Source organism: Perognathus longimembris, chromosome 2 (assembly GCF_023159225.1).
Source record: "Perognathus longimembris pacificus isolate PPM17 chromosome 2, ASM2315922v1, whole genome shotgun sequence".
Classification (NCBI taxonomy): Eukaryota; Metazoa; Chordata; class Mammalia; order Rodentia; family Heteromyidae; genus Perognathus; species Perognathus longimembris.
The window spans coordinates 45,389,972-45,511,867 of record NC_063162.1 but is presented as its reverse complement, the minus strand read 5'-3'; the positions used below and the strand labels follow the sequence as shown (position 1 = coordinate 45,511,867).

General features: G+C 49.6%; 4 protein-coding genes and 1 non-coding gene across 8 annotated transcripts in view; 2 read left to right on the top strand and 3 right to left on the bottom strand.

Annotated features, from left to right (window-relative positions):
• Nucleotides 1–5,009: 5,009 nt before the first annotated feature.
• Pald1 (phosphatase domain containing paladin 1) lies at nt 5,010–62,906 on the bottom strand. 4 transcript variants are annotated; one of them, XM_048338947.1, is made up of 21 exons: nt 62,371–62,599; nt 51,314–51,465; nt 37,094–37,307; nt 32,105–32,207; nt 29,215–29,394; nt 27,683–27,847; nt 26,610–26,770; nt 26,366–26,441; nt 25,444–25,595; nt 25,051–25,147; nt 24,783–24,887; nt 23,098–23,193; nt 22,624–22,752; nt 22,166–22,282; nt 21,930–22,085; nt 21,427–21,609; nt 20,213–20,353; nt 20,001–20,072; nt 18,187–18,327; nt 8,835–8,990; nt 5,010–6,644 (listed from the first exon to the last, which is right to left on the bottom strand). In XM_048338947.1, exons 3-21 carry the CDS (start codon nt 37,276–37,278, stop codon nt 6,495–6,497), a joined length of 2,565 nt encoding a protein of 854 aa, XP_048194904.1. In that variant the 5' UTR covers nt 37,279–37,307; nt 51,314–51,465; nt 62,371–62,599; the 3' UTR covers nt 5,010–6,494. The 4 variants fall into 4 exon arrangements, with proteins under 4 accessions (XP_048194904.1, XP_048194907.1, XP_048194905.1 ...); XM_048338950.1 differs by lacking the exons at nt 51,314–51,465; nt 62,371–62,599 and adding an exon at nt 62,771–62,906; XM_048338948.1 differs by lacking the exon at nt 51,314–51,465.
• Nucleotides 30,300–31,330, top strand: LOC125342176 (non-histone chromosomal protein HMG-14-like). The gene is made up of 2 exons (XM_048334320.1): nt 30,300–30,317; nt 30,553–31,330. The coding sequence occupies exons 1-2, from the start codon at nt 30,300–30,302 to the stop codon at nt 30,868–30,870; spliced, it is 336 nt and encodes a 111-aa protein (XP_048190277.1). The 3' UTR covers nt 30,871–31,330.
• A 31,319-nt stretch (nt 62,907–94,225) lies between the features above and the next one.
• Nodal (nodal growth differentiation factor) lies at nt 94,226–97,347 on the top strand. The gene is made up of 2 exons (XM_048335690.1): nt 94,226–95,001; nt 96,217–97,347. The coding sequence occupies exons 1-2, from the start codon at nt 94,495–94,497 to the stop codon at nt 96,367–96,369; spliced, it is 660 nt and encodes a 219-aa protein (XP_048191647.1). The 5' UTR covers nt 94,226–94,494; the 3' UTR covers nt 96,370–97,347.
• A 7,161-nt stretch (nt 97,348–104,508) lies between these two features.
• The window catches only part of Eif4ebp2 (eukaryotic translation initiation factor 4E binding protein 2), an 18,800-nt gene continuing 1,412 nt past the window's right edge, over nt 104,509–121,896 (bottom strand). The window contains exons 2-3 of the mRNA XM_048338945.1: nt 107,539–107,724; nt 104,509–106,310 (exon numbers count right to left, since the gene is read on the bottom strand). Of these exons, the coding sequence (XP_048194902.1) occupies nt 106,279–106,310; nt 107,539–107,724 (218 nt within the window). The 3' untranslated portion in view covers nt 104,509–106,278. The remainder of the gene's footprint in view (nt 106,311–107,538; nt 107,725–121,896) is intronic.
• Nucleotides 111,801–112,004, bottom strand: LOC125347419. Its single transcript, XR_007210201.1, has one exon. It is a non-coding gene; the product is annotated as a small nucleolar RNA SNORA73 family (small nucleolar RNA).

Below are 121,896 nucleotides of genomic sequence, written 5' to 3'. Positions count from 1 at the left end.
TCCTCACATGCTTCTTGCCGGTGGTCCATAGCCATCTGTCTGTATGGGTAATTGTATATGGCTCAGGAACAATGTTATAAATATCCAAGAATGGATGGGGGACTTCCAGGTAAGTGGAGACATTTGCAGAGCAGCCCTGCATGTCGCCCATTGCACTGGGCAAACAGGCCCTCTTGTCACCCATGACTCCTTTAGTGGCAGGCGAAGCCCTCTACAACACAGGATGGAGGTTGCTCCAGGCCATGAAGACTGTCCGGAGGCTCCTCCTTCACAGTCAGTCCCCTTCTTCCATTCTTGGGTGCTCCCTGCTCCACAAAGGCTCAGGAACAGCTGGCCATGGGAGGCAGTCCAGGGGGTAGCCCTGGGACAAGTGTCCAGCCTGGCTAGAAGCCCCCTTCCCCACTTAGCAGAGATGGCAGGGAAGACCAAAAACACAAAGGCTTGTGTTCAAGCTGGAGCGGCCATGTAAACACACATCTGCTTATGATTTGTAAAAACACAAACAAAAGGTCTGTGGAACCAAAAGAGCAAAGGAGATGGTAGAGAGTTGCATCACTTAAGAACCCAAACTGTTTTCAGGGCCTCCCACAACCATTTTGACGATGCAAATTTGTCTGTTAAGCAAACCATACAAATTGGTTCACAAACTATTAGTACTCTGCGTTTTTCCATGCCCAAGGAAAGGCTGGGGTGAGAAGGATCCCCTGATGGAAGGTGCGGGTCCTCAACTCAAACTCCCCAGCTACCCACTGTAAGGAAATATTTCCAGCATCAGGAGTATGAATAAGGAAAGGAGCAGAGAGGCAATCTCAGCAGACCAACAGTTTTATTGGACTCTAAACCTGAGAAGGGCACCCAAGTCTTCCTAAGCCTGGCTGGAGAAGACGTGGCACAATTCCCTTACAACCAACGCCGCTTTTACGAGAAAGAAAAATGAAGTCAGGCAGGGCAGAAGTCAGAAGCAGAGGGCACAAGATGGAAACAGGGTAAGGGGCTCTGTGCAGAGATGGGGGTTTTCACAGCATACCAAATGGTCTGACCCTCAGATCGCAAGTTATCCATTTCACAGCCGCAGGGTGTGTTTGGGGAGGGGCAACAAGGTGAGGAGAGATGATTCAGTGTGGTCAGCAGCAAGGGCAGTTGTGATGTTTCTCAGGATGTGGCGTGGAGGGGGGGGGAGATGAGTGTTTCCAGTGTTTCCATCATCCACCACATCCCAGGCTCTTGAACTTGTGACAAAAAGAATTTCAGAGGGCTGGTAGAGTGTTTGCCTTGCATACATGAAGCCCTGGGTTCAATTCCTCAGCACCACATATATAGAAAAAGCTGGAAGTGATGCTGTGGCTCAAGTGGTAGAGTGCTAGCCTTGAGCAAAAAGAAGCCAGGGACAGTGCTCAGGCCCTGAGTTCAAGCCTGGGACTGGTAATATTAAAAAAAAAGAATTTCAGAGATTTATAAGCAAGATCCATATGAAAAGGAGCCAATACAGACTTAGCAGTAATAAAGCAGTGGCAAAACTGCTTTATTATGAGAAAGAGAAAGCAGAGGGTTCAAAGGAGTTCATAATCTAATATATCATCTAATACTATATAACATAGTATATACAAGTATATGTATTATATACTATGTTGGATATGCATTACACACACACACACACACACACACACACACACACACACACACTCCACGTAAGCTTAACCTTTCACCATAGATGTGTGGTTACCTAGTAACTGTCAATCACCTTGCTAATTTCGGGGGGGTGGGGGGAGGGCGTTTTTATGCTGGTCCTGGCTTATAAGTTCCTATTTGGGTGGTACCAACCCAACCCCACATAGAGACAATCAAATCTAGGGTGTGTTTACAACAAAAGTGTCTTATGACATAGTGTCTCATTATGTGACCTTGAACATTCCTGTCTGCTCAGGAACTCTTGAGCCAGGATTCAATAAGGAAACACTAATTCAACGCGTAAAAGGGATGCCATGGAAGGACAGTTTGTTCTCTTTTTTGTATGTGTGTGCCAGTGTTGAGACTTGAACTCACTGCTCAGGCTTGGCTTTTGGTGCTCTACTACTCTGTCACACCTCCACTTCTAGCTTTTGGTTGATTCATTGGAGAAAAGAATCTCAGGTATCATTGACTTTCCTCCCCTGGGCTGGTGTGGAAACTTGATCCTCAAATCTCAGCCTCCTGAGTAAACTAGGATTACAGGCTGTGCCACCAGCACCCGGCTTAACTGCCTTTTGTTGTTGAAACGTCAGCCTTGAGCCTTGGGATGGGCTGCCCACCCACCCAAGACTTCCAGTTCCCCACTCAGGGCTTCCTTATGACTAGCTAACACCTTCTGAGAGAATTGAGCCTGATATTAGCATGCCCCCCCCCCACATGAAACACAAACACCCAGGCTCACTTTGTTGTAAGGTAAATTATCTGAGAGGCCACATTTTGAAGGATCAAATCTTGGAGTCTTTATTAGAGCACTAGCAGTCTGCAAGCAGCCAGTTGTTAAAAAGGCCTGCAGCCTGCAAATACCCTTAACACTGTTTGGAAACAGGCCAGAGAGGAAAGAACAAAAAGCAATACCAACAAACCAATTCAGCTCCAATGGAGAGCTGAACTGGGACACCATAGTGACTGGAAACAAACCAGGAGACAGGACATGGTGGCATGGTGTGATGGCACCTCAGCTCATCTGACCCTGAATAGGGTCAGGTCAGGGGGCAGGGTCACAGGAAGCTCCTAGTCCCAGGCACTTGACTGACAGGTTCAGTAACCTATAGGCCAAGTGCTCACTCCTGTCTCCAGGGATTCGTGAACACCCATCACCTGGGGGTGGGACTTCCCTTCCTCTAGGAATTCAGGCACACCCACACACACAAGATGCCAGGCCCTACAATTCAACATGTGGCCAATGATGACATTGGCCCAATCTGACCCTCTGACTTCATTAGTCAAGTGCCTGGGACTGGGAGCTCAAAGTGGAAGATTGCTAATAACCTTGAGCACAAAAGCTCAGGGAGTGCCCAAGCCCTGAGTTTAAGCCCCATGACCAACAAAAAAAAAAAAAAAAAAAAAAAAAAACATAAGAAAGGCAAAGAGCCAGAGGCTGCTGGCTTATGCCTCCAATCCTAACTACATAGGAGGCTGAGATAAGAATATCTTGGTTCACAGCCAATCCAGATAGAAAAGTCCATCAAAAAGGCAGAGCTGCCAGGCACCAGTTGCTCACACCTGTAAACCTAGCTACTCAGGAAGCTAAGATCTAAGGATCTCAGTTCAAAGCCAGCCCAGGCAGGAAAGTCCATGAATCATGAGTCCATGAGTCAGTCTCTTATCTCCAATTAACCAGCAAAACACCAGTGGAAGTGTGGCTTGATAGAGTGTTAAGTCTTGAGAAGGGTGGACTTAGAGACAGTACCTAGGTCTTGAGTTCAGATACTAGGACCAACACTAAGAGGAGTAGTAGTAGTAATGCCATCATTACCATCATTGTAGGCCAAGGTCACTGATGGGGGAAATAGGTCAGTCCCAGGGGAGCCTGAAGTACCAGGAAACAAGGAATTAGATCTGAGGATATTTTATAGCTAAGAATAAATGCAACACTTAGGATAAAGTGTTAGCATCCTAAAATCAATTAAGAAAAAAGTCAGCAAAAGATAGACAATTCAGAAGATAAAATACAATAAACATAAAAATCAATCTTGCAGTAGTATTTGTTACAAATTAAATGGTAGGACTTCTTTTCTAATCATAAAACTGGCAAAGCTTTGTTTTAAAGTGTGGCCCAGGCTGGGAGGGAACATGCCACAGCTATTATTTGAAACTGTCAAATAGGACTTCTTTTTCTTAAAGGCACTGGGGATTGATCGCTTGGCCTCCTGTTTGCTAAGCAGGAGCTCTACCATGGAGCAATCTCTAGCCCTTTTGGGCACTGGTTATTTTTGAGATAGGGTCTCCTCTCCTGCCCAGTACACACATGGACTGTGATTTGACCATTATGTGTTTCACATTGTACATGGGATGTCAGATATGCACCATCACTCCCAGCTTCTTCCATTGAGATAGTATTGTGTACTTTTCTGCCTAGCCTGGTCTGAGCCACAATCTTCCCAAGCTCAGCCTCCCACAAAGTGAGGATGACAAGTGTGAGTCACTGAGGTCTGGCACAAGGACACTTTTGAAAGGAGACAAATGGGAGGTGCATGTGGAAAAAAACAAACAAAAAACCTTTCAAATTGGGCATGGCCTATTTATCTAGGAAATAACCAGGGGTTTACAAGGCTACTCACAGGCTCTGGGGTCAACTCAGTACACCCTCTTTAGTTGTGTGTGGGTTTATCCCACAGGGGAACAGCTCTCTGGCTCTCGGGCCACAGTACCCAGGACTGGCAGTCCTTTGCTGGAGATGGCAGATCAGGCTGGGTCAGAACCATAATCTATGAAGTTGAAGACCAGCATGGTGATGTTTTTCCCCCCTCCTAGTGCCAGAGAAAGGCCCTTCACCTGTTCACACACAATTCTCACAACCTGAGCTGGGTCCAATCTTCCAGTGTCCTGAAGGGGCCGGAAAGACTGGGTCTTGAAGGAAATGGGGAGGGGGAGGTTCATCTTCTCTGAGAATCAGAAATGTCAGCCAAGTGCCAGCAGCTCACACCTGTAATTCTAGCTACTTAGAAGGCTGAGACCTGAGGATCAAGGTTCAAAGCCATGCTGGACAGGAAAGTCTGTGAGACTTTGATGCCCAATTAATCACCAAAAAGCCAGAAGTGAAGGTATGGTTCAAGTGATGATAGAGCTCTAGCCTTGAGTGAAAAAAAGCTAAAGGACGGTACCCAGGCTGCAAGTTCAAGCACTAAGTCCAGCACATACACAAAAGGAATGCCAAGGGCAGGTGCACTCCACTAGCTGTGTGTGTACTTGCCCATATTCTGAAGGAGTGGGGGGACCCTAACTTGGGTCAATTATAAAGCATATGCCTCCCACCAGACACATAAATAGCCAGATACAACTCACAGTTAAGCTGAATTTAATGCTAAAAAGCTCTGTACAAAAAAAAAAAATCACAAATGATTCCTCACAACACCCCTGTGAGGTAGGTAGGCAAAGTATTATTCTCCCATTTTGCAGATGGGGAAACTGAGGCAGAGAGGTGACGTGATCGGCCAAAGGGTCCCAACACATGTGACAGAGCCAACCATGAGAAGCAAAGAATCCATCCCAGTTCAGCCCTGTCTCCAACTCCTCAACTAGACCTTGTCTGCAAAGAAATAAACACTTCTGCATACATGCAAAAAATGTATTTAAAAAAATAAAAACAAAGCCCTGAAAAGGTTGTGGGTGGACATACAGTAGTTTTTGCAAAAGACTTCAGCTAAGAGTATCAATATTTTCCAATACTGTGTAGATGTGAACAACTCCAACCTCTTTTCTCCTTGCTAAATACTATGGCCAATGAATGACGTATTTCTCTTTCAGCAGAAAAGCATGAGCCCAAATGAAGAGGCTCCTTGGCCCCAAGGAAATGGATGGGTGGTGGTCAACCCCAGGCTCCAGCCCTTCATGCAGGCACAGCCACTGCATCTATTCCCCACAGCTGGCCCACATGCAAAGCTGACCCTGGACCCAGCTCATCAGGACCTGTCTAGCTGCTTCCCACCAGAAAGACAGCTTAGACTCCTGTCTCATGGCCCACTGGTCACCAAGGTCTCCCAGCAACCAGCCTCAACCCAGGCACCCTTGGGCTCCCCCTGGCTGTGGGGACAGTGAGATGCAGAGGGGTCATGGCTCTTGGCACCTGCTGCTCAGACTTGGACAAAGGACAAAGGAGGCCAGCAGGCCTCCTCCATGGTACTCATACTTCTAGAAGCTTGTGGCTCCCAGTGAGAGGGACAACCTGATGTTTCCATCCCCTGCCAGAGCAGGAGAGAGAAGAGGGGGAAAGGAGGAAAGGAGGAAAGGCCAAATCTTAGCCAGCCCAGCCATACAGGTGGCTCTTGCAGTCTCCCAAGCTAGAAACAGGCAGAAGACAGAAGGAAACTGGGCAAAGCTACCTTTAAAAGGAATGAATCCACCCCGAGCCATCCCCTCATTCACCTCAAGCAGCTGGAGACCCCAGAGCAGCGCTCAGATGATAAAAAGGAGATGGGCAAGGGGCAGAACAGCCCGAGGAAGAATGGGAAGGAATGTGGCAGGGTGATCTGACTGCTAAGAGGGAAGAGGCCAGGAGTGGCCACTGGCTGTAGGGCAATTTGGAAAGTGAACCCAATGTCCACCGGTGTGCAAGGCACACACACATAGGCCTCACTGGAGGAGCGTCCGGTACCTCTGGATTTACAAGGAATGGCTGTGCATCTTCTCTGTGTGTTCCATTAAAAAACCTCTTTCCAAACAAAGCGTCTCTACTGGATGCTGAGAACCCTTTCTACTTGTGAGAACCTCAAGCCCCAGACTGGGGGGAGGGGGGCCTCAAGGAATGGGGGGAGCAGGAGGAACTCCTACAAGTAGTCCTCAGCAGAAGAGAGCTCAGGGTCTCGGCTCTGCTCCTGCCAGCGATAGCGTAGTCTGGAGAGGGGCTGGTCCTGGCTCTCCAGCTCCGGGAAGCCCAGCTGGTTGAGGATCTCATAGACTCCAGCCTTTGACGCCACCTGAGGGTAGGCAGAGAGGAAGAGGGCTTCAACACCATCATGTTACCCCTGATTCCCTCCATCATTTTTTCAGAGGGATCTGAGGCCTGTGGGGCAAAGCCTGGGGCCCAGAGCTGCTTCCCACAAGATTAGTACTGTCCTCCGTCCTTTCCTTAGTTGAGGGCAAAAGTCTACTCACAAGACTGAATGGAGAGGGGTCAGTCTGCAGACAGACCGTGCTCTACAGAAGAGGGAGCACTAGGCAAAACCAAGGGTCCTTGGGAGCGCAGAGCAGCTTGCACCATGTTGATGGAGAGTGAAGAAAGGCCCCCAGCTCGAGTGTGCCTCAGCACTTGTCCCCCCAGGGCAGTAGGCAGCTCAACTCCTCCCAGGACACTCGACTCACAGCTCCAATGATGAACCGCCCAGGCCCTGGCTTCAAACTCAACTTCAAACCGTCTGGTCCCTTCCCTCCCCACCAACCTGGGGCAAGAGAAGCTTAAGAGTAAATGAATGGCTTCTGCCCACTTCCTGTCCCAGAAATCTGCATCCCCACCTTCCCTGCCTCCTAGGAGAGGCTGAGGCCCCAAGGTTGGAACCAGGCTCCTGCCTGGAGCAGAAGCTCATCTTCCCAATGTCTCCCTGACACCCAACAGCAGGCCCTGAAGAGGGGAATCATACTTTCTCCAGGTACCTGGTCTCAATTGCCCCTCTCTTTTCTTTCTTTGGTCTAAGACCAGAACTTGATCTTGGTATGTGATGTTTTCGCTCACAGGCTAGCGCTCTACCAACTGAGCCATGCTCCTCCAACCCATCCAAAGCACTGGTTATTTCTTTTCTTCTGATTTCCACTCTCAACAGAGCCCACTCGGGGACTCAGCACCAGTGGCTCATGCCTGTAATCCTAACTGTTCAAGAGGCTGAGATCTGAGGATTAGGATTCAAAACTAGCCTGGACTAGTTTTAAGCCTCTGAGAGTCTCATCTCCAATTAACCACCAAAAAGTTTGAGGTGAAGATGTAGCTTCAGTGGTAGAGCACCAGCCTTGAGCGAAAAAACCAAGCAAGAGCATAATGCCCTGAGTTCAAGTCCCAGCTATTGGCACAAAAGAGAAGAAAGGATACTAAACCCAGCCTGCTTGTGCAGGCTGGCCCCAACATGTCTTTAATGTGACCCCCTTCAAGTCTTCTGACTCAATGCCCACCCACAAGAGCGAGGGCCCATTTCGAATGCTTGCCCACTTTGACATCCCAAGGACTGTGTTGCCAAGGTTCATCCTCATCTGTTCCCTGCCTGGGCCCAAATGGCTCAGAACCCTCCTACACCCCGGTCTCCACCCCATCCCCATCCTCCACCCACTGTGGCTGGGTCTCCGCCTCACAGAAGCTAATTCCATCCCTGAGTCCAGATTAGAACCACCAGGATCTGCCGGGGAGGTCAGGAGAGCCAGCTTCCTGGCCATGGGTAATTACAGGCTTTCCTGAGGAGGATGGAGGCCATTTCCCTGACCTTTAGGTGTCCAACAGGAGGCAGGAGGGCAAGCAAGAGGAGTGGAGGTCCAATGGTGACAATGGCGGTTTAAGCCAGAACAAGGTGGGCTTTGGAGCCAAGCAACCAGCTTTAATGATGACCCTAAGCAAGTTCCTGAACCTCCCCATCTGTCTCCTCTGAATGGGAGGATGGCAGCCACTCTGTGTAGGCATGTCTAGCTATCACCAGGACTAGCAGATAGCACTGAATGGATCTCACTGAATCGCCACCACCCTCCCAGCCAACACCAACACTGTGACAACCACCTTGACCAAGGTCGCAGCTACAAGGAGGCAGCAGCAGGGACACCACAGCCTTGCCCTTCACCCACAGGATGCTGGTGGGGTTTGAACACAACAATGCACATGAAGCATCCAGGAGGCCCAGAGCGGGCACCTAGGCAAAGCTGGCTGTGGGGATGCAGAGAACAGGGTCCCAGCTGACTGACCCCAAACCTGCCTCCCTTCTCCACTCATTTGCTCACTCAGCTGTCCCTTCTGTGGCTGCCACCTAAGTGCAGACTGCATGAAACACAACCCTGCAGAGCAGGAAGAACTCTTCTCCCTCCAAGGGAAGTCCAATACCTGGGCCCAGGTGGGAGGACTGGGGCCACCTGTGAGCTCAATGGCCCCCCAACCCCCCCGCCACCGCCCCAGGCTCATCCTCCCATGCCCCTCTCACCTCCCGCATCCAAGTGCTGAAGGGCCTCTGCCAGGTGTGGGCCTTCTCTACGTGGAGGTAGGCATTGAAAAGGATCAGGTAGACATAGCGCTCCAGGTACTGCAGGCTCCTCAGCTGCAGCCTCCGTGTCTCCTGGGCCTCCTTGGCAGCCTTTGCCTGAGGACAAGGCAGGGCAGAGTCAGTGTGGGGGACCCCAGGGTATGCCCCCAACATGAACACATACATCTGCTGGCCTGAGTGCCCAGCAGGGTGACCGAGATGGCAGGGCAAGGGGTCAGAGGGAAGCCCACTGGGCCACACCAGCTGCTGAGGGCCATAGCCCCACTTCCTGCTGAGATGACACGGCTGCCCGGCCTCCCTGAGCCTCTACTTCCTCACTGTGGAACTGTGACCACAACCCTGCTGTGAGCAGTGACCAGATAAGGCAGGCTGCTACTGCCCTGTACTGCCCAAGGCACGGTAAGGCTCTCTAGGCAGCAGGACCATGGATGCCCAGCTCCAACTACTAGGAAGTATCCTTATTGCCAACTCCTGCTGAGAGCACTTTTACTCCTCTCCATCTTCCCAGAGGAAAACACCTCTCCCCCAGGTCCCCTACCTAACTTCCATGTTGTTCTAATTGTCAAGGAACAAGGGTGGCAGGGGTGTGCTTACAGTCCTAAGACTGGGGCCAGATAACACAGCCTAAAGAGTCACTATGGCCAAGAGACACCACAAGGGGGGAAGCCCAGGTGCACAGGCAGAGGGACAGGACATCAGTCTTTCCCTGGAAATGCCACCAGCCCCATGAAAGGTGACAGAAAAACTGACTACAGGTAAGCTTCCCAGAGTATGGAGGAGTTCAGGTGAACCATGAAAACCACTTGCACAGGAAGATGGAGTACCAGTCAGGGGGCAGCACAGTGATGTGGATGGGGCCCAGTGTGCAGGGGCTGGGAAGAGCTGGCCTGGCTAGAAGGAGGCCTCTGAGGACAAGAAGGGAAACGGACCCCGTTAGAGAGCCACCAGTGCTGCCTAGGAAGTGAATCCTGCTGCTTGGGGCTCAAGACACCTTGCTATCCACGATAAATTGACAGAAGCCTAAAAGTGTAGGTGCCCAGCCCCATCTCAGACTAGCCAGTGAGAACTGGGGGTAAGACCTGTACGGAGTAGTTTCCAAAGGCTAGTGGCCAAGGTAAGCACTGTAGCTTCAGCATGGGGGACCCCCCAGGTTTCAGTGTGGGGGGAGCCTGTGAGGGGAACACTGGAGATGCGTGTCAGAAGGAAAGGGCCTTAAAGGTGGTCATTTCAAGGGTCAGGGAGACAGACTGGGGACAAGGTCCAAGGACATTCTTAGCCAGGCTCACCTCTGCAGATATGTGGTCACTAAGCCTGACTTCTTTCCTCTAAACCACCATGTGCTGTTCACATAGCCCTCACCGAGTCCCATGGAGAAGACCGGGAGCGGGAGGGCCTGCCTCACTGTGTACCTCTCCATCTGTCCCCCCCCGCCCCCCGCTCAGGCCCACTATAGCTCGCTCTGCTCCAGGAAAGGACGTGACACCAGATGTCCCTCGGGTGCCAGGAACATCCGTGGGAGAGCACAGCCAGCTCCAGTCTCCCCACAGCTGGGCAGCAGCTGGGCCATAGCTGGCCACGAAGGCACACAGAGTTGGCCCACGTGCTCCTCCCCCTCAGCTGCTGCAGAGGACTTCAGGATGGGCTCCACCCCAGGCGTGACATGGCCTAGAGCCCTAAGAATGGGAGCAGGAGTGGGGCCTGTACAGAGCCTGAAGTTCCCAGCACCCACTCCTGCTGCTAGAGAGCAGCTCTGGGGTCACAAGGGAAAATGCTAACTGGCAAAGCCGGGGGCCCTGGAGCGGGATGGGAGATGGAAAGTGGGCTGCCCAGGAGGGACCTGGGGACCGGGGCCAATGCTCTGACTCCCTGGTGAAGGGTCAGACAGCATCTGGAGCCCATGAGGAGCCCTGCTGACCCTGGGGCTAGACACGAAAAGAAGTCACTCACACCCAGGCCCTGCCCTCTGTGTGCAAGGCTTGCAGGACTGCCAAGTTGCCATGTTTAGGAAGGAGAAGGGCAGGGGAGGAGAATCGGGAAGAGAGGGAGAGGTAACAGCAAGTGTTCTGAGAGGTGAGAAGGTGTTCAGAGGGTGATGTGTCCCCAGGGATCCCCCATCCAGAGCAGACATGAGGGAGGGAAACTGGAGGTGAAGGGGGAGGGCAGGGCCCAGAGAGCTGGATCTGAGGTAGGGGGAGGCCCTGTGTCTGTTTACAAGAGGATGAAAGGAGCAGGGGGGAACAGGAAGCCTATTGTTTTAAGGATCAACTATGCATACACTAAAAAAAAGTTCTGTTTTTCTTGGAAATCGGGAGGGGGGAGAATTTTACCTAAATACAAACTGTGGTCAACATAATGTGTTCCTGCCCAGGCCCAGGATGGCTAGCTGGGGACACACGGAAGACGGACAGGTGACCTCCACCCTCTATGCTGCTCTCCTTTTCCAGTCGCCATCAGAGGCTGGAGTCTATTTAAAACATTCTCTTAGAAGGAGAGCAATTCCACTGGCTAGAGTCGTGTGTGTGTGTGTGCACACGTGCACAGGCGTGCACACACACACGCAGGCAGTCCTGAGACTTGAACTCAGAGCCTAGGCACTGTCCCTGAGTTTTCTTGCTCAAGGCTGCTGCTCTGCCACTTGAACCACAGCTCCATTTCCAGCTCCATTTTGGTGGTCAGTTGAAGAGAAGCATTTCATAAGACTTTTCTGCCTGGGGTGGCTTCAAATTGTGATCCTCAGACCTCTGTCTCCTGAGTAGCTAGGGTTACAAGCCTGAGCCTGTAAGGGCAGCGCCCAGCAAGGGCAGTCGCTTTAATCAACTTTCCCCTGAAGAGCTCAGAGGAAATATCCTGTGCCAATGAAGTCCTCGGGTCTCACCTGGCCACAGCCACACCAGACCGGCCATCCCCATGGGGACAGAGGCCTGCCTGTCCTGAGAGGCAGCAGCAAGGGTTAGGCCTGAGGAATGTTTGGGACGAGATGGAGTGATCGTTTCTGAGGGCCACTGGCAAGGGTAGAATTATCTCTAAATTCAGACCGCTGGGTAAAGATGACATTTGACCCCACCAGAGGTTCCAGGCGCACATCCTGCCTCGATCGCAGGACTGTGATTTGAGACAATGACCCATCTGCCTCTGAAGACCCTAGGTTCCTTAAAACAATCCCAAGCTAGCTCTGCCTAGGGAGGAGGCAGCCAGCCCAGCCACCTCCTGTGCATAAAAATAGTGCCGCTGTTTTTAAATGGCCTGTCAGGCCAGGCTGTCATTAGCTGCGGTGAAGCTGGGCCTCATCCATTGGCATTGGGACTGGGCCTCAAAATAGAAGAGGGAGCTAGGAGAGGTCAGGACCCTGGGCACTTAAGGTCTCTCATGCCTCTGTCTGCCTGGCATGGGTGCTGGTCTGACATTGCCAATGTGACTCGGGAAGTCCTGCTGGTTTTCTGGGCCACCATGAAGAAGGCCCACGGAGGCGGGACTGGGAGCCTCCTCAGCTTACCTGTACCATAGAAGCCAGCGCATGCCCAGGGCCTACTGCACACCACAGCCACACTGAGTGTGTCCCATCTGATAGGAGGGGCACATCCTATCCTCTCCAAACAGTCCTGTGAGTGACATGAGATGTCTATCAAGGTTGTCACTGCCCAAAGACACGGGGCTGTGCTGGGAAGTGGATTCCAGTAGCCAAGCTCTTCCTCTGCCCTAGTATCCTTTCACCACTATCCACCTACCCACCCTGCCTCAGAGCTGCCTTTGTGCCTTCACCCACCCCGCTCCTTCTGCCCAAACTACACTTCTTCTCTGGCCTGGCCAGATTCAGCTTACCCCTCCCCGCAAAAACTAGGACAGGACCCACCTGCCTGCTCTGAGCCCTCCAGCCCCCAGCCTCACGCTCCTGAGCCTTGTCTGCTCTTAGTCTCAAGTTGTGAACATCCCATCTTAAAGAGCTTTTAAGTGCTTTAGTCTGTTTTTTCCTCAAATGCCAGGCCCAGGTCATCACCAGGTTTCCTACTCCCCATGCTCTAATGGCCTTTGTCAGGACTTGGTCTGCAGCAGGCGCTCAATGGCCAATACGTGCTCCCTGCCCAGCTTACCTCCTACCACTTCCAGTAGCCACCTCTAGATGGCATTACCAATGTGGACCCCCAAGCTGCTCCTGCACAAGTGCTCCTGAGGACACTCTTCCGGTCAGGCACCTGGACCTCACCGAATGTGCCCACAGCCCTCTCCACACCTGCACCACATGCCAAGACAGCTTCTGTCTGGCTCCTCCCCCTTCTCAACTCCACACCTATTCAATCGAGAAGCCACAGGCTCCACTTCAAAACACTTCCAGAAGTTGCCCACCCCTCAACCCAGCAACAGCCAGAAGGGCTTCCCCAGCACCACCTCTGCCCCTGCTGTCAGAGACTCCCTACACTTTCCGTCTGTGCCTCTGAGCCTGTACCAGCTACAGAGGCTGCAGTCTGAGCAAACACAAAGTCCTACAGTCCTCCAGCCTCTGACCCTCTCCCCTTCTCCCCACCTCACTCACTGGCTCTGTTCCCCAAACACACAATGGCCCTCAGCCCAGACAGGTCCCTGAGTTTCCAGAGGCATCCTACCTCATTCTGCGCTTGCAAAGCACCAAGGAACTAACCCCACACCCAGGCCTCTGCCTGCCTCGCACCCCACCTTGTTCATCAGAGCCTCTAGGCTGCATGCTGGATTCCAGCTTAGCCTGATGTTGAAGGAACCCCTAGATCTCAACTGTTAACACACACACAACACATGCCCTCATGGCACACATGGAAGACCATTCACATGCACACGCATGTACACTACAGCATGCACTCACACACTCACAGACACGTGTGCCCATGACATTTGCTCTCGTGGAAGCACACACACCCCCACACACTCCACTCTGGCAGCAGTACCAACTCAGCTCCATTCTGGGCTGGCATGCAGTGCACGAGGAAGCATGGCTTCCTCCCTCTTCGTCTTGGGTGACAGCTCACAGCATTCCAGGCCTTCTCTACAGGCTTGCGCCCAGCCCTGGAGACATTACCCACCAGAATGAGGCCTCTCAGGAAATGCCACACCCTAGTCCTAAGAAAGGCCAAGAAGGAGCCACCCAGGGCTCAGGGCCAGAGCTGTGTCACTTTCTCTTTTTCCTGAACAGCCTCTGTACCCAGCCTCACTGAGCTGACCTCGCCAGCCTCCCAGCAGCTCCTGTTTGCAGGGCCAACTCTACACCAACTCCAGCAGGCACACAGTAGGCAACCCATGGGTTTCTCACTAACCCTTGTCTTTCTGTGGCCACAAATTGCCCCTTGAATCCTGGCTGACACTATGAAGAAGAAGTATAGGTTGAGGCGTCTGAAGTCAGGATCTGGTCCTGCTTCCAGCCATTTCTTCCCTAGTAAAATAGATCTAGTAAGACCTGCCCAGGCCTCTGCAGACCAGAAGAGATAAGTTCTTAGAAAAAAAGGAGCTGGGTATGATTGCGCACACCTGTAATCCCAACTACTTAGGAGAAGACAAGAGGATCTCAGTTCCAGGCCAGCCCTAGCAAAGTTAGTGAGAGACGCTGTCTGAAAAACATAAAATAAAAAGGCTAAAGGGTGTGGCTTAGAGGCCCTGGGTTCAATTCCTAGTACCACCAAACAAACAAACAAAAAACAAGGGGAGAAAATTCAAGAAAACCATTGCTCAGGCTAAAGCATCCATTGTGTAAATCAACACCAGGTTACTTCCTGACAGGGCTCCCTTCACCTCAGCTTTGCCTCGGACTCTTTCTAGAAGGGAGACAAGAGACCCACAGGCTGTTTTAGAGAACACGGAGAATGAACATGCCAGCCAAAGCCAAGCAAATGTGGTGCTGGCATTAATGACCCTAGCAGGGTTCCTCCAAGAACCCTGACCTTGGATTCCATCGCAAATATTTTCCCTTTCCAAGCCCAACAAGAAACAACTAATTCACCAGATGGTGTCACCCTGTGGGCTGGCAGACCTCCTGGATTCTCCTCAGCCTGGGCCTGGCCCTCTGCTTTCCACCCCTACCTCATCAAATGGCTCTGTTCAAAAGGGTTTTCATTCTCTTTGCTAGTTGCTATATAGCTCTTCTCTTTCCCTGAGCTCTCTGGCCCCCCCCACCACCACACACACACACAAGTGACCAGGCCCTAACCCAACCTCATGGCCCTGGACCATGGAGTAACGGGGTACCGCATAGGCTGTAGGCAGCTGAAATGGACAGAGGTGAGCGGCCAAGGGTGTCATGGCAGGTTCCATCATCCCAGGGGAAAGGCATGGGCAGGTTTCATGTCCCCACCTCCAGGCTGTCCCCATGATGGCCTCTAGGATAAGCTCCTCCCCTGTGGCCTGGCTCTGTTTTGTCTGGAAACACCTCTGGGTCAGGATCATGGCCTCCAGAACCATGCTTCCAGTGAGCAGGGAAAGGGGAACTGCCTCCTCTGGAGGCAGGGAGGACTGGAGGATGTGGTCTGGGAAACAGGGTCTGGGACTGGCCTTCCTCCTGCCACCCTGCAGCTGTGTGCTGAACAAGCCCAGCTGCTCCTCCCTCCCTCAGACATGAAACCACAGCTGAAGCTGAAGCTGGCCTGGCACCATGCAGTCCTCGGTGAGGACTGAGCCAGGCTAAGGCTAGGAAAGTATGCATTTCCCTAATGTAGGCACTTCATGAACTGATTCTGTGTTTGAAAATGTCGGGACCTGGGGGCCTGGACCCCTGGTCCCAGTGCTGGTAAACAGTGGCCCCCAGATCCCCAAATCCTCCTCCCTACCACCTACTCCAGGCACCTGGTCCTCCCTGGAGACTCCACCCCCATCTGAGTCCAGAGGAACATGCAGTGTCACTGAATCCAACAGCTTTCCCTTGGTTTTTGGACAAGCACTTCACAAACCAAGTCATTCTCAGAAGAGGAGAAAATCAAAGGAAGAAAGCACCTGTCTTTTGGCCCCCCGGCACTTCAGGAGGCCTCTCTGTCTGGAATTAGGTATGAGTCATGCAGAAGGCCTGAGGCATCAACAGATGACCACTCTGAAAATTCCAAATGAAATACGGAATTCAGGCAATGTGCACGGTAAATGCCAGTCACCAAAACAGGTGTCAGGCCCAGTCAGGCCTGAGAGCAGCACACGGCACTGCCTCGCCTGTGCCTGCTTCAGCCAAAGACTCAACAGGAATCTGAGCAACCTTCACACGGGGCGTGGTTGGCAAGATAAGAGGGAAGATGAGGGAGAAAAAAAGGGGAGGGAAGGAGAGGGGAGAATAAAGGAAGAAGGAAAGGGAGGGGAGGGGAGAATTTAACCTAGCTCAGCTTGCTGGGGCCACCTAGTGGCCATACTGGGGAATGACTACATAAGGCCTCTGGTCCGTCCAGGGTGAGATGAGGCAGTGATTCCTTCCTGCCTTTCCACTGTATCCTTGGGAATGGGGTGGGTGGAACCGGTAGGAAAGAGTGAGAGGCCTCACTGGGTCAGCTTCTTCCCTCCCTAGTAACCAGTCCACTCCAGGAAGTCACCCTAAGCAACCGCCTCTAAACAGATCTAACCACGCCACCCTTCAGGCCTTATTACAAACCCATCCAGCATCATCTCTGACAACTTCTGATAAAACTATGCAGCAGAGCAAACCAAATCTACTGCCCCAAAACATACTTTGCCCCTTTCAGCCCCTTGACCTTTGCCTGTGTGACACCACCCCCTCCCGCCTTGGGCATCCAGGACCTCTCACTCTAGATGACCTGTTAGAGGCCAGTTCCAGGGGCCTCTCCCTCTCCACAGGCTTCCCTGTGCTACCATGGGTGTCCAGACACAGGGAGGGCCATACCCGAGTTAGAGTCTAGAGGAAGAACTCACAGAGCCTGGCCAGCGTGGGCTGGTACCACACTGAAAAGAAGGGTTCTTCCTCCCCTCTTAAGTACTCACCCCCACCCCCCATAGAGACAACTGGAAGGCTCAGTTCTCAGCCCTCCCCAGTGCTCTCTGAGCCTCTTGACTCAGTGCTGCCACTTAGTGACAGCAGAGGAAAACTACAGAGAGTGGAACTCAAGCCTCAAAATACTCTAATCCATCTTTTCCTTCTGGGAAGCGCCTTCCCTATCCCCAAATGTGGCAGCCTCTAAGTCTCTGAGCTCCTCTCCCAGACCTCTGATCTTGGACACAGTCTGGCCCCAGATGTTCTATTTGCCTCCAACCAAGGAGCGCACCCTTGCCCCATCCACAGCCCAACCCATGAGCAAAGGCTAAGCTAAGGCAATTCCAGATCTATGTGGACCTGGCTGCAGGCTAAGCACAGGGATGACTGGGCCAGCTTATAGGGACCACAGGCTGAGCTATGTTGCGACCCTAACCAACAGTGAAGAAGAACATCAAGTTGGCATACATTGCCTCTCTTGGCTCTATGGATGCTGCCCTACCCCGACCCCACTCCAGCACCCCTTCTAGCCTGGAACCAACCAACAGAAAAGCAAGAGTAGGCAGGCTGGGGTGCTCCTCACCAAGCAAGACCCACCCTGGGCCAGGCACTGGTAGCTCAGAACTATAATTCTAGCTACGCAGGAGGCTGAGATCTGAGGATCAAGGTTCAAAGCCAGCCAGGGCAGGAAAGTATAACACTCGTACCAGCAATGAACCATCAAAAAAAGCAGGAAGTAGAGCTATGGCTCAATGGTAGAAGGCCAGCCTTGAGCAAAAACATCTCAGGGACAATGCCCAGGGAGAAGAGAGCCAACTATGACAACGGGGAGTGCCAGGAAACCGAACCCTCACGTTTTCTATATGAATTCTAAACTGTTATGGAAAGCTCTTTCTGTAACTTTTGAGTTATTCAGTACTGGCTTTTAATAGAATAGATCAAGATAAGTACATGTAGAAGCCAGAGCCCATTGCAGGGCAGCATTGGAATTAAATTCTGAACTGTGTCCCGCTGTCCCGGGCTCAGCCCCTCAGCTGACTCCTGCCCAGGAACAACTAGAGAGTTGTCACCTGGCCCCACAGGGGTCTCAGGGGCTCCTCCTAACTGGCCCGGACATTACATGGTCTCAGGGTCACCACAGAGGTCAAACTCTCTTGCTCCTCCCACCCCCCCCACCCCCCGCACAAGCCCACATGCACAAAACCAGGTGTGTGGGTGGGGGCTCAGGGCTGGGGTTTTTCCATTTCCAGGGGAGCATGCACTTGTGAAGGTGGCAATGTTTCCACGTGCTGAGAAGGGGCCCCTGGGACCTGTCACACATGCCACCACCTGGGCTGCGCACGTGGGGAAGTCCAGTGAGCCGGGCAGTCTCACCTGGCGGTAGGTACAGATGATAATCTCCCGCAGGTGGTAGTGCATGGGTGTCATGGTCTCGCTGACAGTGTCCAGTGCTGCATCTACTTCCTTCTTCACGCGGTACCCATCAGGCAGCAGCTGGACCACCTTCATCACCACCTGTGGCCAGAGGAGCGATGAGCAGCCGGACAGACACTCTCCCCCCACATACTGTGTCACAGGAACAAACACTCTGACCTGAGGCCCAGACCTGATCACAGAGACTTGCTTGCCTTCTCCTTAGGTTGGGGGGTGGGGGGAGTGGGCATTAAGTGCCATACCACCAAGCTTTTCTATTTCCCTTCCACTTACCCCACTTTACCCCAGCAACACTGATTCTGGTATCCACCCCTGCCCCCAAATATCTAAAAGGCAGGGGCTCAGCAAGGCGAGGTGACACATACTTATACACTGGAGGCTGAGGCAAGAGTTCATGTGTTTGAAGCCAGCCTGAGACTCATAGTGAGACTAATAAGTCTCAGAAGAAGGGAAAAAAAAAGTGGCAGGAGGGCAAGGACTCAAATGGGAATTTCCTACCCATGTTCACAGAAGCATGATTGAGAGGAAGCTTTCTGGGCCAAGAAAATGTGGTGTGTATATGCAATGGAATGTGACTCAGGCTTACAGAGGGAGGGCGTTCAGACACATGCTACGATATGCATGAGATTGAAGATACCGAACGAGGTAAAATAAGTCAGCCACAAGAGGCTGTGGATTACAGCTGTGGGAGCTACCATCAGTAGCCAAACCCAGAGACAGAGCGTAGACAGGCGACTGCCAGGGACTGGGAAGAGAGCAGAAAGGGGTTTCTGTTTCATAGCTACAGAGTTTCTTATTTGCAAGAGGCTACAGTTAGACGGTGGTGATTATTATACAAAATAAGTATATCTAATGCCATGGAACTATACACTGAAGAACAGCTACAAGAGTCCATTTTCTGTTGAGTACATTTTTTAGTAAGAAAAGAAAAAGAAGCTGGGTGTTGGTAACTCGTGCCTGTAACCCTAGCTACTCGAGAAGCTTAGATCTGAGGATGGCAGTTCAAAGCTAGCCTGGGCAGAAAACATCAGAAATTCTTATCTCCAATTAACCAGTCAAAAGCTAGAAATAGAGGCGTGGCTCAGGAAAGGGAGCCATTTCTCCATTCCACCCCTGAATGGAAAAAGCACGAGCAGAAGGCTTTGAGTTCAAACCCCAGTGCTGGCATACATACACTGTGTGTGTGTGTGTGTGTGTGTGTGTGTGTAAGATGAAAAGAATCAGAATCAGCCAGAAGAAGGAAGAACATGTGCAAAAGCCCAGAGGTGCACAAGCCTGGCGGGTCGGAGCTTCTGTGTGAGGTCAGGACAGTACAGGTGCCAGGGTTGGGGCAGCTGACCATGGTGTCCACCACCAGGCAGCCACGTGCCAAACCCAGAAGGTGCCACTTCCTCGTAGGGGGTCTGAGATGGCACATGACAAAGCAGCCAGTGCAGGATGCATGGTGACTGAATCCGCAGTGTCAGTGACTGTCCATCCAGCAGTCTGTCTCAGGCCAGGAAGTGGGCAGGACAGCCTAAGCTAGGACCCCATGCAAAGATGCCAACCACAGCTGGCTCACAGGTGCCTGGAGGGTGGTCATCAACTTGACCCAGATAAGTGGCAGGGACAGGAAGTAAGGGGCCCCAGGACCCCATCTCCTAAAAGCCATCTGCCAGGGCCCCAGGGCCAAGCTGCCCCTCCCTAAGCTACCAGCAGGACTCTTCATGCTGCTCCCCCACAGTGTGCCCCAGGGACCCTGGGAGTCCACTCACCTGAAACTCGCCCTTGGTAAATTTAGCATCAGGCACGCTCACGAGCTCTTCCTCACCCACCTCGGGGCAGCCCTGAGCGAGGAAAGCTATTGAGGCAGGAGTGTCTGTCCCCCCCTCCCCCAGGCACACCTTCCACACGTCAACAGCCCCTGCAGAGGCCCAATGCCCACTCCTGCCGGGCAGACCCCATCCTCACAGGAGGCCACAGATACCTGGATATGCCAGAGGGCCAGCACAGCCACCACCATGGCAGTCGTGGTCCGGCCCTGGCCACTGAGGCAGCTGAACACAAAACCAGTGCCCGGGTCCTTGGCGAGGGCAGCCCTCAAGGCCTCCAGCAGCCGGTCAAAGTCCTGGAGGATGAGGCCGTGGGATGAGTTGTAGGGTACCACCTAGCTGTCCTAGCTCCTGGTGTGGACCTTTCTAAACAACCACTCCAACAGCTGAACTCCTGTCAGAAACTGCTAGGCTCACAAACACCTCCCCACCCCACCCCACCCCACACTCACCCTGGGGTACCCAGGAGACCACATGCACATGAACCTTGGTGCACAGCTATAACTATTCCTATTCTAGGACCATGAGCCGAACATGTGTACAAGCATAGCACACACAGGCCTTGAGGGCCCATCTCAGGACACATACATGTGTTTGCTGTATTCCTGCAGACTTGAGCTCTAGCCAGCCCAGATCTCTAATGCGAGAAGTCCTGAGCTCAGATGCACTGCAGAGCATGGCCTCCAGGGGGCAGCACACCACAGGCAGCAACTGGACCGGCCCAGCCAAGAGCCCAGCAGGACAGGCTGAACAGGGCATATAGAACCTAGCATCCACAAGCACACAGCTACCCCCAAACAATACATGCTGGTGGCACACACAGCACTCTGATGTGTCCAGACAGCTGCAAACACACATCTACCACAGGAAAACTGCTTCAATCTCCTCACAACCCTAACCCCATAGCTCCATAAAGACCATTCTACACTCAACAGACATCACAGAATCCACAAGAACCCACATTCCACAGGGCCACCACCTTCCAATGCACAGGCACACCCTGTAACACACAGTGCATACACATGTGTTCACACTTTGTCCGTATCTCTCTGATACATGCACCCATCACACACACACACACACACACACACACACACACACACACACACCCGCAATACATAAAACACACATACTCCATATACTCCCCTTCAACACACACAAGTCTGTATACACATACCCGACAACACCTGTGTGGACACACACTCACACAAAGGGTCAGGAAGGCCCGCATCTGAAAACTTTGTGAAACAATTCCCCAACAACACAGCGGAGCAGGCTGCCATTCCCTTCCCCAAGCCCAATCCAGAGGGGAGGTAGGAGATGGGGGGGGGGGGTGGTTCCTGTCCCTCCAGAGACTTCAGCCTCTCACCTCCTCTCGGGGGGCACAGAAATCTGGCACGGGGATGCGGTGGTAAGTGAGGCCAGGACAGGCCCCACGGTGCTGACTGAAGACCTCCTGCATGGTGAAGCACGTCTGGACCCTGGGGCCAGCTGGGCCCTTCAGGGCAGGGCCAGGCTGGCTCAGATGGGCCTTTAGCTGCATCTCCAGGGCCTGGGCAAGGGCAGGACATAGGACAGAGGCCACTGAGGCAGCCTCCAGGTCAGCCCTGAGAGATCAAAGCCTGTTGGGGCCATGATCTGTCCAGGCTTCCTAGCCCACCTCTCCCCCCTCCTCTCTCCAGGCTCAAGTCAGAACCACCCAAGGAAGGTAAGAAGAACAATGGAGTAGGAGTCCTGAATCAGCTCCTCCTTGAGACCACCCATCAGGACCTCAGATCCCCCCACATCAGACCTGTGGGACCCTCTGAGCCCCCCATCACCTCCTGGAAGGTCTCTAAGGCAGGGGTATTCACACAGGGCAGGAAGCCTCACCTCTAACTGGTCAGAAGTCATGGGAGGCCCGGGCTGCTGCAGGCTGTGGGTGTGGCCGTCATACTCTAGCATGACCTCCTCCCTCAGGTTGATCCACACCACCTGCTGCAGCTTTCTCTTGGCATCCATCAGGTAGACTAGGATGCTGCCCAGCGCCTAGGGGACAGAGGGGCCTTCAGAAACAAGGCCAGTCGTCTCCCTGCCCCACACTCGGAATCCAGTCCAGGGGCAGGCACCTTGGCACTGGGCTGGGCCATGCCATAGATGGGCATTCGAGGAACACGACGGAAGTTGGCTACGTTCATCTCTCTGAGGGTGCTGAGCGCATCTGGGGAGACGAGATCATCCGCCTTCTGTTGGGAGAGCACAGAGCTTGAGACCCACAGCAGCCTACAGCCACAGAGGGTTCAGAACCTGCCCAAGGTTGTGGGGGGTGGCAATGGAGGGAGGAAGCAGCCTTCTACAGTGTACAGGGCCCTGCTGCACACTTGGCACCCCAGAGAGAACACCAAGGACGAACCCTTCCCCACCCTCCAGAGGAGGCTGAAGCTCGGAGATGAAAAGCCAGAAGCCAAGATTCTCCTGACTCTGCCAAAGTCCTGGGTTTGGAAGCTACAGGTGCTTCCTAGGGCCAGCAGCCCACAGGAACCTCCCCTGCCATGCCCAGCCAATAGGAAGGGCCAATCACACTCACCAGGGAGCCCTTGGCCATGAGATCCCCAGGAGTCACAGAACCTGCGGAGCTCAGAGTCACTGGCAGGCGATACAGCTCAGGGTGGGCACACAGCCAGCGGCTGAAACTGAGGGCAAAGGCCAGGGGGTACTGCGGCCCAAGGTCAAGAGAGATGGGTTATTCAGGGGTGTGGCACCAACACAAACTCTCCCTACCCACCCTGCAAAAGGGGAGCCCCAAGAAATATCAACATGGCCCAGGGCAGGAAGGAGGAGGAGGTGAGTGAAGACCAGGCTAAGGGCACAGGGTCTGGGGCTCAGTGGAGAGCAGTGGGGCCTGCTTGGCCCCTTCCATCTGGGTCCCTTCTTGCCTCTCACAACTCAGCCCCAGCAGCCTTCCTTAGGGACCAGCACATACACACATCCCCACCATTCCCCAACTCCATGGGGACCCTCCTGAGAGGAAGTGGGGTTTCCACTTCTCCCCCAGCCTCACCTGCTCATGGAGATAGTAGTTAAACAGAATCAGATAGAAGTACCGCTCCAGGCTCTGCAGTGCCCTCTGCCGGACACTGTGCTGACCACCACTTCCCTGACAAATGCACAGGAAGGAGGGGCAAGAGTGCACATTTGGCTAAAAGTTTACAGAGGGCTTCTCAGGCCACCCCTCCCCATGCCTAGAAGGGTAAGAGTTAAGCCCAGGAAATCCCATAAGCCAGCACCTCCTCCCCATTCCACTTTGCGACATAAATCTAGAAGTGCATCCAAGCATCTAGCTTTGTTCCATCAGCTGCTCTCTGACACAGGGAGAATGCTGGTGACTGGTGGCCATACCAGGCACTGTGGCTCTGGTGAAGGGGCCACCTCCCCAAATAGACACCCAGTCTAGGGGATGGGGGCTCAGGAAGCTGGTCCCTCCTCATTTTGCTCCTGACTTTTGGCATCCTTAAGTCTTGTCCTGTGCCCTGTGCGTTGAGGAAACAATTGTGCAAACTCCTTCCCTGTTTTAAGGGAGGCCCTGTATAAACCAGGAACCCCTCACTGAAAAACAAGACACCCTCACAATGCTGCTAACAGACCCCTCATTAGCCCTCATTTACGAGAGGAAAAGGAAATTCAGAGAAATGAGATGGCTTCCTCCAAATCACACAGCTGAAGGCAAATAGGTAGGGCCTCCTTAGTCCTAACCCAGCCCAGTATCCTCTGGGCTATGGGCAGTCAGGAAGAGCCCCATGGGTCTCCCCCAACCCCTGTGTCTCTGCGTTCTCCTGCCATCTCCCTACCCTTGGGAGGATAAGTGATATTTGAATCAGCCTAAAAAAAGGCCAATGCCCTTGGATGCAGTTCAAGCCCATCTTTGGGGTTCTCCAGTGGGGGTCAGCCAGCTCTTTCTGTAAGGGCCAGGCAGGAAACACACAGGGTGTGCAGGCATGGTCTCAGCCACAACTCTTCAACCCTGCCATTGCAGCAGGAGAGCAGACAACATGTAAGCCACCAGTAACCCTGGTGCGATGGAACCTGGTAGAGATAGGTGGCAGAGGTCGTGGGGCCCTGAGCTGTGCCTGGTTGGCCCCTGATACACATTGCGGGGGGGGGGGGATAAAGGGGAAAATAATTTAGACTAGGGGAAAGTCTTTATTATACAAAGAGCTTCATGTTCATGAAGCTGCCCAAGGCAAAAAAATATTTACACTTGATAACCCATCCATGTTCAGTAAACCACAGCAGGTGGCATTCCAGGTACATGAACTTGGGGCTGGCTGTGTTCTACCTGCCTGAGCTGGTTTCAAATGAGATCCTCAGATCACAGCCTCCTATGTACCTAGGATTACACAGGCACACGCCACCTTTTATCTTCACAAGTAGGCTTTTGAGTATAGGCAGCAAAGCTGCCTAACCTAGGAACCCTGAGGGATCTGGGAAGTATCTGAATCCAGCAGCCCCCGCCAGCAGCACATCCATCCATCCTGTTTATTCTGCAGCCAGGGACCCAGTCAGGCAAAGTAAATTTCCCCTCTCCCATGTCTTTCCAGACCCAACACCCCTACTTTTCCTCCCTCCACAACTGGAGAGGCGGCAGCCAGAAGCCAGTCTGAAAGAAGCCAGTCTCGGGTCTAGCCAGGTCAAGGCAGGGTTCAGTTGAGGGGGGACACAGGCTCTCACACCAGCCTCCAGCCTCACCTGCACAGGGTTCTCTGGCCCGACACCTTCCAACTTCCTATGGCTTTCCAGGACCACTTCCTTTAGGTCATGCAACTCTGAACAGGCAGCAATGGCTCTGTCCACCTGGGGCCAGGGGCCAAGGCAATGAGAAAGAGAACAAGGTCAGGAATGGCAGATGATGAGACATCCCCCCACCCTCCACCCCCCCGCCCCACTGCCCCTAGCAGAAGCGGAAACCATTCCCTCCATGGTCTCTGCCTGGCTCCTCACCCGGCCCCTCTCTCACCTCCTCCACCATCTTCCATCCCTGCGGCACAGTGCGGAGGAGGCTGTGGATGACCTGGAACTGCTCCATGGGCAGCTTGGTCTGTGGGGGGGCAGCGCTGACGAGGTAGGGGGTCAGTAGCATAATCAGGGTTCCCAAGGCCTCTGGGAAGTCACACTGCCCACTCTTTCCCACCCTTAGGGCCACAAGGAAGTACCAGACTGCACTCCTTCTAAATACTGGAACAGCAAGAGGTGCTTCTGCCTGGGGAAATTGAGGCCCAGCAGGCCCCAGAGGCCCCTTCTTCAGTTCTGGTTCAGGGGTCCTTGGGTGTGTCCCCATCTTCAGGAAGCCCCGCCTCCCCCTTTCCAAGTACTCAGAGCTCTGAGGATTGCTGGGGCCCAGGCCACTCACTCTGGCTGAAAGCTGGCGCCACCTTGGTGAAACAACAGGAGGGTACCTAGAGCCATGCCCAGGTTAGTCCTGCCCACACCTGACTGGCAGCTGAAGAGGAGGGCAGGGGGAGGCCCAGAGGCATCTCGGAGCCTCAGCAGGCTGGGGGTCTCCTAGGGAAAAGATCGTGAATGACATCAGACAACAGCAGGCAACAGAAACCCTGAGTGTGAGGACTAAGTCAGGAGGGAGCTCATCACACCAATGTACTGTGTGCAGAGAGCTGGTGGGGAGAGGGGTGCAATGGGGGGGGGGAATCAAATCGACCACTCAGCCTCGTCCTCATATGTCAAACTCACAGTACAAGCTCTTGGGAGCTCAAGCCCTGCCCTGCCCTGACTCCGAGGAGCTCAGTGAGCAGGAATGGGAGGCGAGCATGTGCAGTGTACAGGAGACAGGAGACAGCTACTCAGAAGTCTGCAGGCCTGCTCTGAACACCCCACTCCCACGTGACACAACAGGGGTGAAGAAAGAAGGACAGACAGAGCTCAGGAGTCACTGGCTAAAGTGTCTGAGTCAAGAACCACCAGCTCCAACAGAAGTGAGGAACTGAAGGTCTGGTCTGGAGACAGAAGGTAGATGTCTCTAAGACCACAATGCAAATTCCCAGCCAAGCCATGGCCACAAGCAGCCTGTCCTCCAGTGCTAAGTGTTCTCTGATCCCTGGAGGGTGTGCAAGTACACACCCCCACACAGACACAGACACAGACACGCCGGCACACCGAGATGTGTGCACATGCCACAAAGGGACACACACACAGAGCATGAATGAGGCTCTCTTATGAGGACAGCCGGAGGCTACGCCTACCCCAGGTGTCTCCATGGAGACCAATCCCAAAGCACCTGCCCCATACAGTGCCACACTGACTCTGCCCCCACTTACCCGGAGGACACTGACAAAGGCATCAAGCTGGGCTTCCAGGGGGGCCCCTTGCTCTGCAAGGGGCAAGCGGTGGTACCTGCCAGGGAGGGGGGGGCAGGGACAGAGCATCAGGCAGGCTCCCTCCTTCTCTCAGGCCCCAACCTGAGCCCCATTCCCAAGCGCAGCTGGGAAAGGTCCCCACTACGGGGCAGATGGGTGCCGGGAATGTGGCCCAGCCTGCAGCTGGAAGGCCAGCTGTGGGTACCTATATGTGGGCTGCAGAAAGAGCGGTCGCTTGTACACCTCCTCAGTCACATGCACGTCGTCCTCACCCCGGATGACCACTGCATGGGGCTCCCCTCGGAGGTTGTCTGTGTTGTGGTACACAAGATACGTGTTCTCACTCAGCTGGGCAAAGTCGTGGATCTAGAATGAGGTCAGGGAACCATGAGCTGACCTCCCAAGCCCTCCCTGACCATCACCACTGCGATGACCTCTGGTGACCAGACCACACACAAAGCGACAAACAGCCTTATTTTCCTGCAAGAGGGTACCGCATGGCTAGAGGCCCTCTCCATGCCCTTCCTGGGAGTCATGGAGGTGTCAGGGAAGTCCCCAGCCCCAGGGCAGCCTAGCTATGCATGGGCTGACAGTGGGGCAGACAGGAGGGCTCTGCCCAGTGGGCAGCAGGAATGTGCTAAGCCACCCAAGTGCCAGGACAGGGTGAGGCTTGAAAGTGGGAAGTGGGAAAGAGGCCTGAAAGGGTGGCAGGGAGGGGATGGTCCCCAGCAAGGCCTCAGGGACTGCCCACAGTATCTGGACCACTGTGACCCCATATTCCATTCACATACCTTGGTAGCTGCTCAGCTACCAGAGACCCTGTCAAGCCTCGGTGTTATATAAAAGGAAATAGTAGGACAGGGAACTCTCAGAGACAGACAGACATGAGGCCCCACAAAGTGACTCCCTAGGGCTCAATAACAGAGAAGCAGCCAAGCTTCGGCCTCAGGCCTCTCAGTCCAGGTCTCTTCTCACCTGCCAGATCCCTTTCTAATTGCAGGTGCTAAGCACTGAGAGCGAAGTGGGGGCAGGGGGCTGGAGGTGGTGAGAGACAGGAGGACAAAGACAAGGAATCCTTCCTCTGGCTAGAGCAAGCAAGCCTAGCATCTAGCCACTTGCCCAATTGGGGCACAATGCAAGGTGTGTGGCCAGTAAGTCAGGTGGGCAGGCCCAGGTAGAGGGAGAATGTGCAGAGCTGGACTGAGGGCTGAGGCCTCAGCTCAGCTTCCCAAGGTCCAACTGTGGAGAAGGGCCCACACACACTCCACTGGCCCTCACCTCCTTCCGGATGGCCAGCTCCAAGCTCTCCACCTGGACCCCAGGCCCCAGGCCCCGGAGGTTCTCGTGAAGGCTCTGCTTGTCTCGAGGTGTGTAGGCCACAAAGTCCCCATCAGCACGGAGGAACAGCACAGGCTCCTCCCTCACACAGAAGATGATACACTCCTGCCAGAAGGGAAGCCAAACCATCATCACCCAGCATGGACACCTGCTCCCTGCATGACCTCTGGGCCTCGGCCTCAGCATCTCTACCCTCCTCAGGGGCCCAGCACCTGCCCTAGCCTGCAACCGCAATCCTACCCAAGAAATGAAGCTCAGCCCAAATGCCTCCTCTGTTGACCTGCCCGGTCAGCAAGAACTCCCCAGGGTGCCAATAGGCTTTATCTAAACCTCTAGGGCTAATTCCTGCTCAGTTTCTCATTATCAATGAATGCATCTTTTCTCCCTGGACGGACTTCAAGTTCCCCCTCAGCAGAGCATATGCTGGTCACTTTCACATGCCCTCAAGGCCCAGCACTAAGCCTGGATAAAGCAGGTGCTGGATAAACATCAATTGAAAAAAAAAAAAAAAACAAAGAAGAATGCACCCACCCCCACCACCCTGCAACCAGCTAGATCACTCTAAGGGGCAGATCCCAAGGCCGCACAGCAAGCAAACCCCAGAGAACTCAAGGTCTAGCAGGATCCCCAAGCCTAATCCATTTTGCCTCATGCCCTGGAGCATTGTGACCTTCACCCCTGAGAAGTGCACAGGCCGGTGGACAAGTTCTGTAGGTGCTGGCATCCCCATCTAGGAGGCAGCAAAACCTCAAACCAAGCACCAGTGAATCACATCTGTAATCCTAGGTACTCAAGAGGCTGAGATCTAAGGATCATAGTTCAAAGCCAGACCAGGCAGGAAAGTCTGTCCAGACTCTTATCTCCAATTAACCACTAAAAAAGTAGAAATGGAGCTGTGGTTCAAGTGGTACAAATACTATTCTTGAGCAAAAAAGCCAAAGAAATGCACCTAGTCCCAGAGTTGAAGCTCCAGTACTGGCACCAAAACAAAACAAGCCTGCCTGATTCTGGCAGGCGATAAGAGGGTTTCCAGCAGGCATCGGGGTCTAGCTGCCAGGGTTTAGGTTTTAGCATGAGCTCATGACCTTGAAGCAGTCTCTTATTCTCTCTGGGCCTGTTTCCTCCTCTGTAAAATATGACTAACAGCGCTTTCCTCCTGGGTTGACACAGGATTGAAGTGTCAGCTGTGATGGTTATTTGGCAGTCTCAGGACTGATGGTCTGTTCCCTCTCACCAGACAGGGGAGGTTCTCAGAGTGGGGTGTATAGGGGCTTAGGACCTGGGACTCCATGTCCACACAGAACAATGCAATGATAAACATTCACCAACCACCCCACCCACCCCGGCACACAATGTCTGTCAGAGCCTGGTGTGAACCACCCCACTCCCCACCCCCACCTTCTCCCAGCCAGTCCCCTCCCAGGAACCCCTTTCCCTGCTTTAGGAGCTGGCCTAAGAAGCTGTGTGCTCACCTTGTGTCCATCCTTCTGGAGTTTCTGGAGAACTCGCTTGAACCCTGAGAGGCTAGGCTGCCCCATGCCAAACACAGGAAGTCCACCCCGCACCTGTCGGAAGTTGGGAGCCCCACAGCTCCCTGAAGTGCCCAGCACATCCATCTTCTCAGTGACATCCCGCACCAGGAAGTAGCGGCCCTAGCAGGAGGAGAGCCATGGGGAGTCACCCTTGACCTGGGGACCAGTGACTTCCTCTACAAGCAGGTCTCTGTCCTGGGCTCCAGGGGACAGAGAATTGGAAGAAAAAGAGACATGGTTCTGCCCTCCCTCTCTTGCCTACAGGCTCTAGGGGGTAAATGATGTTCTTAAGAATATCATAGGGGCTTAGAATGTGGCTTAGAGGTAGAGTGCTTGCCTGGTATGCATGAAGCCCTGGGTTCGATTCCTCAGTACCACAAACACAGAAAAAGCCAGAAATGGCCCTATGGTTCAAGCAGAAGAGTGCTAACCTGGAGCAAAAAGCTCGGGGACAGCATCCAGACCCTGATCAGGTTCAATACCCAGGATTGGCAAAACAAAGAATATCATAGGGCTAGAATGTAGCTCAGTGGCAAAGCACTTGCACTAGCAAGTACAATGTCCTAGTTCCAACTCCCAGTACCAAAAAAGAAAAGAGAGAGAGAGAGAGAGAGAGAGAGAGAGAGAGAGAGAGAGAGAAGTTAAAGAAAAGCCATGTCTCCTAGGTAAGAATCAAAGAAAGCTTCGGGGAGGAGGTGGCCTTGGAGCTGAGGCAAGAAGAGGCACTGCAGGGTGAGTATGTTGATAGGGTGGGCATATAGCTTTCTTGAAGGAAGACAGATACCTCTTGCTCCCAAGAGAGAAATGGAGAAGGGTCCCAACAAGGGGTCATATCTAGGGTGCCAGGAATGAACCAAAGGACCTCCTTTCTGAGGATACCAGACAGAGGTGAAAGGAACAAAGCCTACAGAAAAAAAAAAAAAGAGCCAAGTACTGTTGGGGTAGGCAGAAGAGTTGGTTCCTGGGCAAACAGAAGCCCTAATCCTCTCCTGCAGCCCTGGCCTCCAGCAGGCCTCACACCCACCATGCCTGACAGACAGCTTGTACAGCCTAAAGTCCCAGCCAAGCCAGAAGTTCCCAGCCAGCACCTCCTTCAAGTTCACTCATCTCATTGTCCAAACAGGCACCCTATTCTGCACCTCCACTGCTTCCAACTGTTCTAGGCTCTGAGACTACAGCAGTGAATAAAACATATTAAAAGCTGGCCGCGGGTCCTCCAGCAGCTCGGGCGGCGGCGTCCGTCTGGGGGAAGCCTAGTCGCGCGCTCCAGGCCCTCAGCGAACGCGACCCCCGCCCAAGAGGAAGGTCAGCCCGGCGGAGGGGGCGGCGAAGGACGAGCCCAAGAGGAGGTCGGCCCGCTTGTTGGCGAAGCCCGCTCCCGCCAAGGTGGAACCCAAGCCCAAAAAGCCCGCAGGAAAGGATAAAGCTTTGGACAAGAAAGTGCAAACAAAAGGAAAAAGAGGAGCCAAGGGCAAACAGGCCAAGGTGACCAGCCAGGACACGAAAGAAGACTTGCCTGCGGAAAATGGGGAGACCAAGAACGAGGAGAGTGCAGTCTCTGACGAAGCCGAAGAGAAGGAATCCAAGTCTGACTAACCATACAGCAAGTCTTACTGCTGGTCCCTGTCTCCTGTCTTGTACAATCCAGAGGAATATTTTTATCAACTATTTTGTAAATGCAAGTTTTTTAGTAGCTCTAGAAACATTTTTAAAAAGGAGGGAATCCCACCTCATCCCATTTTTTAAGTGTAAATGATTTTTTTTAAGAAGTGAAATCATTTGCTGGTTGTTTATTTTTTGGTACAACCAGAAAACAGTGGGCTATTAAATTATGGGAGGCCTCGGCTGTCTTCGGTCCCGGCTTAACATAACATTCCATAGGTGGGGGGTTAGTTTTCTATCCTGCAATACAAAGCATTAGTAAATGGCAATTTTGGAGTCGCAGTTGTGCATTTCATGTCTTGAATATTTGAAATTCTAGTCCCGTGTTGTTTTCTGGTAGAACTGTTTTCCTGAAGAAAACCACTCCTTGATCCTTCCTGTCAGAACTGTGTGCTCTGTCCCGCTCGTGGTAGCCCCGTTTTCCTAATTGTTACTGTGCTGTGAACGATGGAAAACGTGTGTCGTGCGCGCACTGTGACGTTGTGACGTGGCGTGGTGTGGTGGAAGTTACATAACAGGACCAACATTTGAAATATGGGTACTTGGTTTCCTCTTGAGGAAAATTCTCTTCCAGGTTTAAAGTTGGAATATCACTGGAATACTTTTCAAAACAGTTCATGGCTTTCAACTTTTGGTACGTGTGCTAAGAATTGTGTACAAATGGAAATGTCTGTGTACTGATCCTTTACACGACCAATAAAATTGCAGTTATGAAAAAAAAAACATATTAAAAGCTCTCTTGGGCTTCACTTTCCAAGAGAAATGGGGGTGTAGGAGGGGGATACCTAAACCAGAGAAGCTCTGAAATTCTGAAAGAGCAGCATGGAGACTCCAGCCTGGGCAAGCTGAGGAGGACAGGGGGAGGATGATGGTGTCCTAGGCCCAACATCTGCTCCCCTCTGCTCCCATCTCTGCTCCCCTCTTGTGGAGAAGAAGGAAGGGAGCAGAGGAAGAAGAAGAGGGAGGAGGAAGAGGAGGAAGCAGACTGAAGCCAGGCAGAAAATACAGATAAGAGGAACTGGCCTAGGAAACCAGCAGGTGAAAAGCCCAGAGGGTGGTGGGAAGAATGAGCTTCACTGGCTTTTACAAAGAGCTGAGGCAAAGGAGGAAAAGAAGAAGAGGAGGAAGGATAATAGAGGGCAGGAGGAGGCGGGAAGGCAGCCCTCACCTGTACCAGGTAGTGCTCAGGAGTAGAGTCGGAGAGCCGGCCTAGCTTATAATGGGCCTTGAGCAGCTCATCATGGATCTGGAACTCCTCCTTGCAGTTGTATCTACCAAAGGCAGAGCGGATACCAAGTCAGACAACCTCCACAGTCAAGGTCCCCTCCACACTCAACAGAGTCCACAGAAAGCACCCTCTACTGACGTGGCTACCCATTTGTGGCAGAATCCCCCCAAGAGCTGCTCCCCCCAGAACCCCAGAACTCTAACTGGAAATTAGGCCACTCAGCTGCAGACTATATGTCCAATCATCCCTTGCAGCTATCTGTGGTCATGTGATTATACCCTAGCCAATGTGATGTGAGGAGCAAATTCGAGGCCACCTCCAAAAGAAATGCCTTCGACTTTTGTTGGGGTTCAGCTTTGGCCTTAAGGGGGAAGGGCAGAGGAGAGCGCTCCCCGAGATGCCTCCCTTCCCCCAGCCCTGGGGGAATGCGGAAGCAGGCCACAATTCTCTGGGTCCAGAACCAGAAGAACTGGCTTTGCGACCAGCCCCCCAACTTTCTCGCCAGCCCATGGTGGTGCTATGCAGGTGACGTCAGCTCATGAGGGGGTCTTATGACAAGCTCGCCAGCCTATTGCCAGCTCCTGGTCTATCACCCCTTTTCTCATCACCCCTACTATATCAACTGTTAGCCACTCCCTTATTAAATCAGATTTGCTCTTGAAGCCGTCTCCGAGACTCCGTGTACCTGGCTTCCTTTGTGGGTAAGGAGGGAGGAAAAGGGATCTCGTATGGCCGCATGCACCTTAGGCTAGCCTGTGTCCCTTCACTCCACCTTGGCCACCTGCTGGTCAGGTGCCCAGGGGAGAGGGTGAAAAGGGGAGCACTGATAAGGGAGTAAGCTTAGCATCCCCGCACCGGGGGAGGTAAATCTAGCCCGGCAGACTTTGTCTTCTGCTTTTCTCCTAGCCAAAGTCCAGACCTGATGGCAGCAGTAGAACTGTCATCTCTCTGACTACAAGGCAGAAAGCACAGGTTGATGCCCTGGGGCAAAGTGAGAAGAAGCCTGAATGTCCAACTGAAGAGAAATGACCTGCCTGGATTCCGACCTCTAGTTTGGGATTATTTTGTTATGTAATTCACCACTGGGACTGTACAGAGTAATAATGGCTACAGGGCCAACAGCAGGGCCTGCAGCCTCCTGTGGTAGTTCCGCCCACAAATGTGGAGAATGGACCCCCACCCTTCCCTGGGGAGATTCTGTGGCTCTCCTTCCTCCAAGGACTTGGGTAAGAACTGAATGCACTAAGAAGTGCTCAGCAGAGACAGCATTCACAAACATAATTATGTTACCAGTAGTGGTTCTGACTCCACAGAGGGCCATTTGAAACAAACCCACAAGTGAGAAAGCATGCTTTCTATACAGATGCTAAGCCAGATAAAGGTACAAAGAGCAAAGCAACGGCACTTAGGATACAAAGCCACAGTGCTGATTGTAAACAATATGGTACACAGTAGGGTCCCCTTCACAAAAGAGCTGTTGTTAGTGTAGGGTCATTGGCTTATGCCTGGAGTCCTAGCTACTCAGGAGGCTGAGATCAGGAGGATTACAGGTCAAAGCCAGCCTAGGCAAAAAAAAGTTCATTAGATTCTATCTCCAAAATAACCAGCCTAATGCTGGAGATGTGGCTCAAGTGGTAGAGAACCAGCCAAGCAAGAATGAAGCCCATGAGTTCAAACCCTTGTACTGCTCCTCAAAAACAGAACTGCTTTTAGGAAAGCAGGGACAGATGAGTGGTTTGGAGGGGCACTGTACAAGGAGTCAGGAGACCTGGGCTCTCTCCAGCTCTTCTTTCATGTTACCTTGTAATTCACTCTCTGCCTTACTCAAACTCAGTTTCATAGCTAGACTGGGTATTTGGTTGGGTTTGGTTTTTTTTTTTTTTTTGGGGGGGGGGGTGTCTGTGTGTGTCTGTGTCTCTGTGTCTGTGTGCGTGCATGCACACATGCACCAGTCCTGAGGCTTAAACCCAGGGCTGTCCCTGAGCTTTTATGCCCAAGACTGGCACTCTACCACTTGAGCCATGGTTCCACTTCTGGCTTTTTGGGTGGTTAACTGAAAATAAGAGTCACACAGAGGGGCTGGGAATGTGGCCTAGTGGTAGAGTGCTTCCCTAGCATGCATGAAGCCCTGGGTTTGATTCCTCAGCACCACATAAACAGAAAAAGCCAGAAGTGGGGCTGTGGCTCAAGTGGTAGAGTGCTAGCCTTGAGCAAAAAGAAGCCAGGGACAGTGCTCAGGCCCTGAGTTCAAGCCCCAGGACTGAAAAAAATAAAATAAAAAACCAGTCACACAGACTTTCCTGTCCAGACTGGCTTTGAACTGTGATCCTTGGATCTTGGATTCCTGAGTAGCTAGTATTATAGGAGGAAGCCACCAGTGCCTGGCTCTCTAGATCTATTTGGCAAACCTCTCCTGCCAAGGGCTGGGTTTAAGTATTTAAGTCCTTTATGAGCCACAGCACTCTGCTGAAGCTACTCAATGCTGCCACTGAAGTGCTAGGCAGCCAGACCAAATGGAAGTGAGGGGTGTGGCAGAGTTCAATAAAGCTTAAGGACATAGACAGGTGATAAGCCAGACCTGACCTAAAGGATGCACCATGCCAGTTCCTCTACTGGATGATCATTAAGGTCCCTTCAACCTCAGACATGCCTCAGCCAAGACAGGCTGTGCCCACAGCCAGCTCTAGGCCATACGTCTGCCTCTGGCTAGTGACTTCTCTGAGTCATGCCACCTGGCTATTCTTTTGTTTTGTTTTGTTTTTGCCAGTTGTGGGGCTTGAACTCAGAGCCTGAGCACTGTCCCTGGCTTCTTTCCACTCAAGGCTAGCACTCTACCACTTGAGCCACAGAGCCACTTCTGGATTTTTCTGTTTATGTGGGGCTGAGGAATTGAACCAGGGCTTCATGCATGCTAGGCAAGCACTCTACCACTAAGCCACATTCCTAGCCCCTGGCTATTCTTTTATTATTGCTTCAATTAGTTGTACAAAGGGGTTTCAATTCCACATGTCAGTGCATGAGTACACTACCTGGTTAGTGTTCAGTTATAATGGTAAAGAAAGGAGAGACAGCCTTCAAGGCACTTTTATCATCTCTTAGAACAGAGACATTTATCTGACATCTCTTTCCTCTCCTTATCCGGAGGTTAGTAATCTATCAGAAGGACTTTCCTGCTGGGCAGGCTTGGTCATTCCCACACCACAGGCTTCCTTCCATGCAAAGCCCCGTCTTCTGCCAAACTCCAGTGTGGACTCCATACTTAATTCTTAGCTCTCAGTGTCTCGGTATCTACAGAGGCAAGGACTTACTGTGGGCAGACAGAATAGAAAGCACAGGGCTTCCTAACTCCCCCGGAGACGAGCCCGGTGACCCTCCATCCTATGTTCTCTGGCTCCCAGCACCCACTCCTTTGCCCACACTGCCCCACAGACAGACAAGGTCTCAAGTCCCTTCCTGACCCACCACCTTGGCACACTGCAGTGTGTTCAGGTCTCTCAAAGCATGTTCTGCCTCCCCAGCAAATGTCCCTGAAGGCCCCCCTCAGATGACTTGAGAGAAAAACATCTGAGTTCCATGAAACTCAGTACCTACACTGCCTTTAAAACCATTCAGTCAGTTAAGGAGTGGGGAGGGGGAAACAGTAGAGACCAGGTCTGCGAAACCAAAAACTTCTTGTCAAATGGTATATCCCACAGGTTTGGGTCAGCGACCCTACATTATGCAACTAAACCCAAACAACTACTCAACATATAAAGGTCAAAAACAGACCTCTCAGTGGAGCACAATAGCTCAAAAGCTATGTATGTACGTTCATATAAGACTACTGTTGACATATTGTCTACTGTCGACATTACATTTAAAGCCCTTTGGCGTAGGCCACGTGGCTACTGTATATGTTCTTGGTACACTGTGTATTGTATATATGACTACCTGACCTAGGGAAGGGAAAGAAAAACAGGGTGTAAGACAGCACAAGAAATGTACACACTGCCCTACTATGTAACTGTACCTTGTGCACAACACCTTGTCAAAAAATTTTGTTTAATTAATAAATTATTTTTTTAAAAATTCAGTCAAAAACTTTTCAACCAGGTGCCAATGGCTCATGCCTCTAATTCTAGCTACTCAGGAGGCTTTGAGGCTTTGAGGACATTTGAGGGTTGTGGTTCAAAGCCAGCCCATGCAGCAAAGTTCATGAGACTCTTATCTCCAATTAACCACCCAAAAAGCTGGAAGAGGAGGTATGTCTCAAATAGTAGAAAGCCAGCCTTGAGTGAGTCCCCAAGCTTGGGACAGTGCCCAATCCCAAAGTTCAATCCTCAGTACATAAAAAAAAAAAAATTTAGCGGGGCACCAGTAGCTCATACCTATAATCCTAGCTATTCAGGAGGCTGAGACCTGAGGATCACAGTTCAAAGCCAGCCCAGGCAGGAAAGTCCGTGAAACTCTTATCTCCAATCAACCACCAGAAAACCAGAAATGGGGCTGTGGATCGAAGTGGTAGAGCACTAGAGCCTTGAACAAAAAGAGCTCAAGGGCAGTACCCAGGCCCTGAGATCAAGCCCCACAACCGGAAAATAAAAATAATAAACTTTTTTCAAGGCTAGACATTTGGCTCAAGTGTAAAAATGCCTGCGTAAGCAGGGAGTAGGCCCTGAGTTAAAACTTCATTACTGCCAAAAACAAAAGGTATATTTTCAAAATGTGTGTGTCCCCCCTCCTCCTGTAACCCCCTCCACGTCCTTCTCTATGCACCCCATGGACATGGCAAGCAACCAGGGCTCAGCGATCTGCTGGCTGTGTGGCTCCAGAAAAACTGCTTCTCCGGGCCTCACTGTCTTCACCTACAGAACCACAAGCAACGTGTAAGGTTGTATGCCATTGTACCTCCACCAAAGTCCCTGGGGCCACATCTTCCCTGCCACTCACGTGATCACGACAGGAGCCACCTTGTTGGGGATGATGGACTTGGCCTTGCTGTTGTGCAAGCTCGTGGTGTGGAAGGAGTGGACACTGAGGGAATGCCGGCCATCCATCGTGCCTCCGCCCTGGAGACCCTCAAAGGGGGCACTTGCCGAGACTGTCTGCTGAGCTGTGCTGGCCGTTGTACCCATAGTCCGCTGGCAGCCTCAGGATCCCAGACCTGCGGGTGGGAAAGCATGAAGTGCTGGGAAAGCCACAGAGCTCCCGCAGAGTTGCTCCTCACTCTGGGTCTCAGAATCTCCAGACCCCTGGGTGCCTGCCATGTGCCTGGCCCAACGCAGCCTCTCACTAGGCTCAGGCTCCTTCCCCAGAGCCCCTCTTTCTCTGGAGACTCAAAGAGAATGGCTGACTACCAGACTCATCCACCTTTCCAGAACTTTCTCAAACCACCGCTGACTTCCCTCCCACTACCACTCAGCCCTGACATTCTTGAAAGCTCCCAAGAATCTCCCAACAGTTCCCTTAACATGTGCACCTTGTGTTGACAAAAGCCCCACCACCAGCTCTAAGTTCAGCAATGATGGAAAGAATGAGCCCTATTTCTCCAAACAGAAAAGCAGGCAGGAAGGACTGACTGGGAAGGAAGTGGGGGGGGGGGGGAGACAGAGGGAGGGGAGAGGGAGGAATGAGCGGGAGAAGGAGGGAGGGAGGAAGGCAAGGGAAGGGGAAGGGAAAGTGAGAGGGAAGGGGAAAAGAGGGGGAGGGGAGGAGGGAAAAGAGGAGGGAGATGGGGAGGGGAGAGGGAGGGAGAAGGAAAGGGGAGGGAGAGAGGAGATCTCCACAGGCCAAAGCTGGAACCTCTCTCCAAGTCCACAGACCCCAAACAGTGCTCACCACTGCTCCCCGGTCCCCTCTCCACAGTAGCCTGGCCAAGTGGGCTGTGGGCAACAGCTCCGTGGAGAAAGCGAGCCATGGATCCGATGAGGACAGAACAGCTAGCCACAGCTGCAGGGTGGGGGCCAGACCCGGGGCTATTCCCTTTGGAACAGCCTCTCTTCCCTGTGGCTGGCTGCACCCCCTCCAGCTCCAGCCCTAGCTACCCTGGCTTCCCTTGGGCCTGCAGGCAATGACAGACCCCAGCTGTAGTCCTGGAAGAGTGGCCAGCACGCAATACAGATGTGCACAGCTGCAGGCTGGAGGGGCAGAGCAGGCTGCTGGGGAGGCAGGCGAATAGTATCATTTGAAAGCTGAACCCATCTCCAAAATGTCTGGAGGAATGAATGGGCAAGCCTGGAGCCACTCACCTTGCAGGGGCCCCCTCCCCCAAATCTCTCTCCACCCAGAGCTCTCATTCTGCTGTCCCTGGGTTAGGGCCCCTTTCTCCTCACTGGGCCTCAGTCCAGCACACAATGACAGTGAGGGGCGGGCTGGTCTGGAGGTGCACACAAGTGGGCCATAACACTGCTGTCCACTAACAGAGACTGGTCAGCAAGGGCAGGACATGACTGCAGCTCCTCTGCTGGGAGCATTCTGAGTTGGGGAATCTGATGGCCCCATTGCGTTTCAGAACTATCATGTTCCAGCAGCCTCCCTCCACCCCCTGGCCCCGCCTCCAAGGTGGGACAGTCTGGCTTGTCACAATGACACCTAGGGCTGGTAGGAAGTGTGAAGACATCAGCAACTCTGAGAACTACTGAGCAGCCAGCACCCAGGACCAAGAAGCAAGTGGCAGCCTTTCATACCACACTCCTCCCCCTCCATCCTACCCTGCTCCCACATTCTATCCTAAAGCCCGGCCTCTACCCCAAAGCCCAGCCCTGACTACATGCTCACCCCCATCTCTCCACCTCCATAGCCTTTGTAAACATCACAAAAGCAGGAGCACCAGTGCCAGTGGCTCTTGCCTGTAATACAAGCTGCTCAGGAGGTTGAGATCTAAGGATCATGGTTTAAAGCCAGCCCAGGCAGAAAAGTCCATAAGACACTTATCTCCAATAAACTACTCAGAAAAGGCTGAAAGTGGTGCTATGGTTCTCGGAGCTTTGTGCTATTCCTGGCAGGACCATACTTGGGTCCTGCTTGGCCCTAGAAGGGCTGCCCAGCTTGGAGAAGGGGCTGGGCACCTAACTGCTGACAGGAGGAACCAGCTTGAAGGGGGCAGGGCAGAGTCTCTCCATTACTTCTCTTGCCCATTACTGCGGGACCAAAGACAGTACCCAGCAACAAACAGTCATCCGAGCTAGGGTATACTAAGCACTCACAGCACTTATTACTAAGTAGCATGAGAAGCAGTTATTTACTTCTTTCTTATGCATCACTCCTAAACTTCCTACAATGAACATGACTGCTTTGAGAGTAATGATGTAAAGTACAATTATTTGTACAAGTTACAAAGTTTAGTAAAGGTCACCATTTCTCTCCCAGAGACACCGCGCCTAGCCAGCTCCTACAGGCAGGGGCCACCTCCAGCTAGCTCTCTCCTACTGCAATGAATGTCTCCAGGGCTAATCCCACTCACCAGCCTGGCAGGGCTCTGTGTCCTTGCTCCAACCAAAACTCTAACCAAGGAGGCACAGATAGGAGGATTGTGATTTGAAGTCCAGCCTCAGACAAAAAATAAAGGGGGGGAGAGACTTTTCATAAAATAATGTAAAGCAAAAAGGGTTGGAGGCATGGCTTGAGTGGAAGACAGTTTGCCTGGCAGGCACAAGACTCTTGAGTTTGAATCCCAGTGTGTGTGTGTGTGTGTGTGTGTGTGTGTGTGTGTGTGTGTGTGTGTGTGACTCTCTCTCTCTCTCTCTCTCTCAAACACACACACACACACACTTCTGAGAATTCCACAATTTAGAAAGGGATGGCTAAGCAGGACCAAGGTAGAACACACAGTGGCACAGCTAAGCAAGGTAGGGTCACTGTTCTGTGTCCTTCACCCTCCTGTCCCTTCACAGCCTCTTCCCCATCTTCTCCTTTGTAAAACTAGGAGCATAATGGCTGTCTAGGGAGCTATGCCAGAGGAGAGCTTTCTTCACTATTATCTTAGTGGGAAAAGTGTATTCATTGCTCTAACACCCTCAGAGGACAGAGGGGAACCTACCCAGGAAGAGGACCGTGTGCTCAGCAAGTGAGGCCAACTCAGTGCAGTGGCGCTGAACTCCGGGCTTCAACCCATAAAGCAAGGAGAGCCTTCCCAAGGGACTGAATCTTGGTAGGTATGGGGTATCATTGGTTTCATGCACTGGGAGGCCAACTGGGCACAGTGAACAGCAACGGAGGGATGGAGGGTGCAAATACAGATGTGTCCACCTGCCCCAAGAGGGGGTGAGCCTCCCTCTCTGCTCACCTGACAGGTAGCAGTTAGCCAGCAGTCACTCGGTCACCAGGCCCACAGAGTCCTGGAACATGGGCCCAGACTCCGAGTGAGGCAGCCATGTCTCTGGGGGTGGGGGGGTGTCTCTGAATGCAGAAAATGACCCATCTGGTGGCTTTTAGACGATGGGGAAAATGGCATAAGAAGTCTCACACGATAAGGAAGTGAAGTCCTTGCATCACAGATAGAAGGCCCCAGTGCCCCGCAGCTACGGTGGAAGAGTCAGTGGCACTGCCTGATGCCTGGAACCTTCAGACTTTCGGAGAAACTAGGAACAAACAACAGGGACTGGTGCCCAATGCCCTCCTTCAGCCTATCTGTAGGTCTAAATTTCCCAAAAGAAAAAAATGCTGGGGCCAAGACACATTCCAAAAATAAAAATTTTGAACAGTGTAAGGGGGTGTCCTATGAGAAGCTAAATTTCCACACTTGAAAAATCTATTCTGGGTTTTACCCTTAAAGACTCACTGCCTCTGCCTCTGAGCCACCAGGAGGCAGGTCTGCAGGGACCATGCACAAACATTCTAGGCCCTCACAGGATTGGGTTTCCCTCTCCAAGTAGCTGCCTGGGCCCACACACCAAGCCTTTCAATAAAATTCCAGATCTCCACATCTCCCAAAGTAGCCAGGGCTGGCCTGCGTCAACAGGGAAGCCCGTGTCCACCATGCTGGGCCCTAGCCTGACTCCTGGAGGTCTAGGGATCTAATCCTTCTAATCCTCCCATCACTGCACCTGGTCTATAGGGATCCTGTTACCTAGAGCATCTCCTCCTTCTTCCCAAGCCTGTGAACTCCAGCCTCCTGTCCCTCACCATCAGGCAAGATCTGACCACAGCAAGGGTTTGCCTTCCCTCCTGTCTTCCACTCCAAGCTGGATCCTAACACCTGGGCCTTCCCTCCTGGCCCAGAGCATGTTCTCCCTGGCCCCCAGGCAGGAACCCCTACTCTACCTCTGAATCTCCCTCTGAGAGATTGTGGATCCTGAAGACCTGGCCCCTTCTCATCCTGGGAATACCCACAAGTTCAATCAAAATGCCTACAACACCTTCACCCCCCATGTGAGTAGAGATGGTTCTTGTCTTGACCCAGGATCAAGACTTCACTGCCTCCATTATAGATACTGGGATCACATGACTAAACTGTAACGCTAACAGGATAAGGAACAGTGTCACAAGCTGCAGAATCCTTCCTAATGAGGTCTTTTCTTCCACCGTGCTGCCTGGAGCACAGATGTGAGGATGGAAGTTCCACAGCCATCTTTTTTTTTTTTTTGGCCAGTCCTGGGCCTTGGACTCAGGGCCTGAGCACTGTCCCTGGCTTCTTCCCGCTCAAGGCTAGCACTCTGCCACTTGAGCCACAGCGCCGCTTCTGGCCATTTTCTGTATATGTGGTGCTGGGGAATCGAACCTAGGGCCTCGTGTATCCGAGGCAGGCACTCTTGCCACTAGGCTATATCCCCAGCCCTCCACAGCCATCTTGAATCATGAGCACAAGAAGCCACACAGACAAATTGTGGAGAACCAAGTTTCCTAAGGAAACGATGGAGAGGAGCCACCATGCCCGGCCTGATTTGCAAAGTTCAGGGCTTGGACAGGACGGAGAAATAAACTTCCATCTTGTATAAACTACTGTTACTTGGCTTTTCCTATTCCTCGCAGCCAAATTTAATCCTGACTAATACACTCTTGTTATTTTTAGGTCTGACCCCCAATGACTCCAGACCAAGAGGACAGAACTTCTTCTCCCTGCCTTGCAGGAAAAGTTTCCCTGCTGCTGGTAGATAGACTGTGCTGCAGGCTGGCAGGTCAGTGTTTAGGTGAAGAACCTCCAAGATCCAGTGGTGGTGGTTTCAAAGAATACAAAAGTCATAGATCAAGGCCACCGGGACCCTGTGGACAGTTGTAGAGACACACGCTCAAGACTTCACACCCCATGCCCCACATCCTCCCAGAGGTGGAGAATGTTCTAATGCAAGGATGGAGAGCACAGAATAACCCATCTGGACAGGCAGAGCCCTCCTTGTCCTTCTAGGGCCCACAACAGTCCCTGGAGGGCAAGAAGAGGTCATGTGGGAGTGAGGGCCAGCCCTGCTGGTGGTCTCAGGAAGCAACAGGAAGGAGGGTGGAAATGCTCAAGAAGGAGCAGCAGCCGGGCTGCAATACCTGGAGGGTAAACACAACATGGTGGGAAGATGGGGGTACTGCAGGAATGGGTCTAAGAGGATCTAGATGCTTCAAGGTCAGATCTCCCAAGACCCCACCAGGTCTTCCTAGCTGGCTCTCTCTGGGTGGCCCTGGAGCTGGGGGCCCATGGGAACATGTGTTTGAACCTGGACTGTGATTTCCTTAACCCTGCAGGGACAAGGGCATCATTTCAAGGAGCTGGGAAAAATAAAAACACACGGGGCTGGGGATATGGCCTAGTGGCAAGAGTGCCTGCCTCGGATACACGAGGCCCTAGGTTCGATTCCCCAGCACCACATATACAGAAAACGGCCAGAAGCGGCGCTGTGGCTCAAGTGGCAGAGTGCTAGCCTTGAGCGGGAAGAAGCCAGGGACAGTGCTTAGGCCCTGAGTCCAAGGCCCAGGACTGGCAAAAATAAATAAATAAATAAATAAATAAATAAATAAATAAATAAATAAATAAATAAATACACACATGCCCACTCTGGGTTCTTGTCCCCATTCCTCCCACTCCTGTACCCCTCACCAGCTAAACTTGCTTGCTCAGCAAGCAAGAGATTTACCCCTTTCCTACCCTTCACATCATCCCCATTCTCCTAGGCATCGCCCAATCACATCACATCTGTCCTATGCTGTTAGAGTCAGCTCTGCTTGGCTGGGCTCTGGTTGCCCTCAGCCCTGACTTTAAGGCCCCTAGGTCAGCCCAACCCTCGCTGGGCCACACTTGGTTTCCATGTGCAAAGTGAGAGGCTGGACAAGGGGCCTCTGTTTTCAATGCGGTAGCATTTCATCAAAGCTCAATGTAGAGCTGGGGCACAGCCATTGTGTGGATGGCAGGTTCCAAGGGCAGCTCAGGAAGAGGCTGCAGAACCCTGGGTCCCCAGGATCACCCTAGAACACCTCCAAGGAAGACACTTCAGAGCAGCCCCAGCTCCGGAGGACATCCTGGAACACACAGTCCCTTGATGCCTCCATATCCTAGGCCATCCCCACATCTCCACCCAGCCATCAAAGGCCAGCAGAACCCCACCCACCCTGCTGACTGCTAAGTCTGTGTCTCACCTCCCCACTCCAGGGTTCAAGCCCCTCCAGCCCATGGGGTGGAATCCCCAGTGTGTGTAGGGAATTTTGTGCTATTTCACAGAAGGGAATGCTAGCACTCTATGAGGAAGCAGAGGCCAATAACTGTTCCAGTCAGCAGGTGGAACAAACCAATGGGGGCTGGGGACTTCCCTGCCTGACACAGGAAAGCCTGTGCTCTCCCTACTGCTTCAGCCCCCAGAAGAGCCCCCTTCCCCCCTGAAGCCTCCTTGCTTTGCCAGTGGATGTAGGGACGCCGAGAGTTGGGATTAGCAGAGGCAGAGAACATGCCAGACACAGGGGAAGGCCCTGGGACCACAGCCTCCAACACATCCCTGGCAGCCAGATGCCTAGGGCGGTAACAATGGAGCTAAAAATAGGCCTGTCCATCTTGTGGAGGGGACTGAGCAGCCAGCTGCAGGAAACATCTGCCTAAGCTTCAGAACAAACACGGAGGAAGTCTCCTCACTACAGGGTTCCCCTCCCGTGGGGCCAGAGAGCTCGGTTCAGGCACTTACAGCAGAAGCTCAGATCAACCCCTCACCTGCCCTATTTGTCCCCCAACTCCCAACAAAGATTTGTGCATGCATATGTGTACACACACACACACACACACACACACACACACACACACACACACACTGTATGGAATCTAACACACATCCCCTTGGGCACCAATATGTGCCTTAGGATGAGAGCCAGAGGCTCCTCTGTTCCTCTTACTTTACAGAGAAAAAAATAGGCCCACAGGTGGCCAGAGACCTGTCCAATCACTACACAGCGGTGGCAGGACCAGGACCAGGCACTTCCTGTCCTTTGTCTCCTACATCTCCTTTGCCCATGACTGCCAAGGCCCAGTAAGACTCTCACCAGGGCAGAGCTCTCTGGCTCCAGAGGACCAAGCACAGTAAACACAGGGGACAGTCTGGCACAAAGGACTTCAAGTAGACACAAGGAGGAACCATGTACTGATCTCTGTAAGTCTTCATGAGCAGATCCCCTGCCCCAGCCTACCATGCCCCAACTCCCACCTGGCAAGAAACTCCAACTGAGTGAACTCTTCCCAGTCTCTGGAACAGTAGGCAACACCAACAGACCACTGCGTGTACTTGGTAATACAATATGACAGCAGGCCAGGACGTAGAGGCAGCTACAGAAAGCAGAATTGTGCCTCTGAATGGCCCTGGGATTGTCTGTAGAAATAATGTTGTCAGCTGACCCAGTCATGTCTCACCTGGCATAGGCAGATACTTCATGGCCTTGTTGGCAGTATGAGGGCAGCAGGTGGGGCCTGTAAGGTTCACTCTAGCCTCCCATGCACCCATTCCACAGCTTCCTACCTGGCCCACCCTACTTCCCCTCCACCCTGCTCACTAGGGTAGGAAGCCTTCCTAAGCACCCCATCCACCCATCCCACCCCACCATGGGCTCTCTAGGCCCCTGGGCCTTCAAGGGCATCTCAGGGCCCCACCAGTGCTTGGCACAAATCAATTCTTGAATGAGTAAAATTAAGGAAGAACAACACAAAAATAAGGGGTCAACTTTGCCAGTGTCTTCCACAAGCAAGTTAGATATCTCAAGTAGAGTTTTAACATAGGGCCCAGAACGTGATGCTAAATCCATAGCAAGCCATCATGTTGGATAACCTGTAGAAAGTGGTAGGCAGGGAATAATGACCCAAGAATTCCACACAGCTAAAGTGAATCACATGGCAGCCAGCAACTGTGGATACCATAAAGGGGGGGGGGGTGATGGCTCTGAGGGGGTCTCCTGTCTGAGAAGCAGATCCCCACCTATGGGAGTCAGTCACCTGCTCAACTTCACTGGGTTTCTCCAGTTCTTCTAGTCACATGCCTCCTGTCTCTCTGGAGGGACAAGGTAAATTGGGCTCCTGCAAATCACACACAATGAATTCTTAACTCCGAGGAGCTTTCAGCTAGGTTCTCACACTGGGTTCTTGCAGGTTGCTGGCAGCAGGTGACATGCACTGACCTCAAGAGAGTACAACACTGTGCTAAGTAACACAAGGTATCTGTCATCTGATCCCACAGTACTACAAGCCTGCTCTACAGACCCAGGGTTCCCAGCACCTTCCTTCCAGGGCTCCTCGGTTAAATCAACTGACAGGACAGAAAGTAGAATGGGAGCATAAAAGCCATGGTAGAGAGCTAGGATCCGTGACTCAAGAGGTAGAACACTAGCCAAGCAAAGCAGGAGGCCCTGAGTTCAAATCTCAGTGTAACACACACACACACACACACACACACACACACACACGATGAAACTTAAGCTTTCTGCAGTGGCCCCACAGCAGCTGGTCTATGCTCTGCATAGATGCACACGTCCAATGACAAAATGTGCCTGAGTCACATACATAAAAGTGTCTGTCCTTGATAGGGAAGTAAAAATGATTCATTCCCTGAATCTCAGCCCCCTAGGTCAACAGCCTTTTGCTGCTCTGCATGCTGAAATGGGAAGTATGCACAAAGCCTTATAGCGACTCATGCCAGCAAGGTATAGCATGGCATGGTATAGCGTGGAGTGGCGTGGCATGTGTGGAGCAAATCTGCACGTGAGCTTGGCAGAACCAGAGCAGAACTGGACTTTCTGATCCAGGCAGCACCATTTCCACTTGCGGGAATGGCCAGTAAACTGAAGCATGTGGCAAATGTTTTCTCAAATGGGTACAAGGTAAGTTTGCACTTATTACCAATGATGGACAAAGCTGGGCTTTCAATGGAAGGTCAGAATTGAGGAAAACCTGGTCGGTCACTGTGAGCTCAGCAGCTTCCCCTTTCAGAAATGTGTTTCATGACAAGTGTGGTGACATAAATGGCCATTAATGATGTTGATTTTGAAATGATGGCACAAAGTCTGTTCAGATTTGGAAGATGTGCATCATTAATTTTCCCAATGACCAATGCTCGACGTTACCAAGTCTCACACACACACACACACACACACACACACACACACAAAACATCTGAAAGGATAAATCTCAACACATCCATGATGAATCCAGATGGCTTTTCTCATCTTCCTGAATATCTTATTCTGGTTTTTATTTATCATTCTTACAGTGCCCCAGGCCTCTGGATGCCCACTTGACCATGCAGCCTAGCCATTGTGCCAGCAGCCATAGTTTGGTATAGCTTTGCAGCCAAAACTATGCTGACCCTTCCCCAGCACTGGGGACACCCAAGGTGGCACAAGTACAGTGTTAAACACCTTCCCATGGGAAACACCAGGTCCCTGGAGCCAGACAACCCTGGACAGCCAGCCACTGTACTATCTGGAGCCCTGGGCCTTGCCTCTATGCCTCTGTGCCTGGTTTCCTGCAGGGCAGTGAGGGCTAACCAAGGTCATGCTGTCCCCAGCTGACCGGTTGAGCTCCAGGACACACAAGCAGCCCAGGTTCTCCTGAAGAAATGGAGCCCAATGAGGACACACAGCTTCCTCACCCTCCACAGGCCTACAAGGGGCAGCTTGCCCCACACAGTCCACACACACAGCTCAAGGGTAGCCCAGAAGCCTGGCTTCTAGTTTGCCCTTGCTAGCCTTGGTGTTCCCATTATTACAAGAACACAGCACTTGACCTCAGGTGGCTTCCCTCAGACTCCATGCCATGGTTCTCATCAACGCTCAGTGGAGAGCAAAGACAGGAAAGGTGATGACATCCCCACAGGAAGGGGCAGTGCCGGATGGACGGATGGACAAGAGGCCAACATTCCATCAGGAGCCCCACCTGCTGGAGGCCTACGGGGTCATGGGAGCCAGAGTATGTGAGCATGCGGAGCAGAGGAGGAAACAGGATTTACTGCGGAAGGCCAGGCACACGGCGGACCCCCAGGCAGGAAAATGACTTCATTTCACACTCTGTCCTCTTCACTTCCGGCCTTGGCACAGAAGGGACTTAACCCTGAAAGGGTCAGGTTTCACCAGGCCCTATTCTCCCTTCTCCCAGGACCTCCAATTCTCCTGTGAGGGGGCTCAGAGGGGCTGATGCAAGGTCTGCCCCCCACCCCCACACTGAGCTGCATAGCAGAAGGAAGGCAGAGAAAGCTTCCTGAAGCGGGAGGCAATGTAGCTGGGCCTGGAAGGGTAAGCAGGGAGGGACAGGAATGGCATACTGCTTTTTACTGCACACAGCCTCCTGGGGAGTAATGCAATATTGCCAAAGACAAGATGGGCTGGGGATGGGCAGAAGTCCAAGTGCTATGAGGATGGTGGCCAGATATTAGGTATGCTCTGCAGGGTGTGCTCAGCTGCCAGGCCCAGCACTAGGAGCAAGGCATGACTGCAGCTTCTGTCGACCTCAGACAGCTGAGTTATGGCGGTGACATGTACAAAGCCACTCAAGAAAGAGCCACACATGCTTCTGGGATCCCTGGGGCCCAAGGCTCTGCTGGCCTGAGGTCATCAACCCCAACAACATTTGTTTTTTCTGTAAAGAGAAGGGAAGCCATAACTTCTACAGTGTAGGACAGTGCACTGAGCAAGCAGACTGCTTCTTCCAGCCCCCAGCAGTCCCCTGTGATCTCTAGCAACCCTGGAGGTAGAGATCAGGAAGATCCTGGTTCAAGACCAGCCGAGACAAAAAGTTAGCAAGACCTCATCTCAACTACCAAGGAGGGCATGGTAGTAATATCTGTCATCACAGATGAGCTAAGGGATGCAAGTAGGAAGATTGAGGTCGGAAATGAAAGAAGCAAAAAATCCTACCTGAGAAATGACCTTGAGAAGAAAAAAAAAAAAAAAAAAAGCTCAGAGATGGTGCCCAGATCCTGAGTTCAAGTCCTAGGAGACACACACACACACACACACACACACACACACACACAACAACCACCACCACCACCACCACCACCACCACCACAAGAAACTTCAAGAAAGTTCAAACATGGCTTAACGGGTTAGAGCACCTATACCTAGTAAGCTCAAAGGCCCCAAGTTCAAGCCCTAGTACTGCCAAGTAAACTAACAATCAGTAAATAAAATTTTTGAAAGGCAGGCTGGGTGCCAGTGGCTCGCACCTGTAATCCTAGCTACTCAGGAGGCTGAGATCTGAGGATCACAGTTCAAAGCCAGCTCAGGCAGAACAGTCCATAAGACTTATCTCCAATTAATCACAGAAAGGGCAGGAAGTAGAATGGTGACTCAAGTGGTAGAACATTGGCCTTGAGCAAAAAAGCTCAGGGACCACACCCAGGCTCAGAGTTCAAGCCCCAGGACTTCAAAAGGAATAGCAGCACTAAGATTTGAACTTGGTGGTCCTAACTGCCAGGCTCACCCCACCACTCGGCAAAACAAGACCCCATCAGGATTCAAGGAGCACACTCCCAGGCCTCTGGGTGGTGCCTGGCAGGGAGCGCAGGACCTGGAACTCAAGGCAGAGACCACAGAGGGTGTAAGGCACAAAGGAAAAGACAAGGTTTTCCGTCTCTCCCTCTTCCTGTTTATCTGTCCCCTCTGTCCCACAGCTCCTGGTAGCTATTTGTTCATGGAAAGTCCTGCCAGGAAGAACATCCTGCCTCATGTGCCCTAGCCCCCATGCTTCCACCAGTCTTGCGCTGGGAACACTGAGGCCCATCTGGGGCTGGCGAGAGAGGCCCACTGCCACCCATCAGCCACATTCTTGGGCTAAGGAAGCATCACAAGAATTCAGGCCTACAGAGCCTACAGAGTGCAGGCAGGCAGACCTGACAACCAAGTCTGGCTCACCCACAGCATGCTGTGTGACCCTGGCCAAAGTAGGGACTTCTCTGAGCCAGGTTCCCTCATCTGTAAAATGGAGATCATGTTGATATCTACTTCCTAGGGCTGACCAGAAGACCACACAGGAACCAGCAAGCACGCAGTCCAACAAAAGAGTCGACCAAGAAATACAAAATAATTTAGATATGGTAGTCACAAAGGGAGCCTCGGTTGACCTATGAAGAACAGAAAGACATTGACTGAGTGGGAAAGTATGCCCAGAGGGCACAGCCTATGCGAATGCCCACCTCCCCACTGGAAGGACAGGCTACAGTGTGGTTGACTAGAGAAACCCACCCAACCAGCTGAGCCCAGGCCAGCACACCGTGAGCCCTGAACTCCATAGGGGCAGACATGGCACTTCCATGGCTCAAGCCCTCTGGGTGTGCATTCTGGGACACACTACGCTGGCGCAGAGGAAGGCACACTTGGCTCAGGAAAAGAGCACTAGGCAGGGAATGAAGAGCCAAGGTTCCACCAACTTTTCTTTGTATTACTATTATTACTTTGATGGTACTGGGGTTTGAACTCAGAGCCCTTGTGCTTGCTTGGTACTCTACTGTTTGAGCCATGCCTCCAGTCCAGCTTTGTGCTGATTAATTAAGAGATAGAATTTCATAGACTTTTCTACCTGGGCTGGCTTCAAACCACAATTCTCCAGATCTCAGCCTCCCGAGTAGCTGGGGTTATAGGCATGAGCCATGGCACTTGGCTCCTCCGACCTTCTGAGGCTGACATCCTCATCTGTAAATTGGTTTTTTTCATTTCTATCACAAAACTGTACTACAAACATCTCTGGAGCACTCAGGACGTGTAAGACAGGGCTCAAGGAGCTGGCAACACAGAAAAAAGTGCCTGTCATGTCCCTGGTAGTGGGAGGTATGGCAATAAACCTCAGGAATTGGGAAAACAGATGCTATGAAGAACTATAAGACTTTTAGGGGCTGAGAATGTGGTTTAGCAGTAGAATGCCTAGCATGCATGAAGCCCTGGGTTCGATTCCTCAGCACCACATTAACACAAAAAGCCAGAAGTAGTGCTGTGGCTCAAGAAGGTAGAGTGCTGGCCTTGAGCAAAAAGAAGCCAGGGACAGTGCTCAGGCCCTGAGCTCCAAGCACTCAGGACTGGCCAAAACCAAAACAAAACAAAAAGAATTTTAGACAGGGACACCCAGAAGTAGGGCTCAAGTTGGAGGAAAACTCTGAAGAAAGTGACATAGCAAGCGACAGTGTTCTCCAAAGGAAAAGCATCGAGGGTAGAGGAGACAACCATGGCAAAGGTCCTGAGGTACAGGGTACCTGGTATGCCAAAGGACCTGTGAAGCAGCCCATGTGAGCAAGCAGATGGTACTGGTGTGGGGGTCCAGAAGCCACCACAGACTGACAGGGGGCCAGGACAGAGAGTCATGCTGATCTGATCTCCATGTGCTAACAAAGTCCCTCTAGCTGCTCCGTTAGAAAGGTGAGGGGACAAGGGCAGACACCGCAGGCCAGTTTGCAGACTGCTACAGTCATGGAGTGACACTCAGTACCTGGCCAGCTCAGGACAGAAGAGGGGTAACCCACTCTGAAGGGAAAGGACACATAGTAGGACCTCCTAGCCCACTATTTTTTTTTGCCAGTCCTAGGACTTGAACTCAGGGCCTCAGCACTGTCTCTGAGCCACTTTTTGCTCAAGGCTAGCACTCTACCACTTGAGCCACAGCGCCACTTCTGGCTTTTTCTGTCTATGTAGTACTGAGGAATTGAACCCAGGGCTTCATGCATGCTAGGCAAGCACTCTACCACTAGGCCACATTCCCAGCCCATGAGCCACTATTTCTGAATGAGAATGACAGACAACTTGTAGGTACTTATAGATGCTGAACAGCAAAATTCCCCAGGGTAGCCACCAACCCCAATGGGACAGACAGGGAGCAGGTACACAGGAGGGCTGGGCAGACAGCGGGGACTGCAGTTTCCATACCCCAGAAACTCAGGGGAAAGCAGCAGGTCCTGGGCCCTGTGAGGAGAGAGGAACTTTCAGAGGTTGGTGCAGCGCAACAGGAAGGCAGAGCCCATCTATCCAGAGAGGACACAATGCCATTCGCAGGGACTTTCCAGAACTAGCCACGCCAAGGTAATGTTAAGTGCAGGGGCCAGGGGCCAGGGGCCAGGGACCAGGCAGGAGGAATCAGGAGCCGCTGCTTAATATCCCTGGGGTTTGGGGAGTGGGGATGGCTGATAAAAATATTTTAGAATTAGATACAGATGACCGTTGCCACATTATGAATGTACTGAGTGCCACTATATTTTACACGTGAAAATGCCTAATTTGAGGCTGCGGTTATAGCTGAGTTGTAGGGTTTATAGTTAGCATGTATGAGGTCCTGGCTTTGATTCTCAACACCCCAGAATTTAAAGAAGAAAAGTTTTTTAAAAGGTTAGAGCTGGGTACCAGTGGTTCACATCTATAATCCTAGCTACTTAGGAGAATGGAATCTGAAGATCATGGCTCCAAGCCAGCTCAGGCAGGAAAGTCCATGAGACTCTTATCTCTAATAAACTATCTTCAAAAACTCAGAAACAGGGCTGGGGATATGGCCTAGTGGCAAGAGTGCTTGCCCCATATACATGAGGCCCTGGGTTCAATTCCCCAGCACCACATATACAGAAAACGGCCAGAAGTGGCGCTGTGGCTCAAGTGGCAGAGTGCTATCCTTGAGCAAAAAGAAGCCAGGGACAGTGCTCAGGCCCTGAGTCCAAGCCCCAGGACTGGCAAAAAAAAAAAAAAAAAAAACTCAGAAACAGAACTCTGGCTCAAGTGGTCCAGCACTGGCCTTGAGCAAAAGAAATTCATCGAGGGCTGGGAATGTGGCCTAGTAGCAAGAGTGCTCGCCTCGTATACATGAAGCCCTGGGCACCACATATACAGAAAAAGCCAGAAGTGGTGCTGTGGCTCAAGTGGTAGTGTGCTAGCCTTGAGCAAAAAGAAGCTCAGGGACAGTGTTCAAGCCCTGAGTTCAAGCCCCAAGACTGGACACACACACAAAAAAAAAGAAAGAAATTCATCGAGATAACGTCTAGGCCCTGAGTTCAAGCCCCAGAACCAGCATACACACAAAAAAGGTTAAAGGCGCAGCTGTGTTAACAGTATGGAAACTGTCAAGTGTGAAGACTAGAATTCAAATCCCAATACATACATGTAAAAGAGGCAAGGCACTGGTGGTTTATGGCTGTAAGCTTAGCTACTCAGAAGGCTGAGATCTAAGGACCACAGTTCAAAGCCAGCCAGGGCAGGAAAGTCCATGAGACTCTTATCTCCAGTTAACCACCAGAAAACCAAAAGTGGTGCTGTGTTCAACACAATAGAGTGCTAGTCCTTGAGCAAAAAAGCTCAGGGACAGCGCCTAGGCCCTGTGTTCAAGCCCTACGATAAGCGGGAGGGGAGGGGAGGGGAGGGGAGGGGAGGGGAGGGGAGGGGAGGGGAGGGGAGGGGAGGGGAGGGGAGGGGAGGGTCACATTCTCTGATCATCCCATAAGCAAACAGTGCCGCACAGGCTTGAGTTTGCTCCTGTTTCTAGTCCTCTTTCTGAGAAGACCACTGACATTGCATAGGAATGGCACAAACAAATCAGAAAATAGACTGGGAAGATGGACCACCTCCAACCCCACAGCATCCTGGTGGTACCCCATGAAAGGCTGCCTGCCCAGCGGTCCAGCAGGTCACTCACGTGGATGGCATCAGTGGAAAACAGGCAAAGGCCATGGATGACCATGCCAATTCCTGATTCTCACGAGAAGTAGGCTGAAGAGCCACACTGTGGGGTTTCAATGACACCACTGTTCACTCTTATCTGCCATCAAATGAGCCAACTCGGCAGTATCGTGTGTGCCCATTTGGGCAGATGTTCGGGATCACTCTCGGGCAGTCTGGACTTAACTGTGAGGTCTGATTACCCCAAGTCATCCACTCACCCACATGGTTCACATTATTGCGCAGGTAACAGAGGCAGAGGGTCAAGGCTGGGCACTGTGCCACCAACACCACTCAGGCCATTCCAGTGGTAGCCAGGGTCCTTCCAATGATACCAGCACTGCCCACTGGAAAGGGGGTGGCTTTCTGATTCCCTCAGTATTCCATCACTTTTCTATTTTCAAGTACTGAGGATCCATTCTAGAATCGTTCTTACACATGTTAGGAAAGTGCTCTACCACTGAGCTCCAGACCCTGTGCCCTCCATTTGTTTTATAGCTAAATAAAAACCTATTGAAGTACAAGAAAGAGAAGAAGCCCTGTTATATTCAAATATGAATAACAGAGACCAACAAGGGTTACTTTCCTTTGAAAGAATGTCCATAAAAAGCACCTATGAACACACTTATACAACACCACAACAGAGACACACACAGTGGACACTTATACAACACCACAACAGAGACACACACAGTGGCTGGGCCAGGCTATGGCTATTAGTGAGTACAGGGTATCTTTGGGAGATGATGAAAATGTTGTCAAAGTAGATTTTAGTGATAGATGCACAGCTCTACACAGAATACACTAAAAGCTGAATATACTAAACTGTATGCTTTATTACCCTCAGAGGCAGCACGGGGCTAGAGAATTCCCAGGGAAATATCCCTCCCAGGGCTTCTTTCTTCTACCCGCTACTACGGGGTCCCTGAGACCCTGGGTGGCAAGACAACCCCAGCTGGCTGCCTGCACCCTCAACACACAAGTTTCCTGGAACTTAACTCATATCACAAGATTCACACACTCCTTGGAATTCTTAAATTAGAAAAAAAAAATTAAAAGCAAGGGAAACCAGCAGTGTCAAACACACAGGAATAGGTTTCATCTGGGCATGGATATATATGCATGGCAGAATCAAGGAGTAAACAGAGAACAGGGACTCAAAGCCTCTAAGACTTGACAAGCAGGGGTCCAGGAAGCTATGAACACAAACATCTGAGTGCAGGCAGCCCCTTCCTCTGGAGGCAGACCCAAGTGCACACGCGCATGCACACACGCACACACACACACACACACACACACACACATTGGAAAGGACTGCTGTTACTAAGGCCAGCACCAGGCACACTTCTGCCCAGGAAAGAGTTCTCTCAGCAAGGACTTCCTGGGGCTTCTAGAACGCAAGCCATGGAGAGGAGTCATCCCTTCTTGCAGTCCCAGGGCTCTTCTGTAGACCTAACAAACTGCCTCTGTTGGGGCCTCTTGCTTCCAACAACACTTCACAGAGACAGGAAGAGGAAGTCCCTGCTGACTGCTGGGGATCAAGAGGAGGAGGAGGGGGGAGGACACACGTGCTCACCCAGACCCCTTGCCATCCAGCCCCCAGCACAGACCCCCAGCTGTTTAGGATGGGCTAATGGCTTCTGCTCTGATGCCTCCCTCCCTAGAATCCTACTCTGAATTCTCAACTTACCACTTCCAAGCAGCCCCCATTCTAGCTCCCCAGAGCTTGTTCATGAGCCCCAGGCTCCCATCTGGGGGTGGGGTGGGGAGCTGGAAATAGAGGGGTTCCCTGAGACCATGGCCAAATGGAAAAAGTAGGTCCCACAGCCATGCCCGGTACCATCTCCTTTACAGACCCAAGCCAAAGACCACAAGGCAGGGGCACAGGGAAAATGCCAAGCCGACGGCATCTTCTCTAGGGAGGAGACAGGATATAAGGCCTGGAAAGGGGAGTTCTACATTTTGCTTTCTCTCCCTGAAGCTGCTACTTGAATCTTTTATAAAGATAACTACTTTCTCCTTTTAACTCATATTAGACCCTTGGTATCCATAGCTATATGGCCAAGAGTGCTCAAGACCCAGAATTCAGTTCCTAAAAATCTCAAATTGAGCATCCTTAACGTGAAACAAAAATCACTGCTGTCCACATGAATACTACCCACCCAAAACTCCATCTTTCTTCTTGTCTCAAATGCTACAGATGCTTCATTCATTCTCTCCTTGCATAAAGACATGCAGCCTTAGCCAGGCGCTGGTTGCTCATGACTGTAATCTTAGCTTCTCAGGAGGCTGAGTTCTGAGGATTATGGTTCAAAGCCAGTCCAGGCAAGAAAGTCTGTTGGACTCATCTCCAAATAACCACCAGAAAACTGGAAGTGGTACTGTGGCTCAAGTGGTAGAACACTGGCCTTGAACTGAAGAGCTCAGGGACAGCATCCAGGTCCAGAGTTCAAGCCCCACAACTGACAAAAAAAAAAAAAAAGGCATGCAGCCTTTCAACAGCTCCACATTGTCACTTTGTCACTCACATTAAACTCACATGTCCTTTAGGGGCTGGAAGGTTCACCATTACTTTTATCTTGATTTTAGGGACCATTTGCTTTTTTGGGGGGGCATACTTTATTTTCACAAAATTAAGGGCAAAGAAACATTAATCAGATCACACAATGATGTTGTTTGGACACAAGTGACCACATTATGGCACTGACAAAGAGCCCAGAATCAACTATGTTGCATAATTTAACATTTTTTGTTTTGAAATTTCTTTTGATTTTGCGGGGTGATTTTTTTTACTATGCTTGATCAAAAACTGCATAGTAAATCCATAAATAAGGCTGGGCATCAGTGACTCACGCCTGTAATCCTTGCTACTCAGGAAGCTGAGATCTGAGAATTGTAATTTAAAGCCAGCCTGGGCAGGAAAGTCCATGAGATGCTTATCTCCAATTAACTACCAAAAGGCCAGACATGGTACTGTGGCTCAAAGGGGTAGAGTACTAGCCATGAGCACAAAAGCTCAGGGACAGGGCCCAAGCCCTGAGTTCAGGCCCCAGGCTGGTACAAAAAGTAAGTAAATAAATAAGTAAATCCACAAATAAGGTGAACTTACTACAACATATTCCACACACTAGAATACTACTCTATGGGCTGGGGATATAGCCTAGTGGCAAGAGTGCCTGCCTCGGACACACGAGGCCCTAGGTTCGATTCCCCAGCACCACATATACAGAAAACGGCCAGAGGCGGCGCTGTGGCTCAAGTGGCAGAGTGCTAGCCTTGAGCGGGAAGAAGCCAGGGACAGTGCTCAAGCCCTGAGTCCAAGGCCCAGGACTGGCCAAAAAAAAAAAAAAAAAAAAGAATACTACTCTACCCTAAAACAATGAACTAAGTGTATAGCTAAAGTTCACATCTACTGTCTACCTACAATCCTATCTACTAGGGAGGCTGAGAATGGAAGGAGCCTAATTCCAAGCAAGTCCACATAAAAAGTTAGCAAGACTTCATCTCAACAAATTAGTCAGGCATGGTAGTATACACCTACTATGCCAGAGGTGTAAATAGGAAGAACATAATCCAGGCAAAAACATGGGAACCTACTTAAGCCCCAGTATGGAGAGAGAGAAAGAAAAAAAAAAAAAAAAAGCCAGGTGCTAGTAGTTCACATCTGTAATCCTAGCTGAGATCTGAGGATCTGGATTTGAAGCTGGCCTGGGCAGAAAAGTCTATGAGATTCTTATCTCCAATAAACTACTCAGAAAAGGCCAGAAATGGTGCTGTGGCTCAAGTAATAGAAGGCTAGCCTTGAGAAAAAGAAGCTCAGGGACTGCGCCAGGCCCTGAGTTCAAGCCCCAGGATCAGCAAAAAAATAAATAAACAGTGGGCATAGATTTCATAGTGTATATTCCTCAATAAACAGCTATTTTATTTTCTTGGGGGGTTTTTTGGGGGGTTTTTTTTTTTTTTTTTTGGCCAGTCCTGGGCTTGGACTCAGGGCCTGAGCACTGTCCCTGGCTTCTTTTTGCTCAAGGCTAGCACTCTGCCACTTGAGCCACAGGGACACTTCTGGCCATTTTCTGTATATGTGGTGCTGGGGAATTGAACCCAGGGCCTCATGTATACGAGGCAAGCACTCTTGCCACTAGGCCATATCCCCAGCCCCTCTTGGGTGTTTTTTTTTTTAAATAAGAGAAGGGAACAGGGTTTAACTGCTAAGTACAGGTTTCCTTTTGGGATGCAGAATGTGTTTTGGAGCTCAATAGAAACAGTGGTTGCACAGCACTGTGAATGAATTGCACACCACTAAATCTGCGTGCTGCATTTTAAATGGTTAACCTTATGTCAAGTGAACCCCACCTTAGTGGAAGGAAATTCTTTTTTAAAAGGAAGCAGAGGGGGAAAAAAGAAAAGAAAAGAAAATTTGGTCCAGCCAACTGCCTGCCCAGAGCTTACTTACACAAGGCCATGCTTCAGGCCCCATCCTGAGCTCCCAGGAGGAGAGATCCACTGCAGGCTTCCACCTCAGCCTTAGGAAGGGCCTTTCTCTCCCCTGCTCCAGGAAACCAGAGCTTGCTGACAAGCCTTGGAGTAGGCCAGGCAGAGCTGCACAGGCTGCAAACTCGGAAGGTCCTGAGTTTCTCTATCAGATATGGCTGCATTGGGACACTGTGGGTGCATGAAGATGGTATCCAATAAAACACTCAGGCTAGGTGAGAGCAGGGCTCTGCCAACCAGGGCCCTGGAGCTCTGATGGGGGGCTGCCCTGGGGAGCAGAGGAGTACCTACTTCAGGGGTCCTAGTCACTGCAGGGTGGCAGCTGAAGATGACACATCTACCAGCCTCTTGTAAACAGCAGAAGAGTTAATTAACACCTTCATGAGGCTCTCCAGTTCCAGGAAAAGGAGATGTTTCCCCCTTTGAGCTTTCCAAACAGAATCTTCCCAGTATCCCTGTCCTCTACTCCAGGAAGGGACAGCACAGGGTAGCATGGCCTACAGGGCTGGCATGGCCTGGAGTTCAGCAAGACACAGCGACTAGCCAGGTCCCCGGTCATCTCAGGACACCCACCACTCCCCCCTACATGTCCCCAGACCCAGTCTCCACCATTTCTCAAGGGATCCCCAGCTGGCTCAGCACCACATCCTCTTCTCCCAGAACTCCTAAAAGCTCCTGTTCTCTGAGCATCCCCCAGGGCCCACAGGGACACACCCAGTTTCCAGAACCCCAGAACCTGTGCAAGGACCATGGCCAACAGAAAGCTCAGACCACCTGTGTCCCTCACCAGAATGTCCCAGTCCCAGTCCCGGCAGGACACTTCTCAGAGCCACAGCCAATCCACAGGCCAGGTTCAGGAAATATGTAAGTCCCTGGGGCTGCCACACCTTGGCTCAGTGGATCCTTCTAGGGAAGATCTGCAAATTTCTGGCCCTCTTGCAATGCCTACATGTGTCACCTTCCTTCAGGTAGGCTGCTCCCTCTCTCCAGCTCCAGCTATGGGCACCACCAACCTGGCCTATTGGACAGCAGTGGGGTATGGCACAGTGCACGTATGTGTTATGTATGTGTCTTGTTCCTTACTCCTCTGCTGGAAGGGGCAGAATGGAATCCACACCTTGTTCCCCTGAACTTCATAACCCAGGGCCATGGACGGAAAATCAAGTGCTAACTCCTCTCATCCCTGTGGCATTCTTATGAGACTGTCCCACAAAGAAACCCAGACACAGCGAGATTAAATCTGCTGCTGAAGGCCACACATCCAGGGAGGGAGGGGAAGGAATCTAGATCCAGTAGTATTCTTGGGGGGAGATAAGAAGCTGGCCATGGGAGCAGCTGTCAAGACAAGCTCTTGGGTAGAATATGAACTGGGGGATTTTTACAAAAGCCAGTGATCCCCCACCTTCTCATTCCCAGGTCTCAGACAAAGGCCTGGGAATGGGAGCAGGGCCCTCAGCCAGCAGAGCCAGCAGAGCCAGCAGCTCCCAACCCATTCCTGTGCCACATGCCAGTTATAGGAAACATAAAAAGGCCGTCTGCAAAGAGCCTTGGTCTGGGATGGAGAGAGGCAGGGCTGTCCACTGGAAAGCCAGAACCATGATTTGGGGCTATTCTTAGCAAACCACTGGCTCCCCTCCCAGAGGCCCAGCAGGCAGCAGGCCCAAACTTCCACACACCCAGCCTGCCATTTCCTGACCCTGCCTGGAGGTCCCCCAGGGCTAGGAGGGGTTGGTGGGCTGGGAGAACAAAGTACTCCAACTTTCAAATGAGAGCTGCCAACCTTGGCCCAGACCCCCAGAACAGGCACCTGGCTGCTGAGGAAGCTCAGGAGCCTTCAAGACCAGTGAGGCTCTGATCAGTGCCCCCAAGCTGACTGAGTGCCACATGGCTTCCATTGACTTTCACCCATTAACCCTCCCCAAGGGCCGGAGTTACTGGCCCCACTTAAAGATGAGGCAATAAGACATTAAGTAACTTGCTTAATGTTACAAGCAAGGTCACTCAAGCAATTGGTGTCACACTGTATCTAGGATCTGGGCTGGCTCCCAGATGCCAGGTTGGGCTAGAAAGGCCCCTGCCCAGAGGAAGGGAAAGCATCCATGCCAGGGGCAATGGCTCTCATCACAGACTATTTGCATATCTGTAGAAAGGGGGAGGGGGAGTGGGCCAGAAAGACCCATCCCTACCAGACCAGCAAGCCTGGGTACAGCAGAAAAATCTCACAGCCAGGTAGTTCTGCTATCCTGGGGCCACCTGGCCCAACTTTGGGAAGCCCAGAGGTCCACAAAGGAGGATAATCAAAGATTCAAAAACCTCTGTTGGTGTCAGCAGCTCACAAATAACCCAAGCTATTCAGGAGGCTGAGAGTTGAGGATTTCAGTTTAAGGACAGCACACGCAGGAAAGTCTGTGAGACTCTTACCTACAATTAATCACAGAATTAATTAACTAGGGTGTGGAGCTGTGGCTCAAGTGGTAGAATGCTAGTCTTGAGCAAAAGGAGCTCAGGGACAGTGCTCAGATCCAGAGTTCAAGCCCCAGGACGGGGGGAGGGGGGGCCGGACTCCTGTTGGTGCCTAGGCATAAGCCCTACTCTGTAATTTGCAGGGTAACTCTCAATATAAAGCAAGAAATAGAGCTCATTGTTGCTCAAATTAACCCCAAAGTGGGAGTCTAAAAATTAAGCCACACAACAAGAGCCCCTGTCTCATCACCACTTCAAACAGGACAATGTCTGGAACATGGTTATCACACAACCATGAGCGAAGACAGAGCAAAGTGTCTCTCAGACTTCATCTCTCAGCCCCCTCCCCAGGCCCTGGCACCTCTGCTGAGTATCTCCCCTGGGAGTCCAGGTGTGCTTAGGTCAGCTCACCTCCATTTCTGTGCCCTGGTGGGTTCACCTATGTGTATGCCTACACTTACACATCTGTCTCCCATGTGGGGTAGCTCCAAATCCCAGGATAGTATAGACTGGTTTCCACATGTGTCGATGGCTCAGATGTGGGTCCTACTGACATGTCCATATTCAACTATCCCTGCACATATCTATGTCCCTCTACTGACTGTCCACCACATTGTCTTCCCACCCCTAGTCTCCTATACACATGACCAGTTCCTCTCTGATTCTGCCCACATGACCATATCTCTACCTGCGTGGGCATCTCTACCTGAGCCTGGGTGACCTGGTCTGTGTGTGTACCTGTTGGAGGAGGGTGGGTGTGTTACCACAATGCTGGCCAAGGGCTTCTGCAAGCTCAGCAACTCCCACTCCCAGAACAGAACCCAAGGCCATGGCATACATGCACTGCCACCTCCACAAAGGATGCTCTGCCAAGGACAATGGAGAAAGAGCTGAGCAGCAGATACAGCAGACCCTGGAAAAAAAGACTTCAGAGCTGCCCCAGGCTCCACCCTGCACAGCCCAACCCCAGGGAAGGGAGCACACCACCCAACCACCTTAGGTCTGTCTGCCCTCACAGGAAACCGCGTCTGGCCCATGCCTCCCAGCCTCCCCATCCACCCCCAGTCATGGAAGCTCTTCAGAAAGGAAGTGAGGACTTCCTCCTGCTGGCTTCTTAATCTCCTACAGGACTGGCTTAAAAACCCCCAAACGCAGGGATCCCAGAGCAGCTAGCAGAATACTGTGTTCAGTTGGACCAGAGAAAGCAAATGGGTATTCTAAACCCCAAAACCAAACAAAATCTGGGAGTAGAGGTAAAATCTCCTCAGCTCTCCACAGCCCTGGGAATGGAGTGAGGTCCTGACAAAGCCGAGGAGAAAAAGAGGATGGGGAGGCAGCCAGGCCCCTGAAGCACATTCACAAGGCTGCCTGAGACCTAGACCCCAGTATGGCACCTGTAGAGACGCCTGCATCACTGTGCCAAAGGCCTATGTCTACGCAGCCTCCTGGCATTTCCACTGACATCTGCCCAAGACTGGTATCAAACCTCTTCATCCAAGACTTCTTGTGTTTGGCTTGTCTTCCCCCTGTAGGGCTGAGCCTCCTGAGGATAAAATGCTGGGGGGGGGGGGTGTCTGCCCACCATCCCCACCCTCCAGGCCTGGCCCAGAGGCTAGCATCCAACAGGTGTTGAGTCACTGGGGCTGGACACTCTTGCAAGGCTGATGCCAGGAGACTCTGGGGAGGAGAGCAGAGCTGCCCCAAGCTTCCTGAGCCAGACCAGGGGCTTTTCTCCCATGTTTGATTTCTCAGGGCAGCATTCTAACCATCCTGGCCTCGGAAGTTGAAACACAGACGGTTCCCTCTTCCTGCCCTCCCCCAACAGAAAAAGAGGGTGCCACAAAACAATCATCAAACCCGTGCCCTCTCAGGGCCTCAAGCGCCCTTCAGATGCGCCCAGAGACGCCATCTCTGGACCTCGCCGTGAAGCCCACGCTCCCGGCCTAGCCATGAAAGTGGAGGTGTCGCCAGCCCATGTCGCCCCCAGTTGCAGGGGTAACCTCAAGGGAGTGGTTCAGTCCAGAGCCCCACCTACAAGCAAGCCCCTGAAGAATCGCTCTCTTCAATCTAGGAGGTCCTGCTTGCCCCAGGCGAGTTTGGGGGAACGGAAGGGGGTCCCAGGACCTCTCCTCCCAGGGGGTTGGATAGTGCGTGTGTGGCCTCCGATCCTCCCTCCCCGAGCCGGCCCCGGGCCCCGCACGCGTCGGTACCTGCCAGCCCGCAGCTCCGGGGGACATCCGTGCAGCAGTGGCCGGTGCGCCGCGCCCGGATTGCGGGCGCCGAGTCAGGCAGCGGCGGGGCGCTCTCCGCGCGGGCTCCGGCTGGATCCCCCACCCTCCCGACTTCCTCAGCCCATCCGGGGGCGGAGGCGGCTCCCGCGGCTGGCGGGCTGGAGTGCTGCACGGGTCGAGAACGCGAGAGCCGAGCCCGCGCCAGGTCGCTGCGCGCTCGGCCAGTGCGCGCCGCGCCGCAGCCCCGCGCCCGCGTCCCCCACGCCGGGGGCGGACCCGGCCCGACCGCCAATCACCAGGCCCGCCGCCGCCCCGGCCCGCCGGAGCCCCGGCCCCTCCGCCGAGGGGGCGGGGGGCTTGGATTTAAAGATACACTCACCCAAGTCCGGGTCCGCGCGCTCGGGATGCCCGAGCCGCGGGGTCTACCGGGGCTGGAAACCGCTGTGCCCAACTTCCCGGCCCGCTTCCTCCCTCCGCAGGAGGAGACTGACTGACTGGGAAGTCAGTTCCTCTTCCTTCGACCTGAGTTCGGCTCGTTCTGGAAGATACCCAAGCCCCACATCCAACCTCAAAAATGCAAACGCTTGTAAGCGCCACACCCCCCTCCCCGACTCTGGCTCCCGGGCGTTGGTGGACCCGGTTTCCCTCGCCTCCCGCGGTCTTCTTTTTAAAAGCCAGGCCAAGCCTCAGCGGGAACGAGGCGAGCATTGGACTCTGGAATTACTCTCGCTGGATAGTGCAACCTGAGATAGGCGATTGACATCTTGAGTTCGACCCACTCCAGGTGTTCAAGGACGAGCCCCTCAAAAGCAGACTGTCAAATTGTGGGCTACTTCTAAGCCCCTGACTTGCTGGGGAACGCGCTCAGACGCGAAAAGGGACCTGCAGAGCAGGAACTAGCAGAGAAAGGGACTCGGTCACTGCAAGCAACGATGCACCCCGTGGGGCCTTCCCGCCTAACGGAGCCATTCTGGCTAGTACTGGGCTTCGGCACAGCCCCACGACCCCTCTGCTGAAACCAGCCCGGAGCTCACGCGCCCCCGCTGGCTCCCACGTTGGCACTTCTGGCACTCAGGGCTGCTTCCTCTCCGGCAGCCCTGCTTGGCTGTGTTTGGTGAGTCACTTCCGCCCTCTCTCCACTCCACAAGAAGAAATCCTTCTTCCTCACCTGTCACTACCTGCCTAACCCCAAATCAGAGCTAGCAAGCGAGGTCCGACCTGCCGAAGAACCTGAGGGCCCAGAATGAAGGCTCGAAGTCCGGCATTAAGGAAATGGGTTCACAGCCCCAAGACGAACTAAAGAAAAGAAAGAGAACTCATCAGGGGTAGTCTGCCCAGGTCTTGAGCACCTAGGTTTCAAGTGCCTCATCTGGCTGATTGTGTGTGTGTGTGTGTGTGTGTGTGTGTGTGTGTGTGTGTGTGTGTGTACTGGGGCTTGAACTCAAGGGCCTGGCCACTGCCCCTTAGCTTTTTGCTCAAGTCTGTGGTTCTACCACTTAAGCCATACCTCCTCTTCAGGCCTTTTGGTGGCTAATTGGAGATAAGAGTCATAGATTTTCTTGCTTGGGCTACATTTGAACTTCGATCCTCAGATCTCAACCTCCAGAATAGCTAAGATTACAGGTGGCTCAGTACCTGGCTCATTATCCCTACTTTAGTACATTGGGAAACCCCAGCCCAGGGACCACTTGACCTCCTCAGGCCTCCTCCTGCCCCACCCGTAAAGTGGGGAGCAAAGCCCAGGAGGGGCCTGAAGAAGCAGGGGGACCTTGGGTCCAGCAGAGCTTCCATCAGAGGGGCTGACAGTTTATTGGCTGTGTGTTCTAGTGAAGACAGAGTAAAATAAGCTGATCTCCAAGTTCTTCAAGGATAAGCAGGCACCCTCCTCCCTGGGTGAGGTTGTTTGAGGAGCCAGTGAGCTGGGGATACCCATGTATTAGTGTACCTATGTACACCATGTACTGATACCCATGTATTAGTGTACCATGTTACAGTGCTCCAACCTTGGGCATCATTCTCCTCCATCCTCCTCTTGCCCCTGCTCCATGTCCCACCCCATTGGGTTCCCCAACAGATCTCCCTGCCATCCTTGAGGATGCAATCCAAGACAGTATGCTCCTCATGGCCAGAATATAAAGGTAAGAGCATGAATGGACATACACACACACACACACACACACACACACACACACAACACCCATATGCACATTTTTGGGCCAGACCATCTGCATCTCTAGTCTGAGGGCATAAATATCTTTGATCTATCTATTGGTCCCCAGTACATGCCTGCCACATCTTCATTCCTTTGTATTCACCATGCACGGGGCTGGGGATATGGCCTAGTGGCAAGAGTGTTTGCCTCGTATTCACCATGTACATAACAGGTGTTGCTGTTGAACCTAGCAGAAAAGCCCAGAGCAGAGAAGCCCATAGGAACACAAATGATCACAGCCCTTCTGGCTTCCAGCTACCAACCTCAGGACTCAGCTGACACACAGACCCCAGACATAAAGGGCCTGTTTTAGAAGTATCTCATGGACAGACTACAGACTGCATGCAAACCATAGGGCCCAGCTTTCCAGCCTCCCCGCCCCTCCAGGGTCTGCTGAGTCCCTACTCAAAGCAGCAAGTCCTGCAGCCCCAGCCATGAGGCTGTATGGAGAGGACTTCCCAACGACCATATGAAAAACCTCAGGTGAAAGCGAAAAGCTCACAGAGCAGCTTGGCTATACAGAGGAGACACACTGTCCTCTCTCCTGGCCCTGGCAGGAAAAAAAATAATCAGGAAGCTGATTCTCTCCTCTCTGTAGAGCCAATCTGAACCTTTCAAACCGCAACAAAAGCTCCTGAGATGCTGACTAGGAGCTCGGAGCAAAGCCCAGGAATTCTCAAAGCAGAGGGCTCAGAACCCAACCCCAGTCACCCAGCTACCCAAGCTCCTGTTACATCCTACACATACAGGGATGTGAATTGCATGCTTGTGCAAAGGCCTGTGAATTCACAACTGTGTATGTGTGTGTGTTGTGTGTGGCACCCACAGAGTACCCCACCACAGTCCAAAGCCAGAAGTGCTGCCACTTGCAAAGAGTAATTACTAACCCCAGTACTCACACCTCAGCTCCCTCTGCCTGGAGGTGACCTAGGGCTGTCCACTGCCCCTTCAGCTCAAACCAGGTGCTGGTGCTCGAAAGAGAGAGACATAGAGAGAAAGAGAAACAGACTGGCTCCTAGACTCAGTCCGTAGGCAAAAAGTATAAGCTGTGGGAGTCCCAGATTCTCGTGGGAACACTCAAGCCAAGAGTTATTTCCTGACAGGCACAAATGACTTGCTGGAAGACAGAGAGCTGAGTCTAAACCAACAAAGATGTGACTTGACAAACAATGTGAAACAGGCCTACTCCTCTTCTCAGCTCCTCACTCCCCACCAAGCCCAAGGAGCTGGGAACACAAGACCCAAGAAGTAGGTAGACCTTGCTCTGTATAGCCACATTGCTGTGATGTGGGCCCTACAGGGCATATCTCAGCAGCTTCCCCCTGAGCCAAGGGGTCACTGAGGGTTGATGAATTCATCCTAGCCACTTGAGTCTCAATCCAGAAGGTTCCTCCAGCTACCCTGGCCATCCTTTCTAGCAAGATGTCTCCAGGAGTCACCTCCACTCCTGCTGTGTGCAACCCAGGGGGTCAAAGATAAGGGCTCCCAGCTGGGCAAATCTGGGGCTGGATCTAATAACACTTACCTTGCATATTTCCTTCCTTCAGACTCCTGGATTCAAGAATGGTTCTAAGAGCAGTTCTCACTTCCTGGGGATGTCTGGGGGACTAAAGAGGGTGCCTGGCACTCAGCCAGTGCTGACTGGTAGCAGCTGTTACTGTCAATGCCACCGGAGCCCACACTGGTTCCTACGGGGGGGGGGGGGGGGGGACATTCTCCAGGCTGAAGAACCCTCCTCCCCTCCTCTTCTTTTTCTTCTCCTCTCCCTCCTCTTCCGCAGTCCTCTCTAGATGCTTCTCTCACCTGCCCACAGGATCTTGAGCTGTTCTGACTCCTCTCAGTCACTTCCCGGAAAGGATCTAAGACCGGAACCCCCTGCCTAAAGATGCCCAACTTGAAGGATTAGTGATTGTATCATAGCATGTGTACCCTCCTCTGGGCCTAAGTCCAGGAATCTTCATTTCTCTCCCAAATTCATCCATAAGGCTCAAATTGTTCAGAAATTAGCTTCAAACTGTTCAGAAATTAGGTTCAAACTCTTCCTTTCTTTTTCACTCTCTTTCATTCTTTCTCCTCTCTCTTTTTTCTTTCTCTGTATCTTCCTTCCTTCCTTCCTTCCTTCCTTCCTTCCTTCCTTCCTTCCTTCTTTCCTTCCTCTTTTCTCTCTTTCTTTCCTTCTCTTTTTTATACTGCTGGAACCCAGACCTAGGCAATCACTTTTGATTGAGCCATACCCCCAAGCTCCTCAAACTTTTTTGACCATGACCCAAAAGTAAGAAATACATTTTACACTGGGACCAGCTACACAGCTAGGTGAATGTGTGTAGGTTTCACCAAGACAAAGCTTACTTAGCCTTACCACTGTATTTAGCCTTACCAGTGTATTTACACTCCACCTCCCCCTGTTTCTCTTTGTTACTGATGACTGCAGTGCCCTCTGTTGATCCTGCCTGTGATCTGCAACCTGAACATGCTGCACAGAACCAGGGGGTCCCCTCCTCCCTCCCTCCCTTCCGTAGCTCTGCCCAGGGCCTACCTGACTCCAGAGGCCAGGGATGTTGGAGGAGGATGAATCTGTCTCCACAACAATTTTCAAGTACTGCAAGCTTTATCAGAGCGGCAGAGAAGGGGAGAGACATCGTGGGTCATTGATTGAGCCTGGCTCTCAGTGAGTCAGCACACCACAGAGCCCATTTGTATGCAGAACCCTTTTGCTGGCTTTGAGTAAATAAGACAGGCAACCCTGCCTTTCTGCAGCTGCCATTTTGATGGATAGAAGGAATGACAGAGGGATACTTCCTCTGGTCCCCACTGAGCTGTTTGGAGAAAGAGAAGGCTTTCTCAGCTGCTACTCAAACATCTGAGCACCTGGTCACATTGTTCTTTAAGCACTTGGTTGTGCAGCCAGGCTCAGCTGTCTCATGCCTGTAATCCTAGCTACTCAGGAGGCTGAGATATGAGAATTGTAGTTCGGAGCCAGCCCAGGCAGGGATGATCTCATTTGCCTGAGATCATACCACTAAATAGCAGAAATGGTATTCAAAGTCAGATCTGTCTGATGTAGAAGCCTGAAACAAACCATCCCACATTGTTGTGGCGGGGGGCAGGGGGGATTGTTGTTGTTTTTTGGTCAGTCGTGGGGCTTGAACTCAGGACCTGGGTGCTGTCCCTGAGCTCTTTTGCTCAAAGCTAGTGTTCTACCACTTTGAGTCACAGCTTCACTTCTGGTTTTCTGGAGGTTAATTGGAGATAAGAATCTCAAAGACTTTCCTGCCTGGGCTGGTTTTGAACTGTGATCCTCAGATATCAGCCTCCTGACTAGCTAAGATTACAGGTGTGAGCCACCAGCACATGGCTATCACACATTATTAGAGCTGGCAGTACCTTTGTGTGGTACCTACTTAAGGACAAGCATCCTTGCTCAGCCAGTGGCCCTCCTTGCTTCCCCAGCATCCTGGCCCCATCCTTATCCTGCAGAGAAAGTACTGCTCTCAAGTCTTCAGTTGTCTGCCCTGCATCCCCTGAGGGCAGGAAGGGCCTTGCTTGGCTCTGTGCCATAAGTCAGGTACCCAGGTATCAGCTACACAGCAGGTTGTTGGGTTTGTCTTATGTCTGTGTATTTTGCTTTTTTGTGCTGGTACAGGGGTTTGAACTCCAAGCACTGTCCCTTTGTCTTTTCACTCAAGGCTGGCACTCTACCACTTATGCCACAGCTCTTCTTCCGGCTCTTTGCTGGTTCATTGGAGATAAGAGCCTCTCACATGTGTCTGCCTAGGCTGGCTTCAAACCTCAATCCTCATATCTAAGGCTCTTGTGTAGCTAGAATTTCAGGCTTGAGTCACTGGTGCCTGGCTCACTTTGATATGGTTTTAAGATTAAATAAACATAAAGCCTGTAACAAGTAGCTGTTCAAGAGGAAGCTCAGTACAGAAGAGCAGTTATTTTCTGCTCCAAAAGATCCTCTCCAAAGTTTCTGTCACCCCTCACCTCCCCTTCGCCTGGCCAGCAATTGCTGAGAAGCCCCCCTGGAACACGCAGGTGCTGAGCCTCTCCTCCCCCCCCCCCCCCCCACTGCTGTCAGCAGCCTCTGTGCAGAATTCCAGACCCTTCATGGACTCTGAACATAATGAGGAGGTTGGAAGGGGAGGAGGGCTGTCCACCCCGGCAGCCAGGAGACCATCCATCCCTGAATAAACCGGCTGTCACTCCTTCCCTCCCACCCATTCTCTCCTTTAAATAATCCAGATCTGTTGCCCGGTTGTCTCCAAGCAGCCCCACTCCAGGCTCTCAAGGATGTCTCGATGTGACAGAGCCATTTATGAAGATGCTGCAGGGGAGGGGGAGGCGGGGAACAGGGTCTGAGAGCCAAGCCAACTAGCCTGACATCAGGGCCTCCCAGGGGCCTTCATGAGACAATTCCCCCACCCCTGAGGCCAGAGCTCCATGGATGAGACCCCCCCATCCCTCATCAGTGGGCTTGCATGAGTGCTTGCTCACTGGGGAGGCTGCAGGGGAGGCTGAGGGCTCCAGGGGAGTCCTGGATGCTGGGAGCCTGGAAAGGCCCCACTGTCTGGGAGATCCAGTCTTAGGGCCAGCTCTTATCATCTGGTTATCCAAGCCAGGCTTTGCACCCTCTCAGACCATCAAAAACCTTAGCACTAGCCAGGTACCAGTGGCTCACAGCACACTTGGAATCCTAAGCTACTCAGGAGACTGAGATCTGAGGATAAAGGTTCAAACCCAGCCAGGGCAAGAAAGCCTATGAGAATTTTATCTCTAATAAACTACCAAAAAGCCAAAAGTAGAGGTGTAACTCAAGTGATAGAGCACCATCCTTGATCAGAAAAGCTAACATATAGTGCCCAGGCTCTGAGTTCAAGCCCCAGTACTAGCTCACAGATGCAGGGGGTGGGGGGGAGACCTTAGCACTAGAAGACAGCATTGATGAGGGATAGAGAAGAGACATTCACACCTATTAGTACATATCCAAATGACAAACAGATCCTCTGCCCCAACCAGTCTGCCTGTGTGTGGGAATCGAGCCTAGAGGTGTGCTTGCATGCACATACAAATGGGCAATAGTTTGCAATGGAGAAAACATTGAAAAACTAAAATGTCTATCAACAGAGAGATGAATGGTCAGATAAGCAATGGGACACAGGGAAATTAGAAGTACCATGCGGTTATTTTAAGACATAAGGCAAATACATATGGGCTGATGGAGAAATAGCTCTAGAGTGGAGGACCAGGTCCCAAGGTGGACAGGGTCAGTCAGGGTCCTGTTCTCCATGAAGTGGGGGCAGCCAAGGTATTGGTTCCTGAGGGAATAGATGAGTCACATGGATCCCATACTAGCCCTGCCTAACCCTTCCAGGTCAGAACACTGGATGAACTTGAAACTGTATCCCTGCATAAGAGGATACCATTGATGTAACACAGCATACTTACAGAATGTCAGTGTTTTCATCCAAGGACAGATACATTGTGTGAGCACTTGAGCACTTTTTTTTTTTTTTTTTGCCCGTCCTGGGCCTTGGACTCAGGGCCTGAGCACTGTCCCTGGCTTCTTTTTGCTCAAGGATAGCACTCTACCACTTAAGCCACAGCGCCACTTCTGGCCATTTTCTATATATGTGGTGCTAGGGAATTGAACCCAGGGCTTCATGTATACAAGGCAAGCACTTTTGCCACTAGGCCATATTCCCAGCCCTGTGTGAGCACTTTTATCAGACATATTTCCATGGGTGTTAGGAGGAAAAGGATTGGGATGAAGGGAAAACCTAAGAAAAGTAAACAACAAAAGTGAAGGTGTTGTTTGTTTTTGTGCTGGTCTTGGGGCTTGAACTCAGGGCCTGGGTGTTATCCCTGAGCTTCTTTTGCTCAATGCTCTACCACTTGAGCCACAGCTCCACTTCTGGCTCTTTTGGTGATCAATTGGAAATAAAAGCCTCACAGACTTATCAGCCGAAGCTACCTTCAAACCTTGTTAATACTCAGACTCCTGAATACTAGGATTACAGGCATGAATCACCAGTGTTCTGATGATGATGAGGAGGAGGAGGAGGAGGAGGAGGAGGAGGAGGAGGAGGAGGAGGAGGTGGTAGAGGAGGAGGAGGAAGAGGGGCTGTGGGTTAAGTACACCTATTTACTCTACAGCTGAGAGAAGGAAGGAGAGAAAGTTGGGGGAATAAGGAGGGAAAATGCAGAACAGACCATAATATTCTAGTCCCTGAGGGGCTTGGAAAAGGATGTGCATGCCCACATAGATACTCATGCTGTGTTGAATATCTGAGGGGCAGGTAAGCAACACCACCAACACAACAGGTATCCTTAAGTACTGTGAGCCATGGCCCCAGGCAAGAGAGAAACTTCTTACTGTGCATTTGAGTTTTGTTGCATGTAAATGCAGTACTGCTTTTAAATTTAAAAAAAAAAAAAACTAAATTAAACTGTAATTCTACCTCCTCAAGAGGCTGAAATCTGAGAATCTCCATTTGAAGCCAGCCCAGGGAAAACAAATCTGAGAGATTCTTATCTCCAGTAGTCCACAGAAAGCTGGAAATGGAGGTATGGCTCAAGTGGTAGAGTGAGAGCCTTGAGCACAAAAGCTCAGCAAAATCAAGAAGCTCTGAGTTCAAGCCCCAGGACACACACACACACACACACACACACACACACACACACACACTAATGTTTACATTCAAAGGCTCATGCATACAAGGTCAGCCTCTGGAAGACACAGCTCAACATCCTATTCCACTCAAAATCCCTAGGGCAGAATCCACCATTACCCTCACTGCAAATGAAGAGGCCAGAGCTCAGAGCAAATGAGGAACTTGCCCCACATCCCTCAGCCCTCTCCAGCTCCAGCCTTCTCCTGGCCAGCCACGCACTGCTGTCTGACTTGAACCCTCCCTGTGACAGAGGGCTCACTCTCCAGAGGCAACCCTCCTTCCTGTCAGCATGTTCTTCTTCCTTGCGCTCTGAATCTGACCCTCAGCTCCCTGTCACCTCCCTTCCCTCCCTCTCCTCCCTCTCTAGCTGGTGCTAGAGCACACATGACCTTCTCCCTGAGAGGGGCAGCATTCCAAGTATTTGAGAAATACCATCTCATACTCGCTGACCCTAAATGTGTCGCCTAAACATACCAGAACTTTCAAAGGCTTCTTCCCTGGGGGTCTTTCCCAAGGGAGTTAAAAAAAAAAAAAAGAAAAAGAATGAAGCCCTTCTTTGTCTCTCTACCCAGCACCTCCCATACCACCCAGAAGCTGGGCTCCAGGGGCCTGACTTCGCACCTAGTTGGCATTTTACATATGTAGATCTTCCCTCCCCTCACCGCCCCCCACCAGTATTGGGGCTTGAACTCTGGGCCTGGGCTCTGTCTCTGAGCTCTTCAACTCAAGGCTTCTACCACTTGAGCCACAGAGCCACTTTCAGTTTTCTGACAGTTAATTGGAGATAAGAGCCTCACGGACTTTTCCTGCCCAGGCTGGCTTTGAACCGTGATCCTCAGATCTCAGCCTCCTGAGTAGCTAGGGTTACAGGTGTGAGCCACTGGCAGGCGGGGGGGGGGGGGGTTGCTATATGTGTAGACTTTCTAAGACTACCCACTTCCCAGCTCTTCCCCTCTCTCTCTCTCTCTCTCTCTCTCTCTCTCTCTCACACACACACACACACACACACACACACACACACACACTTCTTTGAAGAGAGTGCAGTACTGGGATACTGCCAGCAGGAGGCAATGCAGTGCCCACTGTTCTGTATGGGGAGAGAGACTAGGATTGAAGCAGCCAGAGCCTGACAGGCAGGAAAGAGCCCAATGCAAGGACTCAAAAAACCCAATGGGGGGCTGGGAATATGGCCTAGTGACAAGAGCACTTGCCTTGTATATATGAAGCCCTGGGTTTGATTCCCCAGCACCACATATATAGAAAACGGCCAGAAGTGGTGCTGTGGCTCAAGTGGCAGAGTGCTAGCCTTGAGCAAAAAGAAGCCAGGGGCAGTGCTCAGGCCCTGAGTCCAAGGCCCAGGACTGGCAAAAAAAAAAAAAAAAACAGTGGATTTTGCTTTGAGGCCTTGGGTTTCACAATTCAAATTCCTTCCTTTCCTCCCCAGAGTAGTCTAAATTCTCTCACACTCTGTCACAGGCTGCTTCTCCTCTCTGCTCCAGAGAACAGGAGAAAAAAAAAAAAAACAACAACTAGTAAATAAACCTCCCCAAGCTAGTGTGTAATAGGGACTTAGAGCCCTGCTAAGGTCCTGGAGGTGGATGTTGGCTGTAGCTGCAAAACAATGTAAATTTATTCTACCACTGAGCTACACTTCAGTCCTACTGTGCATCTTTACAACACTAAGAAGAAGAAAAAAGGCCAGGCACCAGTGGCTCACACCTGTACTCCTAGCTACTCAGGGGGCTGACATCTGAGGATCACAGTTTGAAGCCAGTCTGGACAGGAAAGTCTGTGAGATTCTTGTCTCTATTAAACTACCAGAAAAGCCAAAATTGAAGCTGTGGCTCAAATGGTAGAAAACTAATCTTGAGATAAAGGACTGGCGCCGTGCGCATGCACACACACACACACACACACACACACACACACACACACACACACAAACACACACAGAGACAACCCACAGAAAGGGAGACAATAACTGCCAAGCAAAACCCCAAAGTAGGCCTCTCTAAGAAGTAGTCCCAGGGATGCTGAGGGTCTGGCTCTGAGTCAGTGGAGGTGGAGCTCCCACACAATGCAGAAATAGGGTGGTGAACTTGAAAGTCTCAAAGTCAACGCTTTCCACCCAGTGGCAGCTCTGAGGTAAGGGTCCTTGGCAGGCCAATAAAATACAAGAGGACTCCAAGTCCGCTTCAGCACACCAAAGGTGCTAAATAAATGCCTGTGGAAAGAACAGGCCTTCACTAAAGCAGGATAGATTATTCTCATGACTGTTTTCTGCTCAAGCTAATGAGAAGAAAGTTGTTTTTTGTGTTTTTCTTCTCCCAGAGACTGTGCTTCAGGGCCCAGCCCAGGGGCTCACAATGGAGTGGAGAATGGAGGAGAAAGAATCATGCCAGGCCTTTCTTGTGGAAAATGGGCAGAGGGCATTGCCCAGGGCAGGCTCAGGGATGGCTCAGGCTCAAGTTCTCAGGGCCAGGGGCCTGTGGGTGGGCTTTGATTATGGCAGGGTAGCTGCAGCTGGGAGTAGGAGGGCCTGTGCCTTGGCAAGAAGCCACCTCTTTCCAAAAAGTCAGAGAGGTCCAACAAGGCCAGGCCATCGGTTGCCATGGAAACTTCCTTGCCAAGCAAATGGTGCTAGGTGCAACAGGGACAGGGAGATGCCAGGGCAGCTACTGCTAGCCATCCCCCCCCCCCCTTTCTAGTGAGGAAGTCTTTTTGGTCTGCTTCAACTGCAGCTGAGAATTAAGCTGTTCTTGCCCTTTTACCCGTGTGTGTGTGTGTGTGTGCGTATGTGCAATGCACAAGCATATATAACTGTGCCTAAGGCAACACTAGGCAGCCTCTCCCCAGCTAGGATTAGGAGTTCCAATAGGAAGCAATGACTCAGTTGATAATCAAAGCTCTCATGCACTGAGCACTTGTTACATGCTGGGAATCATTCTAAATACCTTTCATGTATTCCTTCATTCTGGTCTCACCACAGTCCTGGAAGGCAGGTGCTGTTTCCACTTTAGAGAGGAGGAAAGGAAAGCCCAACAACTAGCAAACTATGGAGCCTAGATTAAGAGCCAGGCAGAAGTCCAGCACCAGTGGCTCACACCTGTAATCCTAGCTACTCAGGAGGCTGAGATCTGAGGATCACAGTTCAAAGCCAGTCCAGGCAGGAAAGTATGATGAGACTCCGATCTCCAGTTAAGCACCAGAAAACTGGAAGTGGTGCTGTGGCTCAAAGTGGTAGAGCACTAGACTTGAGGGAAAAAGCTCAGCACCTAGACCCTGAGTTCAAGCCCCACTACTGACCAAAAAAAAAAGCTAGGCAGCATTTCTGCAGAGTTGACCAAGTCAGTCCCACTACTCACTCTGTGGACTGATCACCACACAGCACCAAGAAAAAGGGAAGCAAGTGACATCACTTTCCATCTTTGAGTGGTCCTCAGTCTCTGCAGGAGATACATGTAAATGATCATGAGGACAAGTCTCAAAGCAGCAAGAGAAGGGCTGAGGGCAGCCTGGCGCAGCCCCTGCCAGCTGGATCCCAGCAAGGATGTGGGACCAGGAAGAAGGAGCTGATCTAGACTGAGGCTGGCGTGGGGCCCTCCCTCAGAGGCCTAGCCCAGGCCTGGGTCGCCACCTGCTGGACAGATGGCAGCAGGGCCACTCAATAGCCCAGCCTCAATGGCTCTCATTCCCAACTGGTGTTTCCAGGACCTACAGGAGCCTGGCATAGGGCTAGGCAGGGGATGCAGACATAATCCAGAGAGTCCTGGTGGGGCTTGCAGTGTATGGGGTTAGCAGTCACCAACCAGGAGCCCCACAAATAAAGACCCTGTTACAGCTGAAAGTAAATGCTGTCAAAGAAAGCTGTAGTGTTCATAGGGAGAATGAGGGGGTTGTCTCTGGGGGAAGCACCCCCACGGGCACCATATTTAAGCTAACAGAGTGAGAGAAAGAGCATGCCAGGCAGAGGCAGAGGCAGAGGGCAGAGTCGGGACAAAGGCACTGAAGTAGGAACAGCACAGCAGATTCCAGTGCTGGAGGGAAGGTGGCTGCAAGTGGAAGGGGTCAGAGGCTGTGCAAACTTTATCCCAGATTCAAAAGGGATTCCTTCTGTGTTCCCAGGGAGCCACTCAGGCGTCCAGATGTCCTGAGAGCAGAGGAGAACCAGAAGGAGAGGAGCAATAGGAGCTCAGAGACCAGTTTGGGAAGCAAGCCCCACAGTGCTAGTGCTGGCTGGCTGGTGTACTGCTGCTGGGAGGAAAGGACCAGGTACCAGAGCTCTACTGCAGAAGAACCTAGAGAGATACCTGCGAGGCGAGGGTGCTCAGGGACGCCAGGGCTGGGAGACGCAGGCTCCAGAGGGCAGGGGAAGTGGCGTGGATAAGTAGAGGCAGGGCGCAACAGGCATGAGGAATAAGTGGCAGGAGAGGGGGAAACCCTCCAGAAGTTTGTAGAAGGATAGGACGGAGTTAGAGCAGAGAGACAGAGAGAAAGACAACTCGAGAGCAGCACCCCCCCCCCCACATCTGACATTTTGCTTTCTGGGGTGAACTTCAATCCTAAAATAGAAAATTCCTAGCCAGGTGCCAGTGGCTCACACCTGGTATCCTAGCTACTCAGCAGGCTGAGAGCTGAGGATCATGGTTCAAAGCCAGCCTGGGCAAGAAAGTCCATGAGTCTCTTATCTCCAGTTAACCACCAACAAGCCAGAAATTATGCTGTCACTCAAAGTGGTAGAGCAGTAGCCTGAAGCACAAAAGGCTCAGAGACAGTACCCAGGCCCTGAGTTCAAGACCCAGAACTGGCTGTCATGACCTCCAGCAAGTGACATCACCTTGCTGAGCCCTCTGTGAAGGGCCCAGTAGCTGTGAGAGTGGGGTTGTTCTCCAACATGAGGTACTTGTGCACAGTGTTTATCATAAGCCTGGACGAATGGTGGCAATGGTGGTAATAAACTAGACTGTGTGGGTAGAGATGCAGGGAGTGCCCCTCTGTCCCTGTGCCCAGGGCCAGCACTGGGGCCTGGCAGAAAGACAGTGATGGTTCCCCAACACAAAGTGGGGCTCCACAGATGGCCCTGAACTGTGATGTCCTCTCCAGGCACCCACATGCGATGGCACTTTCCCCTCCCCTCTGCGCAGGCAGCTAGAGAATGTGGGCCTGGCTGGGTGCCCTGGGACCAGCTCACCCTGCCAGAGCACCCCTGTTGCCGAGGCTCAGCCCCAGAGTTGCCTGCAGGACCATGGGGCCAGCAGACACCTGGGCACTGACCGTGTGCCCCGCCCTGCCCTGCCCCCCCCCCCCCCCCCCCCCGGACACTCACCGGCCCGGCCTGTCTCTGTGTTCTGCAGCCCACTCTGCTCGCTGGCTGGTGGACCCTGCTTCCCCATACACACAGAACCTGGGCTCCCTGCAGCCCGGGAGCCACCAGCATGCTCACCTCCCCAGCTTTGCTGCCTTTACCAGGCCACTTTGCCTTCATGGGGTCAGCAGCTGTGCCAGGCACCAGGCCAGGGCGCAGCACTGGGCACCGCCTCCTGCATACCAGCCAGTCCCTTCCTACAAACAAGCAGCAATGCCAGAGGCCTGTTCCTCAACCTCAGCCGCCTCTTCCACAAGGAAAGCCTCCTCCCTGCCTGCGTCATTGAGTGCCTATGTCGTCTATAGTGCACCCCATGCTGGAGTCCCATAGGAGGGATCTGTTCCCTGGAAGCTCAGCGCCTAAGAGGACATGGGTGAGGCATGTGTAAAGGATCTGGAGAGAGAGGCTAACAGGGCTGGATTCCTGAAGGAGGAGTCCTGACAGTAACAATGTTTTGTTTCTAAAGGCAGTAGAGAAGGGTGCTTACAGGCATGGAAATATATTTGGGTTTTGTGCAAGAAGCCGTTTATAGAACATCTTGCACAGTGTTGTATTTTTTTTAAACCATACCTAAGAACATGAGTTGCCCTGCATTTATGTTGGAGGAAGGGGTGCCCCTGAAATGCTCATGCACAGGGTCTGAGTGTTAGAACTACTTTCACCCACTAGTTTCAGATGGCCACAAACCCAGATCATGTGACCTTAGAACACAGCAGTGGAGAACAGGGTCCTCAGAGTTAAGGCTGGGAAATGGGGTGAGGGGCTGAGAATGGGCTGGGGAGGCTGGGTGGACTCCCCTAAGAAGGAAGCCAGCATGGCCCAGGCTGGTACTGCTGGGCACAGTCCCCAGCACAGAGCCTCCCTCAGGGCTCTTGGCTCTAGAACTGCAACCTTGACAGGGAGACCTGGGGGCAGAGGGTTGGGGAGAGAATGGTGAAGGTTTGGAGAGATGCGGGTAGGAACCATGGAGAGGGAGGGCCTGTGGTTTCCTATGGTCTCAATCAAGGAGACTGGGTTGCTTATCCTCACTTCCTAAAGCTGCATGAAGTTACAAACCCTACGACCTGCAAAAAAAAACATTCCCTAAGCATATGGCCCTGAGCCAGGGTCCAAGGAGAGGCCAGGACATGCTGAGGCCTTTTCTGCTTGTCCCATCCAGACCCACATGGCGGGGCAGAGAGGCTGGAACCAAAACACCAGGACTCCCATCCTTGCTCAGCTGCTGGGTATCTACTTGACTGCGGGAAGGTAATGAAAATGATGTAGGCCTTCGTTTTCATAATCAGTAAAATGGTGCTCCTTGGAGCTGTGTGTACTAGCTCCAGGATTAAAACTGAGGTATGATGTGGCGTTCGTGGCACACGCCTGTAATCTTGTCTACTCAGGAAGCTGAAATCTAACCAGGGTTCGAAACCAGCCTAGATAGAAAATCTATGAGACTTTTATCTCCGTTTATCAGCAAAAATCAGGGAGTGGAATAAGAAAGCTAAGGGACACTACCCAGGTCCTGAGTTCTAGTCCCAGTATTGACATACACCCACATTAAAAAACTTTTTTTTTAAGTTGGGGGGCAGGGGATGTGTGTCCAAGTCACTAGTCCTGCCCCGATTTGGTAGCAGCAGTTCTAAGCATGCTTTCCATCTACGGAATGGATACACACTTGGCATAGCCCAGCTCACCCCTCATCCCCAAGTGACCAGAGAGCTTTGTTAATAGCCCTATAAATAAGGGTTCTGAGTGTGTTGGGGAGGCAAAAATGTATTCTCACTTCCAGGGAATTCTCTGTGGTAAAGAGACTTCCTGCCCCTTTGGGTCTGGTTAATCGTATTAGCTCTCCCAGCCAGTATGGTATGCATCTCCCCGCAAGCTGCCTTTGAAGTCTGGGGCCATTTGATGTGAGTGGGGGAGGCCCCAGCCTGGGGACCCTGTGAGCACTAAGCTCAGTGACCAACTGTGACTGGGTGAGTTAAGAGATGAAAGTGCCCCCACTCTACTGCTGAGTGACCCCAAGTGTGGGCTTTGGAGTCAGACTGCCTGGGCCCCAAAGCCCACTGTGCTATTATTAACAATGTGATGTTTGGTAAGGCACCCAGCCTCTGAGCCTCAGATCCTTCCTCCAGAAAGAAGACAGCAGAAACATCTACCCTATGCAAGAGAGACAAAGAGCAAGACAGACAGACAGACCAGAGAGGAGAAAAATCTGTCTCCCATCCTACCCAGTAAGACTCCTGGAAGAGAGATAAGTGTATGCCTCAAGTGGTAGAGCACTTTCCTAGCAAGCGCTAGGCCCTGAGTTCAAACTCTAGTACTCCCCCCACCAAAAAAAAAAAAAATTCTCCAAGAAGAACAAGAATTCCTGAGTCCCCTCTAGGCCTACCAAGTCTCAGATTTCATTGTTCTATTTATTTTTATTTTTTCTGCCAGTCCTGCGGCTGGAACTGAGGGCCTGGGTGCTGAACTGTGATCCTCAGATCTCAGCCTCCAGGATTACAAGTGTGAGACACTCGTTCTATATTTATACATGCATATACACTTCTTGGATAGAATCTCATTCACTCACTCCATTCACCCTGCCACCCTACTGATACCTCTAGCACAGTCTGGTTTGCTTTCTTGTTTTTTTTTTCTTTTCCATTTTTAAGTATATGTTAATTGTAGGAAAGGGTTTCTCTATGGTAATTCACACAAGGAAATATTAGGATCTAGTCTGACTCTATTAGAATATATTGTTCTGCCTTTTTCTGCCATCTCTACCCCACTATTGTTCAATGGTTCAATGGTGAGTTTCCTCATAATGTCTTCATATGCACTGTTTTCATGTTTCCTAATTAATGATAGAATTCTATTACTAATGCTGTTTGAAGGTAGCAAATGTTGACTGCAACCAAATCCTAAAAATGTGTCATTCAAATTCATAAAACTCTTTGGTATCAAATAGGGTTAAATAAACATTTAAATAAATGATTACAGGATGGTTTTGTAAGTTTCTATCATGTATGATTTTGAAGTTATTACAGCTTAAAAGTGCACTTACAATAAAAAATGGGAAGTGGAAGTGTGGCTCAAGTTGGTAGAGTGGCAGCCTTGAGTGAAAAAGCCAAAGAAGATCACAAAACCCTGATCTCAAGCTCAAGCCCCAGTACTGGCACAAAAAACAAAATAAAAGTGCTCTTGTCAGCCACACATGGCTCATACCTGTAACCCTAGCTACTCAGGACCTGAAGAATGGGGATTTGAGGCCAGGCTGAGCAGAAAAGTCCATGAGACTTCATCTCCAATCAATCAGAAAGACTTTAGACAGGAAATGTGGCTCCAGTGGTAGCGTGCCAGCCATGAGTAAACTCCAAGCTTAAGTTCAAGGCTTGAACTCCATACTGAATTTGGACAAAAATGATATGCCTCCCCACCCCCCAAAAGTGCTCTGTAATTTGGGGCTTGGTTCTGAGAGCGCTAGGACTCAGCTTTTTTGCTCAAGGCAGGCACTCTACCACGTGAGCCACAGCACCACTTCCTGCCTTTTGAGTATAGTTAATTAGAGGTAAGAGTCTAATGGACTTTCCTGCCTAAGCTAGTTTCAAACTGCAATCCTCAGCCTCCTGAGTAGCTAGGATTATAGGTGTGAGCCACTGAGCTCCTGGCTTCTCTTTATTCTTTCCCCTTCTTCCCTCTACCACCCCCCCCCCAACCGGGTCTGAGGCTTAAACTCTGGGCCTGAGCACTGTTCCTGAGCTTTGGTGCTCAAAGCTAATGCTCTACCACGTGACCCACAGCTTCACTAGTGGCTTTTTCTGTGATTAATTGGAGATAAGGGTCTCATGGACTTTCCTGCTGAGGCTGGCTTGGAACTGCAATCCTCAGATCTCACTCTCCTGGGTCACTAGGATTATAGGTGTGAACCATTGGCACCTGGTTTCCTCTTTATTCTTAATGAGTACCCAGAATGATTATTATCATAAAGCAATTTTGGGAGACATGGCACTAATTGTGTGCATAAAATCCTTTGCAGTCAGGACCTGGTACACAGAGAACACTTTCTCAGTGTCTGTCTGTACACACACACACACACACACACACACACACACACACACACACACACACACTGAGCAGTCTTTTCCTGCTAAACTGCAGTTCCACAGTGACACGAGGGAGGAAGGGGAGGGGCAGGTGGCAGGCTGGATGTCTGTGTGAATCTCCAGAGGGGTCTTTAGGGGTGGGAGGAGAAGACAGCCTGGTGGTCTCTGTTTGTTTCACAAACCATCCTACTGCACCACCCTTGGGGTTCCCAGGCCAGGGGAGCCTTCACCTCCTGACCCTGTGGGAAGCACCAGTGGCCTGGGCTCCCCCAGCAGGGGCAGGGGAGCACAGAAGGGTGAGAAACGGAAGCAGCCAGAGCTTCAGCCAGACCTGCTCCCCAGAGCTGGAGCACCTGGGGCAGGTCACCGAGCCTGAGGGTGGCCGGGTGGCGCTCAGATCCCAGCTCCTGCCAGGCCTCCCTCACCAGGATGAGGGGACAGAGGTTCGACCATGGCAGATGCCAGCACACAGGAATGCAGCAACAGGCAGTGGTTGATGTGCAAACACTGGCACGCCAAGACAGGTGTCCTTAGCCATGAGCTCCAGGAGAGATGTGACACCCAAGAGGGAGGTCACCTGGGGTTTCATGTCCTTTTGTTGACCAAGAAACTCCCACCCTGTCCTCATCCCCCACCCCTAAGCTCCCCAGTGCAGAGACTGGGCTACATGTATGTCCTCACACACATGGGCTGAGTGTTGGCCTATGTCAGAAACCATGTGGGTCCCGGGGACATGGAGGGACTGAGCTGATGGATCTGGCTCATAGTTCAATACTGCACAAAAGAAAACAAAGGTAGTCTCTCTCTCTCTCTCTCCCCCTCCCTCCCTTCCTCTCTCTCTCTCCCTCTCCCTTTCCTTCTCCCTCTCTCCCTCCTCCTCTCTCTCTGTTTTGTAGGCCAGTCCTGGGGCTTGAACTCAGAGGGCCTGGGCACTGTCCCTGAGACTCTGTGCTCAAGGCTAGCACTCTACCACTTGAGCCATAGTACCACTTCTGGCTTTGTCTGAGTAGTTTATAGGAGATGAGAGTCTTATGGGCACTTTTCTGCCTGGGCTGGCTTTGAACCACGATCCTCAGATCTCAGCCTTCTAAGAGTAGCTAGGATTAAAGGCATGAGCCACCAGTGCCCAGCTACAAGGTAATTTCTGACTCCAGAAGCACTATGGTGAATAGGAACCCAGTAACATGACAGAGCATGGGAGGTCCTTGCAGGCAGGGTGAGCTGACAAAGGGCTCGGTGTAGGGGAGCTAAAGTGACAATGTGGGGACCATGACAGCACCAAGTCCATGCTTCCAACTTAGATGGACTTTAGGCCCATCCTGCCATACTACCCCCCACCAGCTTTTCCACTTTAGGTATGCCCGTTGCCCCTCTGAGCCTCAGTTTCCCCTCTAGTACATGGAAGTAAGCACCCCATGTGGTTCATAGGACTGACAATGGGTCCCTTAGATAACAGAAGTGCATTATAGTGCATGCTCAGAATGGAGCCCTTCTCATTCACCTGGCACACTGCAGGGAACTGACCCTGCTACAGAAAGGAGCCACTGGGGATCAGTTTTACACTTGATCGTGTGTGTGTGTGTGTGTGTGTGTGTGTGCGCGCGCGTGCTAGTACTAGGGCTTGAACTGCTTCAAACTCAGGTCCTGAAGCTTAGTGTTTTCACTTGAGCCACAGCTTCTTCCAGCTTTTTGCTGGTTAATTAGAGCTAAGAATCTCTCAGACTTTTCTGCCTGGGCTGGCTCTCAGCCTTCTAAGTAGCTAGGATTACAGGTGTGAGCCACCAGCACCCAGCTATACTTAATCTTAGGCAAAAAGCAAAGAGTTTTTGGGAACATTTACCATATTGAAATGAAGGCCCAAGCCTTTCTATTTCTATAGGAAAGGTATAAGAAGTCTATCTATCTTATGCAAAATCTGACACATTTTTACTATTTAGTTTAAACTTTTAAAAACCTGGTTGGTTCTAAAAATAATAATAACATTAAAAATTCTAAAAAAAATAAAATAATAACATTAAAAATTTTGTTAGATTCCAACTGAGCACAAGTACTCTTTGTAATAAAATAGTACATTTCTAAAAAAAAAAAAAGTAATAATAATAACATTAAAAACCTGGTTGGTGTCTGGGAATATGGCTTAGTGGTAGAGTGCTTGCCTTACATGCATGAAGCCCTGGGTTCGATTCTTCAACACCACATAAACAGAAAAATCCAGAAGTGGTGCTGTGGCTCAAGAGGTAGAGTGTTGGCCTTGAGCAAAAAGAAACCAGAGACAGTATTCAGGCCGAGTCCAACTCTGAGGACTGGCAAAAAAAAAAAAAAAAAAAAAAAAAACCTGGTTAGGTGGTGGGAGGTAGAAAACAAATACTGCCATCAGCCAAGGCTGGCTGCAGGTGGTAGAGTGTGCAACCTTTCCATTTATCAAATGCCAGGCCCTTTGCAACATCATGTTGCAGAATACAGAGAAAACCAGGTACCATGCCTCCTGAAACCCAAGGATGGATTTCATTAACCAGTACCTGGGGCTATAGGCACACACCACCAAGCCCAGCTTTGAACTTTAGGGAAGAACAGTTGTTTTCTTTTCTCTCTCTCTCTCTCTCTCTCTCTCTCTCTCTCTCTCTCTCTCTCTCTCTCTCTCTCTCTCTCTCTCTGTGTGTGTGTGTGTGTGTGTGTGTGTAGCTGGAGTTCAGGGCCTGGGGTCTGGGAAGTTTGGAGGACTATGAGCAACAGGGCAGCTGGAGATCACAGAGAGCCACATACCCAGAACTTGCCTGGAGTGTACCTCTCAGCTCTGGGTAGGGTAGAGAGGGGTGGGTGCATACTGAAATTAGGTTACAGAAGAGATAGGGGCACACTGAAATTAGAAGCAAAAAGTTTTCCTTGGTGGCAGGGTATCGTTCAATTGCAAGGCTCTGTGCTCAAACCTCAGAACTGCCTGAAAAATCAAGAAAGCCTGCCAAGTACTAGTGGCTCACACCTGTAATCCTGGCTATTTAGGAGGCTGAGATCTGAGGATCACAGTTCAAAGCCAGCTCAGGCAAGAAAGTCCATGAGACTCCAATTCACCATCAGAAAACCAGAAGTGGTGCTGTGGCTCAAAGTGGTAGAGCACTAGCATTGAGTGAAAAAGCTCAAGTCCCATGACCACCCCCCCCAAAAAAGAGAGAGAGAGAGAGACCCACTACTATCATTCCTGGGACTGATTCTGTAACTAGGGCTGCAGATCACAGCATGCAGTGGTCTGTATGAACCAGGACTGAAATTTTGAAGAGAAATGAATTAGGAACCCATTTCTAGGAAGCAAACCTGTTAGCATTTCCCCTGTCTCAGGTCTTCAGCTCCTCTCATTAGCCCCCAGATCCACCCATACCTAATGAGCCACTCCTACTCACTACCTACCTACTTCCCCTTTATCCCCAGAGAGAGAAGCTGCCACCTGGATAAGGTGCAGACACCATGTAGCTCCCTCTCCCATGGGAACTATGGCCCCACTAATAAACCTCCTTATAAACCTTCTTCTCCTGTCTGATTATCTCCACATGGTCCCCTGGGATGGCCGGGATATATCCTTTCAAAACCATTTGTAAGGCTGGGGATATGGCCTAGTGGCAAGAGCACTTGCCTCGTATACTTGAAGCCCTGGGTTCGATTCCCCAGCACCACATATACAGAAAATGGCCAGAAGTGGCGCTGTGACTCAAGTGGCAGAGTGCTAGCCAGGGACAGTGCTCAGGCCCTGAGTCCAAGGCCCAGGACTGGAAAAAAATAAAATAAAATAAAACAACTTTGTAGTTGTCACCAAAGGGAGTTTGGACAACTACTCTATTTAGAAGGGGGCTCTGCTAAATGAGGAGAAGCTTTTTCTGGCAGTACTGGGGTTTGAACTCCGGACTTTGCTCTTGCTGGCTAGGCACTCTACCACTTGAGCCATGCCTCTAGCCTTTTTTATTTTAGTTAAAAGTAAAAAAGATAGGGTCATGCATTTTTGCAAGTCCTAGGGCTAGCCAGGACTTCAGTCCTCCTATTTATACTTCCCACTTATCTGGAATAACTAGTGTGCACCACCATGCCCTGCTTATTAGCTGAAATGAGACCTCACTAACTTTTTGCCTGGGCTGGATACAGTGGAAACAGCAAAAGGAGCAAGGGAGGGGTGAAGTGTTCCTTGCTTTGAGAGAAGTCTAGCCGGTTGGCAAACAATTTGTATCTATGTGTCAGGAATGGTACAAACACTAGAGGGGTCTGATTGGGCAGATACTCACCCCCTAGAAAACAGTTGCTATTTTTAATTTTTATTTTTTTGTCGGTCATGGGCCTTGAACTCAGGGCCGGGGTGCTGTCCCTGAGCTCTTTTGCTCAAGGCTGGTGCTCTACCACTTGAGCCACAGCTCCACTTCAGCTTTTTGGTGATTAATTGGAGATAAGAATCTCACAGACATTTTTGCCCAGGTTGGCTTTGAACTAAGATTCTCAGATCTCAGCTTCCTGAGTAGCTACACTATCAGTGTGAGCCTCCAGCACCCAGCAAGATGAAGTCTGCTTAACTTTACATTAAATCTGCTTAGTGAATAAAGTAATGACCAAATGCTGTTTATACATACACTATTTGTGTGTATGAAGTCCCTGCTAACTAGATATTATTATTTACCTCCATTTTGTAGCCAAGCAAGCAGAAGCTTCAAGATGGGAAGTGGTAAGAGGAAAGGATCCTCTGGCCCCTTAGTCACAGTACATACTGCTGCATACTGCTGCTCATGTTGGCGAAGATCCTCTAGATGGCAAGCACTGGGGGACTTCAAGGGACTTTGGTCCCAACCCTCCAGCCAGCGAGTCTGGCCTCAGAGGTTATCTCCCAGGTCAGGTGATCTGTCGGTCAGTTGGTCTAGGGTAGGGGAAGCGAAAAGGTGTCATTTCTCACATGGAAAAACGGACACTCCTGGGTTTTCCTGCAGGAAACAGACCTGGATGAACCTATGTCCTTACAAAGGGAAAGATGATTGTTAGACCACATCTTGAAGAGGCCACAGAGACTCAGCTTTTTCCCCAGTGCCAGAGCTTGGGAAAGTCTGGAGATGGATGAGCTTTGTCAGTCGGTCCAGTGGTTTCATCTGGTGCGAGAGAAATTCCAGATGCCTGGGCAACTCGGGGCCAATACACATCAGAAACGAGCTCTGTCTGCAGCAGCCAGCTCAGGGAGGGCAAGACTTGGAGAGCTTAGAAAACACAGGAACATTTCCATTCCTCTCTTCTACAGGGAAGCACCAGGCGCTAAAAATGTGGGTTGGGGTGACAAGCAACCTACTCCCCTTCACCTGCTGGCTGCTTCCTCTGCAATGTTTGTGACCTCCTGCAAGGGACTTTGTTCCTCCTGAACTTCTGTTTTTCTCCCCTCTGAAGTGGAGATGCTGATAAAGCCAATGCAAGGATTATCTGAATACTTGGTAAATTCCTCATCAACACACTCTGTGTGTGTGTATGTGTGTGTGCGTGTGCACGCCCGTGTGTGCTGGTACTCAGGATTTTGTGTTCTCATTTACCTTTTCCACTCAAACTAGCACTCTACCCCTTGAGTCATAGCTTTACATCTTGCTTTTTGGTGGTTCATTGATGATAAGAGTATCATAGATGTTACTGTCCTGTCTGGTTTTGAACCACCATCCTCAGCTCTCAGCCTGTTGAGTAATTAGGATTACAAGGGTGAGTCACCCAGACCTGTTTGCCTCTCATTCTTGTGCCAAAGGCTCCAGTAACTAAGAGCTAGGTTTGTTTGATTCACATATGCAAATGAGCAAGGTGCCCTGGATCCTCTGTCTCTGGGGAAGGATCCCCAACTCTCAGCCAGTAAGCCTCTAGGCTAGGGCAGATGGACAACCACCGGGAACACCCTTAATAATACCTATATGTACAATCCTTTATAATGTCACCAGTTTCAGAACATGCAAAGCATTTTTTACATTCATTTCATCTGCCAAGGAAGGGTATCTCCAGCTCATTTTACAAAAAAGGAAAATGAATTTAGAGATGGGGTAGGAGCTATAACTAGAACTCTGGCCTACCCAGCTTCCTGAAAACCTTTGGAAAGTAATCCCTGGGGTGCTTAAGTATGCAAATTTCCACACCCTTTCTCCAAATTCAAATTCTCAAAGTCTGGCTGGGACGCAGAAATCCAGTTTAACGCCCCTGGAGATGCATCTTCTCTGTCAGAGACACAGAGTGGAAACACAGAGCCAGCCAGGATGAATTCAGTGAGATTTCTTTGACCTCAACTCTACATTTGGTGGGATAGCAGAATAAACTACAATAAACTGTTTGCTCCTGGGGAGCAAACAGATGGCTGGTGTGCAAGCCCTGGGCAACTTCAAGTGGATGAGACCCCTTCCAGCTGTGCGGGACAGCCCACCTCTGGGAGGACACGGCGGCTTTGCAGTCCTAGCACAGCCTGCTGGGCCTCCTTCCATCTTCTAGCACCTGCTCAGGTCTGAGCCTGTGGCTCTTTGGAGCTGCGGGCATCTTGTAAAAGAGCCGAAGTGGATAGAACACTATGTGCCCAGCACATAGTAGGTGTTTGGTAAATGTTAGGGAGCTGTTAATGTGCTTGTCAAGCTTGCCAAGGGCAAGGACAGGGGTGGGGGTGGGGAGCCTCCAAGAAGAAAGCCCAGCAGCAAGGAGGAAAACAAGGGCCAGACACTTAGGGAAGAAATTTACATTTCTTTAAAGGTAATTCTAGTCCCGATCTTCCCTGTTGAGGCTGGCTAGGCAAAGAACTTTCATACCTGTGGAATGTGCCACCAGCCTGCTCACCCTGTTTTTCATAGCAGAAAAATATACTAACATTATAATAATGTTTTAACAGTGATCCTTAGTAGTATTTCAAGACTCCCACCCATGAGACACATTTTCAACCAATTTCATTATTAAGAACCTTCTCCTAACTCCTTTATCCCTGTGATTTCAAGCATCTTACCCTTAATTCTGATAAGAACAACTTATACATTATGATTTTTTCTACCCTTAACAGCATCCCTATTTACATGACATTTCTCTACACCCCTGATTATATTGAGCAAGAAATATATCTAATAAAAGTTACTTTTATATAATCAAGGTTTCATTCCTTCCTCTGCTGTTAGAAAGGTGCAGGGACCAGTGATATGGAATGAATGGGCCCGAGCTAAAAACTCTGGTCTTCCGTGGCCCTGACAGGATTGCATGACCCGGGCAGCATCTTTTCTTCTGAATCACTGAGGTGACTTGAGTCCAGGTTAGTTACACTCAGAGCTCCAGTTTAGGCAGACCAGACGGCCCCCTTTCCCAAGACTGGAACCCTTCCTCCTAGTCCTGCCCACCCTGTTCCCCAAGGGAGCACTTCCATATTTGAAGCTGGCAGTCATCCCTGAGGCCTTCACCTTAGTTCTTGCAAGTCAGTACCACCGAGGCTAGTCCTCCAGACAAGCCCAGTGAGACTTCTGAGAACTCTCTCTCCCTCTCTCTCTCTCTCTCTCTCTCTCTCTCTCTCTCTCTCTCTCTCTCTCTCTCTCTCTCTCCAGCTTCTTGAGCCAGACATACATTAATGGAGCCAGAAAGAGAGGAGGGGGCAAGGGCCTTCAGGTATTTGTGGTACTGAGTGTAATACTGAGAGATTCCTGAATACAGGCAAGTGCACCCACCCTGAGCTTCCACTTCCAGCCCACGGAAACTGCAATTTTGAGCGGAGAGTTTGCAGAGGATAGGCCTGCTCTGTCTCAGCAATAAGATTGTCCTAGCTAGAGGACCAGGCTGTCCGAGCCGCCCAGACCGGCAAACCCGGAGCCCAGATTTACCCTGGATCCACCCCCCCCCCCCTTCCTTCCCCTCCCCGTTTTGAAGGTCTTTTTTCCTTTAGACACAGATCTCAACCTCCTCCCAGCAGGGGCTCCCGGGAAACTCTCCCCCTCCCATCCTGGGGCGGCGGGGGGGGGGGGGTTGTTATAGGTTCTTAAAGTTTTCGTAGGAGACTGGATAGAGGAGGCGGGGCAAAGGCGGCCCAGCATATAAGGGGTGGAGACGACAGCTTTCAGCTCCAGGCACCCCACCATGCGCGCCCCTCACCTGCCCTACCTCCTCCGGAACGCCTGGTGTTTCCTGATACTGGCCCGAACCACCACGGTGGCCACGGTCCCTCTACGGGCGCGTGGACAACCCTCGTCGCCGTCCCCTCTCGCGTACATGCTGAGCCTCTATCGCGACCCGCTGCCCCGGGCAGACATCATCCGCAGCCTGCAGGCGCAAGGTGAGCTGCGCGCCCCTCCGATACCTAGGGGTCCCCTCGGGACACCGCCCGACTCGGCACCCTAGCAGTGTGCGGAGAGCTGCGGCTGGGGGCCGAGGGCGCCGCGATACTGGGCGTACCGGGTCCAGGACTCGAAGGGCACATCCAGCGTCTGCCTCTGCTGGTGTTTACGCGCCGGCAGGCCTGGGGCGCTGGGCTGGTGGCTGAGTGGGAGGGGACTCGAGCATCCAGGTTAAGTCTCCGACTGAGACCACTAACTCCCAGATCCTGATCTGGGGTGCTTAGAGCGCAGTATAGTAAGGGATGGGGATGGGAGGAGTCTGCTCGCCTTGCTTCTCAACTCAGAGGTCCTGGCGTCACGCACCTGGGAGCGCTCATTTGCGCTGGAGGTGGTGGAGAGAGGGTTGATGAAGAACGCACAGAAAAACGCTCACTAAGGGCCTGGTTTAGAATAATAAAAGGACATTCTTGCTGATCATCTTGTTGAATTTCCTTTTTCCTTTTGCCGAGTTTGAGGGTGAATTGGTCCCCGAGTCTGGCGTTACTAAGGAGAGTCTCTGGAGAAGGAGGCCATCAGGGATTAAGCTCACAGATCAGAGATTAGGGATGGAGTGTCCCGAGGTCAGTTGAGACCACCTTGGGTCCTCGAGCCCGGGCAGGGGTGCTGTCAGGAGTTCCGGGTGGCCCTGTGTTAGGAGCTTAGTTTGGGATCGGGAGTGTGTGGGCTCGGGATGGCACTGACCCGAGCGTATCTGCGGGACAAGCGAAGTCGCCGCACATTCTGGGCATCTGCATCGGTGGCCTAGAAGCGTAGGTAGATGCCAAAGGGAACGGCCATTGACCCGGGACCCCCTTCCATGCTGCAAATCCACAACTCAACACCAGGGCCGTTCTGCCGTCCCACACCTTCCTCGGCCGGCGGGGGCCAGACGGCCCACCACGGGACTGGGGCGCAATCCACATCCGCCAATCTGATCTGTCCGCCGCCTGCCCGCCCTCGTGGCCTGGGGGCGGGGCTCCAAGCTTCCCTGCCAGAGGTGTCTGGGGTGAGACCGCCACTGACCCTCTCCGGAAGGGTCATCTGGGGACCAGCCAGACTAAGGACACCCTAGAGGGCGAAGCAATAGACAATTTGCTGGACCGCTGCTCGGCCTCTCCGCCAAAAGACCAGAACGCACCACCGGTGGGAGGTGGGGAAGGAGGGCGGGCACATCATTCCAGTTCAGTTTTTATGGAACGCTCTTGAATGGTTTGTTTCTATTTTTTCTTTCTTTAATTTTTTTTAATTGTTAGTATACAGAGGGGTTACAGTTACATAAGTCAGGCAAAGAATACATTTCTTTTTGGACAATGGGAAAGACTGTAGCACGGTGGGCTCATTGGTCTGGTTTCTCTTTTGTAGATGAAAGCACTGCTCTCTTTTGGCTGACATGAGTGTGCAAACTTGCACACCAAAGCTTATTACCATTTAACATTTTTGGCAAGTAATGGGGTCGAACCCATAGCTTCAGGCAAGTGCTCTCATCACTTGAGCCAAGCCACCAGCACTGTTTTGTTGTTGTTTTGTTTTGTATTTTGTTTCTGCAACCAGGTCTTATTACCTTTGCTCTGGTTTCTCCTCCTGCCTCCTCCTCTTGAGTAGCTGGGATGACTGGCATGTGCCACCATGCCCAGCTCATTTGAACCATTTTTAAGTTGTGAGCAGTCAGAACATCCATGGTGAAGAAGGGGTATCCCAAGCTGGCTCCTTTCCTTCTGAGGCATATTTAGCAGCTGCACCTCCATAGCATAAAGAGCAAGTTGGGGTGCCTGAGCAAATAGGGTTTGCCTGTGTGTGCATCACTGTCTACCCTTCTTCATCCTAGCCCTTCAGTTTCCTTATCTGATTTAAGAAGGCAGTGCTTGCAAAGCCCTTGGCAGGGGAAGGTAGCAAACGGTTATAACCTTTACAATCTATCATCATCTTTTCTGAGACCCTGGGCTAGGAGGGGAAGCCAAGGACCCACACTCCAACCACTTCCCTTCTTTAGATTTGGAAGTGGGTCAAGATAGGACAACCCTGGGCTGTGTGCAGCCAAGACTGCATGGATGGATGGGGTTCAGAGTGTCGTGATCCCTTCATGCACCCCAAATCATATGTGTTGTACTATTTGGTGATTTTTTTTTTTCTGGAAGGATATTCTGACCTTGTATCTGGCCTTGGAAGTTGCTAATCTTTTGGCAGTTACGAAGTTCTAAAATAGTTCAGAGTCCATTGGGGAGACCCTGTCAGCACTGTGTCCAAGAACCCTTGGACAAGGGCTGGGTTGGGAGCAAGCTTGTGGAAGAGTCACAGACTAACTCCAGGGGCAAGAGCAGTTTCTTCTCCCCATACACACTTCCCTTCTGGGTGACCTTCACTTTAAAGTGGGGATTTAGGTATTACAATTAGGAGGTTGAAGACAGCTAACACTCACGGATCTTTTGGTAGTTGTGCTGGGCAAGAAATTTTATATATGTTATCTCAGTTAACCTTAACATCCCCAGAAGTGGTCATTCTTATCTTATGAAGAGGGGAACTGAGGCTCCGAGAAGAAAAGTAGCTGACATCAATGTCAGACAGCAAGTGGCAGAATCCAAACCATTATAGGGAGACCCTGGGGCTCCTGCTCTTAATCTTTAATCTCAGTACCTTTCTCTAAAAAGCCATTTGCAAATGCTTGATATAAATCATTTTCAAAACACAGGCCTGCTGGCATAGGAATTGCTATGGGGTACCACCTAAGTCCCAGTCAAGTGAGGCATAGGAATGCAACTAGGGACATCCTCCCCACACCTCTGGGGAGAGTTGCTAGTCAGGGCCGGTTATTGCCTCCTGCAGGTGCTAATGAGGAGGGAAGTGGAAATGAAAGGGCAGCTGGAGATGAGCTGGAGGCTGAAGCTGAGAACCGGCCTTCTATAATATAGACAGGCAAGTTTTCCCAGAGAAATCCACATTCAAAGACCTGGGACAATTTTTTTTTAAGAAAAAAGTGTTCTGTGGTTTGCGCAGCCTGCACCTAACAGTGATGATCTGCTCACAAACAGTTTACAAACTCATTGTTTTTGTTTGTAATAAAAAACCTTGTTTTTTAGCAAGAAATTATCAAACCTCTTATTTCTTTAAGACCTTGTAACAATGCAGAGATGAACACTGTGTTATTACTCTTGTTGCAAAGACAAGGAAACTAACTTGAAAAAATGTTAAAGATCACTTTTTAAAAACCCAGCTGTACCACACTTTTATAATAACAATAGAGAAAAAAAATCACCTTTTTTTTTCTTATTTCCAGTACTGGGGCTTGAACTCAGGACCTCAAGCTCTCACTGAGTTTTTCTTGCTCAAGGCTAATGCTCTATTATTACTTGAACCACACTGTGATCCTCAGATTTCAGCCTCTTTTTTTTTTTTTTGGCCAGTCCTGGGGCTTGAACTCAGGGCCTGAGCACTGTTCCTGGCTTCTTTTTGCTCAAGGCTAGTACTCTACCACTTGAGCCACAGTACCACTTCTGGCTTTTTCTTTATATGTGGTGCTGAGGAATGGAGCCCAGGGCTTCATGCATGCTAGGCAAGCACATTACTACTAGGTCACATTCCCAGCCCAGATCTCAGCCTCTTTAGTAACTAGGATTACTGGCATGAGTCACTGGAGCCTAGATAAAATATCATTTTGTTGTTGTTGTTGTTATTCCGAGTCCGGTGTTTGAACTCAGGCATTGTCCCTGAGCTTTTATGCTCAAAGCTAGCTAGTGTGCTACCACTTAAGCTACAGCTCTACTTTGGGCTTTTTGCTGGTTACTTGGAGTTTATAAAAGTCTCCTGGGTTTTCTGCCTGATGGTTTCAAACTGTGATCCTCGGATCTCAGCCTCCTCAGTATCTTAAGTTTACAGGCATGAGCCACCAGCATCTGCCTAAAAGATCACTTTTTTAAACAGCCTGAAAAATCTACAAATACGTGCCTGTTTCAGACATCAAAATCAATCAATTGCTAAAATATACAGAATACGCTATCCTACTCCATCTCACCTAGTTTGACTTGGCTGTCTTGACTGGGTGAGACAGGGCTATGTGTGAATGTATGATTGCTGTGTGTCTGCCCCAGGAGCACTGGCAGGTGAGGTTGAGGAAAAGATAGGAAGACCAGACGGGAAAGACTGGGTGGCAGGCTGAGGTGCCTATAAAATCATGCCTAGAATGACTTTAGAAACCTACTTGCAAGGCTGCTAAAAATGGAGGTTTTTCTCCCCCTCATTAGATAGGAACAAATGGGGAGGGGATGGCTAGCTGTTGGGGGTCTCATGATACAACTAACTCATTGTGTGAGTGGGGCAGGCCACCCTATTCAGTGAGAAAACAGCTAGAGGAGGTGGCTTGCTCCAGGCTCACAGGACTTGGGGAAGCCTGGGACTTGGGTTATAAGGCTCTGAGCTCAGTCTTAGACCTTGAGAAACATAAGGGAAGGGAGAACTCATTTACTGTTCTTTGACTGAGGAAGGGTTCTTAAAGAGAGGCTGGGGTGTTTCTTGTGTACACTCATGCAAATCTAGGTTTACTGGTGGCTCTTGTTATCTTTCAAGATGGATGCTTGGAGCAGCCTCCATTTCCCCCATCCTTAAAGTGGACTCTAGGCTGGGCACTGGTGGCTCACACCTATAATCCTAGCTACTCAGGATGCTGAGATCTGAGGATTGCAGTTCAAAGCCAGCCCAGGTAGGAAAGACAGTAAGACTCTTATCTCCAATTAAGCACCAGAAAACTGGAATTGCCACTGTGGCTCAAGTGGTAGGGCACTAGCCTTAAGCTGAAGAGCTCAGGGACAGCACTCAGGCCCAGAGTTCAAGCCCCACAACTAATGGGGGGGGAAAAAGAAGAAAAATTCTAATGTTAGTAGCTAGAAGAGGTAGGGCAAACATGAGAGGTGGCTGACAAAACAGTAAGGACTAAGCCAGGCACTGATGGCTCATGGCTGTAATCCTAGCTGCTGAAGAGGCTGAGATCTGAGGATCCTGTTTCAAAGCCAGTCTAGGCAGGAAAGCCGGTGAGACTTTTTTCTCCAATTAACCCTCAGAAAACTAGAAGTGGAGCTATGGCTCAAAGTGGTAAAGCACTAGCCTTGAGTGAAAAAGCTCAAGGACAGTGCCCTAATTTCAAGCCCCACAACCGATACTCTCCACCCCCCAAAAAGGTAAGGACTGATCTATGAGCCGTGGTCGTTTGTGGCATGATCAGGTTGGGGGAGCTCCTCTCACCTGTTTCCTTCCTGGTTTTTCTCTCCCTTTAGATGTGGAGGTAGATGGGCAGAACTGGACTTTCACTTTTGATTTCTCCTTCCTGAGCCAAGAGGAGGACCTGGCATGGGCTGAGCTCCGACTGCAGCTGCCCAACGCCGTAGATCTCCCTGATGAGGGTCAGCTCACAGTCAAGATCTTCCACCAGCCAAAGCTGGATGCAGAGCAGGACCTGGCTAATTGTCCAGAGCGTTTCCAGATGGAGAGCTTCACTGTCACTCCATCCCACGTCACTTTTTCCTCAGGCAGCATGGTCCTGGAGGTGACCAGGCCACTCTCTAAATGGCTGAAGGACCCCAGGGCACTGGAGGAACAGATGTCCAGTGTGAGTAGAGAGTGCTGGCAGCAGACACCCACCCCACCTGTCACCAACACCAATGTGCTCCTTATGCTCTACTCCAACCTGTCACGGGAGCAAAAACGGCTGGGTGGTGCCACCTTGCTGTGGGAAGCCGAGAGCTCCTGGCGGGCTCAGGAAGGTCAGCTGTCCCGGGAAAGAAGCTGGCGGAGCAAGAGGCATCGCCGACACCCACTGCCAGATAGAAGCCAACTGTGTCGGAAGGTCAAGTTCCAGGTGGACTTCAACCTGATTGGTTGGGGCTCCTGGATTATCTACCCCAAGCAGTACAATGCATATCGCTGTGAGGGCGAGTGTCCTAACCCTGTGGGGGAGGAGTTTCACCCCACCAACCACGCATACATCCAGGTACGATGCCTGTGCTTGGGGTGAGTGCTGGACAGGGAGACACTGCTCCAGCTTTGATATCATCTCTCACTGTTTAGTCCCTCAACAGTTACTTGAGCTCCTCCAATGTGCCAGATCCTGCACGAAGTCCTGGGAGGAAACATGTTTCATCACAGCGCGGAATCTGGTCCCGTGGGTGGCTTTGTGTGCACTGCTTCCTTAGTGGGTTGTGGATAGCAGGGAAGGCCTCAGCTACTGTCCAGTCCTATCATTCTAGGAAAGGAAGTTTAGAATATGGCTGGAGATGCCTCATTAGCAACTTATTTTTTGCCAGTCCTGGGGCTTGAACTCAGGGCCTGAGCACTGTCCCTGGCTTCTTTTTGCTCAAGGCTAGCACTCTACCACTTGAACCACAGCCCCACTTCCAGCCTTTTCTATATATGTGGTGCTGAGTAATCAAACCCAGGGCTTCATGTATATGAGGCAAGCACTTTACCACTAGGCTATATTCCCAGCCCCCTCCTTAGCAACTTGAATATTCGATTGCTGCTTCTCTTGAGTCTCTGTTTCCTCACCTGTAGATTGAGGAGGCCCATGCCATATTTGGTAGGGGTTCTGTAGAGCATCTTGAGTAGCTAGGATGACAGACATGAGTCACTGGTGCCCGGCATGTTAACTTTTTTTTTAGGGCTCTTGGAAACAGAATTCAGGGCTTTGTGTAAGCTGAACAAGTGCTCTTACTACTGAGCTGCACTAATCCCACTTTGTGTGTGTGTGTGTGTGTGTGTGTGTGTGTGTGTGTGTGTGTGTGTGTGTGTGCCAGTCCTGGGGCTTGAATTCACGGCCTGGGCTCTGTCCCCGAGCCTCTCTGTGCACATGGCTAGCACTCTACCACTTGAGCCACAGCACTACACCCAGTTTTTTCTGTTGATATGGTGCTGAGGAATCGAACCCAGGGCTTCATGCATGCGAGGCAAGCACTTTACCACAAAGCCACATTCCCAGCCCCTCCACTTGTAACTTTTAGAATCTCTCAGCTCAGAAACAGAACAAAGCTAAAGCTTGAGATGTTAATAATTGATGACATATTGACATCCTGATCCTTTTGTGAAGTTTTTCCTACTTGCCCCAGGAACTGGTTATCACTCTAACTCTTTCACTCTTTAGCCAGAAATAACAACATTCTGTTCTGCCCCTGGGGGTGTGACCTGACCTTCCTCTCCTCCTCTCTTTCAGAGTCTGCTGAAACGCTACCAGCCCCACCGGGTCCCTTCCACCTGCTGTGCCCCAGTGAAGACTAAGCCGCTAAGCATGCTGTATGTGGACAATGGCAGAGTGCTTCTGGAGCACCATGAGGACATGATCGTGGAAGAGTGTGGCTGCCTCTGACAGGCTCTAGGAAGGCCGAGCTGGCCTGTACTTCAGAAGGATAGGAAGCTCCCGGAAGTCATGAAAGCATCTATCCAGGGAGGAGAAACGGGAGAAGCAGCTGTGTTCCTCAGACCGGAAGAGGAAGGGCTGCCCACTATAAATGCAAGGCTCTGTCCTGTCTGCTGAGCCCAGAGGCCCCTGCCAGGGAAGAGGGGTGAGGAAGCCTGGCAGGGAGCTCACTGAAAAGACAGTGGCCACTAAAAGCTCAAGTGCAAGAACTCTTTCTCCGAGTTTTTAAACTTGTCAACGCTATGAAATTGTGTGCCAAAGTTAGAGGGGGCATATGTGCATTTATTTCATGTATTTTCAAAAGTGGTCTGTGACCCACTGCCCTTCCCCAAAGATTAGTGTCATTTTATGAGATTAAAGCTGGTCATTTGGCTCCCATTGCCTCACACTGGGTTAGGGGAGCCCCATCTTTCTGGCTGGCTAGCAGCAATGTGTTGGTTGTGTTCAGGCTCCCTGGCAGCGCCTCTGCTGAATTACAATCAAACCCTTGTCTAGTTTTGCTAGGCCAGCTGTCGCCTTTGACAAGAGAGGCGGGAACTTGTCCAAGAGGACTGGCCATGTTACACGGTAGAAGCTGGAGCTGTTACTCTGTTGCTAATTCAGTCTGCTTGGCAGATATGACCCACATCTATTAAAGTTGGTGACAATTCACCTCAGTTTCAATGTGTACTGTGAATGAGGCCCTCCGAGGCTCCTGTCCAGCAAAGATGTAGAACTTTACTTGGGTGGCAGGCGGTACAAGAGGGGTAGTCACAGATCAGCCACTGAGATGTGTGTATTCATCTTCATATAAAATCATAGCTGACTGCTGGTTCATGTCTACAATCCTGGTTACTTAGGGGGTTGAGATCTGGAGGATGGTTGTTGGAGGCCAGCCCAGGCAGAAAAACCTGCAAGATGCCAGCTCTAATAAGCAAAAATGATAGACTGAAGGTATGGCCTAAGTGGTAGAACATTAACTATGAGCAAAAAAGCCTAGCAAGAGCACAAGGCTCTGAGGTCAAGCTCTGGTATACACACACACACACACACACACACACACACACACACACACACACATCTCAAAGGTGGCAGATCCTAATGCATTCATGACATGTCTGTCAGTGGGGGTGGGGGTGGGGAGATCAATTTCCTTAGTATATGCAAGGCCCTGAGTTCAATCCTCAGCACCAAGAAGAGGTTTCTGGCAGATGGGCTCCTGGGCCTTATCCCCACTCTCCCACAGATCACTTCAAGGCCTACTAAGCCCAAGTCCGGCTCTTTTCTTTTTGCCCAAACTTTACCAGATCCTTTGGACTCGGTTCCACATGGCAACACAGCAAAAACCACCCAGTACCCTACAGGAAGCTCTACCATGAGTTCCCATACACAAGTCTTCTTACTCTGGACAGAAAGTCCCCAAAGGAAGCCCTTTCGCTCTTAGCAGTACCCTGTATATCACCAAAATGGGGGGTGGGGGCAGTTTCCTTGGTAGGTTGAGTGGGCCATTTTATTGGGAATGCGTTCACAGAAGTTAAGCTCCCATCTTATTTCCCAGGAAGCCCTTCCACTTGTGCTCAGGCCTGAGAAGGGCCCCAGCTGTGTGGGAACTCTGCAAAGCACAGTGGGCACACAGAGGCAGCTTAATCTAGTCAAAGGTAGTAGCCCTGGCCCAGGACAGGCTGAGTTTGGTTTGCTGGAGCCAGGTGTGAACTTGAAAAGCCTCAAGGCCTTGTTTCAGCAACAAAGGCAAGCTGTTTTACTTAGAAAGATGTCTGTCTGGGGCTAAGCACAATTAAGTCACAATGGGATCCTGAATCTGATTTCACTTTTTTTTTTTTTTCTTGCCATTCCTGGGCCTTGGACTCAGGGCGTGAGCACTGTCCTTGGCTTCTTTTTGCTCAAGGCTAGCACTCTGCCACTTGAGTCACAGCACCACTTCTGGCCATTTTCTGTATATGTGGTGCTGGGGAATCGAACCCAGGGCTTCAAGTATACGAGGCAAGCGCTCTTGCCACTAGGCCATATCCCCAGCCCTGATTTCACTTTTGACAACCATAGCCCCAGGCTAGCCTTGTGATTATCAGCTGGTCCAATCCCCTTTCCTAAATGACTCAAGGGATAGCTACACCAAAAAAGAACTTGGTCTCCTTGGTACAGTCCTTAATGGCATCTAGAAGGCTTTGCTCATCTAACTTTGGAGCCAAGTATCTGAACACCCTTCTCTCCCCACCCCCTAATCTTAAACTCTGGGGAGTTAAAAAGTCCCAGCCCAAGGCTTGGGAGTATTTTTACTCAGGGGCCAACATTTTGCGTATGGGAGTGGGGCAGGAAAGAGAAAGGTCAAACTATTTGTGGCTGTGGCCTGTGGGAGTGTTTACAGATAGCTTCTTTGTCTATTGGAGGACACACCTCCTTGCTGGGAAGGCGCTGGCAAAAAGGGGCAAAACTCTGCAGATAGACAGGTGCTAGCTGTGCAGGTCACAGCTGCAGGACACAGGTATCTGGTCAAAAAAAAAAAACAACACCCACTGGAGCTCAGGGAACAGCTTTGCCTCTCAGCAGTGGCTGCCCAGAGGCTTAGCCATCTTAGAGAAAGGATTGCTTGAGAACTATCTTGCCTGAACCTAGGGCTAAACATGTTTTGTTTTGTTTTTTAACTTTTTTAAGGCAAACCTACTGCTTGTGATGCAGTGATAAGTCAGATTTAAGTGGAAAAAACTGGACTCCTGGGCTGGGAATGTGGCTTAGTGGTTGAGTGCTTGCTTAGCATACATGAAACTCTGGGTTCAATCCCTCAGTACCATACAAGCAGAAAAAACTGGAAATGGCACTGTGGCTCAAGTGGTAGAGTGCCAGCCTTAAGAGAGGGAGAGTGCTCAGGCCCTGAGTTCAAGCCCCACGACTGGCAAAACAAAACAAAACTGGACTCCTTACTCCTTGGTTGCCTAGTAAGTGGGTGAGCTAGTAATAGGAGAAAAAGACATTGTACGGGGAGCAGCAGAAACAAAGATAACAGGTGAAGAAATGGATGTAGCCTTATCTCCATATTGAAAACCCACATTGCATTAATAGGATGTCCCATCTTGATAACCCTTAGGCAGAATATAGGATGCTTGACACGCTCTGTTACCTTAGGAAGTCACACTTAAAATGCTTTAGCCTAAGAGGTCTTTCTCTAGCTGCTGGCTGCACACAGGCCCTAAGGCAAAGACCAGCCAAGTGACCTGATGGCTCACACTGAATAGGTCAGACTTCAGTTCTTAAACATAAACTGTTTTTGAACTTCCTGTACCATCACCAAAGCAGCTCCATGATCTTCCTAAGAGCCTAGCAGTTATATCTTAGCCCTGTCTTAGAGAAACCCAAGGCCGAGGTCTAAGAATCCTGCTGGAGACAGCAAATAGTTCCTAAGGAGCACAGCTAGAACTGAAGCAGCACTCCTAGCCTGACATCCCAAACCTCCACTGTCAGAAGGCATTAAATCTAGTTTATCCTGTGGGCCTCTGTTCACTGTGTCCAGCACTAAAAAGGACCGAGTTCTTGTCCTCAAGGTTACTACATAAGACTTGTTTGCTGTGTTAATGCATCTTCCAGGAGTGACAAAGGGTTCCATTGCTTCAGAGCAATATACAAAGCATCCAACTAGCCTTACCTCCCCTACCTGCCACTCTCTAAATAGAAAATGACCCTCAATAGGGGCACATCTGATTTTTTTTGTCCAAGAATGGGATTTGAACTTGGTACTTGATGCTTTTATTCAAAGGCTGGCACTCTACCAACAAAAAATAAACCACTGATCAGGGCTGTAGAGTGACTTAGTGGTAGAGTATGCTTAATATGTGCCCTGAGCTCAATCCCCAGCATCACAAATAAAAAAGACCAAAACCACCAAGTTGATACTCAAGGTCTTTAATTGATTTAACTGTAACAGCAACCGTTGGTGAGAATTTTTTTTCCCCTAATTTTCAAACACCTGCTGGTTTGGAAGAACAGTTAAACAAAAACTAGTCATGGAATCACACCAGGACTGCCTCAAGGTGCCCTCTGCCATCATGAGTGGGAGGGAGGGCTGAGGGGACAACACACGGGGAGAAGGGGAGGATCAAAGGTGCTGGCAGCTCTGCCTTCCCATTTAGTGGCTGAAACTGGTGTACCCAAGAGGAAAGGGCTTCTTATACAAAACATTTATAAAGATGCTTAAAACTGGACCCTGAACCTGAGTGTCCCTGGGATCCTTCAGGTTTAGGGCAGGGGAGGGAGCCTTCCCAGTGAAGAGATGGCTCTGCAGGTGAAGGAAAGGCACTGGCACAAGTATCCCTCCCCCGTTCTCCCAGGTTCCAGTAACAAGTCCTCTTGGCCTGAGCTTGGGTTTGGTTCATTGGGATACAACTGAGGCAAGAATAGATATTGTGCTGGATTCATGGAATTCTCTAAGTCTGAAGTGTCCAGGAATTTTGGCTTTGAGCACCAGGCAAGAGCTCCTTTTGGAAACTTCAACATGGCCAACTGATTATCAAGCTATCAAGTATCATAGCATCTCTCTGCCAGCTTCCCAGCTTAGAAAGGTGGCAGAGTAACAGAGTAACAGTTTAAATAAATACCCTGGGAAATGCATTTCAGTTCAGTAACATGTTCTACTGGGCACTCATGACATACAGTATTTTCTGCCAGGACTGCAGGCAGAAATCAGCAAGCAAAGAGAAACTATAGGCCATCTGAACAGGAATCCAAAAGGCTTCTAATAAGCTTTGCCAAAAGGTATCAACTTCCAGGACCAGCCTAGAGAAAAGTAAAAATTCCAGAGGGTGAAAAAGGTGTCATGAATGGCATGGCCAACTAGATTCATGAGTATGATCAATCATTCTTAGTCTTCTGCTACACATGTCTGTGAGCTTTCCTCAAAGGAACCACCATTACTAGGATGCAGTCTTGGTTAGAAAAGGAAATGCCCCTAGAGCAGAAGTTTTCTAAGGAACACTGACCTGCTTGTATCAAGATCTGATTTCATCTTACAAAAACTGAGAGGTAAAAAGCAGTGAGGCAGCTATGCCCCTTCAAGGTTCAAACAAAAACTGCACCTCCCAGATAGTAAGGGAGGGCAAATGATTGGGTTACGCAGATTAATAAATAGCTGCCCAGGCACATGCAATTTAGAAAGCATGTGGAGAAGGGCAGTTCAGGCTGGTAAAAGGGGAACAGCTCAGCTTTACGAAGCTTGAATCGAAGATTGGGGGAAGGACTGAGAGTCCATTCCTCCCTGGAACATCACGGCCAATTCACTGAGCCCTTTACTCAGTGTCCGTATTGAGTCCAGTGCCTAGATTCAAAGGAGGCACTGCACACACTGGCTGCAGTATGGACTCAGGCAAATGAAACCACAGACTCTGCTGCATTCTGACTGAAGTGTGACTTCAAGCTGTCTAAACTGAGAAGGGAAGGTCTGAGAGTCCCAGAGAGACAATAACCCAAGTAACAAAACAATAAAAAATGACTCCTCCTCTAAATTAGAAAACCAAAATTCATTGGAAGATATTTCAGCATAAACAAGAACTTGCATCCTTAAAATATCTGAATTGCTAAAGACTTGTTTAGGAATGGTGTCTGAAACAACCAGCATTCACTGAGCATGCGCTGCACTGACAAGCTGCCTTAAGTTTCTCTTGAGGATGGAGTACTATTAGTCTTCCATGAAGATTAAGATGGGCCCAGAGGGCTTCCCTGCATGCTGCACGAACCAGAGCAATCTCAGGTGTTCCCTAGTTTATACGTGTGCTTCTTAGATGAGACCTGACACAAGCCCATGAACGCGTGTGCTGCAGAGCTGGAGACAGCAGACAGCGATTCTGGTAAGGACTTGGCTGCCAGACCCGGCTCAATAACCTAACATCTAATTCCTATTTGCTTGACAATTTCTACTCATCAGCTTGAAGGCCCCATTTCTTTTTCATTGTCAACTACTAGCTAAAAGAAAATAAAACGAGCAAATTAGCCTCGGGGACATGAAGTCTGAGACCTCCATATCAGCATCCTTGAGCTGGCTGGCATTTATACACACTTTAACTTTGGGTACTATCATATCTTTGCCATTTCTATATAAAACAGGTAGATTTGAGGAAAATTAACTTTGTATCCTCTCCCAGTTTGGTGGTATACATGTTAAGACAAGGGCTTTTAGTAGCAAGATATATGTATCATTTAGATTCAACCTACTTCCCTGTTCACCTGGTTACCTCTGCAGGGAATGTGGTACTTTAAAAGTACCATGCAACTTTCCCCCAAACTGTGTCATCCTCTGGGATCCTTCTTTGAGGGAGAGCCAATATCATGTGTAAGGATGCTACCCAGTTCTGAACAGGACCTAAAGCATCCTGTCAATAGCCACAAAGAGGGAATCTGAAAAAGGATGCTCCAGCTGGATACAAGTCTTGCATGTAGAAACTACCACAATTAGCTGCTCTTACATCTCTACCCTGGAGAAAGTGAGATTTGCTACTTTAAGAGTAAATTTAGGGGTTGGGAATATGGCCTAGTGGCAAGTGCTTGCCTCTTACACATGAAGCCCTGGGTTTGATTCCTCAGCACCATATATATATATATAGAAAAGGTCAGAAGTGGTGCTGTGGCTCAAGTGGCAGAGTGCTAACCTGGAGCAAAAAGAAGCCAGGGACAATGCTCAGGCTCTGAGTTCAAAGCCTAGGACTGGCAAAAAAATAAAAATAAAAAGATAGTAAATTTATAGGCAATTTGCTGAACAGAAGATAATTCATTCAGGTATTAGGACAAAACTTGTCTTGAGAGCTAGTTATCTAGAGGCAGTGTTCTTGAGAAAGCTACATCTATCTAACATGAGCTTGGAACTCAGCAAGCCACACCAAAGAACCACGTGTGTATCTCCTGCTACAATTTAGAAGGAGGCAATTTCTCCTCAAGATTGATTGTTCCCAGGAGTATAGAAAGATAGTTCCCCATAAAAAGAAGGTCAGGCTACATTTTTCATTTAGAACTCTACCTGAGGTTCCTTCTAAACATGCAGAGGTAAATCACCTCTGGACAAGACCTTGTTCTGGAAACAATCCTATGAGGCATTGCATAAAGATGTCATATGCTAGAAGTTTGTTTCTTGTCTTGTGCAATCATCTTCACAATGACGATTTATGGAGATCAAAATATGTCCTGCAGCGGGGCTGGGGATATGGCCTAGTGGCAAGAGTGCTTGCCTCGTATACATGGGTTCGATTCCCCAGCACCACATATACAGAAAATGGCCAGAAGTGGCGCTGTGGCTCAAGTGGCAGAGTGCTAGCCTTGAGCAAGAAGAAGCCAGGGACAGTGCTCAGGCCGAGTCCATGCCCCAGGACTGGCCAAAAAAAGAAAGAAAGAAAGAAAGAAAGAAAATATGTCCTGCAGAGATGGCCTCCACTAAGAACTGCACCCAACAGTGAGGACGTCGTGGTAGAGAAAAGTAAGGGACAGAGAAGCTCCTGAGTTATGCAGCTGACACTTTCAAGAAATGCCAAACACATGTCTTCTGATTAAGGGGCAAGTGCAGAGATCCCCCAAGATGGTAACAAAGGGGAAAATGGCATGTTGGTATTATTCAAATTCTCATAGATCTAATCCCTGTTGGGTCAATGAGAAAGCTAAGCCATTGTAGCTAGCAATTTGATCAAGAAGTGTATTCTCTTCTGCTCACTAAGGTCCTGGCTCTTAGCTGGAGGAAGATTCCTCAGGATGCCACTGCCAGGGTATGAAGAAATAAAAGCTTCACTCCCAAAGAACTAGGCTCCCAGGTAAAATGAGGTTGTGGGCAAGCTCCTATGTCAATGATAGCAGAGCTTAAGCTTCTCCAGGACTGTAAAATAAAATTTGGAGTTTAAAAGCAAAACAGGAATAAACTAAGAAAACAAACAAACAAAAACTTTTCTGATTTTCGACTTTGAGACTCAAAGCATCCCCAAACGTTGGGGAACCAGTTTTTTCCTGAGACATCAATCATCACAAAAAGTTTTCATACTATTCACATTTGTAGCAAAAACAGAACAACATTCTACAGATGTTCTTCCACTCTTCTTTCTAAAATGTTTTCACAATAAGGTCTTTCCATGGTCAAAAGAAAAACAGCTTTATTTTCCTAGCCAGCAGGTCTGTTCCTCTCACCTTGGCATCTGATCTCTTACTACAAGGCAGGGCTTCCAGTCCAACCAGACATTGCCAGGACACCAGTGGCTACTCTCCTTGTCTTCCTTTGAAGGGACAATGCATCAGTCTTTCTTCCAAGGAATCACTCTCCTGGGATTACTAAGCTAGATTATAGTACCAGGAGAGTAGGTTAGGGAGGAAGAATAATGAAAATGCCTAGGCCGCCAATGAAGCTTTTCTGAACAATCCATAGCAAGGCAGAATGGTCCAGTTTCACACACTCCACACATCCACACCCAAAACTCAAGCAAAAAAGAGCTCAGAAAGGAGTGGGGGAGACAAAGGACAGTGAGTGACACAGGAACAGCAGATTTGCCTATGGACATTTTTACCTTCCTAACACTGCAAGATGTTTAGTTTAAAAGTTGCTGCCCAAAATTGTACTGAAATGTATCTAAAAATAAGTTTGTCTGTAGTCATCTTAAAAATAAAAGGTCCTTCCTCAGATAAGAGGAATGATATTATCAGATACCAACACTTAAGGTATCTTTGATGAATATTTGAAAAATGGCCTGGCAGAGGAAAGAGAAAAAGAGGGAGAAAAGAAAGGAGGGGAGAAAGGAAAGGGAAAATTCAGAGTACAATAGGAATGGCAAGAAAAAAGTTTAAGTCCACCCTTATCTACCCCAACAGCTAAAGTAGAACCATATTGGGGGGAAAGATGTAATTATTTTCTTAGAGTATTCTGAAAGTCGACTTTAAACTTAAATGTAAGAAACTGCAATCCAAGACCAAAAATATCAGTGTTCATCGGATTTTAACATGGTGACTACAGAGACATGGTACTCAATTGGTTTAACATTCTTCAGAGGTCATTATCAGGTATTATCTGGCAGAATACCACAATCAGGCTGTATTCACCAAGTAGAGGCCCAAGTCCCTCTATGGACCTGCACTGGGAGCAAACAAAATCACTTGGATCACAGTACAAGAAGACTCTGTCAGTAACAAGGTGTAAGCAGGTCTAAAAACAGCCGAAGAGCCAATCACTGGGTACCAAGGGCTCTCTTCTGTTGAAAAGTTTAGGCATAACTGCACAAATGTCTTAAGAAAAGGAATGGGAAGATAAACTAGAATACCAAAGATACAAGACATTCCTCCCAGAGGAAAGAGGGGAAGCAGACATCAAAACAGTGTCACAGGGTAATGCTACTAGAGTTGTGCAAGCTGCGCTGTCCCTAAGGACAAACAGCAAGGCAAAAGGGAAAGCAGCTCTCTTTTGAGTTAAAAAAAAAAAATCATATCCCCAGCACCAAATTAATCACCAATGGGCTATTGGAAAGGAGACATATCTCTTCCCCAGACATCCTAGTCAGAATGCTGTAGACAGATTGATAATATATTTGGGATAAATCTGAAAGTAAAAAGAGAGTCTCAATAGAAAATGACCAGGAAGCCAGTTTAACTGTTTTCTCTAAGATTGCTTAGTTCTACAGAAATAACCAAGGGCCTCAAACTAATCTGTCTAATTGGACAAAGGGCAACAAACAGGGAGAAGAAATGGTCAGATGAAGCTTATCACTCTTTTGGCACCCAAAAAGGGGGGGGGGAGGAATGAGGCTGCACTGGGGACTGCTGGTACTGCATCTTCTGTCTTTCAATTATTGATGTAATTGGCGAAATCAGGTACACACAGGAATCCACGTTGCTGCTTTTCTTCTACACCTTGCAGGAGAGTCAGATGTCCATTTCAAACTGAGCATCATCCCCTAGGTAGGACAAAGGCAATGAAAATTTTAGCATGAAAAGAAAGAGCAGTGCTAAATGACATTCCCTATATAAAAGAGTAAAAAATAATTCAAAGTGTCGCATCTTCTGTTGCCTTAACATTTGAAATAAATGAAAAACAAAACCTCAAAAACATTTATTCAGCTTTGCTTTGGCTGATTTTTTTAATCCAGAGAAACTTAAGTCAGTCACAGACCCATGGGAAAGGGTCCTTTCCCCAAGTGGTAAATAACACAAGTGAACTTTCCCAGTCCCTTTGTCACAGGATGACCACACAGCTGTCCTGGTCATGTGTCAGATACTCTTCCAAGGCTTTGAACTTTGGCCCTGCTCTAACTAACACTTTGTCCATTAAAAACTCAACTGGAATTATAAATAGCATAATACTGGCCCAGGCCCAGGGGTCACTAAGTACAAGTGCAATACCCAAAGTGTTTTCAAGAGCTTGCCACATCTGTCTCACCATTTTGCATCTACAGGGTGAGGAGGCCTTGCTACTAATAAGCGTCTGTGTAGGAGCTATTTATACAAATATTACAGGCAATTCTAAAAAACACAGGAAACAAACTGGACCACTGTTCCAATATAACAATGTCTATTCTTACAACAAACAAAACAGGAGCCATGAGGTTCTGTTTTTTCTTTTTTTGGTGGTACTAGGGATTGAACTCAGGTCTCAAACGTGCTAGGCAAGCACATACCACCAGAGCCATGACCTTGAGTCCTTTTGTTTCTGAGTTTATCTTTCAGATAAACTAAAAGGGCTGACCTCAGGCTGTGACCTACTTCCCTCCACCTTCCAAGTAGATGAGATTATACATGTGGGCCTTGCACAGAACCCTCTCCCCCCGCCCATGTGGATGTCTGTGCACGTGTGTGCATTTGTGTGCATGTGTGGAAGAGAGAAGTAGGTGAGGGGGCAGAGATCAAGATCCCTAGCCCAATGAAGATTGTCAGGCAGTCCGTCAAAGAGTCACCTTTGGGGCTCATCATCTCTAGTTAATTTTGGATTAGTCTCTTCTAGCCACCTAGATTTGATTACAATTTGGAACTCCAAGCATTTTTATTAACACTTGTAGGAGGTGGGGAACCTTATGAGACATATAACTAAACATCAGTTACTGATGAATTAACATATTTCAACTTATAGCAAAACAGCATTCAATTTCCCAGCACCACCCTCCTGGTGCCAGCACTGCATTCCCTTACCAACTGTATGTTTCCTGTCATGATTGTTCAAGTTGTTCAAGTTGTTTACTTCTACTTTGGAGTCTTCGATTAAGGTGCCAGGGCTGGTGACTCCAGGAATTTTGGGCAAATGGCAGGGTGGGGTCTGAGCCATGGGAGAATTGCGACGATCCAACAGAAACTTTCTATCATAAATGATTCGAGTTCCTAGAAAATAGGGTTGAAGAGTTTGAGCCATCAACACATAATATTACCTACAAGTTCAGCTTAGATTCAACAGAAAACTCTAAGGCAGCCAGGCACTGGTGGCTCAGGTCTGTAATCCTAACTACTCAGGATGCTGAGATCTGAGGATCACGGTTCAAAGCCAACCTGGGCAGGAAAAGCCATTGAAACTCATCTCTAAGTAACCACCAGAAAACAGGAAGAAGCACTGTGGCTCAAGGGTACAGAGCTAGCCTTGAGCTGAAGAGAACAGGGACAGCACCCAGGCCCAGAGTTCAAGCCCCAAGACCAACACCAACAACAAAAAGCATTTTACAATTCATGCCAAAAGGATAAATTCTAATGTCCCAGCCTGTGAACAGGTTCTTCTACCATCTGCTCTTCCTTCCTCTTCCACAGGAAACTCCTGCTCCTCCTTCAACATTCAGCTTCAACATTTCTTCCTCCATGAAACTATCATTCCCGCCCCTCCACCCCTGCTTTTTCTTTTGCCAGTCCTAGGGCTTGAACTAAGGGCCTGAGCACTGTCCCTGGCTTCATTTTGCTCAAGGCTAGCACTTTACCACTTGAGCCACAGCGCCACTTCAGGCCTTTTCTACATATGTGGACTTCATGTATATGAGGCAAGTACTCTACCACTAGGCCACATTCCCAGCCCCCTTTTCTTTTCTTTTTCCTCTACCTCATACATCACTTATCATGGGACTCTTGTTTATCCACTTCTCTACAGATTTTTCAGTTCCTTACGCCAGAGCTATGTCTTATTTTAACTATTTGACATATATCCTAACAATATAATCTTCAAAAAAATTTAAATACATGATTATGTGGAAAAATAGTCACCAAAGATTAATGCCTTTCTAAACAAGCGCCAAGACTGACATGCTCCCCAGACAGCTTCTACAATGTCTTACAAACAATAGTTCTGAAGAGTATACTTTCCCTGACAGTAATCAACAAGTACATTTTAAAAAAAGTGTGTAACAAAATCAATCACCAGGAAAATGCAAATCAAAACCACAGAGACAGCAGTTTACTCCTGACTCAACAGCTGTTATCAAAACCACAAAAGATTTAGTATAGTCATTATGCAAAACAATAGAGGGTTTTCTAAAAATTAAAAAAAAACTGCCATGTAATCTACCAATCCTATTTCTGGAGATAAAGTATATATTATGTCTAAAGGAAATTAAATCTCAAAGAGACAGTGAATTTTCATGCTCACTGAAGCATTATTCATAACAGGAAAGATAAGAAAATGTGGTGTAGCTGAGGGTGCAACTCAATGGTAGAATGCTTATCTAGGATCTTCAAGAACCTAGCTTTACTAGTGACTCACACCTGAATCATGGCTACTCAAGAGGCTGAGATCTGAGGATCCAGGGTCAATGTTTGTTTAGTAATTGTTCGGTTTTAGATACATAATGTAAAGTTGCTGACCCAAACATGTGGAAATACCATTTGAAAATAAGTTTGTTATTTTACAGACCTGATCTCTAATGTTCTCCCGCCCCCGCCTCCCCAACAATCTTATATCAAGGAGACCACGCGCTTTGTTCTGTGTTCTAGGCTTGTCTCCCTCAACATTATTTGTTCAAGACCTGACCATTTCCCTGCGAATACCATTATTTTATCCTTTCTTTTTTTTTGGCCAGTCCTGGGGCTTGGACTCAGGGCCTGAGCACTGTCCCTGGCTTCTTCCCGCTCAAGGCTAGCACTCTGCCACCTGAGCCACAGCGCCCCTTCTGGCCGTTTTCCATATATGTGGTGCTGCTGGGGAATCAACCAAGAGCTTCATGTGTAGGAGGCAAGCACCCTTGCCACTAGGCCATATTCCCAGCCCTATTTTACCATTTCTAATTGCTATGTAGCATTCCACTGTGTACAGGTACCACATCTTTTGGATCCATTCATCTATAATGGGGCATCTGGGTTGTTTCCATATTTGGGCTATTGCGAATTGTGCAGCAATAAACATGGATGTGCAGGTGTCTTTATGGTATCCTGGGACCTGTTGTTCAGGATAGATGCCTATGAGTGGTATGGCTGGGTCATAGGGTATGTCTATGCTGAGATTTTTTTTGGCCAGTCCTGGAGCTTGAACTCAGGGCCTGAACACTGTCCCTGGCTTCTTTTTGCTCAAAGGCTAGCACTCTGTCACTTGAGCCACAGCGCCACTTCTGGCATTTCCTGTTTATGTGGAGCTGAGGAACTGAACCCAGGGCTTCATGCATGCTAGGCAAGCACTCTACCACTGAACCACATTCCCAGCCCCTATGCTGAGTTTTCCGAGGAGCCTCCATACTGTTCTCCAAAGTGGTTGTACTAGTTTGCACTCCCACCAAGGGAGAAGGGTTCCTCTTTCTCCCCATCCCCTCCAGCATTTGTTGTTGCCTGAGCTTAAAGTATAGGCCATTCTAACTGGAGTGAGGTGATATCTCAGGGTTGTTTTTATTTGCATCTCCTTTACTGCCAGGGATGTTAAACATTTCCTCACATGTTTCTTTGCCACTTTTATTCTCCTGTGAAGTCTCTCTTTAGTTCCTTTGTCCATTTAAGTTGGTTTCCTGGGTTTGGAGGGGGTTAGTTTCTTTCTTTCTTTCTTTCTTTTTTTTTTTTTTGCTAGTCCTGGGGCTTGGATTTGGGGCCTGAGCACTGTCCCTGGCTCAAGGCTAGCAATCTGCCACTTGGGCCACAGCGTCACTTCTGGCTATTTTGTATATACCTGGTGCTGAGGAATCGAACCTAGGGCTTCATGTATACAAGTCAAAACATTCTTGCCACGAGGCCACATTCCCAGTCCAGTTAGTTTCTTGAGTTACTCCGTAGATGATAGATATTAGACCTTTGTCTGTTGCTGCCAGATCACTTTTTAAAAATAATTTTTAAATTGCTGTTTTAGGTGATAAACAGTGGTGTTACCTTTACATATATTGGGTGATAAGTACATTTCTTTCCTTTTGCTTAAGTTGCAGCTATTCCCTCCTTCTCTCTCATTCCCTTCCACCCAATACCATCCTTGAGTTGCTTAGTTCACTTTCATCAATGTCCAGTGCAGCTGATGTGCCCCTCTGCTGTACTTTTTCACCCGCTTTCCATTGATTCTGTGCCCTCCTCCCACCTTCCCTCACGTGTGCACATGTATACATCATATGTGAGAGAAAGAATAGAGAATCATCTAAAAAATGTTAAGAAAAACTAAGCGGTCCTTTGTTTCCTTATCTTTTGGGGTTCTTTTCAGTCTATGTATTGTTTTATGTACATATGAAGAGGTATTGCAATTTGGTGCTTTTCTCCTAAGACTATCCTCTTTTAGTCTCACTGTGTATGGGTATCTTAAGTCCTGTTCACTTTGTCTTATTTCGTTGCCTTTCAAATCTAACATCCACATATCAAGGAGAACTTGGCGCTATTTGTCTCTTTGATCTTGGTTTACCTTGCTCAACATGACTTCTAGTTCCATCCATTTCCCTGCAAATGCCATTAATTTATCCTTTCTAATGGCTGTGTAAAATTCCATTGTACATAGGTACCACATTCATTTGTATTGAGGCATCGGGGTCGTTTCAGTATTTTGGCTATTGACAGTGCAGCAATGAGCATGGAAGTGCAGGTGTCCTTGTTGTATCCTGGTTCCTCTTTCTCAGGATATATGCTTAGAAGTGGTATGGCTGGGTCATAGGGTATGTCTATGTTTAGTTTTTTGAGGAACCTCAAGACTGCTCTCCAGAGTGGTTGTACTCGTTTACATTCCCACCAGCAATGCAGTAGGGTTCCTTTTTCTCATCCCCACCAGCATCTGTTGTCTCAATTCAGAATATTGGCCATTCTGACTGGGGTAAGGTGGTATCTCAGGGTTTTTATATGCATTTCCTTTACTACCAGGGATGATGAACATTTCCTCATGTGTTTCTTCTTGGCCCATTCTTAATAAGCTGTCCTTTTCTTGAGTTGCAATGATCCTTTAAACATTCTGAATATAAATTTTTTATCATGTATGAACATTTTCTCCTGCCCTGTGGGTGGCCCCTGCCTCCCCCCTTGAGGGGCTTTTTAAAAACTGTTTCCTGCATGGTTTATCTCCCCAGTCATTGTCCACAGGACTCTGGGAAGCTGTAGGAATATGCAGGCGCAGACATAAAGCCCAGCTTCATATCCAACATTGTAGAAAGGGACTATACATCATGGAGCAGAGCCCTATGCTCCCCTATGCCACGAGGACAGAGCCCGGGGAGAGTGATTTCCCGGGGTGTCCATGTTGGATTGAGGTGTTTTCTGACACAATGAAATTTTTAATTTTGATAATACAATTTGTTGTTATGGCTTGTGACTTTCAAACCAATGCACAATCCAAGATCATAAAAGAGTTATGGCTATTTACTTCTAAGAATTTTATAGGGGCTGGGAATATGGCCTAATGGCAAAAGTGTTTGCCTCATATACATGAAGCCCTGGGTTCGATTCCCCAGCACCACATATATAGAAAACGTCCAGAAGTGGCGCTGTGGCTCAAGTGGCAGAGTGCTAGCCTTGAGCAAGAAGCCAGGGACAGTGCTCAGGCCCTGAATTCAAGGCTCAGGACTGCCCCCCCCCCATTTTTTTTTTTATAGTTTTATCCTTTATATTCTCATTTTTGAGTTATGGGGTCCAACTTCAGGTGTTCTGTTTTTGTTTTGTGGTGCCAATCCTGAGGCTTGAACTCAGGGCCTGAATACTATACCTGAGTTTTTTTGCTCAAGGCTGGTGCTCTACAACTTGAACCATAGCTCCACTTCTGGCTTTTTGGTTAATTAAAAGTAAGAGTCGGGGCTGGGAATATGGCCTAGTAGCAAGAGTGCTTGCCTCTTACACATGAAGCCTTAGGTTCGATTCCACAGCACCACATGTACAGAAAACAGCCAGATGTGGCGCTGTGGCTCAAGTGGTAGAGTGCTAGCTTTGAGCAAAAAGAAGCCAGGGACAGTGCTCAGGCCCTGAGTCCAAGACCCAGGACTGGCCAAAAAAAAAAAAAAAAAAAAAAAGGTAAAAGTCCCATGGACTTTCCGGCTCAGGCTGGCTTCAAACTGAAACCCTCAGATCTCAGCCTCCTGAATAGCTAGGATTACCGGAGTGAGCCACTGGCCCAGCCCAACTTCAGTTTCTCAGTGTGGGTTGCCGGTTGTATCAACACTATTTATTTTAAAACACTATTCTTTCCTCACTGAATTGTTCTTGAACTGTTGAAGATTCATGAGCCATAATAGTGAGGACTTATTTCTGGACTGATTTTATCCCATTCATCTATATGCTTATCCATCTGCTAGTACCACACTGTCATAACTGTCAATAAGTTTTTAAATCACAAGCTTGAGGGAGGCTTCCAAGTTTGTGTTTCTTTTCTAAGACTATTTTGATTACTTTTGGTCCCTTAAAGTTCCATGAGTTTTGAAGTCAGCTCCTCAAAGACACCAGTTGAGATTCTAAAGGAGATTGCCCTGAATGTGTCAATTTGAAGAGTAATGCAATCTTAACAATATCAGATCTTCTGATATTGTTACATATTTCCATTTGTTTGGGTCTTTTTGAACTTTTTTTTTTTTTAACATTTTGTAGTTGTTGGGGAATTTGATTTATGCTTTTTTTTTGGGGGGGGAGGGGGGCAGTCCTGGGCCTTGAACTCAGGGCCTGGGCTCTGTCCCTCAGCTTCTCTATGCTCAAGGTTAGTGTTGGTGCTCTACCATTTGAACCACTTCTGGCTTTTTCTGTTTATGTGATACTGAGGAATGGAACCCAGGGCTTCATGCATGCTGAGCAAGCACTCTACTACTAAGCCACATTCCCAGCCTTAGTTTATGCTTTTTGATTAAATTTGTTAGTTTGTATTTTATTTTAAGCTAATGTAAGCAGAATTATTTTCTTAATTTCATTTTTGGGTGGTTCAATGATAGTCAGTACACAGAGACACAAATCACTTTCCTGATTCTTTTCTAGTCTTTTCGTTTGAAGCTGATCCTGGGGCTTGAACTCAGGACCCTGAACTTTTTTGCTCAAGGCTAGAACTCAACTTCTGGCTCTGATAAGAGTCTCACAGATTTGCCTGACTGGGCTGGCTTCAAACTGCCATTCTCAGACCACAGCCTCCTACAGCTTCTTACATGGATGAGCCACCCTCCAGCACCAATATTCTGAGGGTTGTCCAAGTAGGTTCCCAAGACAGATTTAATTTTGAATATAAACTCAGTAAATAATTCAGAAGACAAGACACTGACAAGCTAGGGTCTTAGTTAATTAAATGTTGTAAATTGTCTCAAACATGGTCCTGGGCTAGGCACTGGTGGCTCATATCTGTAATCCTAACTCCTTGAAAGGATTATAATTCAAGGCCAGTAAAGCAGAAATGTTCCTGAGACTTCTTCTCAACAGAGAGCTGAATGCAATGGTGTGTATTATCTTACCTCAGGAAGCCTAACATAAGTGAGGCATGCCCCTGTCTTGCCCAGGCAGAATCTGAGCTCTATCTCAAAAATAACACTGCCACTGTCCAAATCTCCTTACTGACAAAAACTAAGGCCTGGGAAATATTACCACCAAAGTATAGTATTATAAGTCTTTGAATTTTAGATAATTAGAGGCTTAAAAATTTAAATTACAGCTAATAAAAAGCAAACAAAAAAAAAACCCAGCCTGTTATTGACTATGGAAACTAAAACTCAAAAGTACTGGACCATTCAAAATGCCAAAACTATTCAACAAAAAATATTAAGGGGGCTGGGAATATGGCCTAGTAGCAAGAGTGCTTGCCTCGAAGCCCCGGGTTCCATTCCCCAGCACTACATATATAGAAAATGGCCACAGGTGGCACTGTGGCTCAAGTGGCAGAGTGCTAGCCTTGAGCAAAAAAAAAAGCCAGGGACAGTGCTTATCCCAGGCAAAAAGCAAGACCCCACTCAAGCAAAAATGGCTGGAAATGGGGCTCAAGTGGTAAAGTACCTGCTTAACAAGGGTGAGGCCTTGAGTTCAAACCCCAGTACTACATTAAAAAAAAAAAGCTAAATGGTGATTTCATGAATGCTAAAGATGTTAACCAAACAATTCTGTCACAAGCACCAAGGGACAATTAGTATATGATGATTCCACTTACATGAAAACTCGAGAGAGAGAGAGAGATTAGGACAGTTGCCATGGGGCTGCAGGTAGTGGTAGGATTTAATGAAGAGTTGTTGTTCAGTAGATATATTTCACCTGGGGAAGATAATGGTCACTGAATTGCTACTTTTTCTTTTTTTCTTTTTTTTGGCTAGTCCTGGGGCTTGAACTCAGGACCTGGGCACCACCCCTGAGCTTCTTTTGCTCAAGGATAGTAGTCTACCACTTGAGCCACAGTGCCACTTCCGGCCTTTTCTGTTTATGTGGTACATGATTCTTCCATGATGTTCTGCCTGCCCTTACACCCAAAGCAAGGGATCTAGTCAGTAACCTTGGACTAAAATCTCTAAAATTACAAGCCCAATAAATCTTTCCTCCTTTAAACTGTTTCTTTCAGGTACTTGTCACAGTGATAACAAGTGTAAAACACACACACACACACACACAGCATTTGCCATGGAAATTTTAAGGTTCACCAGAAAGGAAACCCGCCACATGGTTCAGGCAGAGAAGAGTTTATTGGGGGAGGGCACACTGCCAGCTGGCAGGAGATGGAGGCATTGGGGAGAGAAAGGGAAAAGAAAAAGAGAAAGAGAGATAGAGAAAGGGAGCAAGAGAGAGTAAGAGAGAAAAGGAGAGTGGGAACTCGTGTTGGGCCAGATTATATAGGGAAAGGCAGGAGGTATGACCTGTGTATTGGATGTCACCTCCGAGAAGGGGGAGGTTACTGCCTCTAGGTGTGCCAGTTACCCCAGTAACTCAAGTACTGAGCACAGACTTAAAACAGGTGGGGAGCACCTGCGTGGAGCCCAGGGCTGCGGGGGAGGCCCTTACAGAAACCTAAACCATGATTTTTTTTAGAAGTAAACACTTAAAGAGTTTTAGGTTCAAGCTGTGGACTGAGAATCTTTAATATTACTAGGTACATACAGATGGATTGCTGATGTGTGTAAAGAACACACAGGCTGAACAAACTTGAGAAAGGTAGTTTTATTGACTCAACAGAACTTTTGTTCAATAGAAATATTAAGTTGCTTACTCTAGGACTTGGGAGTTAAAGTTCTGCCATTCACCAAAAAACTGTCCTATTGACCATCAGGCTCCCTTGTTATTCAAGTAGCTTTCTCCACATTAACTTTTCTGTCTGATCCACAAGTCTTTTAATTTTTCCTCTTGGGGGGGAAAGTACTGGGGTTTAAACCAGAGCCTTACACTTGCTAAGCTGGTACTAAGCCTGTTTTCTACTGATTATTTCTAGGATAGGGTCTCTATTTCTGCCTTGGCAGAGGCTAGGGCTGCAATTTACCTATTTGTAGATTTCCAGCAATCCTGGAATCAGATGTAGACCATAGCTTCCAAGTGCTTTAAGTGGAGACAGAATCTCACACTTTTTTACCCAAGTTGGTTGGCACTACCATCCTTTCAGTCTCAGCTTCCCATGTAGCTTGAGATGAAAGGCATGTAGCATTTTGCCCAACTGTGAGTTGAGAAGGGGATCTTCTGAAGTTTTCTGCCTCCCAATCTCAGTCCCCAAGTAGTTAGGATGACAAGCATTAGACACTGGTGCCTACGTTGATCTGCAGATCTTCAGCACACAATTAACCAAGCCTACAATGTCTCCAAACCACACAAAAATTCCTCCTAGAAAACAGAATCTTTAAGACTCTAGTCCTCACTGGGTAGTGACTCATGCCTATAATCCTAGATACTCAAGAGGCTAAGATCTGAGGATTGAGGTACAATGCCGGCCCAGGAGGGCAAGTCCGTAAGACTTTGATCTCCAATTAACTATCAAAAAGCCAGGAAGGAAGCTATGGCTCAAGTGGGAGTGCTGGCCTTGAACACAAAAGCTCAGGGGCAGTTTCCAGTCTCTGAGTTCAAGTCCCAGGACCAATACAAAAATAATACATACATACAGACATACATACATAAAAAAAAAGATTCCAGTTCTTAAAAGGCTGAATGACTTTGACTCTGATGGTGCCAGTACACAGATCTATCAGTTCTCCTTTCTTATCTCATGCAGCAGGCTTGGGGGAGCAGAAAAGACACTAAGCACAGGTTTGTCATGTATGCTGCACTAAACACTTACAGGAGCAGACCCCATCACCCTGCATCCATCTGTCTTGGGTCAAAGAAAGACACTCCCTTCCATAAACTGCACTGCCTTTTTTTTTTTGGCCAGTCCTGGGCTTTGAACTCAGGGCTTGAGCACTGTCCCTGGCTTCTTTTTGTTCAAGGCTAGCACTCTACCACTTGAGCCACAGCACCACTTCTGGCTTTTTCTATATATATGGTGCTGAGAAATTGAACCCAGGGCTTCATGTATGCGAAGCGAGCATTTTACCAGTAGGCCACATTCTCAGCTCCGGCACTGCCTTTATAAATGAGAAAGGCTGCCTCCTACAGGCTCAGAATTTAGAAACTCTCCAGCAAAAACTGAATGACAGCCTCTGCTATATATACTCTAGCAAATTAATCTGAACATGAGACTAAAGCTTAATCTCCTTTGAAATCACAACACTAGTTAATCTGTGTTACTATGAGATAAGTAACTGTAAGGAAACTAAATGAACTCCATTTAGTGTTTTTCATGCACTTCTCACATCTAATTATGAAACCTTGTGCTAAGAACTTAAGTTGCAGAACTAAATAAGTACATTTGTGGGTTCAATAGTTAGTGGCCTAGAATAAATTCAGCTCAAAGTTACCAATGAAATTTATGACAGGGTCAGAATTTGGCCCTTCTTTTCCAGTGTAGTTCATCCTTACAAGAAAGGAACCAGACTGAAAAGTATGTTTCCCCAAATACTCTTACTTTGACAACAGTTCAGTGGGCCATTTCTCTATTCTTTTACGTTCTCCTCGATTTCTAGGCCTTCCAATGGCCTTCAGGTAATTTTTTTTTGGGGGGGGGGCCAGTATTGGGGCTTGGACTCAGGGCCTGAGCACTGTCCATGGCTTCTTTGTGCTCAAGGCTAGCACTCTACCACTTGAGCCACAGTGCCACTTCTGGCTTCTTCTGTTTTTAATGTGCTGCTGTGGAATTGAACCCAGGGCTTCATGCATGCTAGGCAAGCACTCTTACCACTAAGCCACATTCCCGGCCCCCAGGTAAATTTTCTTTAGTGAACCAAAGCAAAGAGGAACTAGCTGGCAGAGAAGAGGCACGGCAAAACCAGATTCAGATAATCATAATGGGACCCTATGTCGCTCTTGCTGTGGCAGGAGCATACTTTTCCACCGCTGATGAGAATGTTATTAAGGACAGACAAAAAGAAATGGGAAAGGGCTGGTAAGAATGTTATTAAGATAGGCAAAAAGAAAAGAGGTCTCTGTTTTTGCTCCTTCCCCAGAGCATGGTTCTCCCAGAAGGAGACAGATCCACACCTAGAAACTAATAAACAAGGTAACACAGAGAATCCCATCAGCTAGTATTCCAGGTTCTTTCAATGTTCTTTCTTTCCTAATAATATAAACATCCTAAGATAATTGGAGTGGGGGGGGGGTGGAACAATGATCAAGATACAAATTTTCAGACACACAATTAAGCAAGCCTACAACGTCTATATGATTCTAACTGGCTATATGATTCTAACAAGTTAATTTGGGGAGGGAGAGACTCAACTTCTTTTGACTCACAAAACAAAATCATTAGGTTTCTTCAGCTAAACATTATTATAAAAGTTAAACCATACTAACCTTACTTTGCATTGAGGCTTTAGAAGCTTTTCAGTGGTAGAACCAATTATCTCTCCTACTTCCCTATGGATGAATAGGAAAAACTAAACAATAAGGTTTCCTCTGCCTCAATAATGAGAAAAAAATACTCTTCTACCAACATAAGCAATTCACACTTCCCAAAACACAACAAGGCCATTCTGAGAAACTTCTAGGATAGGCTGTATCATGTGATGTCCAATAAATGAAGAATTCTCAAGGGGGAGAAATTCTAAATTAGCTATGGGATTAATGTCCCTGCCCTGTCTGATCATTTAGGGCATTTAGCACATCAACTGTTACACTGGAATGTTCTGACAAGTGTGACACTCTCAAGTTTCCAGAATCTGAGGCTGGAGCTGCACTCCTCTCCCTTCTCACTAAACTGTTCAACAGAAGCCTACTGACTCATTTTTCTAAATGTTTTTCAAGTCTAAAATAATCTAACTCAACATATATAGTATCAGAAGTAATCTACAGCCTCAGTCCCTTCCAAATCAAGATTTTTAAAGCATCCAGGGCAAGGATTGCATTTCCACTTTCGCCTGTTGTCATGTTTTGTTCAAAGCACTGCACAGGGACTCACTAAAGATATACAACCACATTAATAAGCTGTCCAGAAGTGATCAAATAACAAACAACTTCACCCTGGTCCAAGAAAATGAAGTCCATGGTAAAGAGGCGAGATGGCAAGAGAAATGGAACAAAAAAGCATCAGCGGACAGAAAATTTCCAAAGGGGGAAAATTCAATAAGTACTGGGCACCTAAACAGTACTGAGTTAACTTCTATAGAATACTGATGAAATCCAATTGCAAGAGTGTTCAACTCCTCTCCTTAGTGTATAACGTAACTAGAGATCACTACAATGGGCTCTACCAATAAATACAGGCTCAATGTTCTAGATGAGCCAATATCAAGTACTTAGAGCTAAAACAAAAAACTGTGTCTGTAGAAGCTATCTGAAGTAGGGCAGGAAATATTTGATCAAGCAGTGATTATGTGTGTTGAGAGGGTAAATGAATTAGTATTTCTGGCAAAATTTCCCTAAGCATTTTAGGAATTAATTCAGACTATGTATGAGACAGGCTCTATCTTCTTCTGCTCAAGAATAGCACTCTACCACTTGAGCCACAGAGCCACTTCCGGCATTTTCTGTTTATGTGGTACGGAGGAATCAAACCCAGGGCTTCATGCATGCTAGGCAAGCACTCTACAACTAAGTCACATTCCTAGTCCTATGTGCTTATTTTAAAAGCACAACAAGATAGTGTTTGAAATATGCTAAAAGGGCTTCCTTCCCTTTGAAGAAGATTCCTTGAAGAATAAGATTACTGTGGGGCTGGGAATGTGGCTCAGTGGTAGAGTGCTTGCCTAGCATGCATGAAGCCCTGGGTTTGATTTCTCAGTACCACACAAACAGAAAAAGCCGGAAGTGGCACGGTGGCTCCAGTTGTAGAGTTCTAGCCTTGAGAAAAAAAAAAAAAAAAAGAAACAGCAGCTTAGGGACAGTGCCCTGGCCCTGAGTTGAAGCCCCAGGACTGGCAAAAAAAAAAAAAAAAAAAGATTACTATATCGCTAAAGGTTTAGCTCCTTCCCCAAATAAATTAAACCTGGGAGCCACTATTATTGTAATACATAATCTGAAGGAACACAGCATTTCAATAAGTTATAAAACCTCTTCCCTCACCTTGGAAAAGAATCTACATTTCTTTTTTTTGTTGTTGGTGGTTGGGGGTGGGGGGGCTTGAACTCGGCCTGGGTGCTGTCCCTGAGCTCATCAGCTCCAGGTTAGTAGTGCTCTACCATTTGAGCTACAGTGCCATTTCCAGTTTTCTGGTGGTTAACTGGAGATAAGAATCTCATTGACTTTCCTGTACAAGTTGGCTTTGAACAATGATCCTCAGATCTTGGCCTCCTGAGTAGCTAGGATTACAGGCTTGAGTCCCCAGCACATGGTTTCCATTTCTTTTTTTTTTCTTTTTTTTTTTTTTTGCCAGTCCTGGGCCTTGGACTCAGGGCGTGAGCACTGTCCCTGGCTTCTTTTTGCTCAGGGCTAGCACTCTGCCACTTGAGCCACAGCGCCACTTCTGGCCGTTTTCTAGATATGTGGTGCTGGGGAATTGAACCCTGGGCTTCATGTATAGGAGGCAAGCACTCTTGCCACTAGGCCATATTCCCAGCCCTGGTTTCCATTTCTTAAAAGCAGTTTAAGTTCAAAACAACTTATCTGGTGGGCTGGGGATATGGCCTAGTGGCAAGAGTGCTTGCCTCCTATACATGAGGCCCTGGGTTCAATTCCCCAGCACCACATATACAGAAAATGGCCAGAGGGGGCACTGTGGCTCAAGTGGCAGAGTGGCAGAGCAAAAAGAAGCCAGGGACAGTGCTCAGGCCCTGAGTCCAAGCCCCAGGACTGGCCAAAAAAAAAACCAAACAAACACAACTTATCTGGAGAAGATTTTCATCTGTCGAAATCTTTCATGAGGGCTGGGGATAAAATGCTTGCAAAGAGTGCTTAACTTGTATTCATGAAGCCCTGGGTTCAATTCCCTAGCACTACATATACAGAAAACGGCCAGAAGTGGCGCTGTGGCTCAAGAGGCAGAGTGCTAGCCTTGAGCAAAAAGAAGCTAGGGACAGTGCTCAGGCCCTGAGTCCAAGGCCTAGGACTGGGGAAAAAAAAAAGCCTACAGTACAGCCATGGCTCAAGTGGTGGAAAGGGAGCCTTGAGCAAAAGATGCTCAGAAATAGCGCCTACCCCTGAGTTTGAGCCCCAGACCCACCCCCCACACCTTTCATGATACTTGGGAATGTTGGCTATGCCTGTAATATCACCTCAAAAGCTGAGGTGACAAGATCAGAGTTCCAGGCAAGCATGGGCTACTTAGAACCTTTTCTAAAAAACAAACAAAAAAAACCACCAATAAAATCCAACAATAAAAAAACAAACTACATCGGAGCTGGAGCTGGTCTTAGACAAAATCAAGAAATCAGGAGGGAGCACTCTTTAGTGAAGCAAACCAACTCAATAGCAACTCCACTGCTGTGCAGTACAAGTGTTTTTATATTTTCTCATACCAGACTGCATACATATTGACGAATTCAGGGGCCTGGGTAATATTTAGCTTTTCAAGGTTGTCACACTACCCCTAGAGCCTTGCTAGATCTTCTCTAAAGCTTTCTTCTACATTTTTATTCCTTGGAATTGGCAAGGAAATCCTTCTTAACTCTATGCCTATTATTATGCAACAGGCTCAAAGACTACACAGGCCCAACTGAATAGGATTGGTTGTTGAACGCTCAGGGG

Coding starts and splice junctions, on each gene's coding strand:
- Pald1 (XM_048338950.1), bottom strand. CDS start 37,278: ATGGGTACAACGGCCAGCACAGCTCAGCAGACAGTCTCGGCAAGTGCC. Junction 26,442..26,609: donor TTTCTGCAGCCCACATATAG/GTACCCACAGCT, acceptor CCTCCCTGGCAG/GTACCACCGCTTGCCCCTTG. Junction 18,328..20,000: donor TTACCAAGGGCGAGTTTCAG/GTGAGTGGACTC, acceptor CTCTGGCCACAG/GTGGTGATGAAGGTGGTCCA.
- Nodal (XM_048335690.1), top strand. CDS start 94,495: ATGGAGAGCTTCACTGTCACTCCATCCCACGTCACTTTTTCCTCAGGC. Junction 95,002..96,216: donor CCAACCACGCATACATCCAG/GTACGATGCCTG, acceptor CCTCTCTTTCAG/AGTCTGCTGAAACGCTACCA.